Consider the following 127,546-nt stretch of genomic DNA (forward strand, 5'->3'; position numbering starts at 1 on the left):
AGTAGGTGTGAGAGGAAGTGCAGCCCAGCTGAAGTGAAGAAGTGAGAGATTTGAGGAGAGGAGAATTATGTTAGAATTACAAATCCATTTTCCACATGTGACGTGTGTCAGAAAAAACACAGAGGCTGCTGGGCTTCTGCTTTGGTTCCAAAAAACAAAAACCATGGAATCTTTAACCAGCAGAAAAGCACAGGTAGAGTAAATCATTGCCTAGAGATTTGATTTGGTTGAAGATCCTTACTATGACATGAACACAAAGGTCAAGTGGTGCAAGACAATGTAAGTGCTCCTGCTATCTGTTCTCCAGTTTGCTTTGTTCCTTAGAGTTACCCGGACAGTACAGGATTTCCATAAAGCTGGCTAGGAAATACATGGTAGTGTCTTACACAGAAAATCTGTTTGGAGAAACTTAAACTGCAGGTCCCATGCTCAGTCTCTTGAGGCAGTGGAGGATTAAGCAGTAGAGAGTGACGGGCAGGCTCACTAGGGGATTTGTTTCACTGAGCTGAGATACTGAGACTAGCTAGGGCTAAATAGCTGCAAGGGCATAGACAAATAAGAAAATGCTGAGTTAAGGAACTCTGGATGTATTTTGGCCACTTGCAGTCTGTTTAGGATATGAAAAGAGGACCAGAGGGAGATAGGCTCTGGTTTTCCTTGAGGCTTCATGTGAGACCCAGCTGAGAACTTCAGGCAGTCAGAAGTGATTCCCTTCTTGTTTTTCCCATGCATCTCTATCTGACTCAAGGCACTTGATATAACATACCATACTGTAGGGAGAGGCTCAAACTCCAAACCAGTATGAATAGTAAGGTTTGCTCACTTGGCATGACTTGGCTTTAACACTCAAGAAAACTTTCATTGTCTTGCTTTGAGTTCCTCAAAAGTCCCTACAAAGCAAAGTTTCTCAGTTGGCCTTAAAGCAGGGAACACATGCAGTAGAAGAAAGACAAAAACTCAATTTGGACACCAGTAGAAGAGAAAGTAAGCAAGGAGTGTGGAAATAAGGCTTTGTGTGCAATGTCAAATCTCTATGCTATCTTCCCAATATGCAGCTCACTTTCTTTGTTTTGTTTTTCTTCTGGGAGTCCTGGTTCAGGCTGTTGTATTACAGACTCAGTTCTCATTGCCAGAAATACAACGTCAGTTCCCAGTCCTCTGAGATGCAGAGCTTGAAACAATGGCAGATGATAGCAAGAACCCCCAAATGGAGAGTCTACTGTGAATCTATTTTAAGCCATTTTGGGAGGAGGAGGAGGAGGAGGAGGATATTTGGTTATATTATGCAGAAGCTGCAGAATTCTCTTCCTTCTCTCCCCCCACTTACAGTTCTTGTAGATGAAGAGGAGGGAAATGTACCAGATTACCTGGAGTTGATGGGGAAACCTGTCTAGGATTTCTTGATTTAAAAACTGCTGGACTTTTTGTATTGTGACATAACTCTGTTGTGTTTCATGTGCTTGTAATTTTTAAAGATGTCCTAGATATAATATATAGTAGATAGATAAAATAGATATAAAATACATTTTGGATACTGCAGACAAGAATGCATGCATGTAATGATTGTTAGGATTTGCAGAATAGGAATCTAAGTCAATAGGTGTGTTAGAAATATTTAGAAGAGAGGTCTGCTCATCTGAGAAACCCCACAGAAGTGCAGGCTCAAAAGCAAAATGTGTGTCAGATAAAAGCAACTGCTGTCTTTTGAACTTCTCAATGATTTTTTTATTGCTTGTACGTCTGTAAGATAGCTGTGAGACCATTTTAATGCATCTTTTGGAAGGCAGGTCAGTTTTAAACCTGAAGTTTTCTTTCTTGCTTGCATTTATTTTTCCCCTTCAGGGCATACAGGTGTTCCTTTGCTGTCCCTGTACCTGCTCATACTGCAATTTTCCATGGCAGTGCTTGGGGCCGGGGTGGCAGCAGCAGCAGCAGCAGCAGCCTGGCTGTGGGTCAGGCTGTGGCTCTGTAGCCACAGGCTACAGAGTGGAGGCTCTGCACCTCCACAAGGAGGTACCTGGCAGATCATACACTTCTTCTCCACCTCTGCTTTGTGACCTGGCTCTACCCAGCATCCCTTCAGTTAGACCACGTGGATTTGTGAAAATAGCAATTTTAAGTGCCTGGCTGAAAACCATAATTTAGTAGAGAAATATTTCAGTGTTCCTACTGCATTATGCCAATGTAAAGAATTCTGGCAGTTCTAATAATAACCTTCCCTTACATAGGTTTAAAAAAACTCTCTAGTCTTTCTTTTCTACTTTTTTTTTTTTCAGGCAGTTCCTAGTTGTAAACCGTGTAATGCAGTTTTCAGGAGAAACTGTTTCTAATTTTCTACTGACTAGAAGAATCAATGTTCTTTATTGTGAGACCAGACTCTAAATATGTATCTCCTGAAAGCTTAAAGTTTATTTCTTACATGAAAAAGTTTATTCAGATCAAGAGTCCAAATTTCAAAGCTTTCTTTATCCTAATTTTTAAAGATCAGGATTCTGGAGAAGTAGGAGGATATGAACTAACAACATTTCAGAGGAGACTTTTGAACTCTGAATTAGGCATTCATTGCTGCTGCCCAAATTCCTAAAGTTTTTCCCATTTTAAACAATTTATTTATTTATTTAGTAGTTGAATTATCATAACATCAGGAAACACATTAGTCACACATCTGTTATCAGAGTGGTTCTATCAAAGTCTGATTAGAGTAATTTTTAAAATCAGAGCCTGTAAGTGAAGTCTGTAGTATCTGTTTTCATCAGGATAAAAAGCAGCACTCTTTTTTGAAGAGAAATTGATCTGACTGCACACTTGGATACCAATTAGGAAGAAATTTTCACTGCAAAAGCACAAGAAAGAGTGGGTGGAAGGTTGTACATCTCTTTAAAAAGAAACTGTAATGATACCCTTTCTACAGTCATGTTAATCTTGCCATTTGAATCAGGGAATGTCTGAACACAGGCTTTTGGGTGTGGGGAAGGTGCACCAGAAAACAAGCCATAATTGATGAAAGGGTGCTCTGCTCTTCTCCAGTAGTGAGATACTGTTAAATGTTAATGCAATGCATTTGTTACAGGTGAGGGTGTGACATGCAGAGGTTTTGTACCCATTTATGTATTTTGGTAGAAAGCCTGTTTCCTTCTAAAACAGCTGCAGCTACTGTAACCCTGTGTAAAAGGTATCATTAGCTTGGAAGGAGCTCAGAATGATGCTGCTGCTTCCTCTATATGTGTCAAGTGGATCCATCTTGCACATCCTGCATGAGACTAAGGTATTTGAGTCTCAGCCGTGCTCTGCTGTGCTGCCTTCATCTCCAACCTCGTGTGTGACTGCAGTGGAGGAGAGGTCACAGTGTTATGGTGCAGCTGTGTTAGGTTTTGGAGCCAAGGGATCTCTTGCTAGAAGGTGATTTTCTCTCAGTAACTTCATACCATGGCCTTTCCTCCATCCTGCACTTGGGAGTCAACTTTGTGCCTTGCCATGTGATGCAATTGGTGAAGCCTTGTTTGCTGGACTGAAAGAAGATAGGAAAGATGCCCATGGGCTCAGACAGACCAGCTTTAATGTGTGGGTAGCTTGGAAGCAGTAGTCTTTAAGCACCTTACCTTGGGGAAATCCAGGAGTATTAAAGCTAGCTTTATCCTTTTTCTATGTTTTGTTGGGGGGTTTTTTGGGTTATTTATTTGTTTGTTTGTTTTGTTTTGTTTTGTTTTTTTTTTGTCTGTACAAAGAGAGTTGTACTACATTACATCATGATTTTTGCATGTATGCAAGTCATGACTAAACCCCTTGCTTCCCTATCATAAAATTGTCCCTTGCTGCTGACAAGGCAATGGGCAAGTCTTCTTTGCCAGAAGTGACCTGAAGGAGGTTGCTCTGCACCCTCACTCCTTAGGGCTCTTCCAGCTTCTGTTTCCAAAGGTTCTGCCATGTTGGACCTGCCCTTCAGCTAGGAAAGAGGCACAGCTCCCTTGAACTCAGGGGAGCTCTACTAACCTGTGCCAATGGCAGATATGATCCATTATTGTTAGTGTTCCCAGATGGTGAAATGTCCAGATGCTGTTACTGTAGGCAAGGAAGAAGGAGCCACAGTTTTGTCCTTAATCTGTATCTCTGTAATGCTATGGAGGGGGAAAAGGTGAAGAAGCATCTTGCCTCCTCTCACTTCTGCTAGTATTTACTCATGGATGTGACAAGCTGTCATTTTCTAGTTTGTGTGAAAAGTGACACTTATTTCCCTACTCCCCTTTGCAACCTTGCCAATGTATTTGCTGCATGCAGATATAGATTTGTGTTCATTTCCCTAGCAGATGTCACAATGATTCAGTGCAAAATCTGCTTGGGGACATGATGATAATTGAACTGTCCTCCAGGAAGGGGAGATGAATGCGTGGGCATTTTCTGCTTCCATTACAATAGTAGAGCTTTGTATTTCAGATCCTCGATTCAGAGCTTTAATTTTCCATTTTTCCCAAGCAGGCTGGGTGAGATGTACTGACATCCAAAATGATGTTTGAATTGTGTACTACCTAAACTGTTTAAGAACTGGCTTTACATGCAATTCCATGGTGAAGTGACAGTTGTTTGATATTTAGATGCAACAAAGCATCTTTTAGTGGAATGCAAATACTACTGTTATTTAAAGTAAAGTTTAATTTAGTGCTGACTCCTGATACTCAAAATTTACTGAGAAAGCTTATCCTTTCTTTCACTTCTGCATCCAATTTACATGTAAAAATCATTCACTGCCAAGGAAGTGGCTCAAGAAGGTTTGGTATTCTTGTTATGACAACCCAGGGGCACCACTTCCCTCTTCAGAGTATGAGTTGATTATACAGCTGCACAAAATAATAGAGGAGCAAATTAAAGAAGAGTAAGAAGCAGTAACTACCTGCTCACATTGCTGCTGCTATGCAATGTTTGATAGCTGTATAATTAATATGTGTGGCTGTGATATGCAATCTCCAGTTTGTGTGCATGCTTGGTGCCTGCATATTCTTCCAGGAATTCCTGACTGCCTGCTGTTTTCTGTTGTTAGGAGTAGATGTTTACATGCAGTGCATCTCCAGCTGGCTCTTGACCAAGCCTTCTCAGAGCTCATGGAAATACCCCTCCTTTAATAAAGTTAATGTCAGTGGAGATTGCCATCTTCAACCATTTTGATATCCTTGGCACAAAGGAAGTGCTGTTTCCTCCCTCTGGAGGATTAGACAGCATTAAAGCTGCTCCATCTGTGAAGATTAACACACTGCTGGGTGGCTGGTTTTCCTCCCCTTCCCCCCTTGAAAGAGTTACTGCTGCAAAGGGGTGCCTGCAAGAGGAGAGCTGTACTGCAGCCTGTCTGACATCTGCTTTGTTCCTTTTGCTCTGTCTACAGAATGCCTGACCTGAAAATCAGTTTAATCTCCTGCTGTTTGGAGAGGGCGTTCCTGTGCTGGTATCCCACTGCTCATCCCAGCACTGTGCAGTGGCAGTGGGAACACTGAGTCTTTCCCTGCTGCTATACTGGGGTGCCCTCCCACTCCTGTTTGCTGGGCTGGGGAGCAGTGTGAATGGCAGACTGCATTCAAGCAGCTTTTATTTGCATTACTGACAGTTTTCCCAATTTGTCTGGGAACTCTGACAGACCCTTCTGGGTCCCCAGGGTGTTGAGCACACCAGACCTTGTGACCAAGGAGGCAGATCCCTCTCCTTTCTGGTAGGTTGGCTGTTGAGAGATTGATATGCCAAACATCTTCTCAGCTTATTTTGCAATGTGTGTATCCTTCCCCAAACAAGGGCTGGATGATCCTCACACACACATCAAATGCAAATCTCTTCAACTACTTTCCTCCAGGTTGATTTCCTAAGTCCATTTGCTGAAATGGTCCTGACAGCAAACCACCTAGGCAGCTTTTTCCTTTCAAGACCTGAACACCTTTTTCACAAAAAGTAATGTGAAAAACATAGAGAAATGAAGGTAGCCTTTTTTTGGACATATGAAATCACATTTTGGATATAAAAAATCCCACTGTCCTACTCAGAATCTCCCCCAGGTATTCAGCATACCTACCACTTGCAGGGAATTCAGATGCTTTGCATCACAGGAGATTTATTTGTGCCTTGGTGCCTCGAGAGAAGTGTGGGTGCAGGGGGGTATGTGTGGCTTCTGGTGTTAACAGCTCACTTGAAAGGAGTTACCCTGTGGGAGGGTAGGAAATAAAGGGATGGGAGGAAACTGGAGGAAAGGCCAAGGAGCTAAAAAGGAGGCTCAGGGGTCACATTTTAGATCAGAGGAACACAGTCTCCAGTGTGGTGTGATTTGTGTTCATCTGCATCTTAATAAAGGACAATCTGTCAGGCTCAACATGATCCTTTTGGGCAGGATTTTTCCAAAGGGCTGATGTGTGTTCTCTTATCTCTTCCTGCTGTTGTGGAACTTGCACCTGAGATATGTAGTGGCTATTACATCTAGGAACTATACCTGCAATTTGAGCTGGAAAATTGCTGTTCTGATATAGTTACTAGAAGAGAATAAAGGAGTTGTCCTTTTACCTTCTTGTGTCAACAGAACAAGGAAAACCAAAGAATGAATGCCCTTTTAGACAAAAGGGAGTAGTTTTTTAATCCAGTTATCTGCACAAAGTGAATCCTACTCTGGGGGTCTAGAGGCCATCTTAAAAAGAGAAAAACTTCTAACTGCTGGGGGAGTTGCAGGGACTTTCAATGTAAAATGTTTCATTTCTGTCCCTATGACCTCTTATTCACCGGAATGGCAAAACTGCCCTCATCTTGGAGAGACTTCAGTGGAGAGGAATTTGCAGCTAGGGTTGAATATGTTTCCTGTGGCAGAAGAGACTGCTCTGCTCTGGGGGAGATCAACATACTCAAAATGGCACTGCAAAAGTTTTTCAGTCTCTGCAACAGATGAACAAACCCAACCCCAAAGTGGGAGGTGAAATGATGAAGCTGCATCATTTTGACAAATGGTGGTGTTAAACCATTAGCATAGCTAATGGCAATTGCTATGTAACAGTTTATACATGAAAGAAGAGGAAAAGAGAAATGAAGGATAAAAATCAAAAAAAAAAAAGGTAAAAATTAAGGAAGGAGGGAAACAATGGGTTAAATGATACTTTCAGTGGTAGAAAGAAGGGGAAGGTTTTGAGACTGGGGAATAAACAGGGCTGAGCTGGATGGTGAGGGAGAAGTAGAGATGACAGACTTGAGGAGTGAGGAGCAGAGGTGAGATCTGCATTGCAATCCAAGGTGTTTATTGATCTCTAGGAGATGTGAGGCATTTGGTCAGGTACTGCTGCAGCATGGTTGTGCCAGGGAGGCTTCAAAACCTGCCCTGTGTGACTGCCTTTGGTTTCACAGCCTTGGTGCTGCTGCTGCAGGCTGCTCTTGGGCGCCAAGATGGAAATGCAGGGATCTGGCTCTGCAGCAGCATGCTCCTGGAGGTTATGGCATGGAAGAAGGCAGGAGAAGGATCACAGTTAATCACTACTTCTGACATACAAAGTTAGATGCTAAAACAGACTCTGCTTCACTCCTACTCACAATGTGCTCAATCATTCCATTTTTAATGTAACAGGAAGCACTGAAAAGTCTGATTCTGCCAGAGCAGAAAATCTAGCTATTAATGCTGGGAGAGGGAAAAAAGGGGCTTTGTACACAGGAAGCATTTCACTTGTACAAATCTAAGACAGATATTTTTAATTCAAGTATTCTAAAGGTTTGAATTTCCTATATATATATATACATATATACATACATACATATATATATATATATATATATATATATATATATATGGAAGGGCGCACTTGAAGTGTGGACACTTAGGATCTTGCAGACATCAAATTCAGATTGGAAAACTGACACATTTTTCTGTATCTAGATACTTCATAAGCTTCATATTTTCTGGCACAAGGTAAAATAGGCTATAGCCAGCCTGGAAAGGAAACTATAGAGGAGGGTATAAAAACATTTCCTATTTCTCCTGTCACTGCTTATAGGCAGTCAAATGCGGTTAGGAAGCAAACAGGCAGTACAAAGACCTTTCTTAATATCTTGCTAGTGAGACTTGGCTCTGAAAGGGCCTGTCCCTATCTCTGAGCTTCCCAGCTGTCTTCCTCTTGGCTTCCAGTCTGCCTCCACAACTCACAGGCAGGAGTTACCCTTTGGTTGCCCATCCTTGTCTTTTTTTTTTTTTTTTCCCCTCTAGATGCAGACCATGATTCTGCCTTTTCTCTTTGCACTAGAGCTGTTCATGATGATAATGAGATCCCAAATCTTCCTGTAGCTAACTGGTCTACTCAGGAAGCTAGTTTTCGATAGGTATTTGTTCCCCTCATCCTCTGGGCCATGCTTTTACTTGAAATGTCTGCGCTGTTTCCCTCTATTAATCAATTGGCATGTAAAAGAAATGGGATTTTGGCTGGGATCCAAAGGGAAAGGTTCTCTGGATAGCTGATGCTTGAAGGAATGCTCTGAGATCTCTGACAGAAGCTCAAGATTTTGATGTTGTGTGTTCAGCAGCTTAAAATAGGACATGAGTGAATTTCCTGTCTGATAACAAGATTAGTAGGAAGCAAAGTCTGTGGTCAGAGAGCCTTCAGCAGTCACCTGGTTGCCTTTGCACAGAGCTGTGCTCCAGCCTGCACACACCAGGTACCTTTGCTCCGTGGGAGATGAGTCACGGCAGGGAGCAGGTGTCACAAAGCATCTGTCAGGAGCATTGCCTGCGACCAGGAGGCACATGGAGACACATGGAGACCCTCTCCTGCTGAGCTGGAATGTGCCATGCGCATCGAGTAGCCATGCTACTTGAGGGAAGGGTTATGGAAATTGCCAGCTTTAAGCAGCCCTTCCTGGCTCTCTCACAGAAAGTGCACCAAATGAGCACCCTGAACCAGACCCACAGGAACTTCACTACCTGGCGTTTTTTATATGTCCTTACATTTTCTAGGAACTCCTGCCTTCCTCTGTCAGTGTTGCATTTGGTATCAAGAGCAGCATGGGCTGATTGCAAGAAACCTGTGAATGAATTTTATCCCTTAATTTACCAGTGAGAAATCTACTGATACAGTTAAATAGCCACAAATATGGAACTGGCCTGACCATTAAGCTCACTACTGAAAAAATGAGATGTATTCTTGCACATGGCTGACATCACTTGAGAGTCAGAGGTGGTTTAAATAAATGCTTTAGATGTGGTTTGCATAGATGTCTAAGTATAGAGAATAAAGGAGGAGGGTGGGTGTTTTTGTACTGAATAGCAATGATGCATCCACACCGCTGCAAGGCCTCAGTGAATTGCCAGGCTGGGTAGAGGAGAATAGCACTTGCATCTCATTGTGGCTCTCATGAGCCAATACCTCTTGTCTAAGGCCTCATTTTGAGTACAGACTAACACCTTTGCATTTGATCCTGTTGCCATTGAAACTGATGTGAGGCTGCTTATCAAGGAAAGCAGATAGCAGGACTGGGAGCCTAGGTGGATATATTCAACCTAAAAGGGTGCAGTATAGGGTTTTTCCCTGTTCAAGTATGAAGCACTGTAAAAGGGATCTTCCTTATCATTCAGCAGCAGATCTGAGGAAGAGGCTCATGTTATTTTCTAAATCTGCAAGAGCAGCCCACTCTGCATTGTGGCCAGAGAAGCAGCAGGACTGCTGCAAGTGTAGTGTCATTGCATGGATGGCTTTTTCCAGTGGGAAATTCCACCACCACCAGCCTTGCCAAAAGACAGCTCGGAAGAGGAGAAAATTTCCTGTGATGTTGGTGGTTCTTTCCCAATGAAATATGAACAAGCAGGGAAATCCATCAAGCTGTTAGCCATGCATTTTTTTACACACATATATATAGCATAGTGCATGTGAGTGTGTCTATGTGTGAGTATAAAAAACTATATCGCACTCACACTCTCTGTATGAAGCATCATTAGTTTCACGTTTCAAAATAATAAGAAAAGTAACTCATGATGTGATGGGAGATAAATGTATATACAATAGAAAATTGCCCAGCAGATAATTTTGCTAATAATCGTTGTATTTAGTTTTTATGGAAGATACTAAGATTAGTGTGGCTTGAAAATAGATTGTACCTCTTTAAAATGAGCCTCCTTTCTTTGTAGCCCTGTGAAGCCTGGAGGTTATTTTTAATTTTAAATTGTGCTTGTTAAAGAGAAGTGAAATCAAAGGGTATTTTGGAATGTAGCCTTTTCTTTAAATACATTCCTTGTAGGTGGGGAAATCTACAAGTTTTTTGTACCACAGATGCTCAAGCTCCATTAATATTTCTTTGTGTGCAAGTTCATAAGGCGATACCATCTTACAAACTGGTGTAGGAGAGATAATTGATTTTTAGTGCTTTTTAAAATGCAGAGCACTAACATGCCACAACCACTGTGAGTATGGAAGCATGAAATTTATTGAGAAATAAGCCAGGAGAAGTTTTGATTCTGACCATTTTGTGTTTAGTACCCTGCACATGCATCCAAGAAATTTAAAATCTTCAGTAAATGCAGTGCATACCTTCCATAAAAATTTTGTGCTTAGCCTCCTATAAAAAATTTAGTGATAGAGGCCCAGATCTTCAAATAACTGTGGGTGAGATCCCACTTAATGTTTAAAAATATTTACAACACATGCCGTAGACTTCTGGAAAACCAGGAAAGTATACTGGATTTGAACACTGGCAGAGCAATGTCTTTGCTGCAGCTTGGAAGATAGAGGTGGTGGCTCTGTGTTTAAATGAGACATTCCCCGAGTTAAACTAATTTCTGGTGTAACATTGCAAAAGTCAGTGTAGTAAACTGGTCTTCAGGGTTAATTCAGCTAAGAAACTACATGGTTGATTTTATGCTCATAAATGTATTTTGGGGACTGTGTTTGTTACTCCTTAGAATTGGACTGTTTACACTTCTGTGTTCGTTTGTTGGTAAATTATTTAAAACCAAATTACAACAGCACTTCAACATTAGAAGCCAATTGAAAGTTAGCCTCTAGCAGCATCATCAAGGGAAGCAGAAGAATTTTTCAGAGCAGAACTGTTTCTCCAGCCCTGTGAGGAGAGGGGCAGTATTCTGTAAGCAGGGCTTTGTCTCTTAGGTTGTTTTCTTCTTGAACATTTCCATGAGCTGAAATGTGTCTACAATAGCCAAATGAGCATTAATTAGTCCTGAACTTTGCTTAATTTGCTATCAATGTTCAGAAAGAGAAGATACATGTTTATGAGGAAGGAAATGCAACTTTTGATTTGTGTTTCAGGCTCTTGCCTCTAGTGCTGGGGCAGAAGCAAGCTTTGAGGGCAAGTATGAGCAGAAATTTGAATGTAAGATGAGATTTGGAAAAAAAATCTTCCTTAAAATCCAGTCAGAATCTACCATCATCAAATATATGTAAAATTACACTATCCATTCCCTTTGAATTTTATCCCTAAATTAACTATAGTCATTAGGATGTTTCCTCAGGCAATTCTTCAATGATGCATACTTCTTCCCAGCTGATTTTATTTAAAATGCAACTTCTAGTTCCCCAGCGGCTATTCGGCAATGTAATACCGAATCTACAAACCATCTTCCAGAATGAGGAAGAGAATTCTCTGTATTCCTTCCTCAAAGTACAGACATTTCAATCTTTCCCTTGCCTGTACACTGAGGATTTCTGTGGGACCAGATAATGGGGTTATGTTGCAACTTCCCCCAAAAGTCGAGCTGTTGCTGTACTCTCAGCCAGAACATCACCCTTGCCTAGGGATTTCTGTGCTCCAGGGCATGATGTTAATGATAATGATGCAGCACCCTAAATGCCTGCTGTAATGCCACAAGGCAGAGGTGTTGCCTGATACACTTAAATTGGTTGCTGAAGCAGCCTGGATTGTGGCTTTTCCTTCATCAGAACCTCTCCTTGTGCTTTTTGGTTGAGCTGTACCCTCTTCAGCACAGCTCATGATAAGTTGCAGCCCAGCCTGACAAGTCTGGACTAATTCTCTGCTGTGGCCACTCTGGAATCCCATTAGTGATAGAGCAAGTGGTTTCTTCCTGCCTTGACTTCAGAGTGCTTTGTTCAAATATTGAATACTTGGGACTGGGGTTTTGAAATATTGATACAGGAGAAAGTACAGACTGTCTCGGCCAGGGCTCGTGCAAGCTTTGCTCAGACGCTTTGGCGCATGTAGGGCCTGTGGGGGAAGGAAAAGGTCAGCATGACTGGCTTTTTGGGAGTGGGGTGGGGCTGGGGAGCAGTCTGGCCTTTAACAGATTGTGTAGGAGGGATTTGCTGGGATGAGATCACTCATGATTTGGCAAAAGTAACACCCAAATGCCATCTCCCCCAGTTCACTTCTTGTACAGGACTGACCTAAGCAGAGCATAGAATGGTTTGGGCTGGAAGGGACCTGAAAGATCATCTAACCATGGGCATCAATAGCTTCCATTACACCAGGGTGCACAAAGCCCCATCCAGCTTGGCCTTGAACACTGCCAGGGGTGGGGCATCAGTAACTTCTCTGGGCAACCTGTGCCAGTGCCTCACTGGCCCCGCAGTAAAAAACTTCATTTGATATGTCATTCCAGAGTGGATCAGAGCGGGAGAATCACCTTCCTTACCTGCTGCTCATGCTTCTCTTAATGCAGCCCAGGATGTGGTTGGCTTTCTAGGCTGCAAGCACATATTCCTGAGTCATGTTGAGCTTCTTGTCAACCAACACTCTCAAGTCCTTCTCTTCAGGACTGCTGTCAGTACATTCTCCACCCAGCCTGTATTTTTGCTTGGCATGCCCCAACCCATGCGCAGCAGCTTGCTCTTGGCCTTGTTGAGCTCCAAGAGGTTGGCCCAGACCCACCTCTCACACCGGTCAAGGTCCCTCTAGATGACGTCCCTTCCCTCCAAGCTGCCAATCTCACCACACAGCTTGGTGTCACCAACAAACCCATGGAGACCGTGCCCATGTGTGATGCACAGGTTTGTTCCTCGGGTATTTCTTGGGTCCTGCTGCCCTTTGCACGGGACAGCAGTTTCAGCAAAAACTATTCCATGGCGAAGAGAAGAAAACGAACATGTAAATAATAGCCTTGAGTCTCTTATTGATCTTTATTGTACTGAATAGTCTCCCTTTCCCTGTTCTGTCAAGTCTTTTCCTTCAGGCCACTTTTCTGTTAATGCCCTAGTGATGTCTGCAGCAATGACAGATGTGCATTCTTCACTGATTTTATTATATCCAGATCTTCCCAACGTATTGGCTTGATATAAAATGATCTCAATGGCCTCAGGGCTCTATGAGAGATTTCAGATTCATGGGAAAAGGGGCTTGTGTATCCACAGCATCTTTTGCACAGTGCTAAGCTCTGCAGGCAGCTCTCCCAACTTTCTAAATCCACTGTGCAGTTAAGGAGAGAGACAGCTTGCTCTGCCTTGCTGGTGGCAGATTGATGAGTTTCGCTGGAGGTTTTCCAGCTGCAACAATCACGGGGACTGTCACAGTGGTAATGGAAGAAGAGGGTCCTTTGTGCAAACATAACAAATCTCTTTGGGAGAGCATGTGTGTGCAGGAGCCCTTCTGTACCCAAGGAATTGGCAGTGCTTTTTGTGACATCGCCATGGGTCAGCCTGTGCAGGTTTTGGAGGAACAGGGCATGGCTGCAGTGAGTTTTTTACATAGTCTTGTTTATTAGAAATCAAAGTGATAACTGTCCACACTAAGTCTCCCATGTGCAGCTTTGTGTTTTCTGTGCTGTTTTAGCATGATGGGAGTGTTGGACATTTGACCACTAAAGTCTTGGCATGAGCCACAGCACACCAGGGAAAAGAAAGGCCAAGGTCCTGGGAACCTCTGGCTCTGTGTACACATTGGAATCGCTTAACAGACAGCAGTAAGAGCAAACACTTGGCTTTGGCTAATTTGGTTTTTGGTTTCTTTTTATTTTTCCCCCCCTTAACATGATTTTTTCTGCTGTGAGCAGTGAAGATGTTGGAAACAACCCATCTGCGTTTTTGCAACACCTCCTCTGTTCCTTGATTATTTTAGTTTGTTGGTGTCACTTTGCATGTTTATACTATTTTCAAATGTTTATGTCACTCTCTTCCCATAGTTTGTTTTTTTGCCCCGGTTGCTTTATAGCATTTGGAAGAGCTTGACTGCTTTTCTTTTGCCTCCTTTTTTACCTCGGTTACCTTAGCAATGTTAATTTTTATCTTCTTATTTTACCTCCCCCTTATTTTTATCTTCTAAAGAGATATGAGATTCTTTTTCACCTTCAGCCTCACAAAGGATGCTCCTTTCTTTACCACATCTAAACTTTCCATATTTTTACAACCTTTTGAGGATTTTTCAAACCAAAAAAAAAATGGTGTTAAATTAATAGGGATACTTTAAAGGTGAAAATATATTCCTTATCTGTTCAAAATTACTTGTTATCCACCCCTGTGATTAGGGAGACACCAATCCGAAGTGCTCTGCTAGACATGGGCCATGCATGTACATATTTCTTGTACAAAGTTCCTTTTTACTGACAACAAAAGGATGTGTCTTCAGTATGTCTTTTTCTACTGCATGCAGTAGGTACAATAGTTGCCTGCTTAGCTGCCACACAATAGAAATCTGGGTTTCATTTGAATTTTCAAGGTTGTTGAAAGTGCCTTTAGTATTTTTCTCTTCTCCCTCTTTAATTTTTTTTTCTCTCCATGGGCATGACAGCCTCCAGCAGAGCTTGAAAAAGAGGAAAGAAGAAAAGAAGCGGGCGAGGGAGAAATAAACTAAAAAAGCCAGCAAGGTGTCCTTAGCGTTTCCCTGCACCTGGAACTACCCATCCTGCTTTCACGCAGCGCCCTTGCGGGGGGCACACCGGAACCAGCAGGCCAGAAAAACGGGGCGTGAGGGAGCGTTAAAAGAAAAAAAAAATAATAAAAAGAAAAAGAAGGGGGGGAAAAAAGGAAACCCCGCAATTTGGCGCTGCTTTCCTCGCTGCGCTGCGAAGGCACAAAGGGACGGGGGCGCTGTGGGGAGGGAGGGGTTCCCCCGGAGGCGGGGCCGGGCCGGGCCGGGAGCGGCGGCGGCGGCGGCGGCGGCGGCGGCAGCAGCGGCAGCGGGAGCGGGAGGCGCTGGCGGCGGCAGCGGCCGAGGCTGAGGGAGCGGGAGCCGCCATGGAGCCGGGGGGCCGGCGGGGCCGCCCCGCCGAGGAACCAGCGCGGCCCGAGGACGAGGAGGTGGACCCCCGCATCCAGGTGAGGGCCTGCCTGCCTGCCGAGGGGCGGCTGCGTTCCCTTGAGTTCGTTTTAATATGTGTGTTGTGGCTGTATGTAGTAATGTAATGTAATGTATGTAATAATGGTTGCCTTTTATTTCATTGCTTTTGCTGCGTATGTGCGTGCATACATGCATATATATACACACACATATGTGTGTGTGTTTATATATAATTTTTTTTTTTTTTTTCCCTGGAGCAGCCCCGGGTGTCTGGGTGCCCGCCGGGAGCGGGGAAGCGCCCCCGGAGCGCCCCAGCCCTTTGTTACCCCGGGCATCGCTCCGCGCCCGGCTCTCCCGGGCGTCCCTCCTTCTTCTCCTCCTGCTGCTGAAATCCCCCCCCTCCCCTTTTTAGTTTTGACCATGACAGCGTGACCTTGTTCGTGGAGCGGGGCTGGTGCTTAGAAATTCATAAATGCGGGAAAACGTAGGTTTTTAAATTTTATTTCATTGTTTTTATCGTCATTTTTTTTTTTTTTTTTATTTCTTGTAAAAAGGAGCTTTAGTGGAATATGGTGCTTCCTCTCAGTGAATGCCTTCTGCAATGGTTTTTATTCTTGCATGGTTTCTAAACAAAGCTTCTCTCCCCAAAATCGTGTCTCGACCAATAGCGCAGTAGAAACTTGAAGCGCTTGAAGCTGTGGTCCCCGAAATGAAATGTATTTTTAGGTCTCTGCAGATTTATGGCTTTTGCCTCCAGCATTGCTGGTACTGTTTGTCATGAATGAATATAACACGTGTGTACATTGCTGAGAGGATCCTTGGCGTAGGTCCCTGCTAGCTGTAATTGCCATTCTTTTCTCCATCATGAGCATTTTGTTTTCCAGGGCTGTGCAGAGCCGTTGCAAAATTCTCAAAACATGGTTACACAGAGCGAGGCCCTCAGCCAAAAGCTAGCCTGGTACTGCCCTGATTTTAAGAGGCTGAGCTTGGTTGGTGTCTATTGATCTAATTTTGGCCTTAGGTTCTTCAGCTTGCTACACATTTCCACGTATACGGTTTGTGACTTGTTGGCAAAACAATTGTTTTTGTTCAGTTTTCTGTTTGGTTTGAAAAACAGGCTGCTGTGTCTGCTTTCGTGAGAGCCATGAGGTTTTGAGCCTTACAGTAAGAGACAATTAGATAATTTTTGGATGAGTGTTTGTTTCAGACAACATGGATACCCAAATAGGTGTTTTCCAAGTCCTAGGAGTAGGAAACGAAATCTGACTGCTGAGGATAAGAGAGCTAAACTGTTGTAATGAATTCCTTTCTGGTTGTAACCAGAGTCATTCTTGTAGTCCAGTGGGAAACTGCTCCAGTGACAATCAATTTACAGCGTTCAGTTGGTACAGCAAAACATTTCCAGGCGTGTTCTGTTACACGGGTTGACAATTAAATAACGTTTAAATTGGAGAACATTCCTGTTAAAAATCTTATAATCGTGTTTGCCAGATAAAGAAAGCTATCAGATCTCCTCCTAAGGGTTGCTTTTTGAGGTAAGAAAGTCAGTAAGAATGAGCTTTATTTTTACAGTAACTTCATTCATGCCAACACCACTTCTACTACATATTTATTCAAGGGATTTAACACCTTTGTTTCTGCTGTTAAGGGATCAAAATGTTGGCAGGAAGGCAAACTATGTAAACATAGTTGTATGTCCTACAGACTGGTCGGGTTAAGAAATAGTTTGCCAAAATCCAAAATAAAATGCCTCTCGTGCAGCATGATGTGTTTCTTATCGGTTCTGTCCTTTCACTGTGTGTCTCCTGTGATAGTACAAACTTTGCTGATCTTCTGGGTGGGTGTGTCTGCCTTCCCAGTACCTTGCTGATATTGACTATATTGATTAATGAAACAGATGTACCTTGTGTTTATTTGTAATAGTGAAGAAGTGGCCAGAATAGGAAATGTGTTGCCTTAACATAAAACTATAGAGCTTCTCTGATTATTTTTTCTTGTAGGTAGCAAAGTGGAAGACCAGTGGCAAAGTTAAGCTGGACATCTCAAGGTTTCCTCTTTTCACTAAATTCATTAGTCACAGCCCTTGTGAGCTTTCAGTGGGGATGCTGAATGAGCCTTCTCAGACATGTTTTTTTCTCTGATTTCTTACTATGCATCTGACTTTCTTTCCTTCTAGGGGGAGCTAGAAAAACTGAATCAATCTACAGATGATATCAATCGCAGAGAGACGGAGCTGGAGGTACAGAATTTATCCTTGCATTTTCCTTTTGTGCATGTTGGATTTTATGATCGAAGGGACAATGGTTTTGAGTAGGTTGCCTCCTTAATTTGTGCATCCCAAATGGTAATTTTGCAGCAAGAGTCTGGTGATGATGTTTTTAAAGGTATGAATTAACCTAACAGCTGAAAAGAAAGGGGAAAGGTAGAGGTATACTACAGTGTAAAAACCCTGTGTGGAGAACCTCACACCCAACCTCTGCCAGAACTTATTTTTAGGCTTTGACACTAAGCTCAGACAAGTTTTATTTTTACAAGTCACTGTTTTGTGTTTGTTGATTATAGGCAGGGAAAGTTATTTGGTTAAGAGGTTTTTGCCATACAGCTGTCTGCCAGGATCTTCTCTTTGGTGGCTGTTTGGGTTTTTTTTAGATTGTTATCTTTGCCTTTTTTGTCATCACTTCCTGAGCAAGGAAGGTGATGAAGGAAAGTTGGAATAAAAGACTTCCTGCTTATACAGAGAGGTTTTTAGGGATGCTTAAAAATCTAAAGCAAGTTCTGAAGAAATTGTTTCTAAATCCCCAAATTTGAGCTTCATCTACTTGGTAGTTCTGGAAAGCTCAGCATTATTGATCTAATAGTGATGCAAAACAATATATCCTATGTGTGTCTCTGAATTTTCTTTTGTTTGCAAAACAAAGAAGATAAACACAATGAAAGTATAGGATAAATATGCTGCTAAAGAAAAACTGGCATAAAATATGACTTTACATCCTAAATAATTTTGATATCATTACAAAGTCTTGAATACTGTATTAAAACATTCTGAGATTGCAGTGAGGAATACACTATGAAAGTACATCTGTAGATTTCTGTCTGTACCTTCAAAATATCAAAGTATGGTTTGTTTGTTTTTAAATTTTTTTCCTCTTGTGTGTCTTTTCATGAGATGGATACCTCAAGCAGGGGGTGGTTCTTTGTAGAATTTTAAAATACTGGAGCATCCACTGAAAGCACTGAACAGAAAATGGGGTTATGAGCTTTGTGCAAGCCTTGTCTTGTAGCTTTTTTCTTATCCCTGCCTGTTTGCATATTCTGTCATGTAGATCATGAATTTATTGGTTAATAAACTTAGTTAAATGGGGAACTATTTGCTATGCATAATGAAACAGTATTTTTGCTGTGGGAACTGTTCAGTGTCACTAGCATGATTTAAATTAGATGAGTGAACTTCAAAAATCAGTATTCTAGTCTGCACCAGTGGCAATTAAATGGACTTCAGGAATCTTTATATAGATATATTGAAAAAAATTATTATATGTATCTTTTCAGTCTCCTTATTTCATGCTGAGGTACTGAAATTGAAAGATGGTGTTATGGATAGTTGCCTGGATTTCATTAATTTTGTCATAACCTTGCACTGAGGACATATTATGAAGCAGATGGAGTAGTAATAGTAATGCAAAGGCATCCTCATGAAATAAATCCCAGTGACTTTAAGATGGGATTTTGCTGCTTGATTAAAATTATTCATGTGATCAAGTGTTTGTCGAGCCTGCAGATTTGTAGCTACTGTGTGTGTGGCACATGCTGAGCTGTAGAGGCTGAAAGGCTCCTGGAAATTTAACTGTAAATAAAAGAGCAGAATTTCCACATTAGCTTGGTCTTACATTGTTGCTTACTCAGCCTGGTAAATACCAGGTGTTAGATAGGTGGAAAATCATATCATCATTCTCTGCACTTTGCCATTGAGTGTTTACTGCAGATCTGTCTGTAGTGCTTACTGTAAGCAGTTTTTCGTAGAATTAAGGTGAAATACCACCAAGAGGATGCTTTCTTGAATGTTTCCTCTTCTCTTTTCATCCAGAAATCTTATTACTGAATGGATGCCAGTTTGTGGTATCATGCAACTGCATAATTTTTGATCTGTAAAGATTTTTCATTACATTTGATCTGCCTAAATATTGAGGACAAATGCAGTTGGATGATGTAAGCAAGACTTAATTTATATACAGGTTGATAAATGAATTTTAAATGGACTTAAAACCTTTCTAGGGGAAAGGAATAAAAAATCCCACAACACCCAACACTTGTGGTTTGCAGAAAATCTCTGCATTCATACTGTGTGCAAGAAAAGAAAGATTTGTCAAGCAGCCTTATAGGAAAGTTTGGAAGGAGGAGTTTGGAACTGGGATCATTCTGCTTCAAAGCCTTCCAAAATCCATGAATACTGTTGAAAATGTGGGCTTCTGGGAGAGCCATGCTGAGTTTCCCTTTGAAGATTTGCACTTTTGGCTCTTCTTAGCTTCTTTGGGTCCCTCTTGCTACCCCTTCCTAGTTTGTGGTGTTCCTGCTATATTTCATTGGAAGAAAGATGTGTGTGGGTGTTTTTTAACACACTCCAGACAATGGAGTTATATTTATCCTGTTTTACTAGTATCTATGAACTATTTTCTTCATCTTTTCAGTATCTTTAATGGGAACATAGATGTATCATTACATTATTTAGAGCACAAGTTGCTGACTACCAGCTTCCTGTAATGTTACTTTGTGGTCCATAGATTCCCACTGTTGATTTTTTTTTCCCAGAATAATCTGGAAAAGCAGTGGGAGTGTTTGAGTAGAAGGTATATTTCTTTGAAGGAAGTTCAGAAAAAGACACCCATGTTTTTGTGACTTGATGTACTCTCTGATAAGCAGGAAGGGTAACCTTGTGGCATCTGAGTTCTGCAAGACTGTTCTGGACTTCCTGTATGTAGCTTTGTGTGAGTTGCTCTAAGTGAGAATGCTGGCTGTCTCCAGTTCCCATTAACTGGAAAAAAAAAAAACCTGTTAAATCCTTCTAAACCCATGCTTCTGTTCTTGCTGTGCCTCAGGTCTGCATCTGCAGAATGGAAGTAATAATGCTGCGTTGCCCAGTGGAAAATGATATGGGGCTGAATTCAGTAGGGGCTTTTAGGATCTTGAGACTGCACTGGCCTGGTGTAGCCAGAGGAATGTCCTTGTTTGAGCAATGTAGAAAATACTGGTGTCTACTGCTTACAGAGGTGATAAAATGGGGAATTCTGTTTTAAGTTGACCAGCCTGCCACTTGTTTAAGTTCTGCACTGAAACTGCCATATGACCTATTTTTATGTTGAACAGCCTGGTTTTTTTAATCTTTTAAAATAACTTCTGCACCCATACTGCCTGTGAGAGCACAGGATATACATGCATGGCGTGACTCGAACAGATAGGTTGAAGTTGGATGCGTATATTCTTTTGCTTGGAAGAATTACTCATTTTTTGCACTTTTGACCTATCCTATTTAACCCTGAAGAAATATCCTGACCTGCTGACACTCGCTGCCTGTTCAGGAGTTGCAGAGCTGCTGAAGGGCACTGAGTGGCTCGTAGTTATATGTTGTGTTAATGTATTGCCTGTTAATGAATCTTTGATTAGACTTGATTTAAAATCCATAATGCTGCTCATCCTAAGTGCAACGCTGAGCATTACTGACACAGCAGAAGGGTGATAAGGGTTCTCTGAGGGATTTAACACGTGGCTTCGCTAATGTCCCTGTTTATGTTTGAAGTGTCTGCGAAGGGCTGGGGGAAACGTCTTGCAGGGGAGATACAAGTGTGTTTTGGCCAAATGCAAGAGGTTTTTTCCTGTTTATTGGAAGTGCATCTCCATCTGAACTCGCATCAGGAGCTGTGAATGTCCTTAGCTAATGTGCAGGATTTGCCTGTCCTGCCAGCTCACACAGGACTTGGACTGGCTCTGAAAGAACAGCTCAGCTGTAACAAATTAACCCAGGGACCCTCTGGCAGCTTTGCGGGGAGGGGAAATGCAGCACATACCATTAAAGTTACCACTGGAATCCCAGCTATCCCAAATGTGGTTTTTGTTAGAGAGAGATTTTTGTGTTGCTGGAGCTACGAGCTTGCCAATGTTTGTTCATAGGAGATACTGCATAGGAAAACTGGAGCTGAACAGTGCTGCTTTCAGCCATGCTCCTTATCAGAAGGCCTGGCTGGGATCCTTCTTGTGGGCTTGCCTAGATCCTCTAGTCCTGATCTGCGAGACTTCGTGGTACTTTTAGTCCTGGATTTATCATAAAGGTCACCCTGGGTTGCTGTTGGATATAAGGAAGGGGTTTATTAGCTGTGGTGCTCTTTCACTGGAGAGCCTTGTCAGCATTTCAAACTCTCTCAGAAGGGGAAGGACTTTGTCATGGTTTAACCCCAGCTGGCTGCTAAGCATGACACAGCCCCTTGCTCCCTCCCTGATGGTGGGACAGGAGGGAGAACCAGAAGAGTAGAAGTGAGAAAGCCCGTGGGTTAAAAGCACTTAAGTAAAGCGAAAGCTGCACACACAAGCAAAGCAAAACAAGGAATTAATTCTCTGCTTCCCGCTGACAGGCAGACATTCACCAGTTATTTAGAATTGCTTCTTACTTCTTCACTAAAATACTTGGTTTTAGGAAAAAAACTTGAGCTGTTGACCCTGTCACACATAAAACATTTAAGTAGATTTTAAAGAAAAATCCTCCATTTTTCAGGTTTTAGAAAAATGACCTCTCAGTGTCTGGAATCTCATTCTGAGCACGCCTGCTTGGCTTGAGGAAACATCTATCTGTGGAAACATCCGCCACCTTATCAGTATCCCTGTGCAGCATTTTCCAATGTCCACAAAAGAATGCAGAGATAAGGGCAAATCAGCTCCCTGGCTGGTGTTCCTGCTGGCTTTTGGAGGAGGATGTACATGTGTGATGGATTTGTCCAGCGCTATCAGGACAAATCTTTCCACATTTCTTTATGATCTACTTGCTTCCATAGGAAATGGCTCCTGTGTGTGAATTCCTTGTTGTTTTGCCTTCTGCTTTCATCCAAGGATGAGTAAGGGAAGGCTTCTTCCTCTGCTGTGGCTCTGGAAAGATTTTGTCAACCAAGTGAGTCAGAGGGCTTTACTTGATTCATGTTCTTGACGTAAAGATGGGTTTCCAGCCTGAGAGAGGAAGGGTTAGGTGGAGAAATCTTGCTTTGGATGGAGCACCCAGTACCCTCTCATGCCTGCTTTCTTCTCTCTTCTTCTAAGGGAATTAGAAACATTTGTAGTGAAAGATAGTCTGAGTTTGTCTGCAAGCAGGAGGTTAGAGCAACTTTCAGGTACTGATTTTTAAATTGTTGTTGGATGGCAAATTAGTAGCTGCCTTAAAAAAAAAAAAAAAAAAACCAACAAATGGAAGGCTTTTCTTATCCCTTAAAAATTGAGATATTACTTTTCCCCTTCTTTGCAGTTTGTTTTTAAGATTTGGTTGGTTGCCAGTCTGGCTTACTTGAACTGCTCAGGTACCAAAGAGACATTTAAAGTGCACTTTAACTGGTTTCATGCATGAAGGTAGATTTCTGAGCACACCTTGTGCATCCGTTTGGTGTGGATGTATGATACTGATGCTGGTTTAGTTTGGAGATGAGCTTTTGCAGCTGCTGGGTCTTTGTAGCAGAAAAGATGGGTATGGATCCTGTCAGCCTCTTGGAAATAGATGAAGCCTGTCTCAGCCAGCAGTTCCATTTCCATGCACCTCCCATGCTTGCCAGAGGTTCTGCACACCAGACTGGCAGAATGGCCATGTGATAACCTTTGTAAATGAAATTTAGATGTGCTTGGTACTAGGATGATTCAGACTTGGTTGATATGTAAAGCTCATTTTAAAAATAAAATTGTTTGAAAATACATGTTTCATTTGATGGGCAGAAATAGTTATTTGCTTGTCATCTGGCATCTAACACCAGCTCATCACCATCACTCATAAGTGAGGAAAACAGGCATGCTTTTTTCCTCTGACAGGTGCAGTATAGGTTGAAAATTGTATTTTAGTTTTTCAGCTTTTTCCCCCCATTTGAGAATGGATCTTCGAAATGCTGCTGTAAAGATGACCTGTCCTTAAGTGTGGTCCCTCTTTCTGGTGCAGTATGAAAAAGCTGCCCAGCAGCAAGTCCCTGGAAACAAAGTCTGCTTTTAATCATGAACTATTGCAGCAAAACCATATATGGGGTAGAGGTCTGGCATGCTTCTTAAGACAGTGCTAGTGAAATGTCTTTTGAAAGAAAAGTGCTAAGGGTTTCCCGAAGGAAAGCTGATGAGTGTAGAGCTCTTGCAGCCGTAGAACAAGATATTGAAACGTAAACTGCAGCTGTCCACGTGCTACACTAAGTGCCCTGCCTGCTAGAGTGTGTGTATGACACACACCTAGCTAGTGAGAGTCTACTTGTTAAGGCTGTAATTTAAGTAAGAAGCTTCTCCTGCTCTACTTCTTACTTTTTTTTTTTTTTTTACCTTGCGACACACATTGAGGATAAATGCCTTAATCGGCTTTTGTCCAGCTTGTAAAAGGTTTATCATCATCTCATATGAGCAAATAGGAGGGGAAAAAACACTGAAAGCTGACTGGTTAACATTTTCAATGTCACCTTTCTATTTCTAAAATCAGAAGCAAGGTGTTCTTAAAAATGATCACAGAAGATTAGAAGTGAGTAGAGGGGAAAACATGCTTTAAAAATGTCAGGGTGTTTGAGATGTCTCATGTCAGTTGCACTGCTTCTGTTAGAGTCTGTGTATGTGTTCAGTGCAGTGATGAGAAAAACAAAATGTATTTTAAAAAGCAAAACAAAAAAACCGTAAAAACTGACCCAGAAATTGTGAGTGTGACTCACGTGTTACCTAAGGCTGCTGTTATCAATGAATAGCATTTCTGCTGGTATGAGTTATCTTTCAAGAAACTGAAATACAGAAACTAGAGATTGAGGACTGTGCTAGAAAATATCTATGGCATATGCTGCACTGTCTTGGTTTTGCTCATGACAGCAAGTTGCAGGAATTGACATATTTTCCTTTCTCTGTTATCCATGTGGGCTAGATAAAGTTCTAAATGAAGCAAGAGTTTGGCAGTTAAGTGGTAACATTTGTATGAAGGGGCAAGTCACACCAGAGGATTTGATAACTAGCCTGAAAATGTTGTGGTTGTATTTCTAACATGGATGTAGGACTTACCCTGTGCTGGGGACCACGAATGAGCTGCAATGGTGTGCTGTTCTGAGCCTCTGAGTTTGTGATGTGTCTTACAGAAAACACATTAGGAGGATTTATAGCTTGAACCACTTCACATGTGGGTCAAAGTGTCTCACTGGCAGTAACATGGGAAGCCAGACATAAAAAGTAGTGAATTAAATTAATTCCCAAGTTACTACCTTGACCATAGGCCCATTCATTTCCATGAGCAACAGATGTGCTTCTCATGTCCCATAAGGAGTAAGTGCCCCAAGCCCAGTCCTACTGACTGCTGCAGTTGCCTTGGTGCTTCTGACCTCCCCATTTTCACAGGAAGTGTAAAATAGCTGCTGCACCTGTAGTTCTTACTCAGACTTCCCCAGGATTACCTGCCAGGGGAGTTTTGTGCTGTCCCAAGGGTGATGTCTTTTGCAGGTGCTCTCCCAGCACATGGCAGGGCTCACACCCTGGACCCAGGAGCGTGGCTGAGTGTATGCAGGAGGGAGCTGTGACCCTGCTCTCAGGAGGGGCTGCCATAGCTCCCAGGTCAGGGGCATGGCCAGGAGAGCTGGGTCAGTTTGGTTGAGGAGGCTGAGTGCTGGGAAGGCACTGGGTTCCCACAGGATCATACACATGGTGTGGGATGGTTTGCTTTTGTAGTGGAGTTGGGGCTGGTGGAGAGTTAAAGTGGTGTGTGTGGGTTTGGCATCCCACCTAGAGACCTTGGCATCCTGCTGCTGGGTCTGAAGGGGATGGCCGGAAACCTTTGGTGGGGGACTCATCCCAGCAGAAAATTGAGCATCTGCTTGTTCTGTCATGCAGAAGGTGTTGGAGCCTGTAGGCTTGTGTTCCTGGCAGTCAGGAGCCCGAGAATAGATGTCACTTAAAATAAGTTGTGATGGATGATACAAAGTTCCAGGGCGTTTTGGTTTTCATTATTATTCTTCCCTACAAGAATGAGGGTGGTCAGACCTAAATTAAGCCTTAAAAGAGGAACCAGCCATCTCTTTGGAGGAAAATGATAAACTGGAATTTCACAGTCACAGCAGTGTGTTCTTCAGCTGAAGCTTCCTATTCTGTGTAACTAAGTACTATGTGGAGTGGAGTTTGCTCACAGGCAAATGTCTGCTTCACCATTTGTAAGACCCGTGCTTCAGGCACCAGTTAGAGGAGCACTTGGAGTTCAGTAATTTGTATCTGCTTCAGAGTTAAAGGGAGATGAATGGGTACAGAAGTTGCTGTTAATTTGACTGCTTTGTTCTTAGTGTCCTTTGTTTTCATTTTTTTTGTTTTTTTAAACTCCAAGTGGGGACTAGTCATCTTTTTCCTATGGGATAAGACTGTATATATTTATTACATGGGTAAATTTGGGGTAGGTCTCCACACACAGATTTGTAGTGATGATTTCTTTGTTCCAAGTGATCTTATAAACATAGGAACTGAACTTTTGGATGAATCACTGCATAGGGATTTTTAAACTTAAACTGTTTGCTTTGCCTAACTAATATCATTAAATGCAGCTTTCTCAAAGACAGTGAAAAGAAATCTTCCGGCTCATTCATTTAGAAATGAGCTTTTAATTCTGTTCCTACACCTGCAAAGTAATTTTCCCTTTGTTAAAAATACTTCAGTACTTAATATTTTTCTTGCAATATAGTCATCATGCTTGGAGTCTTTTTTCAGTTACTTATGAAAGTCATTTTGAGCAGTGAACCATGTATGGTCCAGTAATTTAATTGGAAATATTCAAATTCTTCTCACTGAGAAAATCATTGACTCGATAAATATTGTTTAAATGATACATTTCAGGCTTTCACTGAGAAATGTGATTATTGACTGGATTTGAGTTAATGAAATAATAAGTTAATGTCCATTTAATTCTCCATTTTTGACCTTGTTACCCATTTGAATAATTCCTTAGCATTAATTGGAGTACCTTGAGAATCCAAAGCTATTTGGCCTGGACTAAGATAATGCTGATGCTGGTTCAGGTTTTACATAACACTAAAAAGGAAGCAAAGAAGCTTCTACAGAAGTATTTTGCTTTTTCTGCAAAAACTGATGTATTGTTACTTTTTTTTTTTCCACTTCTGAGAGCATAGTGGCAGCTTGCAATGTATTTTAAATCTTCCAGTGAATAAGCAGTTTTGCATACTAGAAATCGTCAACAATAATGACAAAACCCACCTGAATTAGGGCACTTATTGAAGCCAGCTGCTTCCTGATTATCAACGTGTCACTCCAGCAGTCTGCATAAATGCTGCACTCTAATTAGAGTTACAAGCCTTGTTGAGAGCTCACGTGGCCCTCCCTCTTCACCTCCTTAAATCCTGGGCCAGGTCCCAACCTGAATTTGCATCAATCTGCAATAATTTCATATATTTAGAGTCTGTGGTGGATTCTGAGATTGAAATCAGAATCACTTTGCTTACATGTGTGGAAATTTCAGTGGAGCTGAGAAAATATTTTAATTGCTTTAGCTAATCATGTAAGGAGAGCAACTCATCCTGTTTGGAAGTAGCTGGGTTTTTTAAATATAGAAAATAATAACAGTGAAGTGGAATGTAGGTGCCCTTCTCCATTAATAGAAACCATAGCTGAAAAGGTGGGCTTTCTGTGCCAATTCCAGCTGATGTGCCAGCCTGCTGTGGGGTTTTGGCCTGCCTGCTAGCGCCATTCTAGCTTTATGTATGTGAGATGTCCTTGCCATTGAAGTCCCTCTCAGAGCTTGTTACACTGCTGTTTGCCTCCTCACTGAGTGAGTAATTTACAAACAATTCCTCTCTGAGAAACCCTGCCAGAGGTAACATCTAGAACAGGCTGTTGTAGGCTTTATATAAAAGCTGTCACTGGAAGACACAGATTTGGTGTCCAGGATGCCGGCTTTAGGATTTGGCTCTGGGTTCCAGGGTTCCTCTGCTGAGAAATTCTGCCTTAATCTAAATGCCAGTAACTGTTCTGAATGTGTCAACTCCTGTGTAAATCTAAAGAGGAACCTAAAAGTAGGAACAAACAGGTAGAAATAATTTTTAAAGCTCTAATCTGCCTTTGTACTTTCTTTCCTTCCTGCAATGTTTTGAAGGATGCGCGCCAGAAGTTCCGCTCTGTGCTGGTCGAGGCAACAGTAAAACTGGATGAGCTGGTCAAGAAGATTGGAAAAGCTGTAGAAGACTCTAAACCTTACTGGGAAGCTCGGAGGGTTGCCAGGCAGGTAAGAAATTTCTGCCTTGTAAGCTTGTGGGCACACACTGATGGTGTTGCTTTCCTGCTGTTAATGACATCCTAAAGCATATGCACTTGGCTGACACTGGGCTGTGCCTTCAGTTGCATGTCAGCCATGGGAATCAATGGCAAAATGGATTTCTTCTCAGCCACAGCTGCACATGCTCTTCAAACCCAGAACAGCTACAGCAGACACAATAGCAAAACACCAGCTCTCTTCTCTCTTTATAAATGGCCTTTCAGAGCTCTCTCCTATCAGTAGTTGTACTTATTTGAAAATACAGTGTAGAATTTGTGTATGTGGTTTTTCTTCTTAAAGCAAAGTGCTCAGCAGCTAAATGGCTGCAGCTGGAAGCTGCAGGGAAAAAGGCTGGAGTTGGGGCAGGGTTTGGTGCTGATTGGGTTGTGCTGAAGTAGGAATGTGCTAAATGTGTCTCTAAAGTGTTTTGGTTTGGGGACAAACTGGGCTCGGCTTTCTCTGTCATCAGGGCCTTACTTCCCATGCCCCAACTACTGCTTGATTACTGATAAGCCTGTGGAGCTCAGGGAGGGATGAGGTGTGGAGGGAGGAGTGTGACCTGCTGGATGAAGACAAAGCCAGAAAGCTTGTGACATATCAGGCAGCATCTCATTTTAGGGAAGATGCTGCTGAGAGTTGAGTATGTGATGGCTTAGGCAGTGCTTGTGCTTTGTGTTTGTGGTGGTGGGGCTTGCTGGTGGGTAAGGCTTTTTGGTTTTTTTCCCCATGGGAAGCATGTTCCTGGTTGCTACTTCTGTTTTCTCTTGAGGCAGGAAGAGTCAGGAAAAAGTGCCTAGAGCTTCTACTTCTGTGCTTGGCTGGAAGGATGTGTGGGGTGGCATCTGTGGCTGGGTAGCTGGGATGTGATTGTGTTCAAGGGGAGAGTGAGAGATGGGTGGCATCTGTGAAATACATGAAAACTGCAGAAGGATTTTATTCATAAAAGTAGGTAGAGGGATGAGAAAAGTAGAGTAGGTGTGTGCCAGGAGGCAGAGAGTAAATTCTCAGGCTAAGAGAAGGGGCGGGAAGAGAATATGTCCGCAGAACAGCACACAGGAAAGGGAGGAATGAATAAGCTTCATTCCCTTGAAAGTTGGTGATGCAGGAACTGGGTTGATGGGATGTGGCATGCAAGGTAATATGTGACTATGTTGATGCTTTAAATTGCATAGCATTGTCCTGGAGGCATTGTCTCAGGTGATGGTGATGAGGTGCAGGGGGTATTAGGCTTAATCCTGCAGACTAGAAGCAGTGTGGCAAAGAGGTAAACTCTGCCCTGCTTGCTGTGCTTTGAAGTATCTGCCTCTCATCTGTAAGTGCTCTGAAACCCTGCTCTTGAGGACTGTGTTGTAGCTAGAGATAAACCAGTGGTGAGCTACAGAAGCTAGTAATTGTGTAAACTAGTGTGTGCAATTTGGAAAAACAATCCCTGCGACCCTGCCTGGAGCATGATCTTATACTTCTGTTGCTATAAATAGCTGGGTAAGGCACAGCATGCATAGGACTTCAAGAGTTACACTTGGAAGAGTTAATGGTAGAAGCACACACTTCGCAGAACAACAAAAAACAAACAAACAAAAAAGAAAACCCCAAAAAACAAAAAACCACAAAACAAAACCATCAAAAGATCGATTGACTTTGAGGTTGGTAACATCGCAAACTCACAGCAGCGAACTTTGCTCTCTGTCCTGAAGCTGGCAACAGTTTATGTTCTGGAAATGGAATTTTGTGTTGTTATGTCTCTGCTACCCCTGAAATCTGTTCAGTCATTCTGGTTCAAAGGTACTTTGTAAGACCACTAAGAAACCCAAGCTCCTGACGGTCCTTAAATCAGTAGAATCAGTGCTTCAGCAGTAGGCTTGCTAGAGGAAACAGTATTTTTTTCCCCAGTCCATTCTGTCACTAGCTAGATTTAAATGCTAGTTATTCCAGATCTGTTTATTTGCTACACATTCATTTGTCTTTTAATTCCTTGATAGCATTTTATTTTAAAGCAGAGGTTGCCCTTCTAACCACTCATTTCCCTTTTTTTCATTTTGTTTAATGGATTTGGTCATGGAACAGAATTCCCACTTTGTATCTGCTCAGAAGACAGAGATAGAAGATGGTCTCTGGTTTCCCTTTTACCCTTTGTCTAATAATATCTTAAAATGGAAAATGTGAGGGCCAAGAGGAGTGCAAGCATTGAAGGATGGTGAATCTGTCTGGAAGCTGGGAAATTGGACAGATTGGTGCCAATCATCAGTAAAGCATCTGCCTAAAGGGGTTTTCTAGTTTTAATTTAATCTAGAAAAGTTCCACATAACTGGGAGCAAATCCACTGTGATAGAGCCTGGAGAAGGGGTGATTAGGTAGGGAAATATGAAACTGGAGGAATGTACCGGAGTATTAACATGGTTAGGTGCCAGTTTGCATTTCTCTTTTTACTTTGATTTGCAAAACTGTAGAGAAATCATGGGAAGAGCTTATTAATATTTTTTTAAAATTTAAATTAATAATAACATCTGGAAAATGAAGAATTGTCTTCCTCCTCCTTTCTTTACACTTATTTTAGAGCCATTAGGCTGCCTCCAGAAATATAGGAACAAGGTTCTTGAGGGCTGAAAGAGCTTTAATTAAACCATAAGGGAAAAATGAGTGACTCTACTGGTAAGAGAAAGGGAAGTGTAAATTCCCGTTTGTTGTTCTCACTAAAGGGAAGTAAAACTATGACCTTGTAAATTTTAAGCCTTTTGGAAATCCAGAATTGCATAATTAATGACTCTTAATTTGGCAGAAATGCAGGAGTTGTCCAGAGTTACTTGGGTTTAAGATGTCAGCTGCAGGGTAAGTTACCTAATGCAAGCTGTAGTAAGTCACATTGAGGAGTTTGCTTTCACATGGCACCAGAACAAGTCTCTTTTGGAAATACATGTTTCATCTAATAAGATAAAACCCATTAAAAAAGTTGTGAGGGCAGTGATGTGGGGTCACCAAAAACCAGGTCACCAACTGAAGTATAACTCTGGAGAAGCTTTAGGATCTTGAGCTCTTTGGTCTACTCACCCTTATCCCCATCTTGTGCAGTCCTGTGTTGGCAGAAGATAGGGCATTCAAAACAAATTAACCCCCCTATGCAAATGTCCTGTAGGATCTTGTTTGTGGAATGTTTGCCAAGAGAGCCACGGCTTGGTCTGTCTCAGGGGGAAGCTTTGCTTCACCAGAACATTGGTCCCTTAGTGTTAGGATCTGAGTACTTTGCCCTCTGAAATGGTGGCACAGAGAGTCAGGATGCTGTCTCTTGGTACCAAAGCAGTAAATTTGGCTTTTGCTGAGACTCAAGTGAGATCTAGCTCGTATTCTTGTTCAAGGAGATTTCATGTGACTTCTGCCAAGACAGAACTGTTGTGATTCCTCATTTAGTGCAGCAGTGGGCCTTTTGTGTTGATTGGAGACAAAACTTTACTGTTTTGGAGCATTTAGATCCCAATTTGCTGTTTAATCAAATTTTGAAGTACTTGTGCTGTGAGAACATTTTTTGTTTGGCATATTGTCATTTCATGTTGTTCTTTAACTTAAGCAGTAATGCCCACTTTCAGTGGAAGAACCTTGGCATGTAGAGGATTGTGCATGTACACAAGCAATGCCCATATTGCAGCAATATGAAATTCCGGTAATCCAGAAGATGGCCCAGGTTCTAAATGTTCAGAAAATCAAACTTCCCGTGTTTGTTTGATTTGGGTGGTTGTTTATTCTTTTTTCTATTTTTTTTTCCACCAGTAGCTGCTTCCCTAGTTGTCTAGTCAAAGAATGAGACTTTTCTTACCCAAAGCTAATGGGGAAGAAGGGTGAAGTTGCCAGGAAACATTAATAATGTAAACAGAAGTCCTGAGCCTCTGAGGTAAGGAGTGTCTTAAGCCACTGTTGACTTAACATTCTGCAGGGCTGGGGCTGGAAAGTGCCTACGCAATGGTGTTCACAGTAGTGCCTGAGCAAGTGACAGGGCTGGGAAGTGTGCTACCTCCCTGGTGACAGGATGCTGTGCAAAAGCTAGTGTGGTCTAATGCATAAATCACTGGGCTGGCAGGAGCTGATTTTGTGCTGCTGCATGGCACAGATGAATGACTTCATCTGTCTCTCAGTTCCCATGTAAAATGAAGCAGTCAAGCTGCTGTGGAGCTGAGTTCATTAAGGGAAGTAAAAGCACTTTGGGGTCGCTGGGTGAGAGGTGCCATTAAAACACTGCTGTCCATACATCATCACTTGTGAACCCATAGACAAATTGAACAGGAGATGTGCCTTTCTGCTTTGCTTCTGCTGGAAAAATAATCTGATAAAAGTGTATTCCCACTCCCACAAATAAAACAATCCATGTATTTTTAGTGACCCTAACTTGACTAAAAGCCCTGGGAGAATTGCTTTTAATTGAGTTTCAGCGTTGTTTAGATTTGTTTTTGGTTCTTTTTTGTTGGTTGGTTTTTGTTTGGTGGTGGGCTGGTTTGGTTTTGTGGCAGTGTGAGGTGTTACATTTTATTGGCTCAGATGGGAGTGAGGGTGCTTTGCTCAGCTTTAGTTCTGAGCCTATTTGAGAGAGACATGATTTCCCTTTGTGATTTTCCCTTCATGCCTCTGCCCCCTGCCTCATTTAGCTTTTACAAAAAAAGTGTCAGAAAACTTGCTACAGGCAAAAATAAGTGACAGATCCATGCTGGGTCATACCTGCGTGTCTCAGTAAAGGACCCACCTGTACCATGCGTTCACACAGCAATATGTTGGAGGATATGCATGTTCTGCTTCCTCTTGGGTCAGTCTTCCTAGGTTTTACAACTAATTATTTTTTTCATGTTGTTGGCATACTTAAGCAGCACTCTTTTATCTGAAAATGATTGGAAAAACCTGCTGGAATGAGTATTTACAGTGGTTCTTCTCCATTGATGTCCAGGCATACCCAAGAGTAAGTGAAGTTGATAGACAAGTAGGGACAGCTGTCCCATCCTGTTCCCTGCAACTTTTTATGTTGTAGAACTCCTTTCTCTCACCTCTATAATAATCTTTTACTCATGTAGTCCATTTTATAACTGGATTGCCACATCTGTGTGAAGAAATCAGCTGAGAAAATAAAGACTTATTTGCGGTGAGCTTTCAGATATTCACATCCTGCACCTCCATTCTGCTTCTCTTCACAAAACTTAGGGGAGCCCAGTTAGCCCTGGGAAATTATTTCCTCTCTCAAATGTGAGTTTTGGTGTGATTCAATGAATTTTTTATTCAAAGTGAGTCAGGATGAAAAGTAGCTGCTGTAATCTTGCAGAACAGGAATGGAGGAGGAACTGAGCCACTTGGTGGTGGAGGTGGGAGGGGTGTAAGCAGATAAGAGCACACCTACCGAGACTCTTCCTCAGCAGATGAGACTGATACCCTTCTTTGTAGAGATCAAGCCAGTAAATGAACAAAGCTTTCTGCAGTGGCCATTGCATCTCAGCTTCTGAAATTAGTGTGGCAAGTATGGAAAGTTGCAGATGGTGACTTCCTTAGCTCAGGAAACAAAAGCTTTTTAAATTCTTGTAACTTTGAGGTTCAAAACTGCTGAACATCCTTAAAAGATTAATTAGGAACTGGAAACTGTTGTCTTGCCAGTTCAATTCCTGCAGCACCCAAGGTTTCATCCAAATTCACTCAGTGAGTGAGAGCTAATGGGATCACAGCACCAGCTGGCTCTGTAGGGAGAAGGAGGGCAGCATTGAGTCTGGATGACAGCTCCTGGGTCCAGTTCCAACAGTGGTAGATATCCAGGCCATTGCCTCTGGTTGCTAGACTCTAAATGTGTTATCCATCAGTATATTGACTTCCCATGTCATAAGGAATCTCCTTCTCCATCCTACTTTTAGGAGCTGAAGTCCTGATGCTCATGATTAGGACAACAGGGAGTTAAGAGTGATTTGTCTAATCTGGTAAGCTTATCTTGGCAAAAAAAAAAAAAAAAAAAAAAAAAAAAAAAAAAAAAGGTGGAGGGAGAAGGAACTTGAGAAGCAAAAAAATTAAATGTCAGCAGAACTGTGACAGACTTGCATTCCTGTTTGGAGACTTGCCATGGAGCTAGTAAAAAGCAAAATTATTGGCACAGTTACAGTGAAACAACCAGCTGACCTTTCCTGGCTGAAGAGTATTTCTGGTTAACTGTTCATAAACCAAATAACTATCCAAAATGTGGATTCACATTTTGACAGGAAGGAATAGAGAGACTTGAAAATAAACTTTGACAAACCTTCTGCAAATTCTCCCAACTGTTTAAGGAAAAAACCAAATGTCCAGAGCACTTGACTGCTTTCTGTGGCTATAGTTCAGTGCTGTTTTTATTGTTAAGTAATCATACAATCATGAAATGGTTTGGGTTAGAAGGCACCTTAGATATCAACAGGTTGCTCAATGCCCAAGCCATCCTGTCCTTGAACACTTCCAGGGATGGGGCATCCACAGCTGCTCTGGGCAACCTGTTACAGTGCCTCAGTACTCTCTGGGTAAATAATTTCTTCCTAACATGTAATCTCTCCCCTTTTATTTTAAAACCGCTCCCCTTGTCTGATCACTAGGAAATTTTTTTTTTTTTGCATTTTGTGTTATTTGTGTTTTGGATGGCTGTTGCTGCTCTGGCCTTTTGCAATAAGCAGTCTAGGCTGGCAGTGTAGGTTGTGTTGTTTGTGCCCTGCCTGTGCTGTTTGCCCTTTGAACTGAGGATGCTGTATTGCAGCTGCTGCCCTGGTGGCTCTCAGGGAGCCTGTTGGCACTGGGAGATGGGAGGGAATGATGGTTGGATTGGGAAGGTGGGGTGAATGGTGTGAGAAGCAGCTCACTCCCTGGGTCTGTAAATCAGCCATGTGGAAATGGCTGTGATTTTTAGATAACTTGTTGGAGAGGCAGGGGAGCAGCTCCCTTCCTGAACTCAGACTTTATGGTTGAGGAGCTTGTGTGTGTGATGGAGGCTGATGTGATGGGCTTAGCTGGTGCTGTGGCAGGCATGGGAAGGAGGCAGGCAGAAGCCTTGCCTGGGATCTGGTATGCTCTGAAGAGAAAAGAGACATGGAACTTGCTGTGTGAGCAGTCAGGAAGCTCAGTGCAGTGAAGAAATGGTAAGGGAAGGAAACGTAGGTGAGCTGTGCAAGAAGTGCCTGAAAGAATGAAGTATTGAGGCTGTGTGTTGTACCTGTTTGCCTGTGAAGTTTTGTTTGTCCTTTTTACCTTTCTGCTCCCTATGGGCCTGCTCTAGGTCTGAACCCCTTCTTCCCACCAATGTTTTTGTTTTTTTAATTACAAAACACATCATTAAATCTTGGAGAAACCATGTCGATGTGACGTCAGTCCTGTGGTGCAATGTGGAGTTCCCACTGCTGTGATCCCAAAGGGCATTCTTACTGTAATAATCTCCCTTCCCACAAAAAGCATGGCTGAAGAGGGCATAAGCCAAACAAGGGAATCTGTAACTTGATTATTGAGGGTGAGGAGTCACTTCCTGGACTTTCACCAGGGAACCCACTGAATTTTGTAACCTTTTTCTTAAGCAGAATGTACTTTGGATTCAGTCAAGCAAATGTTTTGCCATGCTCAACGTTTGATGGAGTGTCCCCTGTCGTGTTTGCACAGTTGGGATCTGAAACCCTGTGAGCAGCATGTGGGGAGTCATTACCCTGCCATCAGTGCTCAGTGTCTCACTGCTGCTGCACAGAGCTTGTGCTTGGTGTGCTCTGCTTGTTCCTCCTGAATGCTTAGAACTTGAAAACTGTATTTGAAGTCTTGAATCATGGTTCTGTTGCATTTTCCTACAGGCCAAAGTAGCAACAAAGCCTTGGAAGCAGAGAACTCAGGGTCGCTTACCTGGGTCAACAAGCTAGGTTTTGCCTGGCTAATTTATTAACATTAAGTCAGGCTTTAAGTAAATAAATAACGTGGCTTTTGTGTTCTGGCTCTGTCACCTGGTTGAAGAGTGTGATGTTGGAGTGTGTCAAACTGGGTGTCCTTAAACTGTCGAGAAGATGACAGATGTTGCCTGGTCGGCTTGGGAAAGTTACGCCAAAGATATGATCTTTGAAGGAAAGCTCCTTAATGTGTTTGTCTTCCCATCAGCCTTTCTAATAGGACAGTAGGTCAGTGTGGCTGGCAGGTTTTTACCCTTTTAATCTGTCCCGCGTTTAGGAGCACTGACAACTGCTACTTTTCAGATGAACGGAAAAAAAATCCTTACCTGATTCAGATTTAGTGCTCTGTTGCTTTTATTTTCCTCAGAAGAGGTGGTATCTGTAACAATATCATCTGCAAGTACAATGTTCCTGGCACATTTGGATAGTGGGAACTAATTTTAACCACTTGCTTGTTGAAATACCTGTGTCAGTAATTTCTGTGTGTATGTGCATGTCCCTCTCTAAAAGTTAGATGACCTGTATCTCCCTGAGCCTCTGTGCCTCAGTGTATGGGTCTAGTTATTCTGGGTTGGTATTCATACACCCTGTATTTCTGGTTTGTGTGAGCACTATCCTGTTGAAGGATGGTTGTATAAGCTACTGATACAAAAACTGTTTTCTTATGGTTATTTGCTGATGTGCCTTGGAGGGCTCCATCATGTAAATTTGTTGACTGTGCTCTGTAAATTAGAGGTTCTTCCTTCTTCTGCTTTTCTTTGCAAAAGTAGAAGAAAATACTATTTGATCTGTTTTGAAGAATTTATCTAGGAGAGATGAGAAGCATTACTCTCTTCTGGTGTCTCTTTCTCCAATCCTACAAAGCCTCCATCAGTTCTCAGCCATAGTGGATGGCAGTAGCTCAAAGCCAGATGGCTGTTCAACCTCTTCTCCATTAATTGTTGGGAATCAAATGACCTAATTATTTTTCCTACCTTCAAGAATGTGGGGTTTTTTTTTGGTTTTTTTTTTTTTTTTTCTGTTGTGAAATACCTAAAGTATTGTGCAAGTAGGTCTGAAGTAATGGAATACTGGGTGAAGTTGGTGTGGAAATACCCTCAGTTCTTTGGAGTAACAAGGAGAAGGCTGGTGCAGAAACGTTTGGGGTTTTTTGATAGCTGTCAGATGATTTAGGCAGAAAGAAGTGATATAGGTGGTCTGGCTATTATGTTTAGCCACAGATACAATAACAGGTGCTGGAACTGGCAGGAAGGTGTAAGCAGCTCTCAAAGAGTGCTGGAATGTGAAAATAGAGCAGAATCCCTTTTTTCCTCTGCTGTTGCATGAAGATTCAAGTGACATCATTTTGCATCCTCTTCAGTTTGGAAAAACCTGAGGGATTAGGTTATGCATTCCTTTGTGTGACTGTAGCACTTCCACAGCTATTGCCAGAACACTGATCTGCAGGGAAAAAAAACAACAAACAAACCAAACAATTTAAAGGAAAAGTTGCTTTGCTTTGTTGTCTGTCACCATTTTCTCCCCGGATTTTTTTTTTTTTTTGGTCTGGCCTCTAGTAAAGTCTATTTCAAGAGATTGTAAACCACAGACAGGATAATCTGTTAAAAATAGTAGTTGGCATTTGAGCCTGGGTGGCTTGAGGTCAGGGTGATATCCTGTCTACCTGTTTTGTGTGATAATTGCTCAGGGGTGACTGCTGAAGGCAGTGCAAGTCTTGCAACTTCGGGGAATTTTTTCAGCCAACCAAGCGTTTCTTGTGTACAGTGTCTAAAGAGATAGGAGTTTATTTTGGAGTGATAAACGCTCATGCTGAGGTCTGCTGCCAAAACAGATGTGATATGGATGTTGGTTGCTGCCTTCTGGATGTGTTTTGGTATGACTTCAAGTAAAACAGTATGGATTTTGGAGCTTTTGTCTGTTCTTGCTGGAAAAGATTATCTGAAGACTCTAATTTCTGTATTAAGAAATGAGCATGTGGGAATGGCTCTGCATTGACTTAGTTTCTGTGAGAAATACATCTCATTTGCAGCAAACAAAAAGTTGTACTGTTCAACAAGAAATTTTGTTGCCAGGATGTGGGAGAAATGTTCACCTCTTTTAGCTGTGTCTGCTTCTGGTGGTTATTTGGTTTTTGTTTTGTTGTTGTTGTTTGGTTTGTCTTGGGAGGTTCTTTTAATTTGGTGAAGTGTGAACAAGCTAATGGCTTGTTTTCAAAGGAGGATTTTATTGCTGTGGAGTGGAACTGACATATTCCCTATTCCTGCTGCTACATAGACTATTTCCTTCGAGGAATGGATTTAGCCCTTCATTAGTCCAGGACACCGCCTGCAACTTTTTTGTTTAAGTGTAGCAAGCGTGTTATTCACCTGTGCTACGGAGATGTGTAATTTGACTAGGAAAAATGTTGAAGGGTCAATAGTTATCTTCAACATGTCCCCTAGGAGGATGACTGTCTAAAAAGTGTCTGTGAGCGTGCAAAGGCAGACAAGGTCAGCCTAGAACTTTCTTCCAGAGTGTATTCCTGGTATTGAGGACAGGCTGGTGGGTGTGGGGCTTTCTGGGAACTGGGAGAACATCTCCAGAACAGCCCATCAGCCAGGTGAAACTCCTACCCACATGCCTTGTCTGTGCTTATGCCAGTATGAATGCACAAGATGTGCTTTCAGAACCAGGCTGCCAATCCCTTGCCAGGACTCTGGAAACTTCTACTTAAAAACATTTGCTGTTTTGGGGGTGATTACATGAGACAAGGATCCAGTGTTTCTCCTGAACATACCTGTCACATCTGTGTGTGCTGAATGTTGATTATCTTGGATAATTAGAAAAAGCCACTAACGCAGGCGGTGTCCCTCTTCCAGGGTGTATTCATGGGAGTTGTTCCTTGCTTCTATATTTAATTCCAGCAAAGCAGGCTGCTGCCAGGTGCAGATGAGCATGTAGAGCCTCTGTAAACCTGGAAACCAGCTGTAAGCCCTAGACTCGCTGACTCACTGCCTCAGTGAGCTCTCAGAATGCAGGTGCATAGAGCAGAGAGGATTACCTCAGTGTTTTTCTCTCTTAATAAGATCTTTTACCTTTGAGATTAAAACCTGGACATACTCTATCGTCCCTTCTTCCAAAAAGCAACAGCTTAATAATTTTGGCCATAAACAATTGCACAACTAACAAGCAGATGGCAGTGAATGCCCAATAAGGCTGTGCCTGGATGGTATTAGACTGAACCATTTGTCATGCACTGGTGCCACAGATTTGTTAATTAGTGTGAGTAACTCCAAGCACACCAGCATCTCTCAACAACCACATGAAAAACAAAGGAGGGGCAGAAGGCTTGGGGTAGTGTCTGCCATGCAATCTCTGTACGCAAGTGAGCATCACCTCCCTGTTCCTGTAAGGCAAGGAGCTACAATGAAAACCAGCAAGGAGACCAGCAGGTTTCAGATGACTGACTGCACAGTGGCAGAGATCAGCTCAGAGGGGATGTCCTTGCCCTCGTTTCACAAGATCCTGGTTACAACCTAGATGGGAGCTGCCAGAGAACAGAGAAGGGCTGGCAGCTGATTGTTCAGACCAGTCCAGCACTGGCCTTAACAGTGTTTAAGGGAACTGTGTGTTCAGTTATTTTCTTTCTCATTTCCTTACTCAGCTCCCAAAGAAGGGAGGTGGGATCCTGCCTTGAGGAGTCCAGCTGTCAGCAGGGTGGTGAAGGGAGCAGCTAATGAATGAGCTCTTGGTTGTGCCCTGAACCTTCTGGGTCTTCGAACACACTCGTGATCCTGTCTTAAAGGAGTTACACATACCACCTAACTTTAGCACAGAGCTAGATGTCTCTGGAAGCATGCTTTGTAGGTCTGCTCTTATTTCCTGAGCCTTTTTATAGACTACATAGGAATGTAACACACAACCAGGAGTCAGGTCAGTTCTGCAACAATTTGGCTGTTAGAAGAGAAGGGGTGGATACATGTGGAGGACCAAAAAGCCCCGCACAAGAATAAAACACCTAATCAGAAGCAGAGACTAAGCTTCACATGGTTTTAGTGTTTCATAGGCATTTCAGTAGTTACGCAGTAGGGAGGAAATTGTTTGTGCTTCACAAAACTCTAGCAAGGCTTGTTTTCACCTTTTCCTCCCCTCTGCCTTCTCCATCCAGTTAAAAATCTTTCAATCTGCTTTTGAAAAAACAAATTCTAACTCATGCTCAATTATATAGCTTTATAATAAACTGCATAAAGAACTGAAGAGCGTTCCAGACTCTTGAGAGACTGTATTTTTTGATGTAAACAGTCATCATAGATTATATAGCTCCGGCCTCATAGATGTGTCAAAATGAGATCACTCCTATGGCCTTGGATTTTAGAAGTTCTTTAGAAAAGTATAGCTAGAAGGGGTTTCTGGACTGTTTTTACTACTTTTCAGTTCTGGTTTGGATCAGAGTTTTTAGGCTGTTGGGAAAGGGGAAAGAAAGGTCATGGTCCTTAAAAAAAGCAAACAGAACCCTTATACCCCCCTCCCCCCCCCAGTTGCACCACTGGTCTGTTTATTCAGGAAAATAAATGCATCTGAGTATCTAAGAGAACATTCAGCACCACTGCAACATTTTTGCAGAAATGTTCTTCAGATTTTGAGAAACTAGGAAAAATATTACGGTATTTGATTGAAATACTGGTTGTACAGGACCTTTGGAGGTCATCAGATCCCAACTTTCTGCTCAAAGCAGACCTGTCACATTGCTGGATTGCATCAGCCATGGCTTTGCCATGTCTTGAAGACTGTCAGATATGGGGATTTGAAACCTCTCTGTGTAAGCTGTCTGCAGGATTGGTAGCCATGCCCTCTTCGTTTAGCCTGGGACATGGTTTGCATTACTCCCAGAGAGATTGCACCTTCTCAGCTTTCTCAGCCTGACACCTGTTGTAATGTGCAGGTCCTTCTGACAGGGCTGACTGTGGGATTGTTCCACCCCAAGTGCAGGACTCCACAGGTCTCCTTATAAAGAGTCTCTTGGCCCAGTCAGGTGTCCCAAGGTCCATCTAGGCTGAAGCTCTGCCTTTTCAGCCACCTCCTCTGACTTAGTGTCATTTGCAGATTTGCTGTGGGGGGAGCTGTGCCAGTGCCAAGGTTGTTGTTATTTGTTTGGATATTGAGCATGATTAGCCCTTGTGCTGACATCTGGGCTGCTGCTCTTGTTCCTTCCTGCCAGCTGGATTAAAACATGTTGAGGAAAACTGAAGCTGAAATAGCAGCACTCAGTGGCTGGTTACTGTGAGCGGAGCAGAGAGCACTCAGCTGCTTTCACCTCCGGGGCTTCTGAATCGCTGAATCTGCTGCAGGGCTGGCTGAGATGGGGATGCTGTGGTCAATGAGTGGTGATCCTGCTGTCCCCATTCCTGCCAGAAGCTGGTGTAGAGTGCCTTGGTGCAGTCCCTGCACCCTGAGGGATCCCTGAAGATAGGCAGTGCTGCAGCAGCTCTGGTGGGCGATTGATGGAGTAAAGTTCCTGTTTCAAAACATGTTCCCTGTTGTACTTTGCACAGCAAATTAACGTGGGATGTTGATACAAGAAGGAAAGGAGGCCAGAATGAAAACATCTGAAATTTGATTCCTTCTGAAGAGTGGGACTGGAACACAGTTAATCATTATCTATTTGCTAGTAAGCAAGTACATGTTTGCTGGTGGCAATTAAACTATTGTTTTAAAGATTTAGGGGTGGGAGAAGCATTGGTTTCACAGTAACAAACAAGTGCTTACTAGAGCAAAGGCCTTGGGCCAGCATGTGGAGTGCTGATGCCTTGTTCTGACCAGCAGCTGTGTGTTCCCTTCACGTTCCAGCTTATGGTGATTTCATAAACAGAAGTTTTTCATGTCTTTCATTGGCAATAACTCAGAGATGCTGAAATAAAGTGGATGTCAAGGCCTTGGCAGTGCAGGATGGGATAGATTCACTTGGATAAATGAGAAGTCAATTTTGAAAACATCTGATCTTTGCTGACTGATGTTTCTAATGGGAAAATTTCTAGTTGTGTTGCCATGTCTTTATTTTATATCAATACTTGAGGTCTGGTCCTCTGGTGAGGCTGGCCAAAGGGAGAAGCTCTGCATAGGCTTGTCTCCACAAAACGTGCCCTCTGCATCTATTTGGGGAAGCCTGGTTAGGCTGTGAGCTGTGTGCAGGTGTGTTCACGTGTCAGAGGCTGAGCAGTGCCTACCAGGGTACATTAGATGTTGGCTAACCTCAGAGGAATGCTATAGCTGTGTTGTACTATGTTTCAGTGTCAGTGATACTGTGCAGAAACAAAAACAAAAATCAGAGATGAGAAGAAATACGAGATGAGATATGTTGTAGGTTCAAAATATATATGGGAAGGTGGGGAAAATCCTCTATTAGCAACTGGGCAAGATCTTGACTACAAAGAGGGTTTGGGTCAATAGAAGCTAATGTAGACTAATCAGAAAATTGTATTTCGTAATTAAAGAGTGCACAGTTTTCTGCTCTGACAGTGGACAAGCAGATGTCAGTATGGTGTTGGCAGTTCCAGGAGGACTGCATTTATAAAGTGCCTGATTTTGTTTTCTGTTAGCTTGCCATGGCCTAGTGCTTTTTTAATTTCTAGCTGACAACATAATCTGTCTGTTGTGCTTGGTTCCCTTCTGTGCAAGGCCCTGTGTAGGCAAAGCAGGGGACTGCCCATGGGGGTGCAGCTTTTATCTCCCAAAAGGGATTTGTCATCCCAAAAGGGACTGAGCATCTTTCAGCAATATATTAATAGCTTTCAGTTATGAATCCTGCCAGTACCCCTTTAATTTTACATAATTTATTTTCTAAGCTGACACATTTTATACCACAGTGCACAATTTACTTCTGTGAGTGCTGCTACTGCATGTCACTTCTGAGTCTTTGGGAGCTGCCTGGGAAGTTCAGGGCTGTGCTTGTCAGAGCCAGGGAGATCAGGGAGGTGGATGAGTTGGTGAGAGGAGGTCACATGTGCAGAGGGTGGAGAGTGGTGTAAAGAGAGCTCTTGGCCATGAGGAGGGGGCTGAGTGGGCAGAGCAGGACTTCTGCGTGTGCTGCTGGTTGTAGGGAAGGGATTTACTGTTATGGGAGGTGTGTTTGTAGCTGGTTGCTTGTAGAAGACTGAGTTGCAGAGGAGGGGCGAACAGAATGGCAGGAAGAGTTGATGCTCTGGGTAGACAGCGTGTGACAGATGTGCTGACAGTGGGATTCTCCTCAGCTTCATTCTCTGTGGCTGCCTAATTGTGTTTCTTTAGGACTCCCATTTTATATTTTACCCTGATGCAGGAAGGATCTGCAGTGGTGAAGGCATTCAATTGAGTTTCCTGGCAGAAAGCACTGATCATGAACCACATGAGGGTTCATGATCAGTGCTCACAATGAGCACTGTCACCCTGGCAGTGGGAGCTGGAGCACAGGTGCCCCAGTTCCCAAGGTGTCAGGACTTGCTCATTTTCAAAAAGAGGCTTCTCTGGACTGGCTCTTCTGACTATAATGAAAGAAATCCTCACTTCTGTCTTGGGTAGACTCCATCAAGTAGCAGCAATATGGATGACAGGCAGAAAGTTGACATCCTGCTTGCCTCCAACCTCCCTCAGCAATTTTTGTCCTCATCTCTAGTACATTTTCTCTCATTCTACCCTAAGGCTAAGCCTCTCTCAACTCAAACACGAGTTTGTGATGAAAAACAACCTAGTTTTCAGCCATTCATTTGAATTTTGGATTTTAGTTTTGAGAGAAACAGCCACTGTCTAAAGTGGTGAAGTTTATGTGCAATATAAGGAGGCTGGATGGAGAGGCAAGCTCCTGCTGGTTTCTCTGTGGTTTTAAAAGCACATGAAGAACATGGCTACTCTCTTTTCCATCAAATGGAGTGACCTGAGGGCTTAGGGCTGAGAGCAGCCTGTTGGTGATGATGCAGAACAACTTGTACGTGCTGGAGGCAGTTTTAAATGAGGGCTAATTATTGAGTAACTGTATTAGAACACAAAAGAAAGTGTTTCAGTATTCTTCTTCACATTGGCAAAGCCACAAACCTGTTGATGTTTTCCTAATGACAAATGTATTGTTCTTTACCCTAGCATTCGGTTTTTTCTTTCTCAGACTTTCAATAAGCTGCTTAAATTAAAGACTGTAGACTGACTTCAGATAATTGTTGGAGCTAAATTGCTATTTGGACTAACTATGTTGCTCAGAAACAAAACAGTGTTTCCAAATTGCCACTGCAGAACAGAATTCAATAAATGCAGCTGGGAGGGAGTGTTTAGGTAAGATTTTGTTTCAGTTTTCCATTTTCCCACACAGTTAGAGGGCACGAACCTGAATGGATTATGGACCTAGAGTTGTGGGCCTGCCTGTTAACAGCTCCAGCTGTCACTGTCCTACAGGTCGAGGTACAAGCAGAAATCTAACTAAATTGTAAATTTGGCTTCTGTTTTTTTTATCATAAAGACAATTTTCCTTTTTAAGAGCCAATTGGCCATTAGGGCCTTCATCAGAAGGGCTACTGGTACTGCAAGCTACCAATAAGTGTTGTTTTCTATGGGGATTAAGTATCTCGGCTCCTAATGCTCTGCAGGCTTTTTGCTGGCTCAGATGTCTTGCTCCCTGACCCAGGTGTGTGTGCCAACAGAAACTTTCAAGTGCTGATGCATTACAGTGAGAAAACTGTACTTCTGTGCTTGCATTGCCCCTGGGATCTGGCTGCACTGAGTTTCGAAAGCAGTTGCTTGCTGAGGAGGTTCTGGCTGTGCTAGGAATGGTCTCCAGTCTGGATTTGTGTGTTTGTAACTCATTTCTCACATGGGCAGGCCTGCTCATGCAGCAGGGCAGCCAAGGAGCTGAAGCTTCCTTCAAACACTTGCTGCTGGAAGCTGCTGGGACCTGGCTCCCTCTCATAAAGTCTTCTGTGAAAATTGGTCTTGCTCCTCCTCCAGGCATCCTCAGCATTGTTCTGCACTACTTGGTGCAGGCTCTTACTGGAGTCTTGCATTTTATTTCCTGTCTTAAAATCCTATCTCAAACTACTTTTATGGGAAACTTTTGGCCTTTATTTGTATTTGATTCCTTTACTAGCATAGGTCAAACTTACTGAATGGAAAAAAAAAAAAAGTTGTGGGTTTTTAGAAAATTTGGTAGCTATTTTGGGGACTAGATTCAGTCTTTTTGCTGTATTCAGACTTTTTGCTGTATTCTTTGTTGGAAGCCCAGGTTGAGCCTCGTTTAAAGATCCTCAGATGGCTTTTTTGTATTGGTTAATTTTTGTGCTTGCTGGGTATCATGGTTTATGTTAGTTAGTGGCTAAATAAAAATATTCTATAGTCGGGCTTATTCTGAATTTATAAAATGCATTAATATAGTCGAAGCAGACAGCTGGAGACTGTGGTGATGAGGAGATGTAACATGTGAAGGTTTTTTTCAGAGAGGAGAAGAGATCATTTTGGCATTGAACTTGTACCAGGATGCTGTGCATGCACTAACCTTGGCCCGAAGGATCTATGCTGCCTTGGAATGTGCAGTTCTGCATGGAAATTAACAATTTAGTGCCCTGCCTCTTCACAAAGGCTGTAGGCAGGGTGATATGGTGTAAACTGCCTGAAAACAACAAAGGGCATGGTTAGATGAACTTCTCTGTGGGAAACGTCACCAGCCACTTCAGAAGGAAATGCATCAGGGACTTTGGTTGGAAGGAAATTACTGCTCTGATTGTGATGATTTTGATTTCCCTCTCCAGCTAGTAAGTGAAGGACCTCTGACACATAATTCCTATTTTTGCATGGTTACCTTGGGGTGAAGTACCTCCATGTGAGAGAGGAAAGGAACTAAGAAGAGCTTGCTGCTATTTCAGGGCATGGAGAGGGAAACTTAGTGCATTTCATTTCCTTTTGAGACTTGTGTTTAAATTAGGAGTCCATCTTCCCTGCCATGGGGCAGGGAAGGAGGGTTTTTTCCATTACCTTTACAAATAACTGAAGTGTCTCAGGTGTGGAGGTGTTTGCCACTGCTGTTGAGGGGGTGTAGCCAGCTGTTTGCTGAAGAATGCCCTGTTGTTCCACTTTTATATCAGGTATTTTTAGCCACATCCCAAACGACGGCCATTTATTCATGCTAAAACATCTTCCTTTATTCATAATACTTTTATCTTCCTCACTGTAGTAATCTGTATGTCAGAGTCCTTCCTCGTGTTTGATTGTCAGACTCCATCTGTGTATATTGTGATATGTGAAGTTTTATTCATTATTTTGTTCTGTCAGTCATGTCTGGTCAAAGACATTTTTCATGGGTATGGACTGGGTAATTCCAGTTTATTTTTGAAAAACCATTGAAGTGTAAATGAAAATTGTCTTCACAGTGCTGGATGTTCAGTTAATTGTATGTGAAGCTTACATTGGAAGGGTTGTATTTCTGAGCAAAACAGCTCAAAAAATATTCCTTTAAATAAAAATCTGTGAAATATATAATGTAGAAAAATCAGATGAAGATTTTTTAAAAAATTTCCCTTGGTTATTTTTTTGTCTGTGTGCTGGGGACTTACTGTACCAGTTGTGTACCAGCAATAGCAAAGTAAAAAAACACCCGAAGAATTAAGCAATCACCATCTCAGAGAACTTGTTTATTCTTTATAGCAGGCTAATAATTCCAAAATATTTCTTCAGCATGATTAATGGTGCATCAGATAAAAATTCACCCTGACTAAAATCAGGGAGTGCCATTCTCAGTGTTTTCTTGACATGCCACTAGTTTGCTATTTCACTTTCTTTTGGTTTGTTCATCAGTGATTAAACCTGCATCATTTGGTATTATCTCTCAGCCAGGTGCTTATTTGTAGGCCATCAGCTCCAAATTAAATTTCTTGGCAAATGATCTCTTTGGGTGGGAACTGCTGCTTTGGCAGGACTTACTGCAGTGAAAAATTTGTCATTTCAAGCAAAAGTTTGGGAAATAGTGACACCGGTGTGGCTCTCCGTAAAAATCTTGGGATTTGTGTCATAGATCTTCTAAATGTGACTGTGAGGGTTCCTTTGTCTCTAATCCCAGCCTTTTTTTTTTCCCTTTAGGCGCAGCTGGAGGCTCAGAGGGCGACTCAGGACTTCCAGAGGGCCACGGAAGTGCTGCGTGCTGCCAAAGAGACCATCTCCCTTGCTGAGCAGAGGCTGCTGGAGGATGACAAGCGCCAGTTTGACTCTGCCTGGCAAGAGATGCTCAACCACGCTACTCAGAGGGTAACCCCAACTTGCCCCAGCACCTGCCTTCTCCATACTTTGTGTTCCCCTGTGGTGTATGAGGCCCAGTTTCTGAAAGACCAGATTTTCCTTTTGGTCCAGATACATGACGTGTAGGAAATGAAGCTATGGAAATGGTGAAGCCTGAGCCTGAGTGGTCTGGGCCTTGGCTGCTTCTGGGACAACTCTAGTTCTCTGTCTGGTGGTGCTAGAGTAGTGGAGTAGCTCTCTACAGAAAATTAAAGAAAAACCTATTACAATCTATTTTACAGGGGTAAACAATGTCTTAAGGCATGTCTGCATTTGGAGTTGTGCCAGAATAATTGCATGGGGATGGATGCCTATTCCTGAATGTGTGTGTTATAGGAGTGTTTACCCTGGCAAAACAGGGACATGTTCCAGTTTTAGTATAACCTGTTCTTTGTATGGATTACATTGAACAAGTCACTTTGCTTCAGAAATGTGTGTTTGAATGTGGAATTACTCAAAATCGTGTGTTGCATTTTAAGCTTGTGTGCTGCTTTATCCTGAATTAACCTTGGAATTTAGACAAGGTCCTACCTCCTTTGTAAAGTCTTCTTAAACCTTCAGAAGAGATGCACTAATAAAGAAAGACAGTATTCTTTCTAGCAGATGTCAGGAAGAATTTTCCTGTCATTTGTCTTCTCTCTGTTAAAATAAACCTTTCTGCCTTTTTTTTTTTTTAACATAAAAGACTCAAAAATCCAAGTTACAAACCTTTGTTCTGCATATACTTAATATGCCAGTGAAGCTGAACTTGCTATTCCAAACATGCTATCATGCCATACAATGCTCATATTGTCTTGCAGTCCTCAGTGCAACAGTTGCTCTGTTGCAGAAGCTTCTCAGTTGAAAGAAAGGCTCTATTTCAGAGTGAATTTTAGAATCCAGCTGCCTGATGAAGAAACAGGGAAGAGAAAGGATGTTTGCTGTGTGTAGGGGGAGAGATAGAAAACCTGGTATATATTAATGAGAAAATGAACTCCAGGGTACTGTTTGTGTTATTGTCCCTGTTATAATTTGGTATTTGGAGGTGTGGTGACCTCTGTGTTTACGAGGGCAGCCCCACCTTTGCAGTGTGTGTGTGCCAGCTGTCATTTTTCCTGGCTGTAAACCCTGCTCCATATGAACAAAGTCCAGAAATAGGTAATTTTGGATTCTCAGAACTGATAGATGAGAAAACCAGAAGTGTTTAAGGAGTTGCTTAGAGCTCCTGACTGCTAAACTGCTGAGTTTTGGTGGACAGTGACAGCAGTCACATCTGCCACCTACCTCTCTCTAGCTGGGAGAACAAAAACATGTGTTGGGGTGGGTGATGAAAGAAACAATGGCAACTTGAGAGTACAAAGGAGTTCTTCTTTTCCTTGGCAATTTCCAAGGCATCCTCGTGTCCTTCTACAACCCTTGATCGTTCCCTGACAGTCTGTGAGAGGTGTGCACCTGAGATGACCAAACCCGGTGATTCAGAGCAGCAGCTGGCTGCTAGCAGTGTTTGGTGGAGTTGTGCTGGTGGTGTTGATAGCTGCTGTCAGTGATTGCAGGACAGCTGCTTGTTGGGGGGGTGGTTCAAGCCATAATGTCTCTGATTTGTTACAGCTGAGCACTAAATGGGCTGCTTAGGTGTACTCACTGCAGCTGTAAAATCTCCTGGGCACTGAGTGAACTGTATAGAGCAGCTGAGGGCTCCATGAATGGAAAACTTGTTGTCCAACAATTCCCAGTGCTTAAAATAGTCTGGGCAAACTCAGTTCCCATAAAGTGCCCATCTGCCCCTTTCCATGGTGCAGCAGGTTTTGGGAGAGTTCCATGGAAGTTTGTCTTGTGATTTTCATTGGCTGTGTTGGAGGTCTTAAGGCTAAGGCCAGAGCCAAGAAGGGTGAAAATGTTCTTGCAAGTCCTGACTGAGCACACCCAGCATTAGTTTGTTTGGAGTGCTTGACTGAATTTTGTGTCTTCTCTAAGAGTGGGGTGAAAGCTTTACTTGGCTTCAGTGCATGGAATTAATGAAGTGCTCAGTGTTCAGTAAGGCAAACAGAATGACTGGGATCTCAGGGAGGAGGAAGCATTGGCATTGCCTACCAAGCTATGGATGAAAAGAGGTTAGAGAATGAGATCTTTTAGAACAAAAGTTCTCCTTGACTGCCACAGTGTTGCTGACAACTCAGATCATTAACTATGAATCACATTAGAAATCACTACTGGAAAAAACTGTTTCTGTGGGTGAAGGCTGAGGGTTAAGAAATAGACATCTTCTACTGGCACATATAAACTTGCTCTTGGAGAAAGCTTTTGCACTCTGGTTATTTGGATTTTCTAGCTTTCTTTGCATGCATTTTTAGGTGACAGTTGTAGTGGGCAGAGAATAATCTTGCTCCAGGCCTTTTACAGCAAGGATGCAAGTGCAGAAAAGCACCTCTGAGCTACATGTTAGAAGTGGGCTACTGATTCATTTGTTTCTCTTCTGATAGAAATGTCAGGCCGGAGTCAGGTGTTTTTATTTGCTGTTCTTAGGCAGAGGGAGCAGGCTTTACTGAATGAATCTGAAACTTGGAACCAAACCTGAGCCCTGTAGCAGCTTGGTAGCTGACAAACACTGTAGACAGAAAGCATAAAGAAAAAGAGTGGGTGACAGAGCAAACGAGAAACTGAGTTTTTACACAGCTATGTGTGGAAATGCTGCCAGGTCAACTTTTGCACTTGACCTGAAGGATATAGACAAAGACTTGGGTTCCAGGGTACCAAACAGGAAATGCTGTTTCCAGGCCCTCACTGGGAGGAAATAGAGATAAGGGCTGCATATTGTAATTGCTTTTTGATGTCTTGATAGTCTGAAAAGCTATTAACACTATTTTTAATGTGACGAGCTATTGGGCTTCTGCAAACAAGACTTCTGTAGCCACTGATCTAGATAATAATACAATTCAACTGATGCAAAATGGGACCGTTACTGAAATTTTGTTTTTTCTGGGTGAGCTGGGAGCATAATGTGTGGAAAATCTTTCTATTCATGGAGCAGGCAGAACCAGCATGAACGTGTACACGGGGTATAGGCTATCACTCAGAAATTTCTTTGCACCTCGCAGTTTGAGCTATGTTTCCAAAGGAGGCTGGGAGCATAAATAGGAGCTGGATTCCTGCCTACCTGCCTGTGAAGATGCAGCTAATCCCTGCAAATGTCTGTGCTTGAGCTAAGTGTTCACAACAGAGAAGCACTGGACTGTGGTGCAATCCTGCAAGTCAGGCAGCTGCTTTGCCCACTTCTGCTCTTAACTTGATGTGTATGGGGTTGTGTGGGGTAAAGTCCTGTGTTTTTTTTCCTAAATATCCATTTTTCCAGAGATCTGGGAAGTGTCATGACACTTAGATTGGAATTTAGCTCATGGTGTCATGTCTAGAACCTGACTGTGTATCACTTGCCAGATTTCCATTACGATGAAAGGCAATCTGATCAGTAGTGGTGTCTGGAGAGCAATTCATGTGGCCAGAGGGGCAAATTCATTGAAAGATAAATTCTCTGTTGATTATATTGGAAATGTAGACAGGCTTGATGAGCTCTTAAGCTGCCTGGGGAGGAAGAGTACTGTTCAATCTTAGCCATTGGCTTACCAGGACTTTGGTAACTGCAGTGTCTCTTTAAAATTTGGAGATGATGTTTTTGCTAGTGGATACCAGCCTGTTTGTACCTTGAATTGTAATGCTGCAGTTTGGGGTGCAGAGAGCAGGTCTGTGAAAGACAGTCCTATGACAGGACCAAAGGATATTGAATTTTGGAGGGATGGAGGAAAAAGATCTTCACATTTATGCTCCTATTGAAAATAATTCATAAAGATGTACAAAAGGAAAGTATTGACAGATGTGTTACATCTAGTTTGACACAAGCTGGAACAGAAAGGAAGATGCTTCATGAATTTCAAGAGAAATTGCTAATTTCTAATTGCTGATGCAATCTGCAGTTTTGAAAAGGCTCTGCTTTTACAGTCTTTCCTGAGATATGTTGAGTTCATAAATTCTGGCAGGGAGAAGAAATGTTTTGGCTCTTGATCATGAGACATTTTAAAAAGGAGAGGATGAGGGGAGAGTAAAGAGGGAGGAGGTATGCTCCCTCTTGGATTAATTTGGCTTGTGAAGCTCCCTTTGATATTACACAGTGAAGTACCATCTGTCAGTGTAAAATGTGTGGGTGCTTTCGTGATGTAGAGAGGAGAGATACTTCCTGCAGCTAGAAAAACTTAGAGGAAAAAAGGGGAGAAGTCTGTGAAAGAAACAACAAGCCACATCTTTCCTTGTCCTGATCTCTGTCACTTTATCCTGGAAATGCAGTGATTTTTTTGTGGTCCCTCATATTGTTGATTCTCTCCTCCTGGTTTACTAATACTGTATTGTCTCTTTCCTCTCTTATTTTTTAATTCTTCCCCTAGAAGAATCAATTTATTGTCTTGTGAAAGAAGCGGTCCTTCAGAGTAATTCTTTGGCTTAGATGGTCAGCTTTGCTCAGCTCCACTGATAAAATTGTTCTTTTGCATCTGTTATTATTACTGAAATTTTGCCTGGAGTCCATTTTTACTTTTGATTATGGAAACATTTTGGGTGGAGCAAAGCTACTTGTACAGACTTATTGATGGTAAATATATACTCTACACTGACCTTCCTTTTCCAGACAGCTGGGTAGAAAATAGAGAGTAGGGAAGGAGAGAAGAGGAATTGATCAATCCCTGTGTTGGGGGTTTTTGCCTGCTTTGTTTCCCATTACTTGTATCTTATAGCCTGTGCTACCTGGGAGAGTGAGTTCTGCCTGGGGTAGGTGATCCAGTAGTTAGGGACAGGCAAGGGCTACAGGAATGTCTGGTGGTTGTGTGGGTATCCTGGAAGTTCATCCATCCTGGTGTTTTTGTCCAAGAATATGTCCCCTGCTGACCCCAAGGGTGAGCTTCAAGGCAGGTACAATGTCAGGAGGTGATATGTGTCTTGAGCAGCCTTTGTCTGAAGAGATGTCATCCTCACTTCTTTTTCTGCCTTTTTCTAAGTGATGCTGCTGCATCTGTGATGGGTTAGGAGCATCTACAAGGCAAGGTGGGTGGTAGATGCACTTGGGTTAGACAAACCAGCTTGTTTGGAAACTGTGACCAAGAGCTTGTTTACAAGTCCATATGACGCTGCGATTTTTCACCAAATGTATTATTAGCTCTAATAAAAAGTACTTCTTTCCTACACAAGCCTGTCTGTCTTTCTCTAAGCCTTCTTAAGGAGGTGAGGAGTTAGGCTAGCTGGTCTTACATTGAACTTTCCAGCTGCAGAGGTAGCAGCATCATTTGCAGTTTGTTTCTGTCATCAGGGCTGATGACAGCTTCCCCATTTAAAGGCTGTTTGGCTTTTGTGGAGGGGTGGATGATCTCTCTTGTTTCTTGTTTGAATGAAGTGCTTAAATGCATTTTGGCAGGTGATGGATCTCTGCAGAGGTACCTTACAATCCCCCAGGTAATATCCTCAGCCTCAGGCATGCACTTCGAGCTGCTGTCCCAGGAAAAGGGAACAGGCTGTCTCTGCATACTTTTGTGGATAATGTGAGCAAGAGAACAGAATTCCCACAGGAAAACAAGGGTGTAGAGGAAAAGAGAGATTTTCTTACATCACTGATTCCTCAAAAGGATGAGGTATATAGCCTTTTTTCCCCTTTCTTCTGGACAAGGTAATGAATGTGGATATATATGGCTGGTAGCAAATTCCACGTTTTGTCAGATATTTTGAGGCGTTTGCAATGTGTCATCCTTAAATCCCAGTTCTGCAGGGTTCAGCATTTCTGTGATGTTTGAAATGAGACATTTGAAAAATCAGCACAGTACTGGACACCTAACCTGCTTTACAACCCTGGTGTTGGTCATACTTATAATGTGATTTATCCCAGATATCAAAGTTTATGCTAATTTCGCCCTAAGAATGGATGTCAGGGACTGACATGTAACTGAGCATTGGCAAATTCCAGTTGCTCCATTATTTTGTAGCTTACGGCATTTTTAAATTGCAGTTTCCTTGCTACACTAGAAAGAAGCTGAACCACCTTCTGTGCAGTCTTTGGAGACTGCAGTTTGATTTAAGAGACTTCCACGTTAAAACCAGCCTTGTCTGACATGTTTCACTAAGGCAAGTCGTTGCAGCAACTGACTTTAAAACAGTTGTTTGAGATAAGAGGCTGCAGTTTTTCAGGATGCAGGAGAGAATGTTATGAGCCTGATAGATTTTTTTTCTTTTTCCCTTTCTTTGAAAATGGATGCCTTATATATGAGAAAGTTGAAGGGTATTGGGGTTGAGTATATTACTTTATATCTGATCAGAAGATCCTTTGAAAACCTTTATTTCTCATAGTTTAAAGTTCTCCAGCAATTCCTTTCTTTAATAATGAGTGGTGTGTGCAGATGAGCAAAAAGTGTGGCAGCAAGAGCTCCAAGTTAATGCTGATAACTTTGGCAGTTTCACTCTTTCATTTAGGCATCAGAAAGGACAGTATGTCAGTTTTCCTGAGAGGAACAGTGATCCGAGTGAGTCAGAGCTGACCATCTCTTTTCTTTATTCAGTTCAACCTGAGGGTTGGGAGGACTAGCACACCTTTTAAAAAAACTTTGTGGGTGAGGTTATTTAAAATCAAGCTATTTTGAATATTCTCTCTGCATATGTGAGCTCAGATGTAGTCTGGTGGTAGGAGCCAGGCGGAGCAAATTTATGTGAAGTTGGGGAGTAGTTGGGATCACAGCTGAGGCATTACAAAATCCAGTACTGGAGAGAATCAAGTGCTGCCATTTTTTGTGTGAATACCTTCATAGCTGCAAAACAGGAAGCTTAAAAAAACCCACCTGCTTTCCCCTCATTGACAGAGCAACAAAGAAGTGTCACCACTTTTCTGACTTCAAAAAACTCAGTCACCTCTCTGTCTGGATCTTGATAGCTAGTGCACCAAATAAAACATGTTTTCTGTGTTTTAGATGTTATTTCAATATTTACTGTAAGCAGTAAAGACTGCTTACAGTACACCTCTGACATCTCAAATTTGAACAATAAAAGTACCCTGGATAAAATTGTTGGCAAAGTGTGGCTGTGGGATACCAGCAGTGCAGCTGGTATGGAGAGACATTTACTTTCCCAATGCTTGTGACAACCCTTTCAGTGAAAAAAATTTCCTAACATCCAGTCTCAACCTCCCCTGGAGCAACTTGAAGCCCTTTCCTCTTCCCTGTAGCTTGTTACTGGGGGGAAGAGGCCGATTCCCACCTGGCTACACCCTCCTTTCAGGGGGTTGTAGAGAGCAATAAGGTCTCCCTGAGCCTCCTTTTCTCCAGGCTGAACACCCCCAGCCCCCTCAGCTGCTCCTTATCAGACTTGTGTTCTAGAAGTCTTGATACATGAGGATAGGGGGCCGGTCATAACTCTCCTTGTCTGCATAGTGGGACTGTCAGCTCAGGGCTTGAACCTTTGCATTTTCAGTGTTGAAACTGTGATTTCAGGCATGTCAGCTGTTTTTTAAGAGGAGAGCCATCTTGGACCTAGTTTTCTAGTTCAGGCCAAACTGTGTTTGAGTCCTCCCTCTGCTGTGGTTGGTTTCCAGCCCTTTCCAGTGTGATGGGGCTGCAGCTGGGAGCTGAGCAGCCAGCAGGCTCTCTGCTGGGAATGTCAGGTTCCCGGGAAAGGAGCAGGAGGAAACAAACATTGCTGTTGAATGTAACTGGGTGACTTCTGCTAATGTTGCTCCACTTGTGAATATCTAACTGGGTTAAAAAATGGATGTTCCCAAAGGCTGAGGGTCTTCTAAACTTCCTGTGAGAGAGATTGTGTGAAGAACTGTAACACCTTTGTCATAATTTACACAGTATTTGAAGACCTGCTGCTCTTTTTGGGAAAGACTTTTAAGTAGGTTCACTGGAAGTAATTTTTTCTATACCCTCACTTTCCTGAGATGAGCTGATAGGAGAGATTATGAAGTTGCTGTTAATTGAAATGATAAGAAGTGGATCACTGTGTCTTGCTGCTCAACCTGTTTTTTTCCCCCTCTTGAAGGTCATGGAGGCAGAACAGACCAAAACGAGAAGTGAGCTAGTTCACAAGGAGACTGCAGCCAAATACAATGCTGCCATGGGAAGGATGAAACAACTGGAGAAGAAGCTGAAAAGAGCCATCAATAAATCAAAGTATGTTTTATGTTTGGAGTGGAGTTTATGGTGAAAGCTGTTTGGGAAAAATACCTATTCTATGGGGTTTTTAGACTTGTGAAAGTGTATTGCTCTTTGTGTTCCTCTCTGTGTGTAGCAGCCTCACAGCACAACTGGTGCTGGTATTTGTCCTTTTTGTCCTTCTAAGTGCCTTTTGAAACACCTGACTCGATGGACTGGTGAACTGGGATAAGAAACCTTTTCTGAGCAGCATCTTGGTCTTGTTCTAGTGCACTGAACTCCTTGGTGGTGTGTGATTTGAGGAACAGGCACATGGGATCCACACAAACAAGTGCTGTCTGCAGAGCTCTGTGTGGATGTTTCACAGCCTAGGATTGTTCACAGTTCTTATTTTTAGTTGGGAGAGCAACAAAGCAAGTGGCAGAAAGCTGAAAGGTGCGAGACTGCACGGGTGTAAGGTGCTGTACTCAAGGCTTGTTTACTTCCTCCTGCTGCCATGGCAAAGCTGTGTGAGAGCTGTTCTTGGGGAAGGAAACACCCTTCAGAAGGCATAGCTGAGCAGCTTGTGTCATTAATAATTGTGTCTGCATTTACTGTGCAGTGTGGCTCTGTTGAAGAGAAGTGAAACAGCTTTTTGCTCAGAACCTGTTTAAAATTTTGGCCCTGTTTGCAACCAGTTCTTAATCCTCTTTATATTTCACAGTCTTTTTTTTTTTTTTTAATATTTCCAGACTGTGGCTTGTCTAAACAATCTGCTTGCTGTATTTAGCTTTTAATCCCCTCCATCTAAAAATGACTTTTTGGTGAAATCGGTCAACTAAAAATCTATTTTGATTGGTGTTTGCTCAATTCAAGAAGGGATTAGCACTTCTCAAGCAGGATTCAAGCATGTTTGCTGAAACAGTGTAGTGGTGTGACTTCCTAGAATGAGCTGCATGCTGTTTGTCTAGCACTGCACAGGGGCTGTGAAAACCATCATCAGATCCCTAACTGACAGATCCCTCTGGATAAAGGCAATAGCTGAGAAGAGTTTTGGCTGCCAGGAGTGCCTTCCTTGCAATAAGATTTAAAATAAAGGCCGTGATTAAGTTGTCAATGAGGTCCTACATAGCTTTTTATGGCGGTGTGGAGCCTGGTTTCCCAGCTGCCTCTTGTGTGACGTGCCTCTGAGTTTTCCTTTCTTTGCTGGAACTACCCTCAGAGGGGTGTCTTGTGTCATTCTCCTCGGGCCAAGCTGGTTTCCACTTCTTGGAAGGACCCCAGTGTATTCTTTTGTCTCTCAGCAGGGCTGATTGCAGCATAAACCATCTAGGTAGGGTGTTTTGGAGATCCTTTAATAAAGGGTGTACAGAAATGCCACTTCTAACCTAGTACTGATGTGAAAGATGCCTGGTGGCACAAATAGTTGTGGATGTCTTTGAAGTTATGCTACATAGGAATGTTGGAAGGGTCAGTTGTCTCCCAGCATTACAATTTTCACCTAAAGGAAAATTGCAGCTGAGCTGAAAACATCAGTGGTGTCAAGTGGCTACAGAAACTGGGAAATGAGGCTGCTGAATTTGCAGCTGTTTGTATTGTAGGGTGTAGCTGGCCTCTAGCTGCTTTTCAGGAAGGATTTAACACCAGCATCCTGCTCTGACCTCCTCCCTGGGTGGTGTGGCAGCACTGGCTGTAACAATTTGGCCTTTCTGGCCTTTATTTCATCTTCTCTTTAAACTTGTGGATAGACACACTGAATGAGTTGCTCTCTTTTGGGCAGAAAATGATTTGCATTTGCTCCTTGCTTCAGTTGGGATTAAGATGCTTAAAGCATTACTGTTTTGAAAGCAAGACTGGGGCATCCTGGAGGAAAGTAATTTATGTGATTTACTGGGTAAAGTTGATGAGCAAAGGATTATTGGGTAGTTTTGGTTTGCTTTGCTTTTAATTTAGTTTTTGGGTGCTTACTTGCTTGTGATCTATGAATGTGCATAGGCTGCATGTTCTTAACAGTTACCAGATCTTCTGGCTCAGTGCCTCTGAGCTGTAGGATAATGAACTTGCCTGTGTTAGCTGGTTTTTGGAAGTCACTTTCTGCTCTGGTGACTTGGGCAGAGTGCCTTTCACTCTTCTGTCCCTGACTTGAAAAGCACTTTGTCAGTGCAGTGCCCTGGGCTCAGCTGTAGGACACTAGAGATCAGCTCTCCTGCCCTGCTGAGTTGCAGACCAGCCCTCAGTGGTTACAGGGCCATGGATGTCAGGGAATGAAGGGACCCTGGGACATGGGAGTGCCTCCCCTGCCAGTGCCTTGGTTCCTGCTGGCACCAGGTGCCCAGCTGTGTGTGAGCCATGAGTGAGCAGGAGTGTTTGTGTGTGAGCTCCTGCATGGCAGGCATGTGGTGTCCTTTGTGCTGCTGAGCTGGGGTTTCTCTCACCTGTTGCAATGAGACTTTCCTGCTCCTCTGTGCACAGGGATGTGTTTGTGTACACACACTCGTGCATGTGTGGATTGCTTTTTCACAGCATGCAAACACACTTGTGCTTGTCACTGATAGAGAGGGGACTTTTCCCAAGGCTTGTGGAAGCTGGTGGGAGGTTAGGACTCGAGCCTGGTTGTTCTTCCCAGCTGGCACCAGGGTAAGGGAGGTTGAGAATCAGGTCATTTGAGGTGAGTGGGTTTCACTGTTTTCCCTGTGCACGTTTCACTGCAACACCATTCTGTCAATATCTGTGTACTACCATTGCTTTGGGGTAGGGCTGTAGGAGTCCCTTATCTGTTGGATCCAAATTCTCAACTGCAGTGTTTTATTTGGCCTGGCAGTGCATCTGTGTAGCCTTTGGCAGGGTGATGTCCCACTAAGGCAAGGCAGAGATGCATTTTGGCTGCATTGGTGTCGCTGGAAGCGTTGAGACTTGGCTATGTTCTCCTGGTGATGGTGGGAGGGTGCTTAAAATATCAGAGCTGGAAATAACCTACTCTAATGGAAACACAACTCAGTTATTTTGTCTGTGACGGTGTAGTGAATTCAACCCTTCAAAGAATATAGGATCAGAAAGCCACAGTTTCACACTCCTGAATTCTAGTGCACAGTCCAAAATGCAGCTGCAGTAGGGCTTAGAGCTCAGAAGAGCCTTGCTGTTAGGGTAGAAGCACAACAGGAATAGTTCACATTCTATTTTGTGATTTCATGTAAAGGCATATCTGATTGTTTATCTCTCCCCTACTTTCAAGGAGAGTTTTGGAGAGGGGAAGAGGGTAGTGAGCCCTGCTAAATAACAGGCTTTTTTTTTTTTCCTGCTTAGAGTTGTATCAGATGATCTTGGCTTGTAGGCTTCAAAACATTAAGGGTGGAAAGTGCTTTCCAGGCTTTGTACTGCACCTCTTGTACCCCTGTCCTCTTGCAACCTTATAAGCAGTTTTAGGGACGTGCCTTATGGGCCACTGTTGGGAGGTGCTGTGCCCTTGTGTGTGGTGCTCTGACCTCTCTTCACACCCTCTCCTTCACTGGAAAACCCAAGAACTGCCCCTCCACCCCCCACACCTGAACACAGAGAAGCTTCAGCTTCTGTAGGAATTCACATGTACTGTGGGCTGAGAAAGTAGCTGGGTAGAGAGAGGATGCCTATGCCTGAAGTTGGATGTTACATTTAAATATCTTGCAGAATCCAGGCCTGGAGGAATTATGCTGTCAACTCCAAAAACTGGAATTTTGCAATTTTTATTTAGGTCAAAGGACCCATGAGAAATAGATGCATTAGGGAGTAAGAGAGAGACACTGAGAGCATGTGTAGGTGTTCCATCATCTGGATAGTGGTCTCCTGGGATGGCAGTGATACACAAAATAGCTGTGTTAATGCTACAAAGAGAGCAACTCCCACGCCAGTACATGGCATTCAGTCCCAGTGATTGTAAACAACTCTTCTTTGTTTTCCCACAGACCTTATTTTGAGCTCAAGGCGAAGTACTATGTCCAACTAGAGGTACGTATGTAATTCAGATCCATCTGAAACTCTTTGCTGCTTACAGTAAATACTGAAATTACACCTAAAGTGCTCTGACAACTATGTTGTGTTTCTCTACAAAACCAATTCAAAACCTCTTGAGCAATTTGCTAAGCACATTTTAAAGATAAAAGACTAAGAGAGTCTTTGTTTCCTTGTGTGAAATAAGAGTGTTTGAACTCTGTCAGAACCAAAAGAGTACAGTTTGACTATCTTTGCTTCTTGTAGTTTAATGTGTCTGGGATTTATTTGTTTGTTGTGGGTTTCATCCACACCCCCCCCCCCCATATGTTTTATGCTGCAGACTGTTTAACTGTACTTGGGATGCTCTTTTATGTTCACTGGCTGGATCAATTAACAGAATAAGTAACCTGCTTGCAGTGTTCAAAAACCATGCAGATGTGAATTTCTGAGTTGGGGTTTGGCATAAGAGGGATATGGGATTTGGCTGGCTAGGCTTCCAGGGCTTTTTGGCATCTCTGCACTGCATTCTGTGTGGTGCAGCAATGTCTGGCCAGTGCTTGGGCACAGCACATGCCCTGCAGGGTGCAGTGGCCCTGGGCCAGGCATGGCAGGCATGTGTGGGTGGTAATCCCTGCTGTTACAGCCAGTCTTAGAGCTGCTGGGGATGGGAGGGCAGAGCAGCCCTACAAATTCAAATACAAGAATCACTCTCTTTCTACTTGAGTGACTTTTGTTGCATGTGGCCCCTAAAATGGGGGACTTTGGCTCCTCACAGTTGCAGGGTAGTGGCCAGTGCTGTTGCTGTGTGGCATGGGCACGGGGTTTGAGTGGAGCACATTGCCTTGGACTGCTGGCCGTGGGTGCAGGAAGGCTCCAGTGGGGTGCTGGATCAGAAGGATCCTAGCTAGAAAAGAATTCCCATTCCTTGTCTGGGGTGCAAGGCATATCCCTCAAAGGTTCTGTGAGCCCTTTCTTGCCTGAGATTCAGCAGCATTTTGTAAGCCTCAGAGACTCTGGTGTGCACCTTTTTCCTTGCCAGGTTCCAGGCTTGGGTGCTCTCTCCTCCTCTGCCTTGCCTGCCTGCAGCTGCTGCTGCATCAAGCTGAGCCCTTGCCTGCCCTGGGCTGGCTGCCAGGCCAATAATCCCTGCTGCCTAGAAGCCTCTTTTGAGAAATTCCCTTTTTTCCACAGGCAAGGGCACACTGTTTGTGGGCCTGTTGCTTCTCCATGGCAGCTGCTCAGTGCCCTCCTGAAGCAAGGTGATTGTGTAAACTGTATGAAGAAAAGCACAGATGGTTTTTTGTGCATTAAAAGCAAGCATTGAGAGAACTACAGACACACAAGCAGTGTTTCCCCTTTGGGAAATAGGATGCACAACACTTCTGCCCTTGCTGTAGGGTGATGTTTGTGCCTGGGGACACAGAAACTGCTGTATTACAGCTGTCAGGGTCTGAGGTTGTCAGGGTTTGAGGTTTGCTGCTTTCTGCTCTGCAGGTTTAGTGTGGGCAGAAGTGATGGGTTTGGTGCTCAGCAGAGAGTGAGGCTCAGCCCCCTCAGGGGTGACCCCCAGCCCTGCTGGGCCCTGCAGACCGGGGCTGCCAGCAAGCCTTAGGGGTGGCTCTGGGATAAGCAGTGACATAGCTGAGAGCGGCATTCCTGTTAAGGAGAGATGCTGCATGCTCACATCTTAATGGGGCCTCTGCTCTGTGCTTAGCCAGGGGCCATGGCCACACTCCAGAGGCAGTTCCAGCCCCTGGCTCCCATGGTTTGCTTTGCTCTTGTCTCCTTCACAAGTGGCACTGCTTGGGCCAGGGTGCTTCTGAGTTCTGAACTCTCCCATTCCCTAGAAACCAACCCCAGTTTGTGCTTGCCTGTGCAGAGCCAAGGCACCTGGGCATGGAACAGGGAACCGTGTGCTGTGCCTTGTTTGTAGTGAAGGTCCATCTAATACCTGTCTCCCTTGTTAGCAACTGAAGAAAACAGTGGATGACCTGCAGGCCAAACTGGCCCTGGCGAAGGGCGAGTATAAGACTGCCTTGAAAAATCTGGAGATGATCTCAGATGAGATTCATGAGAGGAGAAGGTCCACTGCCATGGGGCCCCGAGGGTGTGGCGTGGGTGCTGAGGGGAGCAACGCCTCTGTGGAAGACCTGGCAGCGAGTAAGCCGGAGCCAGACACCGTCTCCAGTGAGTACAGAGCACTCTCCTGCCTGGGAACATCCCATGGGCATCGTAAGAAATGCTGACATTAGGGCTGCTCTGTGTATTCTGCAGTTTTGAAATTTGCTGGCTGCTGTGAGACTGTGGCTAAGTTGTGATGCTTCTTGTTATTGCAGGAGTTGATTACATTCTTTAATAGCCAATTTTAAAGAGAAAGGGTAATGAGTTAAAGTGCATCAGCCATTCCCTTAACATTCCTGTAGTTTTTTGCACAGTGCTGTATGAAAGGAGTAAAATGAACACACTCCAAAGCTTGTGTCTAATTTTACACCAGTGGTGCTGCTGGCAGTGACTCGCCTGGGGAGGCTGCAGGCTGTGGCAGATCATTCAGCCAGTCGGGGAACAGACCTTCTGGATCAAGTGCTTGTCTTCCAGTGCTGGGCCTGTAGTACAGGGAGCTAAAGTTGTGGCTACAGTAGTAGAGAAGGGTGTGATGCTCGCAGGGAAGCATGTAACGATAAGCTCCTTTGTGCTGTAGAGTCTTTTGCCAAGGTGTGATTTCAGCAGAGCATGAGTGCTGTGAGCAAGGGAAGTGAAGAAGCAGCAATATGCTGCTGCAGTGTGCTGAGGGGCTCTGTAGGAGAAATGTGGGACAGCAACAACCTCCAAGGAAGCTCCAAACAAGCAAGGTAGCCTCTGCTTTCTGGTGGCACATGGGGACCTTGTCTTGCAAAGTCTGTTGTATGGTGAGTTTGCATTTGTCCTGGCTCTGGGTGAAAGTGGATAGATGGACATTACATGTGGCCTACTTTTGCCTCCTTCCTGGACACTTTTTCCCCTTCTTGATGCAGAAAGTATTTTTCTTGCTGCCCAGTCCCACAAATTCCAGTTTAATTTGTATTTCAGCTTTCTTTCTACAGGGGAAAGTCTAGGTCAGGATTGCAGGAGTTGACGATTGCACAACCCTGGTGCCCAAAGGCAGAAGATGCAATTTCCCCATAAACCCCAGTGTGTACTGGCACTGAGGCCTTGTAGGTCCATGGTACAGCCTTAGGAGCTGGGAAGCAGCCCTGGCCTCCACCCTCTGCCATGGCAGGAGTTTCTGCACGATGTGTTGGAGTTCTCACTCAGTACTGTGCAGCTGGGACCTGAGTTGCAGCAGCAAGGGAGGGCTTTGTCTGGACAGCTGATGCAGCCAGGTTTCAGTATGGCTGCTTATCTTCTGCCACCCTTAATTCCTGAGGTGGACTCTCTCCAACCTAGGCAGGAATTGTCTCTTTTAGATACCTGCAACTCCCCTTCCTCATGCAGAAGGCCTCCTGAAAGCCTTAGGTATAACTGAGTTTTAGGGTATTTTGTGCTGAAGGAGTTCAGAGACCTGGGATGTAGGGGCAGAAAGAGCCAGGAAAGTTAATGTTAATATTAGTGCTGGCTCCCCTGGCTGCTGCTGAGGCTGCAGGCAAGGACCAGCAGCGTGGGCTCATCCCTCTCTTTGAATTGCACAGTCTGACAAGAGTGGAAGGACATGAGCTTATGTCTGGTGCCAACACAGAACTGGGTTATGACAGGGCAGGACTAGCAGACTGGATTAAATCATAAAATAGCCTGGATTAAGTTCTCATTGTAATGTGGGGGGAGCTTTCCACCAAGGTCCTTTTGTATCTTGATTTCTGTCTGCCGGAGTCAGATAAAACATCTCATCATCAGCAGGAATTTCTTGGCCCTTGCAGGTGCTCCTGTGCATTACAGTGAATTTAGACAGTGAAAAGCAAGCTACAGTTTAAGCTGTGCCATGTGTAGACAGCCTGATGTCAGTGCTTCTTGCCAAGCAGAGGACTCTAATTGGAAACATCTTTTTTGCCAAAACTTTTATTGCTTTCTCCCTGACACAGTTATCTGTACTGCTCACCATATAGTGATGGAACACAGCAAGTGAGAAGAAAGGCCCCTCTGCAGTCTTAGATTTGACTTCATTAAAAACAAAACAACAAAACCCAGACCACAAGAAAAGCTGTCTCTGAGTATGAAGTGCCCTGGAAAGGACTCAGGAAGGTGGATAATGTTGTTATCCATTTTATGTTTGAAGCCTTTGGGATCAATTTTGCAACGTGCAAGTGCAGCAATCTGCAAGTCCAGCAGAAAGACGCTGAACATCTCTGCCATAAAAATGGCAGGAACAGCCTCTGTTGGCACCTTCATGTCCTAGTGGTGCCTGTTAGCCCCAGGCTGCCAAGGTGACAGGAGAACTTCTTTGAAGCTTTTTCTTTGAGCCATTTTGTTAACAACTCTGCTTTGCTCCTGCTGCTCTTCCGAGGCGATTCTGAGCCTGGCTAACAATGGCAGGAATCGCCAGGAGGAGGAGTTGAAGATAACCTCAGGTCACTGTGGATGTCTTGCTGTGTCTGGGACTTCTTCAAGCCAGTGAAATTCCAGCACACTCTTGTGTGATGTAGAGACTGATGTGGGTAGAGAAACTTCTGATCCCAGTGGGACTGCTTGTGTGCAGAAGTCTTTGGTCCCCAGCCTGCAATGAGCCTCTGAAGTGTGTTGAATTTCAGCAAAATCTACACCCTTGTTGAACAAAATGGAGCCTGCTTTAATGGGTTTCTCTTCTGGTTGTTCATAAGGACCCTGCAGCTTAACCCAGACAGACAGTTTGGAGCAGGTTTGCACATATTAGAATTCAGATCTGAGCAAACACAAGCAGGGAAAAGAATATATGTTTTGTTTTGGTTTTTATTTTTATTTTATTTTGGTGTTGTTTGGTGATCCTCATTCAAAAAGAAATCTTGGGACCTGTGTCTTTCTAACTAGCACTTAAATAACCAGGAGGCTGCACAGGGATCAAGATAGTGCTGGGGAGGCAGCCACAGGGAATTAGGCTCTAACCTAAGTTGTCTACTGAAGACCACAAGTGAACAAGGCCAGCAGGGCTGGTAAAAATCCAAGAGCTTCTTGGCATGAGGAGCAGTAGCTGCTGCAGAGCTGGCCTTGCCAGGGCCTGGCAGGTTCTGCGGGCAGAACCTGGCTAAGGCTTTGCACAGGGAACAGAAAACCAGAGGGGTCATCCCATGGGTTAGCAGTGTGTCTGTGTATGGAAGATGCAAATCTGAAAAACTGCCTTTGCCTGGGAACGTGCAGGAGGGAAGGCTGAATTACTATCTGGAATATTCTTTGAATATTGCAGTGGCTTCAGAAGTGTTTGAGGATGACAACGGCAGCAGCTTTGTGTCCGAAGAAGATTCAGAAACTCAGTCAGTGTCCAGCTTCAGCTCTGGTCCTACGAGTCCCTGTGAGGTGCCCACTCAGTTTCCTCCTGCCACACGACCTGGAAGCCTGGACCTGCCCAGCCCTGTCTCCCTCTCTGAGTTTGGGATGATCTTCCCTGTCCTGGGCCCCCGGAGTGAATGCAGTGGGGCCTCCTCCCCCGAGTGTGAAGCTGAAAGAGGTATGCACAGCTGGATACACCCTGGGCCAGTGTTCTTCATAAAGGGAGCAGGAAAACCTTCCCAGCTCCCCTAGGCATATGCCAGGGAATGCTGAGAGCTGCTGGCTGCTTCTGTGGGGAAGGCAATTGTGGAAGGCCCTGTGTCTCAGGGTTAACAGCGATGTCTGTAATGTATTAATTACTGTTCTCCTGGCTACTGTTCTCCCCAGTTCTGTCTTAGTGCAGGGGTTTGAGATTTCTCACTAAATAAGTGATCAGTGGGATTCTCATGGTACATTTATTTGGAGGAAAATCTGAGCTCATTTATTTAAATTACTGTCCTGCTTTTTGAAAATCTTGCTTTCCAGGGGAAAAACACCAAACCAAAATCCCCATAAAAAATAACATGCCAGAAGGAGCTTGTTGCAGGCTTTGCCAGCCCTGGCTGACTAACTCAGACTAGAGGATTACCACTCCCCTTGTCTGCTCCGTTTTAAGGCTGTTCTCACTAATTTGCTGGTGCAGTGCACAGGAAGAGCAGAGCTTGGAAGGCCAACTTGGTTTTGTTACAGCATCTTGCTTCTGCTCCTGTACTTTCTGTGTGCTTTGGCAAAGGAAGCTGCAGAGGCACCTGCTTGAAGCTTAACTTGCAGAATGAAATCCGGGTTTAACATCCAGTTTAATCCTTTCTTTGCAGGGGATAGGGCAGAAGGGGCTGAGAACAAGACAAGCAACAGAGTGAACAAGAACAGGAGCAGCACCAGGAGCAGCTCCACAGAAGGGCTGACTCTGGATAACCGAATGAAGCAGCTCTCCCTGCAGTGCATGAAAATCAAAGAGGGAATTTGCGCGGGCAGGAAAGCTGCCCAGATTGGCTGAGGCCTTCTCGTGCCCTGTCCTGAATAATGGGAGTCTAAATATTTATACATGAACTTCTAAGTGTTTGAAGAACGTTGTGCCAATAATATATGCCAAATCTTAAGCGTTTACTCTGAGAATTTAAAAATGCACTAAGAAGTTTAACTGATGTGGAGGGCTGAAGTTTTTATTCAGTAAATCCTTTGTAGGCCGGATGAGTTATCAAATGTTTAAGCTGTGCTCATATTTCACAGACTTTGTAAATTGTTTTGTAGCAGCCTGGCTGAAGCAATAACTAGTAATGTTCCCGTGTAAATTCATGCCAGTCGGGGGTCTGAAATTCAAGCCAGACTTTTGCAGAGAGTGGTTTGGCTTCGGTTTTGTAGAATGAAATGCTCTTTAGATACAACCAGTCTCTTGAGTACAAGTGGCATAATCTTTAAACATCTGTATTGGTCTTTATTATGCTGAAACTGTAGAAATATTTTGTATACAGGAAAGCTGTTGCATGTGTGGGGTCTGAAAGCCTTCACTCTTCCCTTGGTGCTCACAGAAAATAAAATGAGTCATGCCTCTAAAAGCCTATAAAACAGATGGATGACAGGAAGGGGATGGTAACGCCCAGCAGTGGGAGGCCCTTTCTAGACACCTTCCTGAGTCTGGCTTGGACTCTGCAGGTGATTCCAGTGACCAAAACGAGTTGATTGGCCCCTTGCCCTTCTGCTTCCCTGAGAAGTGAAGAATTATTTTTCAGCACTTTAAGTTTTTTTTTTTTCCCCTCAAAAATGGGAGTCATAGATGTTTTCAGGATGATTATGATAAGGGTTTGCCCTTGAAATATGCATGAAGAAAAGGAATTGCCAGTGTAGATTGACAATGTGTTCTTAAGCTTCTCTGTAGGTTGTACTGTGTGGGGGTTTATAACTGTTAAAGGGACTTGGGATTTTAGTATGCCCTAGACGAAGTGTTGAATAAAACTAGAAAGGGCACGGGGCATGTTTTGCCAGCAGCTGTTAGGCAGTAGTAGTGTCTGATAATTATGCTAATAAGTGGTAGTAAAAATCCTAGGACTCTTCAGTTTTGGTGACTAAGCGTTTCTGAAAGCACCATTTTCTCTAAAATGTCAGTTTATATTGTTGATTTGATGGGAATCTTAGTATTGCCCAAAGTATTTTCTATTCTGTTTTTGCAGTCCTGTTGTATTTCATCCCTGCCACAGCTTGTGTATCTATTCTCAAAGTTAATGTAAAATTCTTCACACTACAGTAAACATTTTTGTTTTCCACATTTTGAGTCTGTGCAAGTGAAGTTTATCTCAAGTGCTAGGAATCAATCTTCTCCCACAGCAAGTTTAGCCTCTAAATATCCATTTCCAGCTGAAGACTGCAGGCTGAAGTCACACTGGTGTTAGAATCCATTGAGGTATGTGGGCAACTGGTGCCTTTTTCCAGCTTCCCAAATCCCTACATGTGGCGGCTCACATTTTATTCTGAACTGTGCCACAAGACCAGAGCTTCAGTCAGATTCTCCAAAACCTCCTTAGTGTGCAGGAGGAGGGAGGTATTCTGTTACATAAGACCTCTTTACCTAATAATGCTGCTGAAATTGGCTGTAAAGCCGTGCAGAATTGGAGGCAAAGAATCCTGTTTTCATAGAAAAATAGATTCATCACATTATAGCTGCTAAGCTGTAACTGTGTTAGACATTTATATGTTTACATCTTCTGAAGACCTTAAGGCTGAATCACTGCCAGCAGTTCCCAGGCACAGAAAATGCTTAGGAAAGAAATCTGTGGTTCCAACTTTTGATGTGATCATTACTTAGGAAAAAGCTGGGATAGGCAGTATTAAATATGAAAAGCAGTTACAGGAGGGCCACATTGTATTAAGTGTTTCTACTTAAACTTTCCTGGCTGAGCTGTTGTCTGTGCTGCATTCAGTTAGAAAACTAGCAGAGGTCTTTGTGTTTGAATGTCACTTTTGCAGACCTCCCAGTGAACACCTGTTACATGTTCCTGGGTTCTTTGAATGGTTGTTTTGGTGGTGATTTTTTTTTCCTTTTATTTTTTTAACCTCTCTTGTTATCAAATTTCTCCTCATCTTGCCAGTTTGGACTGGAAACCCAAACTTCCCACACTTGGGCACAATGAATTAATTTGGTGTGTGTGCTGCCTTGCCTGTGTCCTGATTGGGTTCAGCTCCCAGCTGGGTAAAACTATTGGATCTGAAAGTTTGAAAGGGTATGGAACCCACTCTGCCCTTCCTTTTCTATCACCTTGCTGCAAGAGTTGCTGAAAGATCATGGTGCAGCCTTCCTCCTTTGGTGAGCCCCGGACTCTGCAGGTAAATCACCCGTCAAACATGCAAGCAAACAGGCACAACTGTGTGTCTAATAAATTAATGGAAAACTCATTTTATTTTAAACTTCATAAAAGCCATACTTATAAATATGACAGACTTAAATGAACATACATTGCTATGGAGTAGATGCAAATGAACAAGCTTTCTCCAGTTACTTTTTACTTAAGCTCTTTGTGGATCCTGAAGTGTAACATGATGGTAGCTGCCTTCATGGGTATAAAAATAAGCCTCTGGTGTATCAAAGTATACATGATTGCTTCATCTGCCCTGATGTGACAATGTATAAAGCAAATGTTAACCTAGGAGTTCTACTTCTCTTTGGTATTATCAAACAATTTCAGTGTCCTTTTAGATGAAGTGATGAAAACCTCTACTGTATGTACACACAAACTTAGCTCTAAATAGGTGGCTGTTCAAAGGCTGCAGAGATTGTGTGGGTAAATGCATAATTACTGTACAAAATAGTTACATGAAGCTTGCAGCAGGAGACTAGGACTGAGCTCAGACTCACAGTCTGGGGCAGTTGGGATGGAAGCTGTTGATACCATTCATCCGTGGTACTATGTCTCACTGAATCTTTGGGAACTGAGGGATTGGATCAGTCAAGGGCTAACCTGTGTCTTCCTAACAAAACAAACAGAACAAACTACGTTCTCTGTCATATGGCTCAAAAAATGCTAAACAGTACAGAGGAAAAGAAAAGCTTAACTTAGTGGCCTGAGGTCATGTTAAAATCTAAGGATCAGTTCACTTTGCAATAGTTTTTCCAGACTTACTTGTGGAAAATATATAAAAGTATATATTTGACAGAAAACACTAAAGCAAATCCTAAATGCTTGCATCAATGTTTTTTCTTAAGAAAAAAGGGCAAGAAAATTTTATTATAAAATTAATTTGCCATAACCAGAATCCCTTGACTGCAATTTATATGGATATTTTAATCTTAAATACTCCACCTGAGTGTTCTGTCCTATCTCTGCAGGGAAATGCACAGTGATGGCATTCTAGTACCTATGCAGGTGCAATATTTGAATAGACTTTGCTTTATATATATATAAGAGTGACACTAAGCTTCAGTCATGTGCATTAAATGGGGATGAGCCCAATCCACTGACCGTTCCAAATGTGTAAGAAATATTGGCATATCCCGGTGGGGACAGGATCCTTTGGCCTTAATGTCTTTGCCTGGCATTAGGAAAGTGAGTACATTTCTTACTTTTCAGTTCAGTGAAGTTCTGCACAGTACGGAAGCTGAGCCTTATGCTCGTTTCATGCAGCATAAGCTTTGGCACTAACTTGTGCTCAAGGGGAAAGAGAAAGAAAAACTCCTTCCTGCCGAATAGAAACCAGCTACTGAAGAACAACAACAGATTTTCCTCTAGGCAAGTCTACCAGCTTGATCTCAAACAGCAGAGAATGTGCAAGAACTTGGTGCTGAAAGCTGGCACTTCTGGCATCTGCCTTTTGTACAGCCAAAAAGATACCCAGTTGAGACTTCCTCAGTACCTCCAACTTTAGAGGTGATGAGATACATGGAGGACTCCACTGCTACTCTGGTTTAGCCTCAGCTAAAAATTTAACAGAAACCTGTAGGGAAAATGGGAGTTGAATGAAACTTTCACATTCTAGGGGTGAAACAGTCCTTGGCACATACTCCAAAAGCCAAGCATAACCACAAAGAACCTAATCTGTTGTTTTCTCATATCTCTCTGTGCCCATGCTGTTCCTTCTGTTGATTTATTGCAATAACCATCAGAAGCTTCCCTGCAAAAGAAGGTAAGTCACAAACTTGTCACAAATTCCCTAGCCCAGATGGTCTCTGAGAGAATTGCATTCAGCAAGGCATGTGTTTTCCAAGGCAGGAGCTATCCCTGCCCTTTCAGTGCCAGACACTTGTTAAGCAGCTGTCTGATGAAGGAAATGAAACAAAAGGTTCTTCTACTTTCTGGAGAGGACTAATAGCAGATTTCTGTGGGAATAATTTTAGCCCACAGCTATTTCTGGTGCTACTGTAGAATATGTGTTCAGTTTCCCAACGGCCAAGTGACACCTGTAACCTAAAGCAAGATTTAAATGCTACCTTTTTGCTTGGAAAACTGCCAAACCAGTGTGAATGGCAGCAAAATTCCCATGCCTCTTTTAAAAATACCCCCTCCCCCAACTGTGAAATACTGTAAATTTTGTAAAAATGGCAAAATTTAATCCAATTTCAGGGTCTCTGAGGCAGTTGTATTAAATAAAAAGTTCTCATCTTGAATCCTCTTCAGATACAATGTATACAGCTCTAGAGGATGAACACATATGGGGGGGAGTCTTTTAATAAAATAACTTGTTCTGCATTAATCCCACCTCCAATATTTTCTTAAGAACTCTGACCCTGCTTCTATTGATGACACTGACCTTGTGCTCAATTCCTTCACTGGTTTCAACTTAAAAGGAAAAAAGTATTTTTTCAAAGATGTCTTGCATAATGGAATCAGCAAGTGCATTCCTTGCAGCTGAAGGAATGCACTTGCTGATCATCCTACATGATGCATACTTACAAAAGTGATGAAAATAAAATATTTCTTTGCTGAGTTGCTGATGGTGGGCAGTTCCCCATTTCCCTGCACCAGCAACTGAGACTACCCTCAGTAGATACAGTGAATCTTACAGGGGATCTTCAGATGAAAACCTTTCACAGCTGCTCAGGGAAGGCTGTGCTGCACTGCCTGGTCACTACTGCTGGATAACCTCCTGTCCTTCCTGCTCATCAGGATCAACCTAGCTCTGGCAGATGGCAGGAAGAAAGCCACAGAACCTCATGCTGTATTATGTACTAAAGTCATACAGATATGAAGTAACAGCTCTCAAGGTACACATAACATGAGCAAAGCAATTGCTTTGCTTTTAGAAATAGCTAAAGCTGGAACCTTTCTTTTCCTGTACTCCAATATACATATTCCAGAGAAGATGACACATGGAATTCTATTGGCTCAGCAGCAGTACTTTTACATTTAGATGGGAGAACCAGTTCAGTGCTGAAAACATAGATAGCAGCACAAATATGTAATAAAAGCTATTTGGTCCTGAGACTGAATAAGCAGAATACACAAGAATATTTTTTTCTTATATGTTTACTTTTAAGAATAGAATCTTTAGCCCATATACGCTATGTGGGGAGGAGGGAATTTCAGTGTTTGTTTTTCTTGTAGCTCACTAGACTTTGATTCAAAGTGTGGAACAACTGCAATAAACTGAGTTCTTCTGCTGGTTCATTTGAATATATGCATTTTAGCCTATTCCCAAGCCCATTGAACAGTGCTCACTCCTGGACCATCGCAGCAAACCCACAGCTCACTGCCTGCCACAATTAACTGGCAATCTGTCATTCCATGCTTTTGGCTGTAACTCAGGATGTAATTCTCTTTTGTGCAGGGGTAATAAGGGTTCTTCACCTGTTCTCAGGCCGTAGGACAGATCAAAACCATCTCCTTAAATGGCACTGCACAGTTCTGTCTCCTCACTGCAGCTGTGACACCTTAAGAGGAGTAGTACTGTTAAAATCTAAGAAAAAAGGACCCTCTTGTTGAGGCAGGAATGTGGTGGGGATAATGTTGTAAACTCCAGCAAATGTGTTCTCCACCTCCAAGTAGCAAAATCCACACCTATGATAAAGAAAACTACCTGTTAGAACTGGGATCTAAAGTATGTTTCAAACCTTTATACAGACTTCATTCAGTGTTACCTGTAGTCACCACTGCTTTTTTTCTGAAAGCCATAGGAACCAGGATCTCCCACTGTTGAGACGGTGACAAGTTCAAAACCAACGCTGTATTGCCTGCAAGTGACGTGACAGATTTGCTTTAGATCCTTGGCTTATCAGGATTACCACAAAGAGGGCTAGTTATTAAAAACTATACAGTATAACTGAAAGACATCTAGAAGTTTTGTCACATTTGTGGCAAAAATGTTAAGTCAAATTTACCATGACATGAATGCAGTATTTGGAGGAAGAGAGAACTCCGTTCAGGTTTAGAACTAGACTGTAGGGAAAATGCCTGCTAGAAGCCTGCCTGTGCACTCAAGCAGAATTCAAGTAGTTAAGCTTGTGACACACTCCTGTGCCACATGGCAGAGATCCTGGGGTGTGATCAGGTTGCTATTGGAGGATTTAGTGTCAGTGATCTCAGCAGAATTTCTCATGTTGCAATACAACTTGGGACACTTTGTCTGCTCCTGTTAATGCATGTGACAAGCACCATTGCCTCTGTCCTTCAAACTACCCAAATATGATGTTCAAGTGCAGGAAAAAATGCAAATGAAGAACTGCTCAATTCATGGAACTGTGCAGCCACACCTCTGCCTTCATCTTCATTTCATGAGAGGAGTTTCCTCAAAGAGGGGAGGAGAGATAGAAAAGTTCTGACACTTTGTAGGGCCCACTGTACAGCTCTGCAAAGGATAAACAAGTTGACTGCAGGTCAGGAGATATTGCTATTCAGAAGTACTGAATACTGGTATTTTGAGGTAATCATTAAATTGTGCCAAAGGAATTTGGCCTGCATAAGTCTACTTTATGGGACATTGACATCCAGCACTTTTCCTGGCCTACTAGTAGCAGAGAAAATACACTTTCAGAGGTGTTTGAGAGCTGTAAGGGTTTAGTATCTTGCATATTAGCTCTACTACAAAATAAAAGGAATTATGATCATAATTAGTTTTAAGAAGAAATCCTTTATACCTTCTTCCCTAGCTCTGCTCAGACCCCAAAACTTAAAGGAAAGCTGCTGCTTTCCTTATAGGTCAAGGATTTCCCTCAGTAGTTAATGTGTAGATTTAAAACACTATTGATAGTAAAGATAGAAACAAATAGTACTAAATCTGAGTCAACTTCCACACCTTGTTTTCTGGATTTTCTATGAGCTTCCCACCCTCCCCAAGGGGATACTGACAAAGCTTTATCTTTGAAAGCAATGCTTTCACCGTATCGATGCACAATTATTTTCTACAAACCTCGGCCCCCGTAGTTCAATTAGCAATGGTCCATTCTTGTCTAGCTGTAATTGATAAATGGGGTTATTTTTGTAGGTGTCTCTGAAGTTTCCACATCCTCCAGCACTGTGACCTTTCCACTGTCCATTAACCTGAAAAAAGTTCAAAGTACAGAAAACAGATCCTGAGGATTTCTATTACTTATATATACACACAAACAAGACTAGAGGGTCCTCTCACTTTAGAGATTGCTGACTTTAGTGAGCTCTCCTAATTTTTAAAGTGAAGTGAAAGATGGTGTTAAGCATTCACAAAGTCTCATGCAGTTCCCCCTCCCCCTCGATCACAGCCTTACATCCCATCCCTGTACTGTATTGTTCCAGCATACATTAAACAAGCACTGAGTGACTGTTTCTGACTGTGACAAACTGCAGCTAACAAAGACCCACATTCCCATCTATCCCATGCCTACCAGACTACACAGGTTATTTTTTTTTTTTTGTCCTCAGACACTCCCCTGTTGGGTTAAATGAGAAACAGCAGCAATACAGGCCTTTGCTTTTAAAGATCTCTGCCTCCAGCCCTGTCCATCACCTCTGTGCACCTGTGAGAGCCAGCACTGCAATGACAAGATAACCACAAGGACAGATTCTGCAAGGATAAAGACACTCAAGAGGAAAAATGCTGCTCAGACTTTGAGAAGCAGGCCATCTGTTTCCAAGTTCCTCTTGCTAGTCATTAAACTGAAAGGTTAGACTCGTAAGGCATGCCAGGCATTCCCACAGATTTATAGCTGAGATCCATCTCTCCTGTTACTTCTCTCCTGTCTCTGTCAAATCAGCAAGGGGCAGCATTTTCCCTTTTGATTTAATTTCTCCACTCAGTGCCCAAAGCTCTCAACCATGGTAAGTACAGAAACAAGGGGAATTTTGCCCCCTACCATGCTACCCAGGAACCTAAAACTGCTGTGTGCTGTGGAGCTTTCTAGCTCTTTCCCACTTCTGCTGCACTTAATTCCAGGAATCCCATCAGGGCTTGGTGAGCTCCAGAGGTGACCACTTGGCTCCAGTATAGGACATCTAACAGAACTCGTTTTTACTGCTAAACTGTGATTTAGTTCTCTGCTTGCTTTTGAGTGTGATGACTGCAATCAGCAAACAGGCATTAAATACAGGCAACTAAGTTTTTGTATTCAATCCTAAAGACAGAACTGGCATTGGATAGGTAGAACATACCTTTTTTTAATACTAGACAGACAAGTTCAAATAATCAACAGGAGTTTTCTACATACTTAATTCTCTTTTCAAATGTATTACAACATAAAATGGATGTCCCTCCTCAAACAGGCTTTTCACCTTGAATATGTTTTTGACCTCTTAAAACACTTCCTCAAAGTAAGCCCAGTTTTTAATAGCTCTATAAGACAATGGTTTCTGGAAGAACCAAACAAACCATCTTGTTGTTCCCAGGAATCTCTCTATTCCCTCACCATTCTCTAGAACAGGCTTCAAGGGACTGTTCCAGAAAGAACAGCTGGTATGGAACATTGTCTGAACTTGAGAGCCAAGCTGCAAGCCAGCATGTCCCCCTGACCACACCTGCAGTCCTGGCCTTCAGGCATGAGTGTCCTGGCAAATGGACTGTTCCACTGTGGCTCAAACTCCCTTGTTTCTCTCTTCCTGAACAAGTTACTGTTTGGACAGAAGACTTCTGACTACAATAGGATTCCCCAGGGTATGCATGGTAAGTACGGAGGTAAAGCTGCTGGTTTATTCTTTCCTGAGGATAAAACTGCTAAAACATGAAAATACATGCAAGTTACTTTATCCTGTGAGCTCTTGGCTATATTTATACTTCAGCTGAAGGGGTAACTGCAGCTCATGTTGACAGCTGAAATATGAACGGCAGCTGGCCCCAAAACTGCCTGAGCTTCTGACCTAGTTTCAGTCAAGCTTTTCACTCTCCCCCCATTCCTATACTCTCAGGGAATGTATAATGGATATACTTTCTCAGGAAATGTACAATGGATGTACTTCCTTGCTACTGTCTGGCAATGGGAGTGCTTATTCCAATTGTTACAGATCCTTGAGGTATCTTTGAAAAATTTAGGAACAGTAATGTGTTGTGATATTGCCATCCTAGTTTGTTTCTTATGGTCTTGCTACTGGTGCCTTTAGTTTGGCATTGCTGATTTTGTCCCATCATGCCAGGAGTTTTTCCAAGAAAATCATGCAATTCTCCCAAGGGGAAATGAGCAACACTTCTGGGGGGGTTTTCACTGTGCACCATTACCAGCACAACCTGATTTCTGCAGAGTGATGACTTATTAGGGTATGGGTTGTTGTTCCAAAGGCCAGTCTGTTCTACAAAGGCTGTGCAGCATGTCTGCAATGGCACAGCTGCAAAAACACATTCCGTGGTGGAGTGGGACAGTAGTGTCAAAATATATTTAAAAACCTTGTACATCTCGAATATGGAAAGCCAAACCAGTGATGCATAAAAGAAAATGTTTCTTTACCCGTTTGGAAATGGTGTAAGGTGTAGGAATCTTGGAAAAGGTGAACTTGCACAAGGAATACACCTGTGTTGTAAAAAGAAGCAGCAGGTCACACATTTATTTTGCATTTTACAAACAAAATCATGACAAATTAAAAGAAAACAGAATTGCCTACACAACATTTTTAGATATTTGTTCACTATATAGTTTGTATTACCCATCAGATGACCCTGTGTCAAACTCAAATTCAAAAGAGTGCTGGGACTAAGACTTAGTTCCACTTAATTTTCTTAACAACCTTGCCCCCCACCCCCTCAGAAAAAAAAAAAACAACCAACCAAAACCCAACCAAAAAACCAACCAAGAAAAAAAGCAAAATGGAAACAATCTGCATTTTACTCTTTTTCAGTGAAAAAAAAAATAAAATCTAGCATTGATCATTATGTGATTTAGCAGTTAAGAAAAAAAACCCAAATCCTAAGTCAAGACCTAGAGAAGTCAAAAACCTTTAAATTTTAACCAGGATCTAAAATAGGTTTATTTTGGATACATAGAGAGCCAATGATCTGCCTGTACACGGATATTTTTTTTATTCTAGAAAGTATTTTTTCTGCTGATTTTGTTACGAAAATTTTGTTACTACAAATGTAGAACATTATCAAACACGTCATCCAGTGGTTCTGCTCCAACAGTCATTGCTTCCCTCCCCAAGATAGCAATATTAATTCAGAAATATCCTTTTAATCAAATTTAAAAACAAAGGACACTTTACAGTTTAATTGCTGACATTCATTATGAAACAACAGTACATACCCTGATGGTGTAATGGATGGTGTTTTGTTTCTCATACTGGGACACCACTAAGGTGAATGTATGGGAACCTGGAGAGGTCAGCTTTATCTTGGTCAGATAATGAGGACTGTTGATCCGAATGCCATCAATATAAGGAGGAGGATCAGCTGAAAAAGAAAAGGATGAACATTTTTTCCTGACCAAAAGACCCCCCAGCTTGGTAAACTTCTAAGATTAGACTGAACAGACCCGAGTGCTCTGAACAGATGAGAGCCTCAAGATTTACCCATAGAAAGGACAGTCTTAACATCAACTACTGTTTTAAGGAGAGGTACATCACACATGACAAGACACAAAGTTCATGCCTGAAAGTACAGCCTAAATCCCAAGACGTGCAAGGACTGCTTATCCATCTCCCACCAATGCCGCTACTCAAAGAAGACTGCTGTAATTATGTTGAAATTTCAAGAGAAAGATAATGAATGTTTAAGCACTCTTTGAAAATCTCTGAAGTGTCTGCTCTCTCTCCATTGGCTGGACAGTTCCAGAATGCCAGCTGCCAAAACTCTGGCCACCTTGTAAACAATACTTCAAAACATGTTAATTCCTTTAACTAAATCACACACGCTTTCTGTCCCTCTCTCTTCAAATCCCTGGGATCATTACGCAGATGTAGTTGCATCTCAATACCAATGCACATGTGGTACTTAGAAAGATCCCAAATGTTTGCTTTTATAATTAGACAGTGTAATTTGTTATTTGGCCTCTAATTGGTTCTTTCCAGACTTCTTTTAATTTCAGTGAAGCAGGACCAAGTCTAGCCAATTACTTCAATAGGCTCAGGATCAGGTCCATTTATTTTCTTCCACACAGCAACATGGGAGAGGGGAAAGGATTAATATAAAACAATAAGAAGCTTAGGAAAGGGAAATCTCGGCCTTGCTGCCAAAGGATTAAGCTGCTTTGTTCTCATCTCATTTTAACAGATGGTTAAAAATAATACTGCAGCTTGACCAATCTATTTCCATGCAAAAAGGTTTTAAACAAGTTTGAGCTCGTGAGATCAGAAGTTTTTCAGAGTTTGTGTAGCAAGACAAAACTTATGAATCGTTCAGATTTTGGTACTGGTCTGGCTAGGCTGTCTCCTTCAAGCACAACTGAACAATTCCCTCTACTGTACAATTGTCTTTGGGTTTGCTCACTTAAGAACATTTTCAGTTAGACACACATGTAAAATAAGCACTGCTCCAACTACCAGGAACACCAGAAGCCACTTGGGCGTTTACTTCTCCTCACAGAGGAGCTCTTGCAAAACCAGGTGATGTCAGGTGTCAACAGATTTTCCACAGAAAGACTTGGGTTCTAGGGAAGCTTGGATTCTGGGGGAATTGGTCAGCAGAGTTCACTGAACAAGATTGGATGCAAACAATGCAATGCTCATTAGCCATTCCAATAGAAAAAGTCCCATAAATTCCACTCTTTGGTGAAAAAAGCTTCCAAATCTACTAAGGGAGTTGTTGCATGAGCAGCTACCTGAATGCAAACCTGGTTCTAAAGAGGTTCCTATCTGTAAAAGCAACCGGCCAAATCCCACTTGTTTTAGGATGCACCTTCACTGAATAATTCCAAGGAACATTTCTAGCCATCTCTAACTTAACAGAAAGAATAAATAAAAAGAGGATCTTACTAGCTCTACCTTAAAGTTTCTGTCTATCTATCCAACCTGGGCATTACCTTTACACCCTGTATCTCAGATCTGCTATCTCTTTTGAAACAAAGCATACTTGGCGACTTCACAGCTACAGCAAACCACTTCTCCTCAAGGTGAAAAGAATCTGACATATAATGACCAAGAGTGAGATTTTGATAAAATTTGAACATTTTTAACATTCCATACCTGATAGTTGGAAATATGCTCACCTATATTTCATAAGCTTGCTTAGGTAATTTACTAAGCCAAAACCATGGGACCATTAACCCTGATTATTTTCATTTTGAGGAAGCTGCACACCTTTAAATAATTTCACAAATGTAGGAAATAATTATGCTATCAGAGAAACTAACACACAACATCTGTTCCCTCTAAACATTAACTACTGGCACTGAAAAAAAACCAGAAAAAATAAAGAAAATGTTGCATCAAAAAAAATGTCAGCAGGACTATGTAGACTTCTTAAGAGAGCTTACAGCATGTTTAGAATGGCCTGTTCCTTCAGTGTAGACTTTAAGTAGGATCAAACAGGGCAAAACAATGATTTCAGAAGACTGACCTCTAGTTTTAAAGAAAAAAGGCATCTAGTTTTAAAGAAAAAAGGGCCTTTCCTCTCCACAAAATTCTGTGTGCTTCTTCATTTATTTATAACCAGCTTCTTGACAATTAAGGTACACTAACCTGGATAGTAAACTTTTTTGCCGTCAGTCTTGTATACAACCATTGTAATGAATTCCCGATTGTGGGCAAAGTCATCCTATACAAAAAATAACAAACACAAAAAAACCACAAAAAAACACCACAAATCAGAATTTTGATATTCTGTGAAGCATCATGAATGCTTAATCAGAGTCAAGTACATTTTCTACCATCCCTTTTGATCAGCACACAATATGATGTGATATTTGTATGTATTGGGATACCCAACAAAATTCTTTTTCAAATGCCTGAAGTAAACAAACATTCACTAATTTAACTTATTCAGGCCCCAGGATTCAAAGTTACTTCAGAACCTTTACAATGGAATAGAATCACTTAGCTCAAGTTTTACTCTGTTTCAATTGGAGATATAGGTACCTGCTGAATTAAAAAATTCCAAATGTAAACAGGCATACACACCTGAACACAAGCAGTAGCAGACTGCCTATGAAATAATAAGAGAAATAACAAGAGAAAGCCATACAGAAAGATTTACAGAAGCTGTGGCAGAGCTCACAGTGCAGAACCAGCACCTTGTCAGTGATGTGCCTGCTGAGCAGGACCCAGACAGCAGCACCACCCTGTGGACACTGCACCTCCAGCTTGTACTGAGGGTTGTTGGCCAGGCTGTAGGCGTCCTTCACCGGGCCCTGCTTTGCATCCCACGTACTGAAAGTGATACAGACACCTTATTAGACCAGTAAGAAACTAATTTGTGCTCTGAAACAAACTCCAAATCCTACACAAATGCAGAGTGTGATATTATCAGTAACAAGTTACCAAAGCCTAGTTTTCTACTGGAATCTATGGCAGTGGTTACACAAAACAGTCACATCAGAAGCATTATCTGACAACCTTGTTTTATAAATGAGTTGATCACAATACATGTATGATAATAAAAATGCTAAATACACACAGCCTGGCTGGTGACTGCAACCACACAAAGCACAGAAAAAGCTGAACTATTTAAGCAGCCTGGGCTACACAACCATAGCCATGATTGCACACACCAATATTAAATGAAAAACACCTATACTTTTGTAACTGTAGAAATCTGTCTGTCTGTCTATCTGCTGTGGTTGGTTTCAAAAGCTTGCCAAATTTTTTTCCTCCATTCTTTTTTTTTCTTCTGAGGCAATTTTAATTTTAAGATGTGCCCTGTTTCATGCTTGGAAGGGTGCCCTGCAGGAAGTGTTAAAGATCTTTGAGGTGCCCTACTGCAGAAACTTCCTGCTGCCTCGTGAAGTGTCTAGACAAGAAAAATACAGTGAGAAAAAAAACAAAAAGTGCTGATGACTGAACACATACTGTGGCACACTGGAAGCAGAAGTGTACACAGCTATTCCTAAGTCTCCTTGTCCCTCTCACACTTGTAAAACTGAAGAGCATGTGTGGGAGGCTGCAATAAAAAAGCTTCAAATTATCACCATTGTTACTCTCCATTTTCTGGCAACTGCCACTTTGCTAAGGCTTTTCCCTACACAGAGGGAAGACAATTGCTGATAACATAAGGACAGACAGACCAGTAGGTGAGCTCTGACATTAGCAGACACATTATCTCATCTTGCTACATCACCACAGTCTATTTTAGAAATAATTGGAGTGCAAAGATGGAAGGAGCCTTTACAGAAAAGCTCAGCAGTCACACTGTGGATGAAGGAGCTTGTGCAAAGCTAACACAGGCAGGGACAGTGTAGAAGCAGTGGCAAAGTGCAGTCTAGTGGAGTGGAAAAGTATAGAAACCCTTGGTTTTCAAAATGGAGACACATATACACACACATCCTCAAACTGGGAGACAAACCCCCTGAATGTCATGGATATTTGGTAAGAGACAGGTACCACACTCAGAAAACAAATCAGCAGGCAAGGAAGATTATTTATGATAACTACAACTGCAAAAACCCAGAACTGGTTAAACTACTCTGATGTCAGTGAACACACCCTGTAAAGACAACACATGCCACATAGCTCACTTGCAAATGGCCAAAAAAATTATTTCTAAATCATAACTAGGTCACTTAAGCACTGTCTGGGCACAGCTTAGAGATGGACTGCACAAAAATCTGATTTTTATTCTGACAGGGAGATGTGGGACTGAGGTCAGAATCTGGTTACACAGCTGCAGTTCCACAGAAACATCACAAGGGTCACTGAGCTCCACTGATGTTACAGAAGTAGTCAAAAACAAAGCCTGGGCTGAGAAAGTGTAAAATCAAGCTCAAAAGAACAGGGCTGGAATTCAAGCTCCTATCTGTAACCTGGAAGAACTGAAGGAAGGAAACATCACAACAGAACACTTACTGAGAGTTTGAAACAAAAGTTTTATCTTTTGGACCAACCTGTGAATACATGTAGATTCTTTAAAAAGACTTGGGTTCCAACTCAAATAAATAACATCATAGTACTGGCACAGGTCCTCCCAGGAAATCCAGAAAATGCCTGAAAAGGAAATGCAGTTATTATTTTCTTAACAGATACCTTGATTTTACTTGTTTCTCAAAAGTCTCTTTCTGAGCAAATGGTACAGCTTATATAAGTACACATATCTGCAAAATGTAGCAGTAATGTCTGCGCTGCCTAAATTGCTAAATTTAAACTTGCTCCCCAAACCAAGTTAAAGTAAGAAAAATCAAATTAGTCTCTGCTTATTATCAGGGACTTTCTGAAGCTGTCAGAATGCTTTTCCATTCTCAAGCACTAAGTATGAGAAAATCTGCTATTTTGAAAGAGACATCATTAGCTGATTCTGACCTGATTTCCCCTTTCCTAGGTTTCTAAAACCAAAAAAATAAAATACACAAAGAGGTTCCTGCAATTCAACAACCTACTTCAGCAGTCATCCAGCATAATCAAGTATGCAACCAACATGTGAGTATGTTCAAATGTATTTCTAAGATACTTCATCCAACACCTATGTCACTTGTCTTTGCACCCTAAATTTGCTGTATATTTGCAACATTTTCATGCATTTATTCTAGTTCTCCACAGCTCCCTTAATTGCAATTCCAGCCAACAACAGTGCCTTCAAGCCAACAAATTCCTAGTGGAATAAACTTTTAAAATGGTAGCAGCCTTATAAATCATGTCTCTTTCATGAGCAGTTGCAGATCTTGCAGCACTAAAAACCAGTAATAATAACTACACAAAAACAAGAAGACCAAATGTAAATCCAATTAGAAGGGATAACTCCACTGGAATTACTAAGGTAATTTCATATAAAATTTTAACAAGCAGATGTGACTAATTACTTACTAAATAAATTGGTAAATAAATAACAAGCTATTATCTCATAACTGTCACAAATCCAGGACTGCTGTTTTTATGTCTGAATCAAAAGTTTTCATCAGGCACTTGCACGAGGCTTATCAATAAATGCTATAATCTAATGGATTTGGAGGCACAGTGTTGTAAAAACAGTGGCACTGAACAAAAGGGCTCCCTCAGAGATTTGCAGGCAGCAACTAGGACACAGGAAAAAGCAGAAACATCTTTCTGAAAGTAAAATGCAACTGATGCACCAGAAAGACTGATTTAAATCCTGATTACAGTAAGCATGTTTATACATATTTGAAAACGTTGGAGAGGGAAAAAACCCACAGAAAGTCCACTCACGTATTAAAAAGCAGCATTACACAGCTTATTGTCAGAATAAGCTGCACTGAACTCCCACATACTGACACAGCACACTTAACCAAGGAAGTACTTTCCTGTCCATGAATTTGAGATATATATTTAACAGTCTAGATTACTTAAACCCCAGACAAACCTGAAATGACAGATTTAAATACACAAATACTTCTTAAACTTTTGGACTATTTAGTTTCTAGTATTTGTTTTACTCTCCTTGTGCTTAAGCATTTCATTCCACCTTCCTGCAGGGATTCACCACAAAGATCTACACTATTTGAAAAGATAATGACTTTTAAAACCTAATTACCATTGTCTATTTTCTGAGCTGTTCTGGGATCAAAGTTCAAGTATTTTTGTAAATCTGGGGTCCAGTTTCTTGTGTCATTTTCACTGTATCGTCCCTTCCAACGTAAGTGGCTCCAGGGATTTTTTAGCTGAAGAAATCGAAGTCCCTAATAAAAACACAAAGTAATATTGTCAATTCAGCTTGTCACAGTCATTTTTACATATTGAAAGTGCTTTTATATGGATCACAAAAACACAGAATCATGAAGTTTTCTGAAATTTCCCAGTGGAGACCAAGTCCAAGACAAAAGAAAATATATTAGCCAGTAGAGGAAAAAAACCAGTAGCTATCCAGGGTAAACCTAGAAACCCATGTGGGTTTCAAGGAGGAGTTTGAAAACACCTCCAGCTTCATTTCATACCTTATATTCTCTTATATCCAAGACTGCATAAGCATGGGTTGGAACTAAACCCCACTTTTCTCCTTCTTCTTCAGACATCACCCCTGTTGCTGTTGTGATAAGGACATCTCCCTTGTGAAATCTGTTCAAAAAGAGGTGAAAAAATAGCTTAGTTATATCCCACAAGTTGCAATCTAACATTTGCCAGACACCACAATAGCATGTTTGTACACTGCCCATTAGCACGACCCTGCTTTATAAAAACTGGGATACGGGGGTTTTGTCAACAGAAACCACTCCTGAAAAAAAATTGAGAAAGTGGAACTATTTTTCTTTCACTATTAAGTATACAGTTTAATTTTAAAAATATTATTTTAATATAATTCCATATTTTTATCAACAAAATTTAGCATTTATCAACTTGAAGCTGGTTGCTGAAGCTGTGTCACTTTTAAGTTACTCTTCACAGATCCACAGCTGAGCACAAATGTGATTTCATCACCATTCAGTCAATGACTGCATATAGCAACTTACTAAGTCTGTCACACCCCCAGGATTCTGAAGAAGGAGAAGTTCATGCTTCTATACTTTTGCAGGTATTTAGTGTTCTGAACAGCAATTGTAAATTTTGGAACAATTACTGTTGTGAAAACACATTAACGTGTTTCCAGCCTACGCTAAAAATCCAAGTACACACTTGGTGTCCCTAGACAGAATACAGGATCACTGGACTGCACGGATCAACACATTTCCAGGTGAACAATAGCAATATTCCAATGGCTAGATCCCATCCTAACTTTAGTCATTCCTTCAAATTACATCACTAGAACATCTGAAAAATTGTTGACAGCTCTGAGAGCTCCTAAGCAACTGAAAAAATTCTATGGAAAGTCTCTTTTATCGTGGATGCAGATGTTTCAGTCAACAGAATAACCCCCTTCTACTGCACTGAAATACATAACATGGCTGCACAAAACCATTTTGAAGAAATCAAAGTACTTGGTATACCTGCTATTTATAATTTACAGTTGTATCTTTCACCATAAGCAAAATAATAGAATCATTTACTTTGGACCTTTAAGACCACCAAATGCAACTGCTATGGTAGGTTATTTTTTTATTCATACATATAGAAGAAGAATTCCATCACACAAAATTCCCCAGTACTTTAATCTTCTGTTCTAACAAAGCCACCAATACCTCAATTTTTCTTCTTCCAGAAAGCACATGGAAGTTTTATAAAGCACAATTTGTAGCAGTACCAAAATGCTGTTGAAGTATCTGTGGTGACTCTACTGCTTTTACAATGGTAACACAGCTACAACACAGCAGGCATTTTAATTACTTAGGAAAGAACAAATGTCTACCTCTGATAAAGCATTCTGAAAGTGCTGTCTTTATTGAAGGCTTGATTGTCAGAGTGCATTGCAATTCTTTCAGGTATCCAACCTGTCAGTGCATGGAGATCTATATTCTGAAATGCAAGTATTCAAAAGAAATCAGAACAGATAATCCATATATAAACATAAGATGCCTGTACACAATTCATAAAACATCTTGAAAGAAACCAAGTTTCTTTCAAAGAAACAAAGTTTCTTTGAAATAAGTTCAAAGTTTCTTTGAAATACAGCTCTACACATAAGAGGGTCAAGATTAACACTAACAAACAAAAAATTCTTTGATTAGACAAGGACAACATTTCCAAGTAGCTTAAAAAAAAAAAAAAAGCTGGAAAGTGAACTGATGAAATAAACTGGAATTCCAGAGGAATGGAAGCATATCAGAATCATCAGTCATGCTCAATTGTGTGATCTGTTCTATTTATTTCATTAATTTACAGATTTTTAAAGCATATCTCAGAAGCACTTTGGTACCTTGCTATTATATATGCATTTTAAATAATTTATGTTTTGTTTCTAAAACTCAGGATTTTGGTTTTTTATTCTTTTTCGTAAAGCTGTCACTGACATGTATTTCCATAAAAAGATGCTTTCATCTCCCAACTCCTTGAAATATTGCTTAATTCCTATGCTTTTGCTTTGTACTCCTCAAAGCAAAAGCAGAGACTGTAAATGCTTGAAGTGTCAATAACCAGCACTGGGGGGGGTGGGAACTTGAGGAATTACAAACAGAAGGCAGCCTGATTGTAAGTAACCCTGATCACAGAAGGAAGCTGGAATACAGTGGAAAGTGAAGGGGGCAGGAAGGGTGGAGATTAAATGTCACCAGTCAAGATGTTTTTCCAGATAGCAAGTTAGAGGATGTCAATGGGAATAAAACACTGTTATTCTCACCAGCTTTTGTCCTTCAAAACAAAGCAGCCTGACACTTAAAAATATGTGCTACATTTACCCCTTACACAAAGCCACATTTGTCTCCATAACAATTTTTCAAGAGGTGATGATTACTAAGTATATCCACCAAGAATGTCATTGTCAAGACACCGATTAGCACCATCAATTAAAAAAAAAAAATCTTTAAAATTTTAGTAGTATGAAATTAAAATCAGAAAGGCTCCCTAAGTAACAAATTACATGGGCTACTCATTTCAGCAAACCATTCCTCTTCAAAGAATAACTTGCATGTCACTTGTATGTTGACTGTTTCTTTAGTAACCACATTACAGAAACCCAATGCATATTTATGGAGATGGGTGGAACAATCTGATAAAAAACTTGCACAGATCAAAGTACTTGCTCCCTCTACAGAGACCTTCTAAATGTCTAGACTGTTCCTTTCCTAGCTGACTCCATTACCTAATGAGGGAGAACTGCCCTATTTATTGAAAGAGTTAGAAACCAAAATCAGCAGTATTGATATGAGCAAAGAAAATTTGACTTCACCCAACACATCCATTTAGACTCTATATAAACCCTTTGTACCCACAAACACCAATACTGAAATCTGAGAACTAAGATTGACATCAAGATGTCTTGCTCATTCTATTTTGATGGAATAATTTCATTAAGCACAGATAAAAATATTTGTGAAAGAAAGAAACAGAAAAAAAATTAAGAAAATGTCAAACTAAATACTTGTCTGTTCACTTTGATTTCATTAGAATGAAATTATTTTACTCATTGTTATTTAAGTGGATTTTTTTCCTCTTAGAAATAATCTCATACTTACAGAATTTGATCCAGGAAAATCATATCCTCCCATGACCTTCATGTAAGCCTTTTCTATAAGTGACACCCATAATTCGTTCTTATTATTGGAATAAGAACAGAGAAGTTCCCCACTATGATCAACAGGTAACTGGTCATCTATGATTACCTGTGTGAAATGAATGAAAAATCATCATAAACCTAATAATGTATTTTGAAAGCAATCAGAAAATAAAACAAAATCCTCATTAATACAAGGCTTTTCAGACACAGCCAGACCTGACCATTATTCTCACATATGGACACCTCTATCAATCCTGCAGTGGTCTGCCAAAGTCAAAAGGAAATTCCACTGCCAGCTCTTGATTGCACTGGTCTAATTGGTGACATGTGAGTGGCTGCCTTGACTGATGGTGACAGTACACTCTTATAAAGTGTGCAATAGCTACTGCAAAAGGCACTTGCAGAAAGGTTCCATGCAATTACAAGCATAAAAGGTAAAGAAAAGCCTAACAATATTTCTCATCTAATTAGGAATCAGAGCATGGACAATGCTTGGTAACCAGCAGAGACATAAATATTTATTTATCTTTAGGGAAACAAATTGTTTCATATCACTTTCATAGCCTCTAGTTCCAGATTTAAGTTTCTTCTCTCTGAAAAGGAAGAACACCTCAAAGCAGCAGCTCTGACAGCATTATAATTTCTTCTTTAAATTAGGTACTATATATTCACCATCATTGCAGATTCTTACTGGATATTTGCAGTAATCTGAAACAGTTTCTCTGAATAGATGTTTCAGTTTCCTGTTGGCACTGGTCCATTACAAATACAGGCTACCAACACAGCACATTCTCTGGTCAAATCCTATCTGTGCAGGAATGAATAGACCTTTTCATAGGAGAGCAAATGGCCATTCATCCTTAACAAAAGGCAGCCCTTAGGAGATATTTTAGAAAGAATATTAAGAGCAAGGCAGATACAAAGATTACACTTTCCTGGAACATTCAGATTCCAGAATTTTGCAGCTCAAGGACTTCCTGACCCAGAGGTTATATTTTAACAATTAAGAGCCTTTGAGGAGTTTCCCTATTTCCCCACCCTATGAATATGACCACTCAACTTCTGAACTCTCATAAGCATTCATCAGTCACTATGATCTGTGCTACAATTAAGTATGATGTGGAGAAATACATTATTTTATCTTCTTATTTATTACACTGAAAAGAAAATGAAGTTGTTTGTGAGTTGAGAAGTTTTATCTTCAGGCATTTCCTCTTCCTACTAAAAATCTGTAGTTGAGCAAGGCCTTGCTTGAATTATCAGCCAAGTTATTCCTCTATGGTCATTTCATATCTATACTCTTCCTGATATCCCTCTCTGTAATTTTTAATTCTTTCTATGATGGAGTGGAAGAGTGCACATCTAGTTCATAAATAGGAGATACATAGCTTTGTTCCTCTTTGGTTTTCACAATTCTGTTAAGTAATATAAGGCATTTTTTACATGAATTTAATGTAAGGCTGTTTTTATTAGTGTCTACAGAAGTACAGATGTACAGACAGAAGTATGTGGTTGCATACTTCAAAACTAAAAATTAATCTCAAAAATGTTTAACAATTAAAAAATACTTTCCAAAAACACCAGCCTAAAGCTTTTGCTATGCAAGCACTTCATAGTGAAGCTGATCAAGCCTTTAAAACACATGACTCATGCAGTAACAGTAGTAAGTTCCCCCAAAAAAGTTACCTTTCTAGGAACACCATTGATATGAAGCTTCACCATGTATTTACCACATGGATTATATTCTGGTTCCCCCTTCTTATTCTGAGGGTAAATTATACTGTTAACAGAAAAAAAAACCAAAAAAAAAAGGAGGAAATTACTACATAAATGACTTGGCTGTACCTACACTTAAAATGATAAAAGCGGGATTAACACAATCTGTTTATAAAATTTACATTGAGCAGAAATATTGCATGTTTAATGAAGAGCAACTCCAATTTAGTATAAATGATCATGTTTAAATTGGTTTTATTTTTTCAGGCCCTGCTCTTGCTGCAGCTTTGTACTTAATATAGTAGCAAAAAGAACATAACTAACCTGTTTCTCAAACAGAAGCAAGGCAAACAAATTTATCTTATGATTAAACAAGCAGTATTTAAAAAATCTATAATATAAACACAGTATTTGCTTGAATGACAAGTCAGACTTTTGAAGGAGAAGGCAGTGCAGAACTTTGAAAAGAATACAAATTCAGTTCCAAAAAGAATAGGTTAAAACAAAACAATCCAAAAACATTCACATACTGGTCTGGCAAGAGCATCCTAGCAAAGTCCAGAAAATCCACGGCAAATTTATCATAGGATGCCAATTGAGTGGAGCTGAGATAGTGTTGTTAACATTAATTCTACAATGAGTTGTAAAATGGACCACCTGTTGCACAGCAGTGAACAAAGTAGAAAAATGAAACCAGAGGGCATTATAAATAAAGTTCATATTTTAAAATTCCCAAACAAATACAAAATCCTTCCAAACTATTGCTTACTCCTCAAAGCACATCTGAAGTTAGACTCCAGTGTCTGTATACATACCTATATTGACAGCAAGTTATATCTTAGCCAGGAGTTCTGTGATTTTAAAAGAATTTTTAATGAACTATGCTTGATTAGCTAAGGAATGTTTGACTAAGATCTAAATCAAAGCCAGCTAAAATCAGTGTTGGCTGAGTGTCAGAAGAAAACCCTGAGAAATTATCTCACAGCACCTGCAGAAAGGAACTCCATGAACCTATACCCCTTAGAGAACTCAATCAACAGGTGAAGAACAAAATTCAATAAAGAATTGTTTAATGGTTATCATATAACTAGAAATGAATAAGATGTCATAGAAAAAGAAAGCTATCTTGAGCAAGTTAAGGAGTCAAAGGCCTATATACCCCAGAAAATCTGATTAATACACTGCAGGTACAGTAAGGGAGCCACTTCATAGGCTTGTTACACCCCAGAAAATGTAATCAATGGTAATTGTCTAACCAGGACAGCAAATTTAATAAAGTGCTGCTTGGCTGGATAAAGCTTGGGTTATCCATTAAACAAAGACAGATGAGATGTTCTGGTACTAATAAAAGAAACAAAACACTTATACCATGATGCAACAAATTGTGCAGACTTTTGGGAGTAATCTTGGATATTGGAGCGTACATAAATGTCTGAAAACTGTTGGTTTTTTGAACATGTCTATGGTGAATAAATTCACAATCTGTTCCCAATTTTGACTCAAAATTTTTATTAGGAATGTTTGTCTAACAGTTTTTTGCTGTTAGACTTAAAACCCTTTGTTTCAATATAAAGTTGGCTTCCAGCTTAGAAGCGCTGAAACCACGAGTCCAAGGGAGATGAAGGTGAAACAAATGCTGGTTTTGACTGTGTACAGGTGTCACAGAACACACTGCAAAAGCTTGGCAGTGTTAAGTCTGAAAAGATCTTAAAAAGCAACAGCTACTTACCTTGTGATCAATTTTTTGTTGTATCTTCTTTCATATGCTGCACTGATAGCTAGTGATGCCACAAAAGAACAATCTGACACTATTGTCTACAAAGAGAAGAAAACCAGTGAGGAATTCAGTAATAACTCAGATACTGAGAGATGAATGCAGTGTGTGGAGGGAAGGGAAACAGTCAGTTAGTACTTCCCTTCAAAAGGGAAGGATTTAAACCAAAAGAAGCAAAGCCACTATTAAAGAGGCAGAAAATGTATGCTTGCTCACATGAGACCCCTACAGAGCAAATTTTTTTCCATTTATTCCTCCATTTATTCCTCATTTTTCCATTTATTCCTATTTTTTTTATTTATTCCTCATAAGAGCCAAGGAAAGCACTCTCATATTTGGGGATTCCTTTTTGAACAACGAGGTCCCCCATGATAAACCACCAGTAGCACCCATTTTAACTTGGGAACAATTTACCTGCTTTATGCTGAAACTTGATACTGTATAGATCATTGTAGGGTTATTTGTTATGTCATCTGGTCTCACCCACTTGGAAAACATTGCTTTCTGTTTGGGGGATAATGGTAGCTTCCCACACTTATCACTAGATTTAAGAGAGAAAAAAAGTAGAAATAAGTCAATAGCAGTTTAGCAGAGCTTTTTATGGTATATACAGTCTTAAATATGTCAGATAGGTGGTGCAAAATATGCACAGAACAATTACAAAGCTGTAAAACAATTTCAAGGAACACTGCTTCAAAGTTTGTGATTTTTAAGGGGGGAAAAGGCAAAAATGTTAAAAAAAGAAATCAACCAACCCCAGATGTCTTTGTCTATTATGGCTGTGTAATCTTATTATTATTGCTTATGAATGAAAATCTAGCTGTTATATCTCACATTCTTCCTTGGAATAGCCCTTTACAGAAGAAATAGCTATCACCTGCATTTTACAGGCAACAGAGCTAAACTCATTAGCATGGAGTAGCATCAGAAAACAGACTCAAGCTGCCAGCCCAGCCCAATAATCCAAAAAGCCAAATATAATTTTATTCTTCTAGGCTTCAAGACATGAGTGCAAAAGTACTACAGAGCAGGATCAGCTTACAATAAAGTTTTAAGTTCAAAGCGGAAGAAGGAAGTGGTAGTATTTAAATATCTCAGCCTGAATTATGCTTAAAATATGCTTAAAAGCCTATGTAAATGATTTTAAACCCTGAAAAAGAAAATACAGAAATACCAAATATGGCAAAGTTTTGAAAATAAAAACAAAAATGAAGCTCAGTAACTGAAGCATACTTACGAAAAAGGCATAGGGAAGGCAAAACGTTCTCTCAGATCAACACTCATGAAAGGTACATATTCAATGCCATTAATCTTTGAAGTCTTCCTGCAAGTCAGAAGAAAAACAACAAAAAAGAAGAGTTACAAACCTATCAATCATCTTCTGAAGATTAACTCGCAGAAGGTAACAATAAAATAAGTTTTTAAAAACTAGTAATACACAGCGCTTCTGAAAACAAGACCACTACCTCTTGAACATTATATGTTTGATAGTTTTCAAAAGTCACAATTTAGGTTAATGGTTTTATAGATTATTTGTAGCTTATTTCACCTATAATAAAAATCAAAGTAAAAGGAACTGGATGGAATACAAGGCAGAGTAATATAAAATATTATGCTCCTTTTATTTCCAGTGAAGCAGCAGTTGTACAATCTATAAAAACAACTTTGCACTTTGGCTTCTCAGAATCACACCTACCATGAACTCATTTTGGAAAATCTTAGACTTACCTGAGTACTTCAATCTCCTCTGCAGTGTATCTCTGACCTTGAGATTCACTAGCTTGTACTGCTCTGATTGTCTGTGGTTTATCATTTAAAGAAAAATCTGGTCCCAATGGAAAGACTGTTCTGACTGGCTGATTTGGTTTGGCTGCAGTTGACTTTTCTTTCTGAGATGACTTTGACATAGATTCCTTCAGTGCTTCTGCTCTAAAGCAAATAAAGAATGCATTTTCTTTACAACAGTGATAAAAATATAACTACAGTTCAATTACTGATTTTCTTTGTTCATGTTCCCACATATGTTAAATGGAATGAGCAAATGCCTCAGTTGACCAACACTACTTTTTCTAAAAAACAAAAATCAATTTCTGATGTTGGTACTTCTTTATTTTTATTTTATTGAACCAATTAAAATATAGCATTTCCAACTCATACTAGCTACTTTTGAAAGAACTCATTAGATTTTTGTTGCCTCTAAATTATGCTAATAGGAGAATTTGTGTAAGTGTTCATTATGTGGAATTTCAGAAGAAGATCACTGAAACACTGAGAAAAAACTGATCTGCATCCTCTCATACCTTCCAGATTTATTTTGTCTAGCAGGACAATAGTAGTAAAATCCATGGGCATTCTCACAACCCAGTCTTTCAACTGCTTGAACACGGGGTATGCAGGAGCCATATTTTGTTACTGCTGCATTAAGCTTCTGGATAGTCACACACATACTAAATATTGGGATTTTTTCCTGAACACAGCCTGAGAAGTGCTAAAACTCAGCTTATACTGAAATTTAGCCCAACACAGCCTGGGATTCACCATCACAGAGCTGATTTAAAAAGAGGTACATTGACCTTATACTTGTGTAAATTATGTAATTAGATTGCTATTGTAAAGAAAAATGTTTCCCAATTTCCGAGCTGTCTTCCTTATGGAGGGACACTTGACACCTTGACTTCCTGCTAGCCTGAATTCAGCATCTTTTATGGAGGCCAATAATTATAGTACCCTGGATTATATCTCTGAAATACTGCATTTGTTCTAACAAGCACACAGTGCTTTCCTAATTCTGCATGTCCCAAGATTCCCAGAGGGTTGGCAAACTGCTGCCACATTCAGCAGTGAAGCAGCTGGCAACTGGCTCCAAGGTGAACTCTGCAGGAGCTTAGTCTACACGAATCCACACAGATATGTTAGACTGAGAATCCAACTCAGAGGGTGCACTTAGACCTGACAGCAAGTATGTTTACTAACATTAGCAGTACTCACCTATCCAGTGCTTGTCGAGCCAGCTGTTTCAGTTTGGACTGGAGGCCTGCTTCTGAGGTTTCAGTAGCCTAAAGTGCAAAATTAAAGAAAAATCTACACATCCAAAAACCACGAACATGTTTTATTAGCTCAGTTGCCATCCTCCTAGATTACAGCAAAAAGTAACTAGCTATTTCTTCCAATTCTCTTTTTGAAATGAGCAAATATTTTGCTTTGTTTGTTGTTCCTTTTTTAAACTCAACATAAAAAAAATACTGTGTAAGCAGAAACCATTTTGCTGTTCTAGTGAAATTTGGATAGAATGGAAGTTGTGTCTAAAATTCTTCAGCATGGAAAACAGTCCATACACAAAAAGAATTGCCAGAAGAATTAATTGTATTCAAACCCTGTTGGCAGAAAGAAGACATACCAAAATGCTGCATTTACTGCTGAGATTGGATGCATTCTGATTCTTTTCCCCAAATGTGTTAAAATGATCACGATAACTTAGGAAAAAGATTTTAAATATTTACTTTCATAAAGTAAGTTTGTTTTCAAACGAACAACATAGTGGTGCAAGAACATTTTTAACTTGCAATCAAAAGCGTAAAATAACCTAGGACAGGGTGACAAAAGATGTGAAGAGTGTAAACTTCTGTTCCCATCTGGGAGGTCATTTATGACAGTTCACACTTTGTCTTCCTTACAGATGAAGCACGGCTTCTGCAGCCAAACAATCTGCAGGAGGCACAACATGAGGTGTGGCCTCTCCTGTGGCACCCAAAAAGAGGTTTAAGGTTCTAGCTTTGTGCCTTGACCAATTATTCCAGGTCAGGGACGTCAGCTGAAGATACAAAAAGCAAGCTACTTTCACCCCAAGAAACAAAACTAGAAACACCCTCTTGTAAGCAACTAATTTAATTTGCAAATAAATAACACTTTGGGGTTCCTGGTTGGAAAAGACTTGAAAATATTTATGAAGGTAAGTAGTGGAGATGGAACACCAGCACACTCATCGATGAATCAGCCACAGACGAGGAGCAATGGCTGCTCTCTGAGTACTTCAAGGGTAAGGAAGAAACAAATCTCTCCAATATACTGAGGAGAAAGATGGGAGTAAAGCTTCAAGATAGCAGAGTCCCTTAAATCTCCTTTCATCCTGGGAAGAAGAAAGTACTTTTCGGTCGCCCCAAGGGACAAACCTTACCATCATGTCAACAACAGAATATGCTAGTCAAGATTAAAAGAAACTTCAGCAGTATCTTGTACCTAATGAAATACCCAATAAATGCAGCTGTTAATAAGAGATATTTTCAGGCTGACTTCAGTAATATTTGCATGCACTGACACAACAGGAGGAGGAACATAGGAGAGAAAGAGGAGCATGCTGCTGCAGTAAATGTTATGTAATAGACTGAAAATGTTCTGCTCCAACAGCTCAAGTGGAAAAACTAGAGCATCTCTACTAACTCTTGATCTGGTTACACTGTATCACCAGGGGTTTTAGCCTAGGTAAAACCTGTTAACATCATTCAGAGGAAAGGATTTACTCAAGCATGTAGCAACAGTAATATAACACCCTCACCAACCCACAAATATATATTATAACATTGAAAAGAAGAGAAAAAGAAAAACAGACTTGGTGGAGTTACATTATGATGGTGAGCTCTTCTTGTAATGAGTTAGTTAAGGCAACTGGACTTAAGGGAGAAAAGCAGTACCTGTAATTATATTCTTCATTGTTTATGTAACAGCCAATTCATTCTTAATAATTTCAGTGTGAATTGAATTCACTCATAACAGCTTTAGTGTTAAACACTTGAGTAATCAAGTAGTATTTTTAATAGTTTTGGCACCTGTAGACTGTTATGTCTTCAGAAAACGTTACACACACGAATTTCCCTTAAATGACTTCCTTTAATGTAGTCAGAAATTAATACAGCTGACACATTGGCAAGTCATCTTCATTTTTAACAGTTTTTAATTTCTGTTTTTGTAGTATTTGCTCCAGGGCAAAAATCAACATGAAAAATATTCCAGAATATTTCTAGCTTTTAGTATAATCCAGTTCAGAAAAAACCCACATAAATGACAAGTTTCCAAAATTTTACAGTGTTCTATAGTAACATATAACAAAGACTGGAAGAAACACTAAAAAAAATCCCCCCAAAACAGTGAAACAAACAAAAAAAAATTAAAAGGTAGTTTTGACAAATACAGGTACTCCATTTTCAAGCCAGCCTTTAAGGGTCAGTCATTTGTGAGAGTGGAAGAATTTCTTACCATCACATAATTCCACCAAGTTAACCTGTAGCTTAACATACTGTTTTCAAACAGAGTTCCACTGCTTCTGTGTACAACTCTATAGCTTCTTCTGCATTGCCTTTATCATCTTCATCAAAAGCCTGTGTAACTAGGAAGTGAGCACGCTCCAAGTCCAACTGTTGTTTTGACTTCAGAGGGTCTGTCTTCTGTGATTGAACTAAAACAAAAAAACAGCATTTAGCCTTCTACAGCAGCAGACATGTAAAAACATCCTGAACATGTCACCAAAATACTAGCAGCTCTAATCAGATGGGGAATGTCTGTTTCTTGTCTGGTAACAAAATCTTTCTAAACTTTGCTAAAAACATCTATGCAATGGCAAGGAAGCACCAGCACACTTCCCTGGAGTAGAGGTTAGCTTCTAGGATAGTTCAGAATTGAAATAATGTAAGCAAAATCTCTTTCATACTACACGGAGAACAAGAATGTTTAATTATGTAAAATACTGCATCATTTGTGAAAATCCATCACCTATAATAATATACTTAAGTGTCCATCTCACTTAGTACCTTTATTAATGACCTTTCTCACATTTGCTCTGCAGATGTGGTTCCTCAGAATACTTAAAAGCAAAGAAAACCCACACCCAAGTCCTTAGAAAGTCAGTCTCTGCTTAATTTATGATCTATCAGAATTCGAAGCACTAATAGGCTCATTATATTTGTGATTCTTCATAAAGGACAAGAAAATCAGAATAATAAAAACAGAGCAAACACCATTGATATGTATTTCACAGCAGCAAACAACTTTCCACTCAATTAATTTAAGTAGAGGTTTAATTAGAAAGCTCCTTACCCACCTGCTGAATGGAGAGCTTGAACTCTCTCCAAGTACTCATTTATTTTTTCTTGAATGTTTTCCAAGTTAGACCCAGCCATCCCAGCATAAATCAAGGCTTGGGCAGCTTCCTGCAGGGAGAAGAATTGGAGACAAAGTTAATGTTTGCTGCCTAGAAAATTACTTACCATAAACAGAGGGCCTACAGCAGCCATGAGTTGCATGAAAGCAAGCCCTTACATCTGCAAAAAGCCTCAGTGGCTGCAGGGAAATTCTGCTCAAAAGAAAAAGTTTCAAGTTATAAGCTAGATCATGTTTAATTTCTCACATCTGGGACAACCTATAAGACTACAAAAACATTCAGAAGTTCTGTAAAATCAGATCTTAGGCCTGTTTATATAGTAATGTATGAAATTAGGAGATTTTAAGTAAACCTCTTCAAGCATGCACTGAAATCAGTTCGGTTTCAAAGCAGAGGATTTAAGGTTAGGAGAAAAAAGTAGCTATTCCAGTTATTTGCATTTAATCTGGTAATAACAAAAGTAAACAAATATATAAGCTTTTTAAAATCAACTGCCAAGATTTTTTGTTTAGAAAGAATTTTTAAAAATTATTATTACTCAGATAAAGCTATCCAATCTGGAACATCTACAAATGTGAGGCTTCCTAGCTTCTCCAACTTGTTTTTTTAAACGTTTGTATGTACACAAAATACAAACTGGGTGAAAGTCTGCTCTCAGGAGGGAGCATAGGCCTCTGGCTCAGAAGCACCATACATTACCCACGTTAAGGCTTTTTCCATCCTGTACAAATCTATTAAGAAAAAATGCCTTCAGTTGCATAAGCTGTCTATCCCTTCACTGAATTTATGAAAAACACGTTAGGTTTGGCAGGGTTGCAATAAATAGCCAGAGCTGACACAGCCTCCGAACCATATGGAGAATCAACATCAGTCAGCCCACAAAAATGAGGACAGAAACCTTGTTTTGTTCCCATTATTGACACGGGAAAACCCCCCAGTTTTGTGGCAGCGCTTGCCTTCCCACCAGCAGCAGAGGAGAAGAGGTGGTCGGGTAGCAGGCAGGCTGGGAAGGCAGAAAGCAGAAGAGTAACTAGAGAGCTGCTTCACAGAGCTGGTGCTCAGAGAGGCTGCCCTGCACAGGGCAAGCACAGATCCATGGCCAGGGCTCCCTCACGTGTTTTATGGCCATTATTTTGGTTAAGCTTAGCAGTTTACTCCCGTATTCATCCGTTTAGTTTGCCCAAACTTAAAAACTGATCCTGACACAGCCTGTATTTGTTAACAGGATAAATTTTCACTGAGAAACATCACAGAACCTACTACTGCATGCTCCCTGCCAGCATCCATCTCCCTACTACATCACACAAAACAGCCACTGAAGGGTAAGCAGAAGTACCATTTATATGTAGCAATTAACTACCATTAAGGTCTAGCACACTATTTTTTGCAGGGAAAAATAGTGCACTACAGCTGTGTGCTCAAGGGATGGGTATATTTGTCTGACATACTGCGAGTACAGACTGACAAAGCAGGTGCTGTATCACAAAGGTATCTGGTCTACACATGGTGCAAAGAACAAATGTGGATTTCCAAACCAGTGCTACAAAACCAGTGTATAATTGATGTTGCTTCTGTGATTTCAAGCACAATTGTTTTTGCCTGGTTTTAAGATGAAAACACAATGGAAACAAGTCTTTTATAAACCAAATCTGCGAAGGACTGAAGCAGTTGACAGAGTGCTTGTGGAGCCAGCATGCCAGCTGTTTCCAGTGACCAGATGGATGTGCAATTCAGACTTAGCATTTATAATCTCTCCAGTGTCACTACTGTTTGTCACGAGTAGTGTGCCACAGTCACACTAAGCTAACTACAGATCATCAGTCTGCAAGCTGCTAACAGCTAGTCAACAGCCAGACTTAGCAACAGCCTTCAGCAGTTTTGGCTGAAGTCATCGGTGTCCAAATATGATCCTGACATTTCTGCAGAGCACCATTAATTAGCAAGCTGCCCGAAGCTGGCTCACATGCAGCACTTCCCTAAGCATCTATCAAAGTTACATGGTAGCAGGAAGCCAAGCGCATTTGCTAACCATAGAAACTCCATTCACACATCTTGGTGTTGTCTATGGCAACAACTGTAGCATTTTTCATATTTCATCCTTAAGGTCAAATTCCTGCAGAAGCCAGTTCAGTACCCAAGCTTTCCCACATGCTTAGTAATTGCACCAGTGGGCTCTGAACTTCTTAGACCGGTTGATAAGAAAGCTGGTGACAGGCCAGAGCTTACTTCTACTGTGCTGGAATATATAAATAAATAAACAAGTAAAATATCCCTGAAATAATGAATGTCATTTTGTAATTATTTTGTATAATCTAATATGGCAGTGATTCTTCAAGCAACATCTGGAAAGCCAAACATACCTAGGTTACCCTCTTGTCTTGAGTAGCTTCAAGTGCACCAAGACTGCCAGGGGTGCATTTTTCCACTCAGCAAGAATATCACCTGTATACAGCAGGTGAAAAAGATTTTCCACACACATGTATGTTCAAAAGCATACAGGGATGACGAATTGCACAAAAAGATATTTTCAGTCTGAATAGCACTGAGTAATTTCTTCCAGATAAAAGGAGAGATACATGGTACTAAAGCAGTACTGCACATGGTTATTAGACCATGCACACATGCTGCTGCTGATGAACACAGAGCTTATCGGCGTTATTATGGGCAACTAAAACTTTTGCATATATAAGGTTTACTTATATAAATTTAGCCTTCTAAAAATTAACAACTGAGTTAAAAAAAAAATACTCTTCTTCCTATTCTCTCACACTTACATGCATAAGCCACCAAGATATTAACACTGTGCTTTTTAAACATTTCACAGACACCTTGCACTCAAGAAATAAAAGACCAGCTACAGATCCCTTAACAAATTATTGGAAGAGAATCACTTTGTCAGGATAATGGAATCTGTGGAATGATTACTGTGATAAGGATAAACAGAGGCTTCAAAGAGGCTTCTCACAGGTGAGAAGTCAATGCAATATGGAACTTTAATGCAACTTTACAACACATAAAACAACAATTTACATAGGTGAAAAATGCCTAATGTTTGCACAAAACCGATTAAATACTAGTAGTATCTGTATTGAGTATCTGTAATACTAAAGATATTGAGTAAGACACGGAATCAACCTCATTATACCCTTAGCTACACCAACCTGAAACTATACTGAAACAATAAAATCTGGTCCCTAATGGTAAGAATATTCACACGAATAAAAATCTGTCACTGATAGCTTGTGATCTGAAGCTGTCTTACTGCTGAGCATCTTGTATTTCACCACAGACCTCTCAATTTATTTGGTGACTGTACAAGAGAGTTGCTTCCAGCTGCTCACCCAGGAGCGGCAGTATGCCCACTTGTCTTTCTCCAAAATGCCCAGTGCTTACATGGCCAGCATAAAACTGATCAGTATTTCTGGCCTGGCAGCGCTTCGGGAGAGGCCAGGAAAGAACGTGTAAAACCAGCGGGGCAGAGACGTTTTTAGGTTACGATGAATCTTCCCAGAAGCACTGAAGGGGCTGCGTCTCCAGCAGCTGGAATAAGAGCCCGTTCCCGCTTTTTAAGCCGAGCACCTGCAGTGCTTCCCCTAAGCCTGTCGGTAAACATCAGCGCCCGGGCAGCGCTCGTTCCCACCTAAAAACAGGACGCACGGAAAAGGCGTTTCGCAACCCGCCCTGAAGGACGCGGCTCCTCCGAACACTGACAAACTTTCGACGCTCACGCACGGCCTTCCGCTCTCGTCTCGGCGGGCACCGCCTCGTCTTCCCCGGGCCGAGCAGCTCGCTCCCAGGGCACACCCGCCGGGGGAGGGCGGGGGCGGCCGCGCTGACCCAGCGCGTCTCTCCTCGCCTGCAGGGCCGTGCCGGGCGGCGGGGGTGCCGAACACTCCTCTGCGGCCCTCGGGGGGGCCAAGGGGGGAGCGCAAACCCTCCGGCAGCTCAAGAGCATCACGCGGCCCGCGGCGCGGGGAATGAGACAGCGGCGCCCCAAGGGAACCGGCGCGTCCCCGCCGTACCTTGTAGTAGAAGACCGCTTCCTGGTAGCGCCCGCTCTGGTCCCGCTGCACCGCCAGCTTCGCGAACTTTACCGCGTCCAGCTCCAGCGTGGTGGCATCCATGGCCAGCGCCCTCTCGGTGCCGGCGGCAGCGGCGGCGACAGCTCCCGTCGAAGCCCACCCGGTCTCTGTCCCCGCCTCCGCCGGCAGCCCCGCGCCCGCCCGGTCGCTTCCCCCGCCTCTCTGACCCCGCCGCGCCCGTCGGCCGCGCCCCCATGTCTGACCACGCCCCCACGTCTGGCCACGCCCCCACCCGCGCGGCCGCGTATGTGGCCACGCCCACCAGCTCCGAAAGCGGCTGGTCCGCCTCGTTTGGCCGCGCCCACCGCGCTGCGCGTGCTCGGGCGCGTGGGGGCGGGCGGGGCCTGTGAGGCGGTGGGCGGGAACGGCGCGCGCCTGCCTGAGGCGGGAGCGCGCGCAGGGTGGTGATGACAGAATTACAAAATTACAGAATCACAGAATCGCTTAGGTTGGAAAAGATCTCTGAGATCATCGAATCCAACCCATGACCGAACACCACCGTGTCAACCAGACTGTGACACTAAGTGCCACGTCCAGCCTTAAACATCTCCGGGGACGGTGACTCCACCACCTCCCTGGGCAGCACATTCTAGTGTCTAATCACTCCTTCGGTGAAGAAATTCCTTCTAATGTCCAACCTGGACCTCTCCTGGCACAGGTTAGGACTACGTTGTCTTGTCCTGTCACTGACAGACCCCGCCGGGTGCGCCCTCCTTCCAGGGAGCTGTAGAGGGCAGTGAGGTCTCCCCGGAGAGAGGAGAGGCTCCCCTCCTTTTTTCCAGGCTGAACACCCACAGCTCCCTCAGCTGCTCCTCACAGGATTTGTGTGCCAGACCCTTCACCAGCTCCATTGCTCCATTGTCTGTCTAGACTCACTCCAGCACCTCAATGTCCTTCCTGAGCTGAGGGGCCCAGAACTGGACACAGCACTCAAGGTGTGGCCTCACCAGTGCCGAGTACAGGTGGAGAATAACTTCCCGGGATTCTCTTCCGTCCTTTCTCTCCCATTGTTTTCAGCCACGGGCAAAGGTAGCAGGTGGAGCAGTGGTTGCAGGGTGGGATTGTTCTTTTTTTCTGTCTCTCAATTTTTAATAGAGGTGGACATGGCGAATCCCCCTGAGGTTGGGTTTTCTAGCCTTTAAAGGAGAGTGTTTTCAGTGTGCATCTCTTTTTCATATAGGTGTAAAATGGAAAGCAAACAAAAAGCCCCGTTTTATTGCATTGATCCTCATTAAAACAAACAAAAAATTGGGCTAGCAGTTTTGTAGCCTAGATTGCTTAGCTAGGATGTTCAGGATTTTCTCTTTTTTTCTACCATAAGAGGCAGTCAGGGGAAATCTCGGGGGTGGGATTTTTTGAGGAGTGGGGTCCGTGCACAAGGAGCCACATGGTAAGGGGTAATGGGAACAGGTTACACTGGGAGGAGTTTCATCTTCACATAAGAAAGAAAATTTTTATAGAAGCATTGACCATTTGTTGGAACAGCCTCCCTGGGGGCATTGCTGGAGGTTTTCAAGAGGGGATAATCAGAGTGCTAGTCTCATCTATGCTCCCCTTCCCACAGAAGGGTGGACAAGGTTCCTTTTCACCTAGGCAATTCTGTGATTCTACAAGCTTTTATTTCTGCCTGAAAATACAGCTTATTGCAAGGCATTGTTTTCATGAGATATAAAAATACTCTCTGGCAAGTTGTTCTGCAGCTCTCTTTCGTGTGTGTCTTTTCAGCCTGTTTTCTGATTATATAGATTTAGTTGGAGGTGCAGCTAAATGCTGGAGTACTAGGTACTGAAATCTGTTATTTTCCCTGTAATTTTCTTAAGTGCAGAGTTAAGTGTTCCCAATGCGTCTTCTTCTCTTCTTTATCCCTTTTGTGCTTTACTGACTGCATTTGTATAAATACAGTAATGTTTAGTGCAAAAAGGAACTTTGTTTTTGTGATCTGCCATGTAGGGGGAAGTTCTTGTGTTCTTCATGGCTTTCCTTTTTCGTTGTGCTCCTTATAAAGTTACTCTTTACTTTCAAAGTATATTTTATGGGTTTTGTCTGAGCACAGGAAAGATTCACATTACACTAAAGGGTTTTTCTGAATAAAGCTCTGTTTGTTCCATATTTCCCTAATGATACCATGAAAATGAAGAAGGAGTTTCAGTCAAGGTCTGCTTCAATTTGATGTTGAGACATAGTGGTGTAGCTTGCTTAGCCTAAAATTAATTTGTGTATCTTGGCTTCAGACTAAACCATTTATGGATCAAATGCAGCTCTGCAGTATTCAGAGTGACATGCATGATGCAAAGGAGGCTGAACTCGATAGAACCACAGATAATGCTGTTCTTTACTTAAATCTACATGCCCAAACCACTTATTCTGTAACATAAGCTAGGACCTCTTCCAGCTAATTGGAATTCAAAAATGTGAAGAATTATTGAAGAATTATTTTTTAAACTATTTGATGGTCACTGTGATTGGCCCTTTTTACATAATAAATGGTTTGTGTGTTTCTGTTTCTTACTAATCCTCTCTAAAATTCTAGAAAAGGCTTTTAAATGTACAGAAAGTACAGTAAGTTATTAAGGTCATGACTGTAGCTAAGACTTCACACATATAAATTTTTTGCCTTTTGCATGTAGTAGTGTTTTACTTTTGGAGCCAGATATTAAAATCGGCCTGTTTTCTTTCTAGATGAGGAAGAATAATTTCTTTCAATTGATGTTGATGTATCCTAGACATTTAAATTTTTGTATGGTTAACTCTTGCCTCCCAAGATACTGTGCAGAAAACCACTTCCACTAACTAAGATTGTTAAACCCCTTCTTTCACTGTCACAAATCCCAATTCCACATCCAGGTCCTCTTCTGCCTCAGTTTTTCTTCGCTTTGGTGATATTTGTTCTGCGTATCCCTTACTTCCCCCCTTTTACTTGCCTTATGTGCCTCCCTTCCCATCTCATCTAATGCTTGCTTTCTTTCCTTCCTGACTGCCTTTTACAGTTAATATTCTCTGGGAAGATCATAGCTCTGTATGTTATCTTAATATTATTCCATCCAGCCCATGCCTTTTTGCAGAGGCAGTATCAGATGAAGAAATTCAGGTCTCTGTTTCTGTGTCATAGTTCATTGCTGACAAAATAGAATGAGTTTGTTCTCATTTGTTCTTCCTCTGAAGATACTTTCATCCCTCTTTTCCTTTTGTCTCACATAATGATGTAATTTGCTGTCTCCCAACTCCTCTTCCTGCCTCCTGAATTTGATTCTCGGTTCTCTGCCTCTTCTCCTCATTTTTTCAAACATATGTTGTAAGGATAGATGTTTGCACGAAGATGGTGATGCCTCTTACCTAAATTTTGCCTATAGACATACCTATTTTCGTTTGACTGCAGCCAAAGCTTTTTAATGCTTTATAATGCTTTCAGCGCTTCCCCCACCCCTGGCACTGAAAAACCCCAAAGATACAAACCTTGGATATAATCTGGTCTGTGATTTCCTCCACAGTAACTTTCACTCTGTTGAGGCAATACAGAGGCAGAACAGGAGTTACTCTGGTCCTTTATTCCTCTGACTGGAGTGCACTTGGTGCTTGTTGAAAGAGTACAGGAACAAGATAGAGTCAAAGTAGGCTTTTGTCTCAGCTTCCCAATAATGTGAGTTCAACCCAATGTGGGTTGAACTCACATTATTGCCTCTGATACTGCTTGCTTGGCTTATTTTCAATTAATTAGTCTAATTGTTACTTTAGCACATTTTGATTTTGGCATTCAAAATATTTAGTGGGAATGTTTAAATTTGTTGTCTAACATTCCATTAAAATAATACAAACCAAAACCCAAAATAATAAATCAACTTCCATGCTGTTTCTCAGTGCATTTTCCCACCCTTTCTCCCCTTCTTATAAAAAATTATGATCCTATCACTCACATCTTTTATTTTGCCCATAAATTTATGGTCTTTATCTTCCTACCATTATTTTTTGTTGCACATTTAATCTCTTTAATCTCACAATGTTTCCTTTGACATGGAGTGACCAGAATAGTGTGCAGTATTAGAGTTGTTTTATTAATTTTGTATAATTTGCATTGTTTTCTTCTGTTTCATAATGATTCCTAACACTCTATTTGCACTTTTAACCACTGCTTAGCATTGACCCAAGTTCTGAGCACTGTCCAGAATGACTCAGCTTTTCTGAGAAAGGATTGATGGTTTAGCATTTGTCATTATGTACCCAATGGTGGTGTTTTTTCCCCTGTGATTTACCAGCATATAATTATGCAGGCTGTTTAATACATACTCAGGAGAGATCCTTGCACAACTTTCTGTTGCAGGCTTTCACAAACCAGACTATTTGTATCACTGGCTGTGGAAAATTGCCAGGCTTGCTGCAGAGAATTGTTGAGGCTGGTTGAGCCAGTGTGAGCTGAGGCATTTTCTCTTGCACCTGGATAGAGCAAGGCTTACCAACATAATGTGTGAGGTGAAGCAGAGGCCTCCCAGCCAAATGTTGTCCCAGTGAAGCACAGAAGAGCACTGACACCTCTGTACAGGGGTGTTGACCCTGAGATGTGAATCCTGCTCCCCCAGGTGTAACAGGCCTTGTTTAGAAGTGTCTTTCTGGTCCTTTGAGGAGACAACGATGTATGGTTTTAACATGCTGATGGAAGCAGACTACTGGGCAGAGATCAGACAGCTTTTACTGCTGCTTTGACTTTTTTGGAGAGGAAGCAGTGCTGAAGTGTCAAGGTTCTATTCTGCCTTTCATTCATCTCTAAGTCCTATAGCTCAGCTTGACCAAAGGTCAAAAAGTCCCTCATCATCCTTCCTTTGCATGTGAAAAAATATACCCATCAATATGAAAATGAGAAAGGGGCTGCCCCCCCACCTATGGCAGCAGCAACATTTGACCAATTATATTTGACTACAGTCCCATCCCCATTTACCCAAAAATATAACACTGACATTTGGAATCCTCCATGGAGAGGATGAAAATATGATCCCAGTTCACAGAGGAGTTGTTGGGCTTGCTCCTCTCTCCTCCCCCAAACTGGTAGGCCTTTTTTTGGTAAGATTTGTGATTCTGACTTGTGTCAGAGCATACTCTGGTGAAACCGAGCTAATTAGCAGTGAAGTTAAGCATAGTGAAAAGCTGAGTTTGTTGCTTTAGCTTGAGTTGTTAATTTAGCTTAATTAATCGCCAGCTAGCCTTGATATATTTATCACTAATGCAATAAGTTCATTTATCAATGGCTGCTCCAAATCTTTATTTCTGTTGCTCCAATAAACTGTACCAGTCATGAATTTGTGATTTTGAAAGTTCTTATTGAATGTGACTGGACTTATGGGGCCAAACTGGTTATAATCAGAAATTCAGCCTACCTGTACCCAGCGCCTCTGATCTCTGAGGACTAGAGATCAAGGTGAAATGCAAGGGGGTTTATTTTCTCCCAGATTGCATACTCTAATGCACCACTGGCTCTTCACCTTATTATTTCTGGCCATTTTTAGGTGACTTGTGAATTTTTGCAATAGGTGACCACCTTGTTCAGAAACAGGAGTTGGAAATGCTGTGTTCAGGTTCCATAGGGGCCTCCCCCTTCACCATTTGAAGAATCAGCATCCTCTATATTTTACCAATGGTTACTTCTTCCTCTACTTGTTAAAGAACACTGTGTGGGAAACTTTTAAGTGCCCCTGTAAGGAGCTGTCATCCAGATTTCTACTCTCTTATGAGTGACATCCTTTCCCAAGTGCTCTCCTCTCCTTTTACAAGTTGCTTTCCAAACATTCTACCTGAGATGCTGTTCATATTTTGACACTGTTGCTTAACCAGGACAATGTTCTCTCATTGCTTCCATGGGCTGTGTTGTTTCATGTCTAGTCAGACTATAGGTAATCTCTTCATTCTTTTAGTGACAAGTACAGCAAGATTGTGATAGTTGTCACTACTTTAAAATAAATAAAACTAATCACTGTATTGGCCTCCTCCCCCTTCATGTAATTTGTATTATTTTAGTCATTGAAGTATGTTGAATAATCTCTTTATCCTACATAAAAAGATTGTGGGTTTGTGTTTTGCAGTTTGATTCAATACATAATTTGTCAGGTATTCATTTTAGACATGTGATGGTTTGTATTTTAAAGACTTGGGGAGATCTAGGACTTAGAGGCGTGGAGCAAAGTGACAAGAAGCTAAGGAAGGTAAAATAGCTCACTAAAGAATGGCTGCTGTTTGTTCAGAACATCTTTGAATATTCAATACCTGTTTCATCAATAAGTTGTTGAACATGTATACACAAGTGTTAAATGGATTCTGCAATAATTTAGAGAAACTTTGCCCACATTTTTTCGCTATGTAGGAGCAACTCCTTATATCTATATTTATGGGCCTGGTTTGCTTGGCTGTTCCAGAGCAAGTCTGTTTATATTCTCCAGTGCATAAAATGTTTTCTTAAACAAGCTAACTGATCTTGGTTTATTTTTGTGCAAAGTACCACAAATTTATTGTTACATAGGCTATCTAAGTATTCTATTTTAAGGATTGAACCCCCTACCTACTGATTATATTAAAATCTTCCGGTACAAAATTAAATTTTCCTTGATTGAAGTCTTCTGAATATGAACCCAGACTCCTGATTGCTGCAGATGGTACTTTTATGAGAATAAGATGTCAGGAAAAGCATAGGAAAATAAAGTCTTTAAGATTGTATATGATATTTTAATTTTTAATATGCTAGAAATCCCTTCTATTCATAGGGCTTTGGATTTATGAAACTATTTGAATAAAGGAATCAATTATATTATACCACTAGGTGTCCATCTACGATTAGATTGAAGCTAGAATTTTTTGTATGGTTAAAGGAACAGAAATTTTAAAAATACATTTTTAGTTTGACTCTGATTTACCTATGAGTGTGGTTAAAGTTGCTTGAGTTAATATTGGTTTTGAAGCTTTCTTGACTCCATCACAGAGAATTAGATCTGGTTTTTGTAGTCAAACATCCAGTATTCAGACTGGTCAGAAATATTGGTCCCCCAAACACTAGAGAAATAGAAATATGAAATACAAAATCATTTTACTATAGATTCTCTAAATTTTTTTTAGTAAGTAATGCAGTTTCAGCAGAGATCATTGCAGTCCTCCAAAATTTATTTGTTAGTTTATTGCAAAAAGTAATACAACTTTCTAAAAGCAAAATGTTCCTCCTTACACTTTTAAAACACTCGTTCTCAGCTTTCTGGGCTGTAATTTGTGGCATCTGTTTCAAAACAGTCATGGTGACCAGGACTGTGATCCTTATTATAGAAAGAGGGAAGAAAAGAGAGAAATATACCTTGATAATAATTTATCAAAATATTTAACATAGCCCTAGTCAATTTTCTCAATTTCAAGGACAGAAAAGTTATAAAATAGATGCTCAAATGGGTCTCTGTCATCTGTTGAAAAACATTTCTGTAAAGAAAGCCTTATTCCTTATAGGATATCAAATTTTTACCAGGAGCAACTCTTAAAGGATTAGTATTGGCTGATATTTTATTTCCTTTTTGAAGAAAAATTAAAATTCAGACTACATGCATTTGGTGTGGTGGGCCTTTTTTAAAGGTTCCTTTGGTGCTATTTATTTTCTCATTTCTGACAAAGGCATTTTAATTAGCATGAATAATGTTATTTGCATGAAACTTGAATTTAATCAAGGAAGTCCTTTACTGCAACAGCTTGTTATACTGTCAAATTTGTACTCCCAGGTAATTAAAAATTTAAGACTCTAGACACATTCCTCTTTGTGATGGGTTGGCTTCAGCTGGCAGCCAAGTTCTCACACTTCTACCTCCACAAAAAGACAGGGCTGGGGGAGGAACAGAGAAAACAGATGAACAGGAGTGAGAAAACTCATGAGTCAAGATAAAGACAAGGAAATAATTCACCCTTTACTGTTGACAAAACAGACTCCAGCTGGGGATTAAATTAATTTATTGCCCATTAACATAAACAATTAATGATCTGGGCATTGGGAAACAAAGATAACAAACGTTTAAACACTTTGTGAAAACACTTTTCTTCCCCCTATTCTGGGCTTAACTTCAATCCACGCACTTCCCTTCCCCTCTTGTTACTGGTGCAAGTTACATGTAGTATTTTAAGAGAGGGTGATGTATGATGCAGGAGTTAGAGGTCAGTGTGTAGCAGTTTCTCTTTGCTGCTCCTTGTTTCTCTATTCTTCTGCTGTCTTGTGTGCTTTGCTCAGGTGTGAGCTCTCCACTGACTCCAGTCCCTTTGGTGTTGTCCCTGCTCCAGCATACAGTGCCTCTTTTCTGTTTTGGCCTTCAACGGGGATCAATTTAGGCAAGCTTTGGTGCATGTCCCTGCACTTAATGGCATGCCATGCCTTTTGATGGCTTTGACTTTGGGGAAGATTTTTCCTTTTTTTTTTTATTTTTTTTAAGTATCTATGCCATGTCCCTCCTATCTTCCCCTCCAAGTTGTGTCTTCCTCCTTGATTTTTCCCCCTGCTTTTGCAACATCTGTGAGGTTAGTTTTGGCCTGGTTTGGTCCTTTGCACAGCAACTGATGTAATCCTGGTCCATTTTCTTGTAGTCACTAAATTTCCCAATTTTCTTTTTTTTTTTTTTTTTTTTTTTCTGCAATTGCATTTCATTTGATGGTATATCCATTCCAGAGTGTTTGTAAGTTGTTCTTTTCTGTTTTGGCCTTACACGGGGATCAATTTGGTGCATGCCCCTGCACTTGATGGCATGCCGTCACCTTGTTGCTCACCATACACTGGTATTCACAGTCTTAGATTTTTCTGCCCTTTCTTAAAATATTTTTCAGAGAGGTGTGACAAACTTTGCCCATCTCAGCTTCATTGTGCAGTGTGTCTATTGCTGGGTCAGCTGTTTCTAACACAAGGCAGCCCCATACCTCTTTTCACTGAGACCACTCCTGCAACCCCACCACCACTACCAAAACCCAGCTCTTTATACCCCAGAGTATTCATAAAGAGATCAGCTTGAGGAGAAAGAAGAGATTATTACAAATAAAGACTTTTCCTCCTCAAATTTTTTAATAGATAAGTTAGTAAAACAAAGGCAGTCAGTTGGACTGGATTAGTTACTGCTTGATATTACATATGTAAAGCACAACTAAAAACCTGTTGGAAGGTAACAAGACCCATATAGAGGACCCATGGATTTCAAGTTCCCTTTCTAGAGTTACTCTCTTCTATTTGCAGAGGGTGTACCCTGGGCTAAGCTAGATCCACAGCTGCAGAAGGAAACAATCCCTACTGCCTCAGCTGGTAACTGCTGAATCTGGCTGGGAAGACCCTTGTTGAAGATCCTTGTTGCTGATCAATGAGACATAGGTCAGAAACCACTGATGGCTCCTGTGGGTTGTCCTTCACGTACAGTTTGTATGTTCCTGTGGCTGCTGCTCTCATGAAGGTTTGGGTATTAAGTGTGTTGTCTTCTCCTGTTGGAAGCAGGTTCTTGTAAGAACATATTTTTGCCATTTTACTAGCAAAATTAAATTTCTGAACTTGATGTGTATCAGCTGTGCTGTGCCAAGTACTGTGTGAAAGCATTACTAAGTAGTGAGATCAGTGAGAAGGTAAAACTGCTTTGTGCATATTGCTTTTAGAGGGTAATGTACATGGGACAATTTTTCATTGAGTTTGCACTTGACCTTCCCTAACAGTAATTTTGTTTGCATATCATACCCTTATTTGAGACTGTGTCTCTCAGGTGCATGATTGGTCTCTCTTGACTACAATCTTCACACCCCCACCCACCCCCCTAAATCTCACATTGTACTCAGGTTCTGATTGCTCTCTCTCATTTGTTAGCAAGTTTAACAGTTAAACAGTTAAACAGTTAAACTTGCTAATAAGTTTAACAGTTCTAATAAATATAGATATATCAAAATGGGATAAATTTCAGCTTTCATCTAAGTATGGAAATGCCCAACAATGGCAAAAGTTTGAAGAACATTCACATTCATTGGACTTGATTAACAAGGTCAGCTCAGTGGACTGTGGAGAGGCTGATTATTTGGGGAAATCCTTGGGATCACAGTAATGGTTTCTGTGGCTTTTAAGTAAGATGGTTTGGACTGGGCAGTTTATCCTCCTGCCAATACTGCTAATGAGGTTGGTCTGTAAAAATTCAATTATTTTGCTTGATGTGTTTACACTAATTAAACTAAAATTTTGCTTTAATTAAAGTACCGCTTCTTCATTAAAGTAAATTCTTGCAGAATTTCATCAAATAACCATATTCTTTATAACTGTCTTCCAGGTGAGAAAGATCCTGGATGCTTGAAGAACCTTTTCCTTCATGAATGAACTTCATTACTGTACTAATGATATCTGACTGAATTTTGGAGATAGTTTTGCGTTAAAACATTTTCATGTCCTTAAGCTATATAATCTAGGTGAAAAGAACAAATGTGTATGAAGAAATGGGGAAATGTACATAAAGGAATGAGGAAAACCTGCTCAGAATAATTGTAATGGGAGGATGGAGTACAATTGCTCCAAGACAGTTTTGACCCATCTTGGTTATTGTCACTTTTCTGAGAAAAATTTTCCTCATGAATTGATGCAGAGAACAAATCTGATAGCATTTGAAGAAGATACCAAGTGTACATCTTCAGCTTCCTCCAGTCTTTCCCTGTGTGCATAAATACACTTGTGCTCAGTCAAGCCAGTTTTTACTACAGATTTTTTCCATTTTTAAGTCAAATGTCATGATTTCATCAATCATCAAATTACATTATTTGTTTGAGTTTGCATTTTTAATGGAGGCCAGAAACATTGTTCTAAGCAGTTATTAGGCAGGCAGCAGGTAGATTCCATGATGAGTGCTAAAATAATGCCATTTATATTGCATAGGAATGCAGCAGAAAAAAATAATGACATGGAAGTCTTGAGGACACCAATGTGTGTGTAATGGTGGGCCTCATTCAGTTATTGCAAATCCTAAATTTTTACTTTACCCTTGAAAATTTCACTAGGAGAAAATGTAGGTACACTGCATGTGAATCTCTTAACCTAACCATAACTCTCCAGATATTAATAAAAAATAGCATGCCAAAAAATCTAGTCCATTTTTCAAAAGCAAACCTAATTATTATTTTTTTTCCTTCTGCACAGAGTCTCCCTTTAGTCCTGTGGGACCATTGTACAGGATTTAACTCAATTCAGTATTGATAAAACAATACTGAATAAAGTCTTGCATGTAGTGGGTTTTATAATTTGCATTGCTGCAGCATGTCTGCTCTGAGCTACCAAAATAAAATGGCTGAGTACAATCAGAAGGAATTAAGGACAGGAAACCATGACCTGGAAATGTCACTTCCAATCTGGCTGTCATATCCTATAACCTTTGTACATAGCAGTGGCTTTGCATGTAATGGTCTCATTTTTATTATGTTTTTACTTATACATTGAATTTTTCAAGGTTAAAAGGCAATAAGGTATTTGGTTTTTAACTAAATTGTGTCTGCCTCAGACAAGTGAACAGCATAATGATATGAAAATGTCCCTCAGAACTAAGACAATTCCTGTGCTTTATTTATTTTTAAAGTACTGCAGGCAAGGAAGTTGGCAGCAAGCACTGTCTGGAAAACAGAACTAGACCTCCAACAGTATTGGTGAGTGAACATTTATTTGACTGTTTTGCTGCCTAGAAACAAAGAAGCAGCTTAGAACTGGAACTGGAGCAGCCTGGAAGTTATAACTCTTTTGGGCAAAAAATCCCCAGTGTATCTTGCAGGAAATTGTCTTTCTGCTGTGTTTTACAAGTGACATGTGCGTACACTTTTTTTAAATTGGATCCTGTTGTTAGAGCTTAACTTCAGGCTCTCTGCAATGATCTTTAACTTGAGTCCCAAGAGGAATCCTTGTGTTATGTATGAAGATTAATTTTTCATCAAAAAATTGAGCCAATCCTTGGTTCATAAAATTTTTTTCAAATAATTTTTCCACTAACCCTGAAAGTCTGTGTGAGAGAAGAGTAAAAGAACCCAGCAGAAATGTAGTAATGCTCTAGGATCAGAGACTTCTAGAGATAAAAGGTGGATTTTTAATGCCCTCTGATTCATTTACTCTCAATTCATTGGCTTTTTGTGCATATCTGATGTTTTAGCTATCCCAGCACCCTGCTGCAAAGCATTCTGCAACTTAAGCACCCAGTACTTGAGCCTCCATTCTGCTTGCTGTGAATCTGCCAGCATCTAGCTTCAGTTGATATCCTGTCCCTTTGTTGAAGAGCCACTGTCTCCAAGTTGCTCACGGCTTTATAAACACCCATCATATCTTCACTCAGTTTTCTGCTTTTTCCCAGTAGTCTGCATAGTCACTTTATGCTTGGATGTCTTTCCGTACTTTCATTTATCCTTTTTATCCTGCTTTATGCTTGGATGAATCTGCAGAGTTATTGATGATCTCTGAAAACACTGTTATTTACTTCAATGGAGACATGAGTATTTGATCATATGAGAGAAAAAAAGAGCAGGAAAAGAAATGCATGGGCTTGAAGGGTCTGTGTTGTCCAGTCAAATGCAAACATTGCTGCTTCTTTCTGTGTCTCATATGACGCCCTGCAATGAAGTTAGGCTGTTCAATAGATCAAAATCTTCAAAACCAAACAGTATGTCACAAGAACAGAAGTAAAACACAAACAAAACAAATGTTTAGTAGAGAATGATATCTGTTATGAAGTAATAAAGGGAAATCAAGAGAAGTAGTAGAAGTGTGCAATTGGGCATATTTTATTAACCTGATCACATCTCATCTTTATGTACCAGCCAAGTGGGAAGTATTCCAGTTAAACAGATCTCAATGAACTCTCCATTCTTAGGAACATAGCAGCATTCACTTTGCCAGATGTTCTAATTTCCTTTCTTTTGTATGAAAACTGGTGTTTGCCAGAGGAGGAAAACATATTTCCATGGAAGGTGGGGGTGTCTTTGAGGATTTTCTTCATGTGTCCTCTGGTTGAAATCCAAGTAATTTTCACTCAATACCAAAGCTGCCACAGCAAGGTTTGAGTTCAGTAATGACCTGTGTCAAAAGCTAGGAGTGTAGAGATCATGCAGAATCTATAGCCTTAAAGTTTATATTATTTCCTTTGAGTGTTAAAGCTTTAGAGGTTTTACTTTTTTTGCATTGCCTGTTTTTAAATACTCAGAAATTTCAATATCTGTAGTAGGGCACCAAACTAATGAAAGAGAAATAGAGCCTATTTAAAGCTCTCTGTGTGTTCTTCTAGACAGTGCACCCACATTCAGATCAAGACCCTGAAGACATGATGAAGATTTAAGCCACTGGAGTAAAGAATGAATGATGCAAGGGTAGCATGCTGGGACAGCAGACTTTTCACCATAAACCTGAGTCTGATCCCTTTAAAAATAATTACACAAAAACTGTATTGTGCTCAAAAACTACCCTCAGCAACAATGAGGTAAGCCTGCCTATTGCTTTCCCTCCACCTCCCCAGTTTGTTTTCATTTATGAAGTACCAGCACCAGAAAAAAAAAACCCAAAACAGGTTCCCAAGAGACCTAGTTAAAAGTTCTGCTATTCATCATGAGAGATTAAATTATACAGTAGTTTCTTTTGACCTGGAAAATGATATTGGGCTTTGAGTTTATTAAGGAATAAAGACTGATCTTGAATTAAATTTTGAAAAGGTATACAGATGCAGTGGTTGATTAGACTGGAATGAGTTTAGTCCTCAGTTTTGACTGAGCATTTTAATAGTTTTTCTTTGTAAGAAAATGTCAACTTTATTAATACATGGAATTGATTCACCTCTAGCTGGCTTCTGCAATGCAAGTATGAAGCTCCCTGTAATGATATTCATGTGATGGCTCCAGGCTTCTTAAACTAACAGACTGTCATTTTTTTTTTCCTTTGAAACAGGTGGCTACCTAAGGCATTGACCTATTGGCATGGTAGCTTGTCTGTGTTAGGAAGGGTAGGAATCAATTTTTCCTCTGATCCTGCTCCTCTGACCCTGCTCCTTAACTTCACTAATCCCTGCCTAGTTTCTTGTAATTTTATTTTCCGCATCCATTACATCCTTTTATTTAAAACTGGCATCCTTGAGATGGGGTGCAAGCCTGTATGCAAACAGATGTACGTACCCTGTAACAGGCAGTATTTTGTATTAGGTTTATTTGGGAGGATAAATGAGTCTGGTATTACCAGCTAATGGGGTTAGATCATCCCATAGCAATGCCAGCTACCCAGTTTTCTACATGTAGATATTTGTGTTCCTCAGTTTTGTCAGTGTTCTCTTCCAGCATGTGTTCACTGCTGGAGCTATTATGGAGCCATGAGATGTCACTGCAGGGTTGTAAGCTAAGCCCGAGATATCTGTAAGAAGTTTTGAAAGTCAGGCTTTTAAAATTTGTTTTTATGAAGAATTTTTGCCTTCCTAGGAAGTGAGGATTTTTTATCTGTACAGGATTAAGTACACTACCTGTCTACTGTCATCATGTGAATGTGCTACAGGATCAGGATGATCCAGAAGCTTTTCCAGGTATTCTGCAAGTAGGTTTAGTTTGAATGATGGATCAGGCAAACATTTAGCAGTGTCTGACTCATTGGGCTCCCTACCCCAAAATGTAGGAGAGACTAGCAAAACATTACAGTATTTGATGCTGGAAATCAGTTTTTCAGTAAAAGGTTAAAAAAAAAATAGAATTAAAGCCACTACATCCCTAAAACCATTCCAAATGGTGCAATTGCCCCATTAGTTGGTGTGATGTAGTCCATACTGTATGGAGCTCCTTGTGATTGGAGCAGGGATAGATCTGCACGAATTGTTACTCATGTGATCTCTGTTCCAGTTTAGCCTTGCATACCATGGCATTATTAGCTCATCCTACTTTTAGCTTTTGCACCTTTTCCAGTTACTGTGTTAAGAAGGGATGGACTTTCCTACTAAATCTATCTTTCGCTGGAAATAAAGCAAAAGATCTCTCTTGTATCTTGAAGCAGTGTGACCTGTAGAGTCACTCTTAAAATAGCTGGTCATTGCCTGTGCCGGGCAATCTAAGTGCATAAGCTTTTCCTTTTCCTTCTAAGGAAAGACATTACTGGAGAGGTTGGAATGAAAGCCCCATCTGTACACCAGATCCTTATCTACTGTAAACTGTGCTAATGAAGTCTGTGTTTTTTTGTTGATTTGTATCCCAAGGGATATGCAGAATAGGAAATAAATTGGGAAAAAAAAAAGCAAAGTTGCTGCCTGTCTTTCCTGAGACACCTGATTGCTATAAAACAGAGCAAAAATTGTATGGGTTTTGAGACTGTATGATATTTAGAAGATGTTTCCTAGGGAAACAACAACAATAACAAAAAAATTGATGGCGCAGATGAAGGTTAAACCAAATTGAAAATAAAATAAAATGCTGAAGAGAAAAAGTCAGGGTGCAGGGAAGGAATCAGGCAAGCCAAGACACATCTGGAACTGAACCTGGCTAGGGAAATTAAAAATAACAAACAGTTTTTCTTCAGGTACTTAGGACAAAAAAGGAGAAAATAAACTGCACCCTGCCTGATCAGTGGGAAACAGGGGACCTGTCTATGACTGACACATCCAAAACTGAGATACTTGACGACATTTTTTCCTTCGGTCCTCACTAGTAAGTGCTCCAGTCATGTCACCCAATTCCAGAATCCAAAGGTAGGGACTGGGAAGATGCCCTCTTAAATGACCCTTAAGAGAAGATCAGGTTTAAGACCAGCTAAGGAACCTGAATGTGCACAAATCCCATCTTTTCCAGATGTCCTTGCCTTCTGTCCCCCCCTTTCCAGATGCCCTTGCACACTAGGTGTGAGACTCTACAAGTGGAAGTGAACAATTACGAAGATAATGATTCATCTTGAATGGGGGTGTCCCTGAGGTTAAATTGCTCTACTCCCTGCATCAGAACTGCTTCCATAAAGAAAAAAAGATGGGTGAGACTCCTTTCTGAAGGGAACAGAAAACCCAATGTCTCTTATGTGGGCAACTGAGCTTTCAGTGTTTTTTTTCCCATTTAAGTTTGAGACATCTCAAACATTTCTGTAACATGAAGAAGCATTTCTCTTACCAACAACGATCCCAGATAAATTTGGTAACATAGCAGTTGCTGTCTCCCTTTCATCAAAGGGAACTTTACTGTCTGTTGAGGCCAATGTCTCTGGGTGGTATTTCAACCCACTTGTCAATTTTCAGAGGATCCCAGGTGTCAGAACCCAGGAAATTCCTCTGACTGCCCTGTAGGACGTGAGCCCCTGCCCAGGGGGCTCAGAGACCTTGGCACAGAGCCCAATATCCCTGTGCCTTTGATCTTGACCCACGGAAAAACAATTACCAACCTTTTTATGAAGAAATACAAGTCAAGAGAGTTTAAGGAGAATAATAGTTAGTTTGTCACGGGGTGAAAAATAGATTTTTGGGGTTTTTAGAATGAGGGTTCAGGAGGCAAGATGGAGGAATCTGGGTGTGTCCAGTCTTTCTCCTTCTTCTTGGCTTCCATTTTCTGCTGAGATGTTGGCACTTTTAGTTTGGTTTAGAGTAGAAGCTCACTGTCTAACATAAGTGATAGGTATTGGGAAGTTATGGTAAATAATGTACACGTAGTTTTTAGTATAAAAAGATAACACCATCCTGAGGGTGGCTAGTGTGCCTCTGTCTGACCTGCTGAATGGACCTTGGCAGGCCAGAGAAAGAATTTTATAGATAGGAAGCAATAAACAACCTTGAGAACGAAAACTGAAGAGTTCTGACTCCTTCTTCAACAGCTGGGCTGGGAAAAGAGACTTTCTAACGCATCTCAGGGTCACGCTGACCAGCAGAAGTCCCGAGACCCAGGAGCTCTGGTTGCAGTGTTTGGAAGTAATTAGCATGTTTTAAAAAAGGGACTGAATTGCAGATGAATTATCTGTATGTCATTATGTTGTGCAGGACAGTGTGCAAGATTCCACTTCTTTTTAGCTTTCCTGACACCAGACAAAGTAAAAGCATTTGTTTAGAGGCCCTTTTACGCCTGAACTGAACCTACAACCTTCCAAAGCAAAATTAGAATGTAGAAACATAATGGCTCATGCAAGAATTCTAATCAGTAAATAATTAGAGGCATATGGTAGTCTTGAACTGAAACATTGTCCAGGAAATGTTAGTAGTGCTCAGGGAAAAACACATTGATGCTATACTTGTTTTCTTTTGTGTGGTCCTAGGGAAACAGAGGGTTCTTTTTTGTGTGGTCCTAGGGAAACAAAGGGTAGATGATGCCGTAGAGGCCAAAATCCATGACTATTATTAATTGTATGTTATCTAAAAATACATTTTCTATGTAGGTTATTCAGTGTGCAAAAAGTGAATTTCAGTGGGCATTGTCATTATAAAAAATACGGTGAAAGAATTTATGTGCACAATTCTTGCTGTATTGGAACATCAGAGACAAGGCTTTGAAGGAAGAGAACCGAACACCTTCAGCAGTAGTTTGGAGATTCAAGTGATATTCGTTCATCTGCCAAGACAGTTCTGTGTAGTACTGACTAATCACGTATGACAAACACTCATTTTACAAGTGTGATGTAGCTCATTTCAGCATTTAAAAGCTTAATAATATAGCATAAAAAAATAATCAGAGAACACTGATTTTTGAGAAAATGCAGCACTTCAGAGGTGCCAAATTGTATTTTAATTTATTTACCTTCAGGGAAAAAATTGGAATTTTGGTCTTATTTTGATTCCATATGAAGCTACATTTTTAAGTTTCTTAGCTCCTCACAAAACTGTTTTTCAAGATCTGCTATAGTGAGATAGCATTTCTGAGGCTTATTAATGAATGTTTGCATATGAATGAGCTTACATTTTATCCGGTGCATTGTGACTTTAGTGCATGGCAAGTGTCACAAAACACATTTTCTAAGTTACCTGTATGGGCATGCAGACACCCGAGAAAGTGTCAGATTTCCTCACTTGCTTTCCAGAATTTATTATGGATTATTCTCTCGATGTGGCAATATATAAAACATGCTGTTTAATTTTCACTGGTTTCACAACAGCTGCAGTTTGAAAGATGATTGCCACAAAGTTACTCAGCTCTAATTGGCTTGCATACAATCATTTACATAATTCTTCCAAATACAGTATAATTCAGTCAAACAAATCTCCTTCATGTCTATGAATAAGAAAAGAGCCTTTGGATAAACAAAATTTATTCCAAATGATTCAAAGTAAAATATGTACCTAGTAATAATATCAGGATGCTTCAGAAATGCGTATGTCTCTTTGCATTTTACAAAGATGTTTCATTTGACAAGACAACATGAGCCTTGAACTTATTATGGTAATGTTGTAGTCTTGTGAAGATATTCACAAGCAAAAGTCTTGATTCTTCCTAGCTTCATTTTTTCCTGCCATCAAAAGTGATCGATTCTGGAAAAAATGAATTATTGTCAGCACTAGAAATGAGAGGATAATTAGGTAGGGTTTTTAAACAAGTATGTTGGCAGAAGTTTTACTTCTATTGACTATTGCAAGGTAAGATTTTTCTGGCATTAAGTTTTTATAAAGCAAGAATCTGCATCTTGCCACCACCAGGAAGTTCCCTCTTTTAGAATCCTATCTCAAAGGTACATCTAGCATATGTTAGTGAATGATTGATGGTTTAAAAATTGTGTAATGCTGCATACAAACTGTTGTCCTCAATTTTAAATTCCCCACTTTGTGGTAGTTCAACATGAGGGGACTTATACTCTTTTTATTGTAAAACAAGAATTGTTATAAAAATAATTTATTCCAGATGAGTTTGAGTACTTCCTCCTGTGGACAGGATGCTTTCCCACTCAATATTCCTGGAAGTAGGAGAGTCACATCTGCTGGTTTTCTTAAGAACTTTTGGCTTTGAGAAGCTGCTTTCATGAATGAAATATTTGTGTTTAGTTCACTTAATATCCTTTACTAAATGAGTCAGTGAAGCACATGTGGGTAAGGTTTTGCCTTTATGCTGTTGACATTTGTCTACTTTCCAGTCAAAAGGACTGGCAAGGATATGAAAAATTACTTGTATCATCCTCCAGGTTTAGCTGGCCCATTTTACAAATGTTTTTTATTTCCCGCTTTAATGCTTTTTATTGATTGCTTTTATACTCTTTTCTGTATGTAAACAAATTTGATCTGTGGCACTGCCATGATATTTCTTTGATACTGACATGATACTACAGCAAAGTCTAAGGCCAGAACAGATAGGAAAGAGAGAGAGAAACAATAACAAATATCTAGTTCCATGAGAACTTTCTGATGTGGGAAAATTACTCATCCATACGAAGGAGCTCTTTTGGCCTCCTTTACCCCTTTTAACAAATCCCTTAGTAGGAATCCCTTAGTACATTACCTTGCTGTGAACTGTGTATATACAGGTTATTGGTTACAGTCCCAAATTGTTTTATGAGGCTTCTGCTCTTCTTTGATTGAGGCCAAAGAACAGAGTGTTTAGGAGTTTGAAAGTGAACTAGTTCTGAGTCAAAATGAGTCATTGCTAAGTAAGAACTCATTTAACTCAAGGTTTAAAGACTCTGAAGTTTCACAGCTCCATTTAATGGGTTTGGTTTTAAAATTCTTTCCCCCATCTGGCATGAAAGGTGAAATGTAACCTTCAGCTTGACCTCTTTCTAGAGGAAACTAAAACATGAGTGTCTAAAGCCATAGTAATGTGCATAGTTATGTTCATTACTGACAGCTTGGGATAGTCTAGTTGAATTCATACACTTAGAGGCAAGCTTTAATTAATTTCAACTGAATATAGTAGTTTAAATTAGGGTGTGATTAGTAAATAGCTAACTACAGAGTGTTCAGTGTAAGGAAGTGAAAGCTTATCAGGCTCTCAGAATAGCTGATTGTGGTCTTAGGTAGGTGTTGTAAGTACAATTCTGGTTAGATTTAATTTTCAACTAATGAGGTTTTCAGCCATTTGTTTTATTTTATTCTGTGTTAAAAATAGCTTTATGAGTAAAAACCAAAGACTTTTCAGTGAAGATTTCCTGGAAGCAAAGTACTGGGAGTTGGGGCAAGCAACATAGCAGTGTCAGAAAATTTGTTATCTGAGTCTTACAGAGTTTTTACTTCTGACACCTGGCAGGCAGCAAGGACAACTCTGCTTGTCTCGTTATCATGCATTACAGGAATTGCAGGTTGCTCATGCTGAGCAAAGGAAAGGTGTAAAATAGAGAAAAACTTTTTTAGAGAATGCTCAGGACTTCTCAGGGAATTGTCCTGATCCTAAGGGAATATACACATGTACTTGATACATTCAACACATTTAACTTCAAGGGACGCTATGGTTATGGTTATATATTTGGTATATGGTATGGTTACTTCAGATATGGAGATGTCAAGAATAGCTGACAGAAGATTTGTTTTTGAGGGATCTTCTGGACTGAAGAGAGAAACTGTAATTTTATTTTTAATTTCATGGTAGGTTAAGAACTGTTTGCAACTGCCAGGATACCAGGGGCTACTTATAAAATGTTGTTAATGTGTACTTATTGCAATTTGTTCTGTTTAAACCGTCAGGAATATAGAAGTATGAATGATAAGGAATGTTTACTTATAGGATCATAACGTGATAATTACTAAGCTTTACTCAGATATGGAGAAATATGCAATAGGCTTATAAAAGGTGCACCAAATACTGAAAAGGAAAATCATTTTGTCTCTTCATTCTTTAAAATAAAGTCGGCAAGTAAACATCCATCCCATTTGCTCACAGAGAGGCAGACACTGATTTTAATGGTAAATGAAACTGAATTTTAGTGTCAGTCAGTTTTTCCTTGTAAGACTGGGTGTAGACTCCTCATGGGCTGGTTGTGTGCTTGTCTGTACTTACATCTGTCTGTGGGGGTGTTGCTGTCCTTGCGGCCGCATCCTTTCCAGCTGTGTCTGCATGTCCTTCTAAACAAAACCACTCCTTGAAGCATATTGATCCTCATGTTGTTGACACTGACTTCTTAAGTCAGGTAAGTCACCCAGGGTCTCCTTGCTTTAATCAATGCCTGGCCCTGTGATTATACCTGGAATCATTAGGAAGCTCCTTTTTCTCTGGGAAACCTGCAATGAGTAAAGCAGCAACTTTCTTCCTGAGGCATTTCAGCGCTAACAAAAGATAATGTACTTTTAGGAAAAAATATGTGGCTGTAGAGAGGAGATAACTAAAAAAATATTTCTTCCTTTACATAAAGAGCTGAAAGCCAGAAGTATTTTGCATTATGTTTACAGCAACATTTATCTTTCTTCTGGTACTATGATTTCTTAGTGTTTAAAGTTCAATACAGAGATATATGAGGAGAGTTGTAAGGTGGGAGGGTGGGATGGACTCCTCCTCTTTTACTGTTTGGTGAAACCAGGAAATTCTGCAGTTTAAAACCAGGCTTTAAATTTGCTTTGGTGAGAGAAAAGAAGATGGTGGAGGAAAGAAATAACTAAGTAGGCCATGTAGGTTGAAGCTTTCTCTCCCCTGTGTTCCAGGACTTGATCTTATTTCAAAGACTTCAGAAGGAATAAAATCAGCATGTAGAAGTTGAAGTAATCTAACTGGAATACTTCAGTAGGTAGGAGAAAACTATGTGATCACGTTTATTTGCACTGGTAGAGATGGGATTTTAAGTTAAAAGAAGAAAGATTATGTTCCTTCTGTTAGTATATACCAACACAAGAGGGAAAATGTTCCCAGTCAGGTGTGCAGGGAGGATCCTGTATGCAAGATGCTTATAAATCATATGTGAAAAAGAAATGTTGCTTCAAGATCTCCATGCTTTTGACAGCGTGCTTAAGAAGCACATTATTGTTTAAGAGTGCATTTGGCTCTGGCAGCAAAAATCTACAGAATTACTTTTTTACCTGCCTAAAACATTGAAGCAGCTGAAGATAAGACTGGGACATTAGCTGGTTAAAATAGAAAAACAAAATATATGGGCAAGTAATCTTTGTGAAGCATTTAAAGGATTCAGGAATACTGTTGATATTTTTCTTCCTTTGAGATTTATATACATATATGTGTATATCTGGGAACAAATATGTAAAAATGCTGGCAGTAAAATAAGCTTTAAAATATGTACTATTTTATACAGTTTTCTAAGGACTTTCAGTAATTTTCAACTTTTATCTCCTAATATAGAATTAAAGTGGAAAGATGTCTTAGATTTTGGAGAATTGCTGCATCTTGCATAATTATGCTTTTATATATATATATATATATATATATATATATATATATATAAGCGACTACAGATGTACAAATATAAGTACCTTCTGCTAAGGCCTTGTATATACTATTTTGCATTCAAATAAATTTTAGAATTAAGATATTGCCAGTGTAATGCTCTGAAGCACTACATATTTCTGAGAGAGTTTATTTAGGCTTTGATCTATAGTATCTATGAGCTGTATGATTTGAATTTTCCATTAAATTACTTCTCATTTTGTGTTAGTAAATAATGAAGAATACACATAGAAGGCCGAAAGCATCTCTATCTGTGCAGCTTGTACTGCATGATTGGAATTTTGTACATGAAGATAAAGCAAAATAAATAGTACAAGCAGGAAAACCAGTCTGCACATGTTTCTAAATTGCAGTGCTTCTGTGTATTTAAAGAAGCTGCCTGATGTCAGTAGGGAATAGTTAAGGGAAAACCAAAGCAAGTGGTAAATAGGTTCCCATCTGCATGCACTGTTTAGGAAGAGTGGGAGAGATTTTTCAGGTCTAGGGTATCTGACCTGAAGAACTAGGAACATTCTAAGGGAAAATTCTTGAGTTGTGGGGCTGGAAGAAGCTAAAGGAGGCAGAGACCACAGCTGTTGGGAGGCATGGAAATAGATGCATAGCTAAACAGTCACAGATTACTTTATATATTATGATAGCAAGAGCTAGATTTTGGTATGATATCTGAATATTTACATAATTGAAGAAAGTCTAGCCTCTTGCTAAAACACCAACTGTATTTTACTCATCTGAGTGTGAGCAGCCACATATACCTTGGAAGCTTGCTGCTATTTGGTGCTCTTGAGTTTTTCACATACTCATAGTCATGGAAATTTCTAGAGCAAAACACTAATTGGAGGCTTTGGAAATACTGGCAGCAACTTATTTATCTACCTTTGAATATGTACATGTCTAGCTGGGTTTATTTATCTGCGTGCAATTTATTCAAACAAGAGAGTTCAAGATGTTAATGCTGCTCTGGCATAATAACTGTGCTATCAAAGCAGGAACTGTGTAACACAGTAATGCAAATTAGAAATCATTATTATTTTTTGGGGCTACCATTAAAATATGTAGTTGTCTCTCAGTATAAAGTTTTAGCTTATTAACATCTAAAAAAGAGGCTCATATAATTAGGTGTAGTAGTGAACATAGATAACAGGATTAAATGTCTGTCAAAGTGATCAAGGGGAACTCTTAAGAGATTCAATAACTCTCAGGAATATATGCAGAAAAATTAATTAAATCCAAGATAAAATTTAATTATGGAGACAGCATGCAAAATGGTTACAAAACAGTTTCCTTTATGTTAGTAATGCTTATGGAAGAAAATTGTGGTGTGCAGAGGCATGAAGGAGGTTTCCTCAATGCACCAACCCCAGCATTGCTCTCTACATAATACCTAGAACCTCTTTGGTTGCATGGGGGCCTCAGTTGCAGCTGGAATTTCTGTGTTACTGCAGTTGTGTTAAAAATGAAAAGTGCCAGTATCTGATAAATGTCTTGAGATATAGGAAATGTGGTGCTTTGGTTGCAAAGAACTCTTCAAGAACTCCAGCTCAGCTTGGCGTGGCAATACTTGGAAATGAAGTATTGCTCTTGCCTGAGGTTAGAATATAGATTCAATCAGATAATTTCTATTCATTGCCTTTTGTTATTTTCAAGATCCAGGGTTATATTACATGCTGTTACCCTAAGAACCTGGACTGAGCCCTGTGCTATAATGTTAGAGCAGCTGTAGTCTTTCTACTAAGCTGTCTTTGCAGATCTAAGACACAGAACAAACAGTGTAATGAGCTGTTAAAGGCAGAATCAAGTGTGCTTGTATCCTAGAATAGAAAGTTATACAAAATTGTTTTTTTTCTCATTTGTTCAGTGTGCTTAAACTCAACATGCCTTAATTTTTGTACTTTCTGAAAGATTTTCATTCCCATTATCCACAGCACTGAGTTTTGGGTTTTGGGAGATTTTTATACTGTCTTTATTGCTGGCCCACGGGTGTATTTCATTTGTAAATGAGTGCTTGTTCTTATCCATGTGTATCAGATATAGATAACACCACCAAGCTTTCTTTTAAATTGATGTGGAGGTGGGAAATTTCAAGGCTAGAAGGGAATCTTAAAGGCATAACTCCCATTAATCTTACACTGTGAATAGCTTGCTTTTAGTTGAATTTTAGATCATGGTAAATATAGCTGTGTGAATCAGAACAAAGCATGATTGTGAGAGCAAAGCATTGAACAGTTCCTTTTGGTTATATGCTGTACATCAGTGTCAGACTCCTACAGCTCTGTGTTCAAAGCCTGTATGTTAAAAACTAAGGAGAAAAATTATGAATTTAAAGTGCTACTTTAAATTGCATACAGCTAGAAAGCCTGCATGTTGTTAATAAAATGCACTTATCCTATTTCTCCACAATTAAAAGCCTCTTATTTAGGTAATTATGCTCTGTATTTCTTATATCCTTTGCTTTGATTTTTTTTTTTCCTAGGAAGATTTTCAAAATGGATGCCTGGAAACCACTTCTTCTTCTCTACATTTTCACCTTCTCTACAGAGGCAGAGGAGTCTGGTAATACATTAAAGAAATTACTCTTCAAGTTGATAGCAATATTGCTTTTTTACATTTGCACCCAATGTTAGAGGGAGATGAAGAATTGAAGAACATTTTTTCTAACCATTAACTGTAATCAGGGATAACATGGTCAGTATTTATGAAACTTATAGTTACAATAGAATAGTTTTCCTAAAAAAATGCAAAAATTAATGGAATGGCTCATTACATTTTGTTTGTTCATGCATGCTGAAGTTTCATATTTGCAAAAGTAACATAAAGCTCTGACAATTGTAAGACTGCCAAAAGCAAGGTAAGTCACAGTATGTAGCAGTTCCATTTTGGTAGTCAGGTCTTCTGAAAGACTTGTTTGAGAAGTGTTCTGCCCAGTTGCAGGATATTTTCTGCATGACTGTTGAGTGCTTCTGGAATTTGTGGAAACACATGAGTTTCACACCAACTACAAAGAAATATGGTTAGTACTCCTTAAGTTGATGTGAACTTTTCCCCCCCTCCCCTCAGAAAATAAATATTAATTAGTAATGTATGCATGCAGAATGGAACTCAAAGTGCATGACTAAATTTTCCATTGCTCTCTTGAGAGAGAGTAGGTTAATACATTCCAATGGTTGTGTTTCACATACAGAAGTGTTTAATATGCATTAACTGCAGATAAGTTCTGAGCAGACTGTGAATGAAAATTGTGTTGTAGATTTCAGCATCTCTCCTTTTCCCATGAATGGTGTTGCAGAAGGATGTATCTTCTGACCCTCTGTATGATAATCGGGGGAAAAGAAGGAAATTGTGGGTGATGACAATTTAGCAGAATAGATGGGAGGGTTTTTCTGCAAAAGGCCAATAGGTCTTGGATGCTGAAAAGCAATTAGGATTCAAAATTACTTTTCTATTAGATTACACAACCTTTAAGGAAAGAGGAAATTTACAACATATTTCTTCAGTCAGCTGGAAAGCTTCCATGACAGACATTGTTTTCCTGGTAGATGGATTCTGGAGTATGGGGACAAAGAACTTCATGATTATGCACAATGATCAGTGGGAGGACAAAATCTGTGTTGGTGTGATTCAGCACAAAGATGTGACATACACTGAATTCTTGTTGGACACTTTTTATAAAAAAATGATTCCTTATAGAAGATACAAAAATTACATTACAAAGAAGGAGTCACCAAAACAGGGCAGAGCTTCCAGTACTAGAGAATCACTTCATAGCAAGTGCTGGTAGCCAAAAAGAGGCTTGTCCCAAGCCTTTTTCAGTGAGTACTCTGCTGAGAGGGTAGAGGATGCAGAAAGGCTTTAAGGAGCAATGGGATCTATGTCTTTGAAGCTAACATAAGGATGATAAAATCTCCCTTGAGAGCTGTTTTTAATAGCTGATGATGCAGGGAGAGTTCACAGTGGAAAATCTTGATGCGCTGAAGACCACCAAAAATAATGTCGATCAGTCTGTTAATGCAAACATCTCCCTGGTCAGGGTAAGGAACAAACCTTTTGTTGGGTGTATAATGACAAATTCCACATGGCTTTCTGCAGTCCCTGATAAAAGTACCTGAGCTAACTGCACAGCAGTGCAATTGTTTTACCAAAGAATACTGCCCATATTTACAACTCTCAGCTTGTACTTTGCTTCTGTCAAGAGCCACTACACTCCTTGCTATGGTAAATAACTTCTGAAGTAAAACAGTGCTTCACATTAAGCCCTCATATATCCTCAGTGTCTAAGAGGAGCCAGAGCAGACACCTCCAGGGGGTATCTTAATAAAAAAGAGGGAAACAAGCAATTCAGTGATACTTTAAAAAGAACCTCCTAGAAACATAGCTTTGCCATCTCCAGCTGACCATACTGCTTCAGTGGGACTGTCCGCAGCCACTGTCTGTCAACAAAACTGAAGTGTCACAGAGGCACTGTGCAGATGGGGTGTCAGAAAATCCATCATTGGATATGTGGGAGGTATTGGCAAGATGTGAACAGCAAATTGATGGTAATTCTAAGGTGCTACCCAAAAATTTTTCCTAGATGAGAAACAGAAAGTGGTATCTCTTACTAGATCTTTTAGATGGCAACAGTGAATTGGATGCTACATAGCCTGAGAGGCTGCCAACCCCAAAGAAAATAAAGCTTCAGTAATGCCTTTAGTTAACATATCAACTTTTATCAAATGTCACATGCTGGTTTTGGGTCTGAGTTTATTCTGACTTGGTGCTGCATTGCCAGTCACCTTATCATGTGGGAATACTGAAGTACAGAACATAAACAGTTGCTCTTTAACATTACATATTCATCCCAGCTATGTAGTTTGATAATACTGTGTATGTGTTTGTTAAGTGGCAAAAAAGAAAAATGGAGTGCATGACAAATCTCTTCTGACTGGCCTAAGTGCATGGCATTGGTTGAGTATGGCAAGAAGAGACTGTTCTGGAGCATTTCTTCTCTCTTTGCTCGTCCTTATAGGGACTGTGACTGTCCTTTAAAGCTCCTTGTTGTTTTCCTGTGCATTGTGTTCACATAGATGTGATATTTTTCACATGTTGGATATATGCTTTTTGTTCTCCTTGTTATGCCATAAAATTGATCCAACCCAGTTCTCAAGGTTTTGTTCCCTTTGTGATCAGAAACTTACTGAGAAAGGAACACTGGGATGACCACACTGCTTGTCCAAGGCATTTTGTAACAACAGCTGAGCCTCTCATGCATCCTAGGCTAGTGAGATCTTGATCACCACAAAACTGGCTGGTGTTTGCTGGGGTGTTGGGGGCCAAAATGAAGAGCTGAACCTTTCTTCCTAAAGACACAAGCAATCCATGTGAATTATATCTGCTCAGGTGGTTTGCAGAGAGAACAGCTGGGCCTGGTTCAGTATGAGCTCTCTACTTCCACCCACTCTTTATCCCATGGAGACCTGAGCAGACTCCCAGATGAAAAAGCATTCCCTGGCTCCTGCAAGCAGAGAAAGAGGGCTGCTGTGAAAGGGAAATGCACTGCCATGGAGCAGTATGACCGTAGCTGACACAGTACCACCTCCTGGTGTTCCACGGCAGGGAGCAGGGAGATTTAATGGGAGATACAGCAGTAAACTTTATATATATATACACACAGGTACACACTTGTTTAGAGAGAAGTTAAGGAAAGCATATTGGGTTTCATCTC

The 127,546-nt window shown here is 41.0% G+C and overlaps 2 protein-coding genes across 6 annotated transcripts; one reads left to right on the forward strand and one right to left on the reverse strand.

The window, feature by feature from the left end:
* Positions 1–15,047: 15,047 nt before the first annotated feature.
* SH3BP5 (SH3 domain binding protein 5) lies at positions 15,048–66,627 on the forward strand. The gene is made up of 9 exons (XM_059847409.1): positions 15,048–15,203; positions 17,342–17,404; positions 27,497–27,625; positions 46,609–46,773; positions 54,838–54,968; positions 58,868–58,910; positions 60,863–61,082; positions 64,243–64,503; positions 65,180–66,627. The coding sequence occupies exons 1-9, from the start codon at positions 15,123–15,125 to the stop codon at positions 65,359–65,361; spliced, it is 1,275 nt and encodes a 424-aa protein (XP_059703392.1). The 5' UTR covers positions 15,048–15,122; the 3' UTR covers positions 65,362–66,627.
* Positions 66,628–67,727: 1,100 nt separating this feature from the next.
* Positions 67,728–99,738, reverse strand: CAPN7 (calpain 7). 5 transcript variants are annotated; one of them, XR_009486617.1, is made up of 22 exons: positions 99,523–99,737; positions 95,441–95,549; positions 94,641–94,798; positions 92,338–92,405; positions 91,078–91,278; positions 90,587–90,673; positions 89,764–89,890; positions 89,305–89,390; positions 87,546–87,639; positions 85,819–85,965; positions 84,057–84,163; positions 82,711–82,831; positions 82,311–82,455; positions 80,713–80,812; positions 78,907–79,042; positions 78,356–78,431; positions 75,985–76,130; positions 75,193–75,255; positions 72,696–72,826; positions 71,428–71,520; positions 70,240–71,347; positions 67,728–70,191 (listed from the first exon to the last, which is right to left on the reverse strand). XR_009486617.1 is itself a non-coding variant. In XM_059847366.1 (21 exons), the coding sequence occupies exons 1-21, from the start codon at positions 99,622–99,624 to the stop codon at positions 71,203–71,205; spliced, it is 2,442 nt and encodes an 813-aa protein (XP_059703349.1). In that variant the 5' UTR covers positions 99,625–99,737; the 3' UTR covers positions 67,728–71,202. The 5 variants fall into 5 exon arrangements, 4 of the variants coding, with proteins under 4 accessions (XP_059703349.1, XP_059703363.1, XP_059703381.1 ...); XM_059847366.1 differs by having other exon boundaries at positions 67,728–71,347; XM_059847380.1 differs by lacking the exon at positions 99,523–99,737 and adding an exon at positions 99,141–99,276 and having other exon boundaries at positions 67,728–71,347.
* Between the last annotated feature and the right edge of the window lie 27,808 nt (positions 99,739–127,546).

Source organism: Haemorhous mexicanus, chromosome 1 (genome assembly GCF_027477595.1).
Source record: "Haemorhous mexicanus isolate bHaeMex1 chromosome 1, bHaeMex1.pri, whole genome shotgun sequence".
Classification (NCBI taxonomy): domain Eukaryota; kingdom Metazoa; phylum Chordata; class Aves; order Passeriformes; family Fringillidae; genus Haemorhous; species Haemorhous mexicanus.

Bases quoted from the DNA above. Each gene is read 5' to 3' on its own strand.
- SH3BP5 (XM_059847409.1), top strand. From the start codon at position 15,123: ATGGAGCCGGGGGGCCGGCGGGGCCGCCCCGCCGAGGAACCAGCGCGG. The intron at 27,626-46,608 runs GTAAGAAATTTC...TTTTCCCTTTAG, and splicing joins CTCGGAGGGTTGCCAGGCAG to GCGCAGCTGGAGGCTCAGAG. The intron at 58,911-60,862 runs GTACGTATGTAA...CTCCCTTGTTAG, and splicing joins AGTACTATGTCCAACTAGAG to CAACTGAAGAAAACAGTGGA.
- CAPN7 (XM_059847366.1), bottom strand. From the start codon at position 99,624: ATGGATGCCACCACGCTGGAGCTGGACGCGGTAAAGTTCGCGAAGCTG. The intron at 89,391-89,763 runs GTAAATTGTTCC...TTCTCTTTGTAG, and splicing joins CAAGTTTCAGCATAAAGCAG to ACAATAGTGTCAGATTGTTC. The intron at 80,813-82,310 runs GTAATTAGGTTT...TTTCCTTTTCAG, and splicing joins AGCTCAGAAAATAGACAATG to GCATTTTCTGGATTTCCTGG.